The 144,179-nt window shown below is 28.8% G+C and overlaps 11 protein-coding genes across 19 annotated transcripts in view; 6 read left to right on the top strand and 5 right to left on the bottom strand.

The window, feature by feature from the left end:
- Window positions 1-1,551, bottom strand: part of LOC132945022 (uncharacterized) — a 3,266-nt gene extending 1,715 nt beyond the window's left edge. Inside the window, exons 1-2 of the mRNA XM_061014630.1 lie at window positions 1,143-1,551; window positions 1-545 (exon numbers count right to left, since the gene is read on the bottom strand). The exon at window positions 1-545 is cut by the window's left edge and continues 1,715 nt beyond it. Coding sequence (XP_060870613.1) covers window positions 1-482 — 482 coding nt within the window. The 5' untranslated portion in view covers window positions 483-545; window positions 1,143-1,551. The remainder of the gene's footprint in view (window positions 546-1,142) is intronic.
- Window positions 1,552-11,377: 9,826 nt separating this feature from the next.
- Window positions 11,378-28,176, top strand: LOC132945217 (putative sodium-coupled neutral amino acid transporter 11). Its single transcript, XM_061014893.1, has 9 exons — window positions 11,378-11,820; window positions 17,737-17,824; window positions 21,184-21,393; window positions 24,421-24,673; window positions 24,782-24,867; window positions 25,839-26,000; window positions 26,071-26,327; window positions 27,085-27,168; window positions 27,793-28,176. Exons 1-9 carry the CDS (start codon window positions 11,719-11,721, stop codon window positions 27,973-27,975), a joined length of 1,425 nt encoding a protein of 474 aa, XP_060870876.1. The 5' UTR covers window positions 11,378-11,718; the 3' UTR covers window positions 27,976-28,176.
- Window positions 28,177-39,237: 11,061 nt separating this feature from the next.
- LOC132945279 (mitochondrial import inner membrane translocase subunit TIM50-C-like) lies at window positions 39,238-44,369 on the top strand. Its single transcript, XM_061014977.1, has 8 exons — window positions 39,238-39,719; window positions 39,784-39,945; window positions 41,484-41,584; window positions 42,786-42,905; window positions 42,967-43,071; window positions 43,152-43,407; window positions 43,528-43,631; window positions 43,784-44,369. The coding sequence occupies exons 1-8, from the start codon at window positions 39,632-39,634 to the stop codon at window positions 43,877-43,879; spliced, it is 1,032 nt and encodes a 343-aa protein (XP_060870960.1). The 5' UTR covers window positions 39,238-39,631; the 3' UTR covers window positions 43,880-44,369.
- Window positions 44,370-48,750: 4,381 nt separating this feature from the next.
- LOC132945243 (nuclear transcription factor Y subunit alpha-like) lies at window positions 48,751-52,028 on the top strand. 3 transcript variants are annotated; one of them, XM_061014932.1, is made up of 6 exons: window positions 48,751-48,910; window positions 49,256-49,486; window positions 49,570-49,678; window positions 49,756-49,880; window positions 51,263-51,439; window positions 51,503-52,028. In XM_061014932.1, exons 2-6 carry the CDS (start codon window positions 49,271-49,273, stop codon window positions 51,737-51,739), a joined length of 864 nt encoding a protein of 287 aa, XP_060870915.1. In that variant the 5' UTR covers window positions 48,751-48,910; window positions 49,256-49,270; the 3' UTR covers window positions 51,740-52,028. The 3 variants fall into 3 exon arrangements, with proteins under 3 accessions (XP_060870915.1, XP_060870913.1, XP_060870914.1); XM_061014930.1 differs by having other exon boundaries at window positions 49,567-49,678; XM_061014931.1 differs by lacking the exon at window positions 48,751-48,910 and adding an exon at window positions 48,917-49,198 and having other exon boundaries at window positions 49,567-49,678.
- Window positions 52,029-55,387: 3,359 nt separating this feature from the next.
- Window positions 55,388-56,928, bottom strand: LOC132945247 (mitochondrial inner membrane protease subunit 1). Of its 2 annotated transcripts, none has more exons than XM_061014937.1 (3): window positions 56,335-56,928; window positions 56,093-56,263; window positions 55,388-55,642 (listed from the first exon to the last, which is right to left on the bottom strand). In XM_061014937.1, exons 1-3 carry the CDS (start codon window positions 56,425-56,427, stop codon window positions 55,496-55,498), a joined length of 411 nt encoding a protein of 136 aa, XP_060870920.1. In that variant the 5' UTR covers window positions 56,428-56,928; the 3' UTR covers window positions 55,388-55,495. The 2 variants fall into 2 exon arrangements, with proteins under 2 accessions (XP_060870920.1, XP_060870919.1); XM_061014936.1 differs by having other exon boundaries at window positions 56,066-56,263; window positions 56,335-56,917.
- Window positions 56,929-58,417: 1,489 nt separating this feature from the next.
- On the bottom strand, window positions 58,418-63,430 carry LOC132945245 (transmembrane protein 134). Of its 2 annotated transcripts, XM_061014935.1 has the most exons (4): window positions 62,972-63,430; window positions 62,752-62,893; window positions 62,027-62,210; window positions 58,420-59,052 (listed from the first exon to the last, which is right to left on the bottom strand). In XM_061014935.1, exons 1-3 carry the CDS (start codon window positions 63,149-63,151, stop codon window positions 62,032-62,034), a joined length of 501 nt encoding a protein of 166 aa, XP_060870918.1. In that variant the 5' UTR covers window positions 63,152-63,430; the 3' UTR covers window positions 58,420-59,052; window positions 62,027-62,031. The 2 variants fall into 2 exon arrangements, with proteins under 2 accessions (XP_060870917.1, XP_060870918.1); XM_061014934.1 differs by having other exon boundaries at window positions 58,418-62,210.
- A 136-nt stretch (window positions 63,431-63,566) lies between these two features.
- Window positions 63,567-68,126, top strand: LOC132945241 (merlin). Its single transcript, XM_061014924.1, has 12 exons — window positions 63,567-63,846; window positions 63,914-64,043; window positions 64,102-64,307; window positions 64,375-64,602; window positions 64,682-64,891; window positions 64,953-65,059; window positions 65,147-65,276; window positions 65,345-65,476; window positions 65,574-65,771; window positions 65,874-66,079; window positions 66,150-66,309; window positions 67,865-68,126. The coding sequence occupies exons 1-12, from the start codon at window positions 63,745-63,747 to the stop codon at window positions 67,913-67,915; spliced, it is 1,860 nt and encodes a 619-aa protein (XP_060870907.1). The 5' UTR covers window positions 63,567-63,744; the 3' UTR covers window positions 67,916-68,126.
- Window positions 67,859-72,322, top strand: LOC132945242 (probable tRNA(His) guanylyltransferase). 4 transcript variants are annotated; one of them, XM_061014929.1, is made up of 4 exons: window positions 67,859-67,969; window positions 70,414-70,566; window positions 71,513-71,930; window positions 72,007-72,322. In XM_061014929.1, coding segments are annotated over exons 1-4 (870 nt in total). In that variant the 5' UTR covers window positions 67,859-67,967; the 3' UTR covers window positions 72,304-72,322. The 4 variants fall into 4 exon arrangements, with proteins under 4 accessions (XP_060870912.1, XP_060870911.1, XP_060870910.1 ...); XM_061014928.1 differs by lacking the exon at window positions 67,859-67,969 and adding an exon at window positions 68,573-70,156; XM_061014927.1 differs by lacking the exon at window positions 67,859-67,969 and adding an exon at window positions 68,573-70,198.
- LOC132945244 (thioredoxin-like protein 1) lies at window positions 72,262-73,911 on the bottom strand. The gene is made up of 2 exons (XM_061014933.1): window positions 73,175-73,911; window positions 72,262-72,798 (listed from the first exon to the last, which is right to left on the bottom strand). The coding sequence occupies exons 1-2, from the start codon at window positions 73,709-73,711 to the stop codon at window positions 72,478-72,480; spliced, it is 858 nt and encodes a 285-aa protein (XP_060870916.1). The 5' UTR covers window positions 73,712-73,911; the 3' UTR covers window positions 72,262-72,477.
- An 11,057-nt stretch (window positions 73,912-84,968) lies between these two features.
- Window positions 84,969-91,493, top strand: LOC132944932 (alpha-tocopherol transfer protein-like). Its single transcript, XM_061014493.1, has 6 exons — window positions 84,969-85,334; window positions 86,907-87,066; window positions 88,903-89,152; window positions 89,555-89,665; window positions 89,761-89,863; window positions 90,819-91,493. The coding sequence occupies exons 1-6, from the start codon at window positions 85,193-85,195 to the stop codon at window positions 90,956-90,958; spliced, it is 906 nt and encodes a 301-aa protein (XP_060870476.1). The 5' UTR covers window positions 84,969-85,192; the 3' UTR covers window positions 90,959-91,493.
- Window positions 91,494-96,976: 5,483 nt separating this feature from the next.
- LOC132944511 (oviduct-specific glycoprotein) lies at window positions 96,977-136,732 on the bottom strand. 2 transcript variants are annotated; one of them, XM_061013886.1, is made up of 18 exons: window positions 136,487-136,732; window positions 107,382-107,439; window positions 105,718-105,921; window positions 105,399-105,658; window positions 105,203-105,327; window positions 104,992-105,121; window positions 104,714-104,899; window positions 103,259-103,387; window positions 103,036-103,163; window positions 102,783-102,952; window positions 102,316-102,702; window positions 102,125-102,239; window positions 101,939-102,055; window positions 101,532-101,864; window positions 99,787-101,410; window positions 99,198-99,381; window positions 98,333-98,611; window positions 96,977-98,143 (listed from the first exon to the last, which is right to left on the bottom strand). In XM_061013886.1, the coding sequence occupies exons 2-18, from the start codon at window positions 107,437-107,439 to the stop codon at window positions 97,416-97,418; spliced, it is 5,157 nt and encodes a 1,718-aa protein (XP_060869869.1). In that variant the 5' UTR covers window positions 136,487-136,732; the 3' UTR covers window positions 96,977-97,415. The 2 variants fall into 2 exon arrangements, with proteins under 2 accessions (XP_060869869.1, XP_060869871.1); XM_061013888.1 differs by having other exon boundaries at window positions 101,293-101,410.
- Between the last annotated feature and the right edge of the window lie 7,447 nt (window positions 136,733-144,179).

Raw genomic sequence — 144,179 nt, 5'->3', positions numbered from 1 at the left:
ACATCTTTCTCATTGTTTTCTAATTTATCGATCGTACTATCATATCTTCGTACATCGTCAGCATCGGCTACTCCAAACATCCATTTTAATGCCGTACCCCCAAACTCAATAGATCGCTTAACTTTTTTGTTATGTCTACCCATTTGTACAATTAAACCTATCTCGTTTTCCAATCTGTTCGCGTGTTTTTTTAACTGATACAAAGTTATAGAAATGTCTTTGAACGCAATTAGTTCAATTGAGTTTAACATTTGTCTAATATTTCTAAGACTGTTATTTAAAAATTTTAAATCCATATATGTGTTTACTGTCCAACTACTTCCGCAAGCTCTACCATTACCTATGAGTTCGTACTGCAAACCCGGGCTATCGCTGGTTGATGTTAATTCGAACAAGTCTTCTTCATGGTTACCAAACGTCGTAGAAATTTCTATGGTAAATAACAACAGCAGTATTTGATGAACGACCTTCTGAAAGTCCATTTTTTTTTTTACTTTTTTTCTTCTGTGTCCAATAATTATATTTGACGTACTATGATCGTATATCTACAACAATAAGATAAAGTAAATTTAGATCATGTGTAATAAGTATGAACAAATAATGATAATATCAATAACACTAAGGTCATGATTACATTTTTTTAAACATAAAATTTAATTTAATAATATGAAAATTTGTTGCATTTTTCTTTTTATATTTTTCAGTATATTTGGCTTTGTTTGTTTTACTTGTAAAAAATTAAATTTATTTATGAAAAACACCTCTAAAGAAAAACCTAGGAAATCTAGGTATATAAGTACATAAAGAGTCACCAATTTCTATAAATCAGGCCCCAATTGTGGGATCGACATGTATAACAATTAATATTGAAATCAGAGTTTGGCATCATCGTTCGAATACAATTTTATTTAGATGATTATTTTGATAATATTTTATTCGAATAAAAAATTATTTTGATAATTATAATTTTACAATTATTCGAATAATTTGAAAACAATATTATTCGAATAACAAATGATTCGACTAATTTTTCATTCGAATAATTATCTAGATAATATTTTGCTCAACTCTGATTGAAGTACCAAAATTAATTAAGAATTGAATTTTAAAAAAAAATTGGTAAATAAAATCAATTTTCTTACCTGTTTCAATGTTTGAATTTTGCTTGACGAATGCTGTCGAATACCAAAGTCCGTTGATCTTTTAACTTAAAGTAGTAGAATGGCGTTATATGTTTATAAGAAACTATTCAAATAAACACGGAAAATAAAGGATTGTCGAAACACTGTGTATTATAACGTACAAAAAAATTGTTTATTCTATCTTGAAGGCTTGCATTCGATGGTGTACTATGAAGTACTGATATGTATTCGATAACGCGCGGGATATTGAATATTGTTTGTTACAATGATATTATTATTATATTATAATTGATATTATATAGACTAATATTGTATTGTATTATAATTAGTATATTATTTTCATAATATACTTATTAAGCATTCTAAATTATTAACTTTTTAATGCGTTTGATAATAACCAAATGTCTAATGACAAACGCAATTCTGGCTGTCAGATACTTTTATCTAATAAAATATCAATTAATATAATTACTTATATTTGGACATATAATTAAAAAATGATTATAGCATGATATTTCATCTTCATCGTAAAGATATCGTAGATAATTATAATATATAATTATCGTCCAATTAAGGAATCAAAAACATTCACATAATATATTATGAGTAACGCATTTTATCAAACAAATTAAACTATAGTTAATTTTTTATTTGACTACTTATGTTCTGTATACGATATATCTAAATATATTGATTTTACTCATTTAGTTTAGAAGTAGTTAAAGTATTGCAAAGTTGAAGGGCAAAAAACTAAATTGAAAAAAGATCACGTATATTACTACCAAATAATGGGACAATTACACGCTACTAAAAGAGAAAAATGCTTTTTTGTGATATACACGGCCAAATGGATCAGTATAGAAGAAATATACTTTGATCAATCATTTTGGGATTCCAAAATGTCTGAACCGCTACAAAAGTGAGTCCTTTTTTTTAATAATTTGTACACTCTGAGTAATTAGATAATCTTTCACACGAATGCAGTCAATAAAATGATTTATCTATTTTACCTATTTTATTAATATATTATATTTTATACTTTATTATATTTTGTACTTTAAGGTTTTATATGAAGTCTTTATTACCCGAAATTATTGATCCACAATTCCCTAAAAGAATGCTGAAATCAGATATTCGAGAACCAGACCACATAAAAAAAAAAATGATTATAAAAAAAAATTAATAAACTATTTAAATATAATTTAAACTAGTTGAATGTTTTTTTTATTTTTTTATTTCTTAGATTGCAACTCAGTAAGTTGTAAATCCAATTCAAGTAGTTTATTTATGGCTGATTAAAATGTAAGAAGAGTTATACCGAGTGACGTATAAGACTTGATTTTCGATATTTCATTCTCAAAATCGATAAAATCGTTTTGCGTTTTCAGTTTTTTACTTGCGAATAATTGGTATAAAAAATTAAAATATCAAAAATCGAGTCTTATACGTCATCCGATATAACTCTCTTCTACAACTTTTAATTAAGGTATTTTGCTCTAAAACCATTCAGTTGGCCGTATTATTGGAACAAAATTGGCATGTTTTTGTACGGTATTTTCGCTGGTTTAGCGTCCTCAGTGTAATATAGAATAATATAAATAATAATATGTATTATAATCAATGGTTTTATGGTAATACATTCGAAAATATGGGTAAGTATAAAAATTAAATACATAATAGTTATGTCTATATTGATATTTTTACAAACAAAATGTAAATCGTAAGTTATTGTACGTGTAAAATATTGTCAACTCGAATACCTAAAATGTTAGTACTAATAGTACTACAATTAAAGGTACGGTAGAAACTAGATTTTCTTAGCAACATAATATTGTTATATACGAATAGGTATACAATTGGGCAGACAGTGGCTTTAATTAAAAGATGGTTAGTGCATAAGAGCGAATATTTAAAATATTATGGTGGCAATGAATTTAGGTGTATGCATTTTATTTCGATTCGACACATCACGGACGAACGTTCATAAGATAATAAACAACGCTCCCGAACGAGCAATTCGTCGGTCGTTACACGGCTGTGTGTAGTGGGCGCGGCTTAAACGTCGCGTGCTTGCGGATCACGAAAACACCTAACAGCGCATTCTCTTGGTCATTGCATGGTTTCGTTTGCCCGTGTGGCGTCCTCTTAAAGTAGTGTTGCGCACATGCGTATAAACGTAAAATCGCAAACTTTGGAAAAAATAATGGTTTCCGCAGAAATAACCGCAGAAAAAAAATTTTAAAATATTATATTTAATTCTAAGTATTTTTTTTAAAGATACGCATAACGAAAAAAATGTAGTTTTTGAAGATTTTTATCAATAATTTCAAAACGAAGTTTGTCCGGTCTTTTTTTTTACATTCTTATAACCCTAAAATACACATTTTGGAAAAAAAAAATTTGAAAAATCGATGGGTAGCTAAACCAGAATTATGCCGCAACTTGCAACAAAATAACTAGTAATTTTCCTTTTATTAGACATATTAATTGTGAAAATGTAAAATTGACAAAATAGTCAATATTACAAAAGACACCGACCGTATAATAGTAATACACTTTAGTACACTACACGGACACACAGTAGAAAACACGAGTACGAAAGAGTAAAGTCGAATCATGGTGATAACTAAATATTATGAGACATGAGTTATGAGTCATAACTTATGACAAATAATAATAAGCAATCGATGTTCCAAGTTTTCAACCAACTAATGACCTGGGGCTGGAGCTACGTAATATTGTAAAATATACCCACCGATCGCACTAGCTATCGCCAATGTTCTGGGAAAGTGTAGAGCTGGTTGTTATTGAGAATTTTCGATCATCGAGTGGGATAATTCCCATATTATATTTTGTGTAAACAACTAAATATTAATAATAATAATAATATCCTAGTTCCTAAATATGAGTCTAGATAATAATATAGTCATGTCATATAAATACGTATAAACATGATCTGACATTCTATCGAAATTTACAATAGTTGATAATTTTTTTTTAGAAAAAAATAGAACAAAATTTAATGAACTATAGAATATACTTAATTATAAACTGTTATAAGTAGGGCCCGGAAGTTCATTTTTTTTGAACCATTAGATTTATTGCTAAGTGAGCTAGAAATTCCAAGACACTACGAAAAACATATCAAAAGTTTTTAGTGCATATTTTTGCATATTTATAGTGGTTTTTAAATTTTAGTGTTTATTTCTTAATTTTACAATTTTTAGAGCATATTTTATAATTTACGAAGATACAATATGACAATTCGTGAATAAAAAAATAAATATATTTATATTGAGAGAATTTACTGTATATGTAGAAAATAAATTAACTACAGTAAAATGTTCCAAAGGCATTACAATTTATAAAAAATTTGAATAAGTTATTGAAAAGAATCTGGGCTTTAAAACACTATCCAACATTTCCAAAATTATGCTGGGAAAAGAAATGACAATGAATAATTTACCTGAAAATTTTATATATTGTGATGATTTAATATATTTTAAATACGCACCAATTTCTTCGGTTGACGTGGAGCAGAGCTTTTTGGTGTACAAAAATATGTTGGCAGATAACAAGCGGTTGTTTATATTTGAGAATTTATAAAAATCGTTGATTGTAAATTGTAATGTTTAAAAATGTATATTAATTAATGAAATAATGTTTTTAATCATTAGTCAAAAAAATTGAAATAAAAATGTTTTTTTCCTCATATTTATAAATTAAAAAAAAAAAATGTAAACATATTTAAGTGCATATATTAGGATTTTTAAGCGCATAAGTGCATACATATTTCGGTAGTTTTTAGTACATAAACTTCCGGGCCCTAATTATAAGTATTGGAAAAAAATTTATGGGAGGATCTATCCCCCTTATCTCCCCCCCCCCCCCCGTTTGACCGCCATTGCAACTACTATACAGCAGATCAGTACCAACTTGTCCACCTTTTGAAGTCAAACTTATTTCTTGTTTTTTTATTGTATTGATTTTTCTAACTCTCTCCCTAATTCACTTATAATTTCACACTCTCTCAATTTTTTTACTAATAGCTGGTATTCAATAATACGTATGAGTGTATGACATAGGTATGGGACATAGGACACAGAAATGATCACTGTATAATTAAGCAACATCGGGTGCAGTTAGTACTTGGATGGGTGACCGCTTGGGAACACTACTTGCCGTTGGTGTTTTTTTCTAAAAGATAATATATAAGTAAATTATAAAGTTTTTTAATATGTGTTTTAAATATTAATGTAATAATATAGTTTAATAAATTAATATAAGTGTTTCAATCTGTTTTTACAATATCTTCAAACTAGATTTTCGAACCCATGTTATGTTTTAAAAAGGTATAGGCAAGTGCATGGGTACTGCTTTGCTGTACAGTATAGGTGTTTAGAGGGGTCATTATGACGGATGTGTTAAATTTCAATGATATAACATGTACACAAAAAACGATTCTAAGCGAAAACGGTTTGTCAGTAGTCAATATTTTATATTACTTATATTTATATTGTTATTATTAACAAGGTCAGCCTAGATATATAACTATAATTATATTAAATCTGATGATATTACTGTTGAAGAGAATCTAAGCATTTTTACTGTCCTAAAAGGTGACGGCAAACTGGTCTGGGTCAATTGACCGACAACCATTCAACCGACAGGATAATCGACTGACAACCAAAATACCGACAAGACAATCGATTGACAATAATATTATTAGTAGAAATGTAATTTCACTTTTTTATATACTTCTTTTATATACTTCATTTATATACTTGTTTTAAAAATCTGTACATAATGTATATTATTGACTGTTAATAATACGTTTTTTTTAAATATTGTATAGTAATAATATTAAATAATGATAAAAATCGTCTTATAAAAAATAATTTAACCGGGAACTTATGTCATATGTACATATAACTAATAAAATATATTGCTGAATTCACTTTCCCATCAAACAAGATAGCATTTAAAGTTGCATTTGCAAGATTATTTTTAAGAATAAAATTTAAAATTTGGATGAAATTAAATAGTTAAATTAAAAATAACAATTGTAATTTAAATGTAATTTAAAAATATTATTGTTGGGTACTTGAAACTTTACCGATATAAATAGGATTACATTTTAATATTTTATACACATAATGACATTTTAAAAATAAATTCATACTACACTGTATACTCAGAACTTGTATTTAGTATTATTTTATTTTTAATTTTATTATGTTATTCTATAATAAGTCATAGTATAGTAAATAATCACCCAACATCCCTCTCCACTCACCCCTCCAGGCTCCCTCCAAATGTTCTATACTTCTATGTGTTGCTGAAGGTTAGGTTAGGTTAGGTTCAACATATGGACCATACGATAGCCGCCACTTGTTCTTAATAAGCTTTTTTAATAGAAGTTCAAAAATATTAAAGACATGTAATCACGATTTTTTTTTCTATTATAATTATTCAGAAATTTAAATTTTGATTAGTTTTGTCAAAATCAATAAAATTTAAAATAAATTTCTAGTTAAAAAATATATCTAGATATATTATAATATAATAAGGATTGAAAATGTATAACAAGGTTTCTTATATGTGTAGTTTATACTGTACACAGTTTTTTTTATAGCTATTAATTTCAAATTTGGACAACTAAGATACTTTAACGGAGAATAATGATTTTAGTTATTTTGTTGTGACTAAAAAATGTATTATTGGTAGGTACTTTAAAAATTTAACGTATATTGTAAAATGTATATTATTTTAATATTTCATACACTCAATAACTTTAAACGTGGTAATGGTAAATATAATTTAGTTAGTTGTTAGGTATTAGTTTAATAAGTTGATCTAACTATCGTTTTACATGAATAATAGTGGGCAAGAGACACCATTACCATACTATAAATAAACAAATTGTGTACATATTTTACAGGTTGTGGCTTAATGGATAAATAATTTTCCGGTGATGAATTTCAGAAAACCGTTGTCTATTCAGCCGTATTCTGTGTACACAATAATATAGAATATAGGTACCTACCCGTAAAATAGTATAATATTAAGTAACCCACTCAAAAATCTAATCCTTACCTAATCTATTTATCTAATCCTGTTAAGTCAATAACTAACACTAAACATAGTTTAAACTTTAGGTATAGTTTATACCTACTTACATTAAACATTTTACTTCATATTTAAAAAAAACTCCAGAAGGCATAGACGCATAATATAGTTAGAAAGTGCTTAAATATATTATGCTAGATAGACTCCTCACTCGTATAATACATTTATACCTAAAATTTTACTAGCACTGTTATGTGTTAAGTGGTAACCTTAATTTGTAATAATTATAATATTATATGCATATTGCATATTATAACAGTTCTAACTATTGGTTTTTATTTTAAATTATTTTAAAACCAAGAAAATAACACTGCAACACGATTATTATGATGATTAATGATTGTTAAATATACGGCCGTAGCCATTTTCCACCAAAAACGGGATACCGTTTTCCTCCATTGTCCCTTTCCTCCAATAAATAATAAATAAAATAATAAAATAGTTAATATAAATAATTTATGCATACCAAAAAAAAAATATTCTTTATTAGGCTTAATCGATAAGCGCAAAATGCCAAAATGTGATCCTAGCCTACTCTATCTTTATAATACGGAACGTAATACTACAACACTGGCTAAAATATTGGAGGCAAATGGAAACCAACCTTTTTCTGTGGAGGAAAATGGACAGTGAAGGAAAACGGTATCTCGTTTTTGGAGGAAAATGGAACTGCCCAAATATACTAAGGGAAGCGGTTTCCGTTTTAATCCAACGCACGTTAAACATTAAGACGCATTTTCGATTCGACGTACCGTGGTATACCAATTGATCTAGCAAATCAATAAGAATATTTTAAAAACAGATTTATAATAATTTATGACTTATTATGAGTAACAAAAGTCAACTTTTCCCGTTTTCCAATTCCATATATAAATATACTACACGATAATTGATATTAGATAGTAGATACTAATGGCCCAAATGGTTATCGAAACGTAATTCCTTATTTTTAATGTTTATTTTGTCATATTGAACCTTTTGGATTCTGAGCGGAGTAATGAATATATTGGTTTTACAATGATGTCTGTTTTTTAAATTTTTTTGTGTTTATGTACCTACACGATGAGTAGTCAACTTCAGTATCTTTTCTGGTGAGAAAGTGAATCTAGATGGTACTTTGAAGAGGTAAATAAGGAAAATTCCCAAACGTTTCGACGATTAAACTTTATCCTAATCAAAATTGTTAATTATATTGACTGTTGCCCAAAAATGTCATCTTAATTTATTATTCAGCCAGAGGAAAATACTATTATACATATTTAAAAGAAAATTGACTTATTAAATTTATACTCATATTTAGCAAAACGATGGTGAAAAATGATAATTTGAATATTTTCTTTTTTTTTTTCTTGTTTTTGAATTAAATAATTAAATAACATTAAGCGATTAATACGTTTGTGTATTATCAAATGGTATGTTTTACTAAATAATAATATATTATTTCTACATTAATTAAGTATTTTTTCGATATTTTAATTAAATATAAAAACATTTTGTAGATTACTTATGACGTACAGTAATGTGAGATAAACCGCTACGACAATAATACCAGATGTTAAATATAAGTAAGCACGGGTTCTTTTGTAAGCATTTAAAGTTCAAATTTCGATTAAAATTCATCAAAATAATTTGAAAGTGTTAATAATGTATACAGTTTTTAAAATTTATAGATAAGAATTGTATTGAAAATGTTTTTTTAAGATTTATCATAAGCAAATAATCTAAAAAAGTTAACATAGTTTTTTTTTTATAGACATTTTAAGTTTAATATTATTAATATTCATATGAGAAATTACTTTTAGAGGTTTAGTGGTTAAGTCATACATAAAGCTTTTTAATCAATATTACGATTTATTTTTGATAATCAACATAAGTAAAATAGGAAAAAAAAAGTATCGTTTTGAATATAAACTAATGAATACTAAGAAAACAACTTTTTTTTTTTAACCGAATAGATATATAACTATATAAGTACCCACAGTTTAGGAATACAATTTTCCCTTTTCTTGTTTGGAACATCAAGAATCTGTCAATTTAGTTGAAATATTTCTTTACTGACAACTTAAACCATAGGTAGATAAATATATATTTTATATAGAAACCCATTACCCACTATGGTTGACAGATGTTTGGTCCAACGAATTAAGTCCAACAGTAATAATTTTCGTCTACATGCTTTTAGATCCCAGGTGTTTTAAGGACTTATTGTATCTAGTACAGCTATTATATATATACCAATTATATGATGGGTATAAATGTATAATAATTAATAAAGTTCAATGGCATGTTCTACAGTGCACGTCCAAATATTTTTGTATTCAATGGTGTATATGAAAAATAAGATAAAATATAAGATACCTATAGAAAACTAAGAAATAATTGCAGAACAAATATAACAGACAATGAAACAATTAATTAGAAATACTATAACATAATAAATTAGAACAAAAACAAATTAACAAAGTTGAATTTTAAAAAAAAAATTAAAATAAGTTTTTACCAGTGCCGTAAAATATGACATACATAATCAAAAACACTTTGGTCTTCGACTTATCTGCAGGGCAACACATATCCATATACTTTAAACAGTTAACACCTTACATTAAACAAACGCGTTCTCACCAATATGATGTCTTCTTCTCACATCTTAACACGCTCATCTCAAAAATAAACATCTCATACATACATACATACATTGGCGTAACTAGGGGGATGCAAAAGGGTCTCTAGCAACCCCAAGTTCTAATTTAGCACCCCTTGTTTTTTTAGGTTTAACTATATCATTATTATAGTGAAATACCATTAATTTTATGTTTTTAAGATATGAAATATTAATAGTACCCAATATTTTAGAGGTCTAGTTTCGCCTATGCATATATAATACAGGTACTGCTCCTCGAACTAATATGGACTTATGGTATTCAGGTATAGAAAGCAGCCAAATCTACCACCAAAAATAAAATTCAAAAATTCCAATCCAAATCCAAACACATGTTTTTGTCAAATAACCAAAGCCCCGTACTACCTATAGGCTATAATGTCTCTAATGATACGCATATTCGTAAAATCTTTCTATGATTTTACATACAATTTAGCTAATTCATTTTATGTTAATTAATTTTATATAAACCTTGGACATAATACATTTTGTTTATTGTAAAAAGTAATTTGCAGATTATAAAATTCTTAGTTAGAAAAAAAATTGCACATAATAGGTATATGAAGCTCAAATATAGCTATAAGAAAATCTATAGCACTGGGCCATTAAAATTCTGCATATTGTGATTTTTCCAAGCACGTGGAATGCATATTATTATTATAAAATTAAGAGAATGTCAGCGCACTATTTGTTTTCTCTCTCAAGCCCACGCGCAACACAGACAAAACACATTTACGCAGGATTATTTTTTTTATGTTTTTAAGTAATCTTTGAGTAAAATCATCCATTACAAAAACGAATAACGATAGAGAATATTATTTTTGAGGGAATGACATACCTATTTATTTGTATAAATATTGTCTTAAAACAATTTAACCATCATTTCAATTTATAACATTTTTTTGTTTATTTTGAAAGTCAAATAACAATAAAATATAAAATCGATATGTCATACCCTCAAAAATATTATCCTCTATAATTTTTTTAATAGTTTATTTTACTCTAAGATTACTCAAAAATCATTAAAAAAATACGATTTTAGGTGAAAGCGTTTTATCTATGTTTCGCGTGGGTCTGAAAGATAAAAAAAATATTGCACTGACATCCTCTTAAAGACTTAAACCGTATCATACATTTACGGCGTTTGCAGTGAACTTTACATACATGCAAAACGTGCAGTGCGGTCGGTCGAGAAAAAAATATCGTAACAATACAAATCACATACGCGTGTACAACTGTTATTGTACGTTATAAATTGAGATCATTACCTATTTACGTAAATATATCCATATATATGATACACATGCAATAAGTGTTATCGTTTATAATATTATTGTTGCGCGTGTACTCGCGGATGGGAAATCTGGCGGAAGCGGTGTGTGTCGGTGCATAGTCGGTGTGGTGGGGAGGAGCTTCGCTACCTATCTCCGTGCACATAATAATATATTATAGTATTATCTGCAGCGCCAAACCGCGGAAAACACGCCTCACACAGTTTCCGCCGACCCGCAACGAGTAGCTCTCGTCGCTACTGCAACAACCATCGCCGTCTATAAAACACAATAATATACACAATATTATAGTATATGGGTACGTCATATTACGATACACACGCTTTGTACCTATATACACCACGCCATTCTCATCTCGACGCGAAACAACGAGCGCGAACTTACAGCACCGCCGCCGCCGCAATCCGCACACAATACAAATTCGCGCGTTCCCGTCGGCGGTCGTCGCGCGCCACATATATGAAGTTTTCCAAGACTGTGGGCAACAGCTGGCACAATGTGCTCGACCAACTCCAGCCAGGAGTACCTGGTGGCGCCATCAAAGGACGGCATGGACGAGACGAGCTACATACTCCAGCAGCGGCGGCGTCAACAACAGGTTATGATAAATTATATAATATTATGTATTATACACGTATAATAATAAATAATAAATTATAATAACATGTTAACGCTTAAGTTGTATAATATATCAAATCGTATATTATATTATTATTATTCTTTCACTTAATCAATCATCACTTTTAATACTGCACCGTATTATATTGAATTAAAAAATTTTAAAACTAATTCAAATTTGTTTTAAACTTTCGACATGCTGCGGGCATGCAACGTAATTCGTACCACCACGTGATTGACTCATTATAATTACCTGCGGCTGTCCACTGAATAATTGATAAATTATTTTCCAATACTAATTGTAACGCAAAGAACAATAGGTATAGAGAATAAAAAAAACTCTACAGAACTCGTTATTTTAAAAACCCATCTGGCCTATTAAAGTATTACAGAAATAACTAATTGCTTGATTAAGGCCTAAAACAAAATTGTTCTACAACTTAGTTAATTATCCGAACGAATAAGGGCCCACAGAAAATATAGTTGCTGGGAACAGCAGAAAAATATATCAAACTGATATACTCTATAACTGTTGCATGTGGCGTAAATATTGGCTTAGTATCATTTTTAAGTTTAAATAATCTTCAATTTATTTTCATTTATAAAAACTTTGTTTGTTTTTGACGTTTTACTGCTTCTTGCAGGTGTTGGCGAGTGACGACATACGGTATTATATGTATTTATGTCGTCTACTTATTTAATTTTTTCAATACTTTAAAATGGGTTATTATAAATTGCATCCATTTTTTATATTTTTGGTTATATTGGGGCCCGGGTATATTTTGTATACCTATGCGTTAATTCCACTCTAAGTATTTTTTATTTATAGGTACGTAAATTATTGCGTCTGGGGATATTTTTAAAAAAATCAACATTTTACTTCCATTTTTTAGATATGGTACTAGGTATTAATACATTAGTGATACTATTAGTTTTGCTGTTTGTTGTTTATGATTACATAATGTATTATTAAAAAGAAGTCTAAACGAATAATAAGTTTTTATTGCTCATGCTGTTTTTTATAACTACCATTTAGAGACTAGAATACTTGAGTGATAATACTATCAATATGATAATATTAATCATAGTGCCGTTTTAAAATCAGTAACATATTAATAGGTTAAATTTAATCAATTACAAATTTTAACGTATAGCTTTTAGTTTTTACAAATGTAGGTACCTATATGGCTATTGGCTAGGTATATATACCAAAAGACTAAATACCAACTGTATACGCATATAATTTTAAATACTGATTAATTTATGTACAATCATCTATTATTTCATTTTTGTGTTGCCTATAATGTATTATTTTTTTCAAACTATTAAAATTGAATTAAACAAAAAAAAAGTATTGTGAGTTCATCAATTAAATTGACTATAGTATTTTAGATTTTTCTTGGTATATATTCACTTGGTAATTTGAAAATTCTAGAATAAAGGTACTTAGATTTAAATTTATTTTATTAGGTCTATGTGTAGGTATCGTAAATATCTTAAAATCTAATAATAAAGTATTAGCTGGATTTTAAATATATAAATTACACAAATATAATGTAACTTCCAAAATTCCTCATAATGACATTTTAAAGTTATTTTTTATGTATTTGTACATAATATATAATATTATATTTTATACAAATATGTCATAGTATCAGACATAGTACACTATTATGTAAATTTAACTTTCATATTTTACAAACGTTCAAAAAATATAAGGAGAAATAAGTTTAAACTTAAATGTAATATCGGGTCGATTTAGGAAAAAAATATTGAAATATCAATTTATTCATGTTTACTTAATAGTCAATATAGTTAATACTTAATACTATAATTTATTTTATTACTGATATATATTGACGTAATGTATTTTGTTATTTTCATATAAAATCTATAGGTAATACCATAGTCTATATAAATTTAATGTTTACCACCGCAAAAAATTATTTCCTCACATATAGTCATATAAGAAATAACTTATAACTTATTAATATGTTTTCTAAAAGTTAGTAGAACATTGCTATATTTGTATAACCACAGTTTTAGAATAATAATATATAATATCGTACATAAATTTAAACTCATGTAGTAATGTCCTATATGCCTTTATAATATAATATTAAACAGCAATTACAGTAAAATTAAATATTTTTTATTATGAATTGTAGGTATATATATGAAAATAGCATTTTTACTATACATGTATACATTCGAAAATAAAATCTCCTTTTACTTTTTGCATCAAATGTTCAGTAAGGACGGTCATACAGGGTGGTTATCCAACTCCAAGAATATTCAAGTTCTAAATTTTTGGAATTTGTAAGTATGCTTAACTACTGCTTAAACACCATATTTTCAAATACTTGGATGTTAATACCTTAAAGAAGTCATATGCGCAATTGGGGGGTGCTTGGGGGTGCTTAACATCCCCAAAATTCATATTAACACCCCCAAATTGTTGATAGCATCATCGAATCTTTATTGACTATAAAAAAGATATTCTGCCTTAGGTATTTGGAAGCATTTATTTCTAAGACCTTATCATTTTCATAATAATAATACATGTGTTACCTATGCATAGGTACCTATCAGAATAATAATATGGATAAAAGTGTATTATGTTATAGATAATTGTTTATATTAAAATTAATGTGAAAGTGTAAAACAAAAGTTGTACGAAATGAGGGGTTGTCTGACCACTTAACTCGACATAAATCTATCACCCTCATAAATTTAACCAAAATTTTGCCTATGAAAGAAGTGTACTGTCGTCTGTCGTGATACAATTTTTTTTTTTAGATTCGTACCACTCTTTTATACAATAAATTATTAAGCAGGCTATTTTTTTTGAAAATGTTGACGTATATTACTAGTACCTATATAATTTGAAATTCATCAAAAAAGTATCTGATTTATGAAATAATGTGTATAATATATTAATATCCCATAATAATGGGTTGGTAATTTAAAACAAAATATTTTAGAGGTTTTTAGGAATTGAAAATTATATCTTATACTATACAAAATAATAATTTAGAAATTAGTCCTATAAATTTCGATTAAAACGCGTCAACAAATACAAAAAAAAAAATCTTCTAATTGAAAATGTGCAGCAAAATAGAGTGAATCTTATTTGAAGAAACTTAGTTTTTGTCCACATAGAATATTCTTTAAATGGAATAAAAACTATCGAGTATTTGAAAATATGGTCTGTACATGGCCTATATATAGGGATATTTAAAGATTCCAAAAATCAGAGCTTATATAGATGCATTATTAAATGTAAACGGAAGTGAACATGCTTGGTATTTACTGAATTCGGTATTCTATACATGACAAATAATTGTAGTTATAAAAAATTAAATGATTGTGAATTTTTTAATTTTAGTTAAAACAAATGCAATTGAATAAATTATTATTACCTAATTCTAAAAACCACCGATACTAAGAATATTATTTTTTAGATAATTTAGATCTATATACAGGTATTCAGACTAAGCACTTTTTAATAATAATAATTGTTATTTCATAAAATATTAAATAATACAGATCTTCATAAGATTCTTAGAGATATTAGGTAGATATTTTATTTATTGTAATACGAATTTCGTAAGCACATGCATAATTTCAATTATTGAATATAAAATAGTTAAACAATAATATACCTTTCAAAGTAATTTTACAAAATCTTACATGATTTAGATATTAGATATTGAATTAAATACTGGTAGTTTTGGAGTATTTGATTGCTTTTATTCGTTACTTATACATATATAATCTTCTATATAGATAACATTTATAATTATACACTATACAGTATTGACTATTGGGCATACAAAACAATTAATAATGCGATATTGTGCTATAAAGTATAATTACAATTCAAATAAATGCGTTGTTCGAAAATAAAAAAAAAAAGGTTTATTGAAATCGTTTTTAGAAATTGATCCATTTTAATTTTAAATCTTCTGAACCATGCTGGTTTATGTAAACATCATTAAATGTATACTTGCCTATTTGAAGTATTTACAAAACCATTGACTTCATTCTGTGGTATTGATTTATTTACTTCTATATAGTTCTATATAGTTTTATATTCATGAGTACGATATTCAAATGTACGCTCTATGTATGAGATGTTCGAACTTTGTTCCATATAATATTAATAATATACAAAATAATAATTTTTATTTTTACAAGAAATATTCAATCTATATATTTAAGCACAATAAGACGTATAATATGGGAGATGGGGATAACAAAACATTATGGGGTTACGTGAATAAGTAATCACCTATTAGTAGCACTTAGCTTGGATTTCCGGTTGATGATATTAAAAAGATAATAAGTGAAATGTTATACTAGGTATTTAAATAATTATAGACAATCGTTTATTTGATGAATATTTACATTAAGTTTTTTGTGACAATATTGGTAAAGACCTGCTACTCTATTAATCAATGTGTTTTATCTTTTTTTTCGGAACATATAATTTTGTCTTCGAACAAAATAATTGTTATCGTTTATTATATTCAATATTGTATGTGGCTATTTAAAAGTCTGAATCACAATAATTCGATAAATGTTATCTTATTCTAAAATTAATGTAGAACATGTTAAGGAGTTGGATAATTTTTCTTATTTAAGTATATTTATATTCAATTAAATGTTTTATTAAGTCGTTGTATTTAAAGTATTATTGTTAAACAAATTATAGAATAGCTTAATAATTGAAAACTATATTGACTATTCTACAAATAAATTAGATATACATTTTAAACATGTAATCATTTTTGAAGTGACACGTTGCAAAAATATAATTCAAATATAATGTAAATAGAAAATCCAATCTCTGAATTTTTTTTTAGGATTCATTAGAACTTAAATAATATATAAATTTAGTTTTCACATAGATTAAAAACGGATTTTTAAAAATAATGTGTTTGAACCTACATATTTTGTAAATAATATAATATTAAAGTTTAAATATTTTAATGACACAGACAGAAAAATTAATTACATAGGTACATTAATTAAATGCCTGTAACAGTCTGTGACACAAAGACAAAATATTCATTTGTACTCTACTGATTAGGTACCTAATTGTTATTAATACAATATGCGATATATATAAATTACAAAATTAATAAAATAAAATAATATTTTATATACAAAAAAAAATAAAATATTACAATTATGAAATAGTAATTATATTTAATATTAAATTATGATTTGAGAAAGTATGGACTTTGGAGTAATGATTATCAATAAAGTAAATGATAACTAGCTCAGATATTTGTATTTATAGCTTTATAGGACAACTACTATGCTACTGCAGTTGCTTATAATAATATGTTATTTTATTAAACATGAAATAGATTATAATTATTATTTATGAGTTGATGCAATTTAAAATGTAAGCAATTATTTTTAACTGAATTATAGGTATAACAATTTGGGTTGTCATTGAAAATTTAATTTACGGGAACTATTTTTTAATGCATATGTTTTGTATTCTTGTTCAACTTTAATAATACATAATTACAAAAAAATAAGAATGTAAAATAAATTTGAAATTGCATAGTGTATATCATAATACTCATTCTACAATACTCGCTCGTTGCAAGTCTAAAGTAATTTTTAAAAGTAAATTTTAACTCACAGCTTATACAAATCACATAAATATCCAAATATTAGTTTAACGTATTAAAATATAATGTATAAGTTTAAATTATTGAAGACATAGAAATTGCGTGGTAGGTAGTAATAACTATAAATAATAATATGAACTTACAATACCTACGTATTTTCTTAAACCTTTACCTCGACAGGTAGGTATGTACTGTATTTATTAACTAATATTTCACATACCAACCTTTTGTTGGATTTGTTATAGGTGATGGATGGAGGCGACAACCTCAAAAACTGTCCAAAGTTTGCGAGTTTCAATTACATCAACTCAATTATTGGTAGTGGTGTTATTGGTAAGTTACATATCTAGTTAAAATATTAAATACTTATTTATAACAGCTATTTAAATAGGCATGAACTAAATACAGTAAATACAATCTATGGATATTTCTGTTTAAAATTTTAGGTTATAAAAAAAATTCTATGATAATGGCAACTAATTAGTATTTACTATTCATTAAATTTAAGTAATAGATACAAAAATAGTACTTATCAGTTATTTTTACTATACAATTTTTGTTTTTCTAACTTTACAAGTCGAAAATTTAGTTTATTTTTAGCAATAAAATTATAAACAATGAACTTAAATATATCATTAAAAGTACTAGTACTTTTTAATTTAATATTCATGAAAGCAATTTTAGGATGCTGACATGCTGTATTGAATTAATTTCCGTTTTCATAGTTCATATATATAAATATACCTATACTTAGTGACTAGTGTATACATCCATTAGAGTTCTCAAAAATCTCAATTACATCACTATATAATTCACTAATTTAATAAGATTTGATTATTAAATATAATCTTGAAAAGTAAGTTGTTGAAAATTGTCCGTTTTACATCCTTGCGTGAAATCCTTATCTTACGCGCGTTACGTGTGGCTGTGGAACATTTATCAATTTTATTAATCATATGCCGATATAGACAAATTCATTACTATTTTACCTATAAACTGAACTAAAAAAATTTAAATGTTATCACATAAATAGGTACTCATAACTTTTTTAGCATTTAATGGATTTAAGTCTCTATAGTATACAGACATGATGTAATTAATCGAGCTTGTAATGCTTATAAAGATTTAAACAAATCAGTCAACATTTCAAATCTGTATGACATCTAAATACCAACAGTTTATGAAGATTTACGGCATGACTTCACTAACTTATACATTAAATACCATTAATAACTAAAATCAAAAAACGTAAAAATAAAAACATGCATTATTGTAAAACCAATCAAATTGTACATACTGCAAATAGGTATTTTGTTCTTGTATAAAATTAATATATTAATGTTAGAAAATTTTAAAAGCCAGGTACTATATTATAATATGACATTTTACAATTAAAAAGTTATGTTGTTTAAATTCGGTTAGGTATCAATATAATTCTAGAAATTCTATTGTACTCAATTATATTATATGTCGTGGTATACCACTATACCAGGTTATAATATATAATATAAATGCTAAGTGGTTTAACAACAATATTTTTCTAAAACATATATTTTTTCTATTTTGTGTCGTTATCATTTTTCATTTATTTTTAAATGTTTAATGGCAACATGCATTCTTCATCACAAAGCAAAATATATTTGGAGTACTTCGATGTATAAAGGTCGAATTTTGGATGAGTAGTTTGTGAGGTTTAAGTACTTAAAGTTTAGATGAATGGAGTGGCACAGTGGTACCCCGCAAAATGTTGGCCCACTATTCCTCTCATCTAAACTTTCAATATTCATAACTAATAAGTAATAAGTAATAAACTACTTGTCTAAAAATTAATTTTATAGATCAAAATACTCCGAATAATATTCTCTATCGAGATATGAAATTAAAAATGTAGGTATGTTGTCTTTCAAAGAAATAATAAATAGTAAAAAATGTTGTTTTGTGGCGGTTTAAAATTATGTGATAAAAATATATTTTCAAGTTCTTTTCTGAAATAATGAAATTCTTACGTTAAATAGATTACTTCGTTTAAAGAGTAGTTATTCAATTTCAAACCAATTAGACCATTTTTCTCATCTATTACATTCTTCAAAATTTGAATCTATATTATATTATAATTTGAATTAGGTATTTTTTCTATAACATTTACAAATTTAATTCTAAAAAGCGGGTAAGTGGATGTCACTTTGCTGTACAGTAGGTTACAAGTGGGTCGCTGTAATGGATAATATTAAATTTGAATTAAATTATAATATACGATAGGTATACGTATACCTAACTAATATCATTGTATACGAAAAACGATTCTGAGCGGAGATAGTTTATTAGCCAAGGATATTTTATATTATATTTATATTACCATTATGAACACTGTAGCCGATAAGTTGAATTATATTATTATTGTATATAATAATATACTTCAGAAGTTTAAACAAAACCAAAATCGCCCCAATGCACTAACTAGATTCAATTTCCCGCCAGAAATATACTGAAGTTGAAAATCGAAGTATTTTTTCGACTACTTATCATGTACACAGACACAAAAAAAACTTACATCATCGTAAAGTCAATTACATCGCTCCTCTCAGAATTTAAAAATTGTATGAAGTTTTAAACATATTTCAAAATGTTTGAAATATTGAACTTTTTTTTTTGCATTTCTTTTAGTCATTGGTTAGTATATTGGGTATTAACTATAAAATCTAAAATGTTTATACTATGTTATTAAAAATCTACTTCACATACTTATTTTATATTTTTGACATGCATCATATATTAAGTTATAATTTGATGTATTTAGTTAGTTATGTTATTAATTATTAGCTTATAAAGTTAAAACTATATAGGTGTATTATAGCTAATATAATAATATATATTATTTAAATTATTGATTATTTATTATAATACTACTTCCTTGATATCCAGAAATTATATTACACCGAGTGATGCTAAAAGTCATTATTAAACTGCTTTAACTGTCGAGTTTCAAATAAAATAAATAATAAACTTCTATTCTACTACAAAGAAAGCTAAATTCAACGAGTAGATATATATAAGAATTACTTCAGACCACAAAGATGTCCGTATTTATTTTTAAATGTCTACGGTTCTATGCACTTTGATAAATACAATAAATGTAAAAATTCAAATCGAGAAAATAATATTCAACAAGGGACTTTTAAACCACTTATATCGTAAGGTATATACTATCCTAAGACTAATAAAACTCACCATTATTGTAAAACCAATTTAAGTAATAACTTCCTTGCTTTTTCGTTCCACTAAGAACCTTAAATATATTCTGTTTGAAAAATAGTATGGTATGAAAGTGATAAAACTAGTTAGTTACAATTATATATACGTAATTACAATATTTTATAATAATAATAGAATATAATTAATTACAGTTTTAATTATTGTCAAATTAATATGTATTAAATTGTAAAGTTGAGGTAGTTACACACATAATAACATAATATAAGTGGATTTATTCGCGCGCTGACTTAGTTTTAATTATATAAACCCACAGTTACTGATTAAATGAAAAAAATATTGACAAAACCAATAAACATAGGTACTTATAAAGTTATAGAATATGACATGTAAATCACACCACGTGTCCTGGCGATAAGAAGAACGTAATTACTTTGAATTATAATTACGCATGATACAAAATTAAATTTGTTTTGTTTCAGGTATTCCATATGCGTTTAATTTGTCTGGTGTCGGAATGGGAGTTATATTATTGGCATTGGTAGCGATTGTCACTGATTACTCGTTGGTACTCATGTTAAGGAGTGCACACATAAGCGGTTCCTTTTCATATCAATCATTAATGAAATCTGCCTTTGGCAGATATGGTTTCGTAGTTTTATCCTTTCTACAATTTATTTATCCTTTCATAGGTAAGTATCAAGCAATAAAAATAAAATATATAAATAATATCCTCAACATTCTTAAAACTTTAAGTCTTAACAAAAGTTTAGCATGTTGGTAGTTTCAATACAGCTGTAACGACTTAAAGATTGAATCTTCAATAGGATTATTATTACTACTTAGGTAGGTAATTTAACTATAGAAAAAAATATAAAATATATTTTTCAGAGTACAACTATAAATTATACATCATAATATTCTTCTTTTTTATTACATATTGTAATATTTAAATTACAAAAGGCACGTTGGGCATAAAAATTATAAAATAAATAAATAGATTAATTAAATTTGCATTTCGTAAAACATCGATTTATTTTGGTACGTTATATGTATACTATTTTATAAGATTTTTTTGGATTTTTTCCGCTATTTATGATATATACAATGTTTGACTTTTTAGCTTTATTGGATTTATGATGATAACTATTTTTCTCAGACTCAAATGTTTGAAAATATATTACAAGGTTCCTCATAAGTACCTATTTGTGAAAATTTTTTGAAAATATTGAAATATAATGTTTTGTTACAAACATTTTTTAATTTGACTAAAATGGATATTTTCGATTTTGCTAATAACAAATAGTTATTATATTGTAATTCAACAAAAATAAACCGTAGGGACTTGAAATATTTCGCTATTTCGTATATTCAATAAAATCAATATTTATATTATCTAAAGATAACAAAATTTTCCAAATATTAAGACTAATTGTATGCTATTTATACCATAAATATTTTTACACTGGTCTACTGTACGTTGGTATTGATTTATAAGTTTATATCAATAGTAAATAGTAATAATATAGGAATGCTTTATTTTTGGAAAAAAGAATTCTAATTACTATATTCCCGATCTACTTATATAGTAATATAAATAAAATATTATAAGACATTATTAGAAGTATGGTCGACAGACAGCCTCCTCTCAGAATCGTTTTTGTTTTTGGTAACGATGGTTTATAATTTAATTCAAATTTAACTCATCCATTATTGTGACCTACTCAACGACGAAGTACACTCGAAACCTATACGTGTTCTGTGCCTACAGCAGAACGACTCCTTTTTTTTTCAATTACACTACCATGACTCACATGTCGTGTGCGTTTTCTTTCACCGTACCTCACACATACGTAATTTAAATTTTTTAATATTCAATGACGAATGTTATACTACCTATACATTTTGGGGAAAAAAATGAAAATTGTATTCATATAATATTCTAATATTATTTTTTTATATATTTATGTATTTCTGTTTAATTTCATTTTTTATATTCTTTTTATATTTTTTACGGTAGTACAATAGTGTATATAGTAGTGAAAATAAAGCTTATATTTTAACAAATTAGAATTATTTAAACTTTTCATTTTGAATTGCTAGTATATTTAATTTAACTATACATAATATATAGGCATATAATATATATTAGCATAAAAGATTGGATATTTGGATATTACTATACTAGCCATCAACGTAGTTTTAAATCGATAGAAACAATAATAGGTATAATAGGTAGCCAATAATTAATAATTTAAGACCCATAATATTATTATTTCACTGTATTGCTTGGATCTGTCAATGTTTAACAACTTTGATTAAACCTGTGTAAATATCGTATTTGAATGATTCTAAAAGCTTGTATGGGTGTTGTAACTTAATGTTTGTACAAATGCTATATGAAATTGTTCTATGCAAAAAACACATAAAACGTTTTAAAAATGAACAACAGTTTATCAGGTCTAATGAATTTTTGTCTTATAATTTAGTAATGTTTATAGTAATATATAAAGAAAAACGCATAAAAAATGTTCACTAAGACTTTATAGTTTATTATAATATTATGATGGAATAAGCTACTTTTGCCTTCTACACACATGCATTAAGTTCATCGCCAGTGGGCTTACTTTTGTTTTATAATTATTTCAACATCACATTTAGAAGTTTAGAACGTCTATTATACTTTATATTACACATTACAAGTTGATACTCCAGTAAACAAGCTTGATGTTGTGGGAGTATAGGGACACTAATTACACTAATTTAATCAATATCACTACCTAGTATAGTAGTATAGTACCTAGTGTAATACTAGTATAATTATAGACTAGTAGATAGGTACTTCAATGTATATTATACTGATTCTTAATACTTAGTTTATTACAACGATTATTAAAATTAGGTATATAGATAGGTTTGTAATATAGCCTTGCCAATAGTAATTGTTGCTGATTTGAAAAATCGATAGCAGCTCTTTAAATTAAAACGATTTTATTTATTAGTTAGACAATTTAAAGTTTTATTAATGATGATACATATTTTAATTATTACTAATTATATTATATCAACCAACTAGAAAGTATGAAATAATAAATACCAATATGTAGCCAAGTAGGTATACTAATTAATATTTATTCCGTGTATACTCCATAGTCCATTCAATATTTCTATCTAAATTATATATAAATTAAATAATAATTTTTTGTAATTCATACACTTACGTCCTACATAATATAATAATATTTAATACCAACTAAAAGTTTTAAAATATACCTATTGCACTTTATTATTAATAAATTTGTTACTACCCAAATTATATTTTATTTACATTTTGTTTAACTTTTGTTTTTTTTTTATCATAAATGTTATGTAATTGATAAAATTACAATGTATTATATAATGAATAATGAATAAATAATATGCATAACCAAATATATATCTGCAATAAGTACCTAGGTACCTAATAAAATTAGTATTAGGTAATATAATATTAAATGAATTTATTAAAATGTTTGTTACTAATTAATATAACATAAGATAATAACATTGACTATAATATCCAATGTACATCGGTAGTTATAATGTTATAACTTATAATAATATGCAATAATATATTAATATGTTTATATATGCGTTGTTATATTCTAAACGTTACATCTAAATTAATATGTAAGAACCTACGTACGATTAAAATTGCATTAAAATGTATCTTTTTACAGCGATGATAAGCTATAACATAATCGTTGGAGACACTGCAACAAAGGTCTTGATTCGGTTGTTTTCGCTGCCACACGACTCTATATTTGCTCAACGGTACTTTGTCATAGCAATGGCAACAATTTTTATCACGACCCCTTTGTGCATGCTAAGGAATGTAGCAAGACTAGCCAAAGCGTCTATTGTTTCGTTCATCATGGTTTTAGTTATCTTTGTGACCATAGTCATCAGATACGAATCTTTACACGACGTTATGTAAGCCTTAATTATATATCAGTATATAATATATATGCTTACCTAACATCGTATACGATTATTACATTTTAAAATAATTCCTCCGTCCCACTTTTTTAATTTCCACAGGTCCACAGTAACCGAAGTTGGTAACATAAACACATGGGATTTTGCTCGGCCTGGTGCGATTCAAGCTATTGGAATAATGTCATTCGGTAATATTTGCTCTCATTCATACATTATTGTAAATATTGACTTACATTACACTATCCGACAAGAGATTTTTAAAACAATACATATTAATAATACATAACCAATAATTATAATATATGTATAACTACCTATAAAAGGGATATCAGTATTTTATATCTCAATAATATTTGTACTGATTCCATTGTGACAGTAATAAACACGAAATGAGTGTATTTAAATAATAAAACTATGTAATATTATATGATTGAACAATATGCATAATATTATAGCATATAAACGTAAAAATAAATTGGGATTTGGGGCCTAGTGTGATGCGATGGTTGGCTGCAGTCACTAATGTGTGCTGTGGTCAAGCATCCTCCGATGTCACTAGCTCCCGGATGGGTGACCAGTGACCACCCGGGTTTTTAGTGACGAATCCTTGCCCTTACACACACGTGTTCCTCAATCAACCGTAACCCCCTACAAAATGCTAATGGTCATTGTTTTTATGATATAAACTAAATTTTTTTTTTGATTGGTGGTGGGGGGAGGGGGGATGGTAGAGTAAGAGTTTCGATCCTCCACACAAACATAACCAAATTACGCCACTTTATATAACTACACTAGGTATAGAAAATAAAAAAAGTATTTAGATTAAATAACAAAATTAATCAATCATACAAAATATATATATTCAAATGATAAAAATTAAGTTACAAAAATTGTTTCTATGTAATCCTTCATTTGTTATTTGAGATTTTATAGTGTATTAGTTCAGTGACTTCTTCAGGTCAATTCCGTAGGGGGAGGGGGGTGAAACATTTTTAGTCTTGAATATCGCTTTTAACAATTAACAACATTTATAAAATGTATATTAGCAAAAACAGAACATCTCACGACTTACGGGGGAGCGATCGCCTGCATTATTATATGTTTCTTATACTATACACCATACTCGTAGAATATTATGGTTTTTTCTTTTACTATTTAGGTTTTATGTGTCATCACAATGTGTTTTTATTGTACGATTCAATCGAAGGAGCTAGTCAAACTATTTGGAACTGTGTAACACACGTCGCGGTCACAATATCGTTCTTGCTAATGGTCGCATTTGGACTAGTTGGATTTGCTACATTTGGTGATCTCACTCAAGGTATCCTTGTTAAAAATGGATAATACTGTATACCTAACTGTAATTTGTGTTTACACTAATAAACGTATAGGTGATTTGTTGGAAAACTATTGTTGGAACGATGATTTAATCAATATATCAAGGCTGTTGTTTTCATTGACAACGTTGCTCACATTCCCATTGGAATGTATGGTTACTAAAGCTGTTGTCGATCAGACACTTAGGGGTGGTACCGATCCTGTTCCGATGTCAAAAAAAAGACACGCGATCATTACGGTTTCTATTCTTGCGGCAACCTACTTTGTTTCCATATCCACGAAATGTCTTGGAATAGCCTTAGAAATAAACGTAAGTGTTAAATACTATATTTAGCGTAGCTTATATAAATTTTACAGACAACTTCTTGAAAAGTGATTATTTTATTAAAAACTAGTGGGCTCTGCCTCCTTCTCACTTTGCATGCCAATCCACCTCCCACCAGACCACGCGACCCGGGCCTGAATGCTTCACCCCTTTTGCATCTTGAAATTTAATACCTACAATTTAAAATTATGTGGAATATGTAAATATTTTTTTATATATTAGAGAGATATACTCAACCATTTAAAAGTACATTTTAACATTAATGTATATTTTATACATGTAATGAATTGTTTATTCAAATATTATATAGTCAACATAAATAATAATTTACACCAATGTTCACCACTCTATGTTATACTTTGTTTATACTCTAAACATATTGTTGCATTTTTGGTGAATAGTATAAATAGTATAGCCATGTTTTAAAACTTAAAACTGACGGTATCAAAGTTACAAAGATATAAATGTATTAATATATCTTTAGCATGGAATTTTTTTTAAATTGAATATGTAATTTATACTTTATAGTAGGGTGGTCACCATGTCAGTATTTTAACGAGAGGGTTCCTTAAAGACTATCCTGAGTGAAGAATTAATTGTAGTTCATAGAAATCTCAAATACTTTTTGAAAGTACCTCCTCAGACACAAATTCCATGAACATATACTGATTGAGCAACAACACAGAAAACCATTTTCAAAGTGTATAATAATTCTAACTGTATAAATAATTATTTTTATTAGGGAGTTGTGGCCGCAATTCCACTGGCGTTTGTTTTACCGGCAGCAATTTATATCAAAATCTCCAACGATTCATGGAAAGAAAAGGTAATATCCTATCTAACACTATAATAGATGTAAATTATTATATTTGAACATTATTAAGCGAACATTATTAGATTCTTTATGGAACATTGCAATGTTAATTAAAGTATTGCAAGTATACGAGATCCCGTACATACAAAAGACAAAAATATGTTATAATACATTTCATGTGTTATATTTTCTTATACTTCGATTGAGTTATAAGTTATAACTTTTGTAAAAATAAACATTAATGGTATATTTAAATTTATGTAATTAAAAAAATATATTTGATTAGTTTAAATACAATTTCAACAATTAACTTTAACTACTTACATATAGTTTAAAAAAAAATTCTACTTTATTTTATACGAAATGTGATATATATCCATACATTACACATGATAAATATTCAGAAATAATCTTTGAAGTTTAAGGTAGGTACTCGGTCATATTTAAACAACATATAATTTTAATTATACCCAAAGTAGGTAGGTATATTTGAAGAGTCTAAAATGTTAGAATTATTATTTTTAGTACGCTGCTATCATATTTAAAATATAATTTAAATGTTGAATATTTTTTGTAATTTATAACCAAATTCAATAATAAAATTATAATGTATTACAATATTTTTATTTACTTTAGATTCCTGCGTATTGCTTGGCCCTGTTTGGCACAATAGTAGCTGCATCTGGAATATCATTAGTCGTGTACGAGATTTTAACTTTTACTGCGGATTCTTGTGAAAATGATAAGATAATGGATCACTGTAACATTAACGACACATACCTCCCAACTGGTGACATTATCCATTTACCATTGAACTAAATTGTTTTTAATACGAATATCGTTTAAATGATAACATTTATGGTTACGTTCTAGTCTCTAACAAATAAATATTTTTTAATGTTAATCTTAATTCAGAATGATTCTTATTTATTCAATCATATACATAGGTACCTATATAGTATGTAGGTATACCAAACTATAAGTATATAATATATAAATATATTAATATTATTACCTATATCTACCTATTTGTATTGATGTATCTCATTAAAGAAGATAACGATAAACCTAAGTTTTAATTTTGACGTAGGTTTGACCTATCAATAAAATACTTTTTTCTCGTTTCTCCATGGTTTTTCTTAATCCTAGCTTTTTTCGAATTTTGTAATCTTCTTAAGCCTTAATACCTATTAACTCTAGTGTTAAGAATAATTTATAAGTATAGAACAAAAAACTAATATTAATAACACGGTATAGTCTGGTTGGCAGATCCAACAAGGTTACTACGACAACTGGAGTTTATATTAAAGTTTAAAGTGGTTGATTCCGGTAGCTAATAACGATAGTTGTCAACCAATTACTTACACTTTTAAGGTTATGTATGAGTTCAATGATTAATATTGTTATTTGTTAACTGTAGATACAAATGTACAAGTGTTCAACTATGTTAATATAACTCATTTGAAACCTAATGTTCAAGATCTAATGCCGAATATTCTAACCCAAATGTAAAATGAATTAAAGCAACTCAATAAGTAGGAAACTTAAAATTCAAAAACACCAATATAACCGTAGGTATAAACTATTTGGGTGTAAAACCTTGGTAATGTACTCTAATGTCCTTCTGAAAACACTTCACAGATATCTTATAAATCGACAAAGTCAAATATAGATACCTACTTCATAATTATACAATTATTAAGTATCGTGATAAAATATATTACCAATTGAGAATTTATAGTCATAAAATACATAGCATAGTAGGTAGTAGGACCTATAGGTACTGCACTTGAATTCATGACACATATGCATTTATACTTTTTGATTAATTTAAAATCCAACTTTATGAAATATTTAAAAGACATTGTATTCAAAAAGTAACTTTTAAGTAGTTTTAACCCTCAGATCTGAATACATTGTTTATTAAATAAAATTTTTTAAACATTTTAATTCAATTTAATAGAGATATATAAACTGTATAACTAGGTATATATAGGAGTATTCGAGTAGGTATAGATACTTTATTCAAAAAATGTCGCAGATTATTTTATAAAAATTGGTAGTTCTTTCAACAATTATTAAACGTTTTCTGGTTATTTACGCTTGTATAGCTTTTAGAATATCTTAACTTCAATATTTCATAGATTAAAGTAAAATTATGCAAATTAGAGTTATGAAAACTATTTTCATTAATATTATATTAGGTAATATAATATCTAAAAGAATACTTAGGTAGCTGATATCGGTATTTATTATTTAAAGGATCCCTAAATTCTAAGCCAAATTAAATTTTTTAAATGCAGTTTTGAATATTTTGATTTTTTTTTTAAGAGGACATTTTATTTAATATTTAATAATTATTAAAAAGTTGTGTAATATTAAAACTATATTGCTATAAATATGAACTATATTCATATATTTTAATACGAATTCATTCGCTTGTCACATTGACATTTTAAAATATTAAATAACAAACAACAAGTGCGCCAAGCATTTGTGCAATGTATCCCTGAATTAATTGATACTCGTATAGTTAAAATAATTATAAACTAATCAATCATTTATAGAAACTAAATTTGGTTTCGAGTTTTCAATATAAACCTGACCATTATATAATATTTATTAATTTTGTTATTCTTTGGCTGTTCATTATGTTTTATATAAACTAATTGATTTTACTTATTGTGCTATGAGTTTAATGATCATGTATAGAAACTTATTTATTACGTCATTATTAGATTTAATTTACATAATAATAATTTTCTTACAGTACATTCAATATTATATTGTATTCGTAATTAAATATTGTCATGAAACTATAGTAAAATAATATTTGTTTAAGTAACTTATATAATATGATAAACTACGAAACATACTAAATCATTTTGGTTAATTTATTATAATATATAACGGACTATTGTAACAAAATTGTAAATGATAAATAAATAAATATATAGTAAACACAATAGTTAATAAGAAGTTATTAGAAACATTTTATGTATAATATCTAGTTTAATAATCAAACACTCAACACTGAGTAAGAGGATTAAAAGATCATTGTCCAAAGGCTGAGTCTTGTCATTTCCTTACCTAGTGCATAATATTATGGATGTAACCATTCGTGACAGGATACAGCAAGCACAGTAATTATGACTATTATATAGAAAAATGTTATTGATATTTTTTTATTATTAATCGTTATTAACATAGACTACAAAGGCTCATTACTACAATTACTTATAACCATATTATATACATATAAATTAAAACATCTTAATTTTAGTTACACATTTTTGTTATATAATTATACCTACCTTTTAAAGTTTTAGCTAGGTTATTCATTCTACTTTCAAATGTGATTTTTATTTTAAACGATCTTTTGATTGATGAGATATATATTTTGGGTTTGCAGGTTTGGTCCAAGTTGTACGGTTCTTTAAATCTGGTGTATCTTAAGTATTCTGATTTCTGTTATTATGTGTTTGGTTGTAATTATCGTTCCACAAATTGTACTTATAATTTGAACATATTTACTTGTATAGGTAGTATATACAAGTATATTCTATGTAAATTATTCACACGAATATTCAAGAAATATAAAATAGTGAAGAAAACTCGCTTGTATACGTAACCTATATATTATTTATTATTTATTTATTTTATTTATATAGCTTCTAGTACACAACTATTATAGCTCAACAATTATGTAGTATGTGGATTGTGGATATATATATATGCGGACAATATTACGAGATAATTATAAATATCTATCATGATAACAATAGTATAACATTACAAGCTGGACTGTTTGCACAATATAAAGGTGTATAAATATAAAATATACAGTATAAAAAGCTATTATATATTGTAATGGATTATGAGTGGTTTCTAAGAATTATCTATGGAGATAATTGTTTGTGTAAAGCCGCGTCCACACTAGTTGTGCGTCACGTAAGATTTGGTGTGCGGCACGCACGCTATCCGTTGGCCTACGGATCGCTTGCGCCGCAAATTTTTAAACAATGTAATTTTGCTCAATAGTGTGGACCCACCTTAAGACCTCGGTTAGAAGGGAGATTAGGGGACCAATTAACGAATTTAGATTCGAAATACCTGTATATTATAATATACCTAAGTAATTATAATATATTAATTAATTTAATTTTTAGAATCACGTATTATTTTAAAATAGTGTAGTAAGGTATTTATTGTAGGTATGCGTAGTACTTATATAGTAAAATAGGTATAACTAATATAAATACAAAAATCGACACCATTTCAATCAAAATCATGAATATGATATATGAATCCATCATAATACAACACATTAAATATTATATGTACCTACCAGCTACCTATATCTAATCTTTATATATGTACTGTACCTTTGTCCTATATTATTGAATGTACAAGAATGTGTATAAATCAATAAATAAGCTCAATGTTCGATAGGTTAAATTAAAAGTACGTAAGTATGATATTATGTGCATGTAAATATAGCTATTTAGGACTGTGTTCTTCAATAAACACTTTAATATGAAGACGTATATAATCAATTAGAAATTACATTGTCAAATACAATTTGCAATCAAATGTACTGTTTGAACTATTTAAGTTCGACAGTCGTATTTAAACAATTCTAATTTCGAACCCGATCTGAGTTATTTAGCAATGTTTGATTGCGATTAGACTTCAAAGGCCAAAGGTCTGTTTAAGACATAATGCATTGCAGCATTAGTGACAATCGATTACTGGTCAAGAATTTTTTATCTTAAGGTTCGGATGAAAATTCAATCTTACTACAAAAATAGCAAGTTTTATAAAATATGTAAACAATCTATATAATCTATACATATAAAATCAAAATACCACTTAGTCACTGATCGCTGTAACTCACAAACGTACGAACTTGAAATTTGGAATAGAGGTTCTCCTCTTCTCCTCATATTTTCACCGTGCAATAAGAAAGAATTTGCCAAAATTCGAATTTTAAAGAGGTGCTCAAACAAAAACATTGAAGTTTACATTGCAAATTTTATTTTTATTTATTAATAGTTTCCATTGGTTACATTCAACAGTAGAAATTATTTGTGTTTATTTATTATCGGTTGCCATTGGTTTTTTGGGCAGATCAAGTACAATAGCTTGCATCAAATCGAATTATTGAAAATTGCCTACCAAGGTGATTGATGAAAGAGTTGCCCTTTGTCCGCGATCCGACGTAGTCGGATTGCCTACCAGGGTGGCTGAGTGCACTTACTGTAGGCTGCAGCATGTTACACCCAAAATTAGTTGAACAATCATATTTTTTTTAAGATTTGCGTTTTTTTTATGGGTACCTAATGAAGTGCTATAAAAATTAATTTACCATTAATACCGCTAGAAACATTTCAATACGTTTTCATTAACCGTTTTTTATATTCACTTGCCGATCACATTAAACGATAAAATTTAAATAAAAAATTATACATATCATGGCCTGAAAACAAAATAAACAACCAATAACGGGCGAAGCTGTGACGGGTCGGCTAGTATAATATAATACTGTATACAACTATATATATTTTAAAGTTTTAAACAATAAAAAAGGTGGACAAGTGGGTACCACTCTGCTGTACAGAAGTGTTCGAGCATTTCGTAGTAATGATGGATGTGTTATATTTGAATAAAATTCAACGATAACGGATAAATCAATAATCATTATATACGAAAAACGGAGTCGTTATGTACTTATGTCAGCCTACCTAGCATACTTGCATAAACAATCAAATTTAATAGTTTTTTTTCTGTTTTTTTAACAAGATAATACACAATCCTTATACACAGTTGTATAATAAGCGTATACGATAAAAGCAAGAATAACAATGAGACGAAAAACATGAGGCCAGAAACTGGCCAGGTGGATGTCATGGCACGGGTTGTGTAATTGCATATTTTAGGTCCTTTCTTCTTTTATTGACTTTAATATTTATTATTATTAATATTATTATATATAATATATGAGTCCAAAGTGTTATCTATTGTTTGTTTAATGCCTTCATTTAATTGTTTACTACATTTGTAATATGTTATAAAAATTATAAGAATGAATCCATTTCATGTTTTTATGAATAAATGTGATTTGTATGCTTGGAATTTTAAATAATCATGTTTTATTGTTTTTTTTTAATTTTTAAAGTGTTTCAATCAAGTTATATTGTCTTTATTAGTTAATTAAAATTAACTGTATTATTGTTGTGTAAAAATTAAAACAAAATATTATGTGAATTAGTTAGTATTAATTTGTGTATCTAGGAAGTTTAAAAGTATTTAACTCTTTTATATAAATTTTAAATAATGCATACCTAGTCAATTATAAGCATTATTATTGTTGTTTAATCATTTTTTATACTACGTTAATATCTATTATTATAACACGTTTAATAATTATTATTTATACTGTAAAACCATTCTATTATTTTTTAATATTTAATCATCTCGGGAGCTATTCTTTGTATACATATCAGTAAAAAAAAGAAATTCAGAAAAAAAAGCTTTACCAGAAACCATAAAAAAATATAATAATTAGACCATTTGAAAAAATAAAGTTGATTTTGCTATTGGTACACCCGCGTGTTTAAAAATTTTGAAATTGTTATAAAAAAATTGCCTGTTAAAAATAAAGAAATACGTCTTTTTTCGTTTTAACGAAATTCTATGTCATTGATCCATAATTGTTAAAAACACCCGCGTACAATGACATAAGATACACTCTGTATAGGTACTTGTTTAAATAGTTCTACACATACTACACACAGGCGACAGGCGTTGCTATGTGCCGCAAAATTCCACAATTTTTATTGTTGGTATTAATATTTTACGTACCTACAGTTACATTTATATTATTTCAAACGCTACCCCTCCTCGACAAAAAGCAAAAAGTTCTAAGGGGTGGGGTGACATAGTCGAATTGAATAATAAAATATATATACATAACGATGACATCTGCTTGTGAATCAAAATTAAAACGACGACGTAATGAATTTATGAATTTAACATAAAATTAGAGTTAGAGTTTATATAAAATTAACAAGTTTTAATATGTCCATCAAAACCTGTCCACGGTAAAAAAATATATTATGATTGGCACAACTCCCATTTAAATTTACTTTATTAATTACGTTAAAAAAATGTAAGACCTAAAAGTAATAATATACATTTTACAAATATTTATATTTATTTTACAAATAAATAAGTTGCAACACCGAAAAACAAAAATCTACAACACAAATTTTTTGGTGTAGAATAATTTAAAATCTTAAAACCGCTCTCCTGTAAAATGTAGTGTCTGTGACATACAACTTTTGGCCTCTTAGCCATCAATATAATATTAATTTTATCAGCTATATAAAATATATAACGGTTCATCGTTAAATTAATTGCATATGTATTTCAAAAAAACATGAATAATTCCTATTATATGTCACACAGGTTGATCTTGCAACTGCTACGACAAATTTAATGTGAAATTTTTTTAAACATTATCCGCTTTGAATACGTCCAGAAAAGAATACGTTTTAAGACTGTGCGTCTTGATAACAACTAATTTATATTATTAAAGTGTATAATAAATAATAATACACTTTAATTATATTATATTATATTAATAATTAATGTATTATAATTGAAAATAATAATTATTGCAGTAATAAAATATATAATTGAAAAATATTTAATACCTATATCTAGGGTATAGTAACTAGGTACACTAAAATAGGTGTACCTACATACTAATAAAACATATGAGGTGTATAATAAAATATATATAAGATATAAATATTAATAATATTATATTGTTTTAAATACTTTGCGCAAACCTAAGGTGTTACCCGGCGTATGGTCAGTGTTCGGACTTATCTAGATAAATTTATCTAGATGAATATCTAGATAATTGTTTGTTCATCTTTTATCTTATCTAGATAAATAGTTACAAGGTATCTAAACGTTCATCAATTTTTTTACTCATCTAAATGAATTTATCTAGATAAATTTTTTATTGATAAAAATCGCGAAATTGTACAAGCGCATTTAAATATTTATACAGATTCTCAAACCAAGTTTATGGTTTATAAATAATGTAATTATTTTTATTTATATCATCATTATTATTATTATGTTCCTAGTGCTCAACTAAAATATACCTAAATTTAAAACCCATTTAAAAAAAAATTGTATCTCTTTTTTATCTAGATAAATATGAGTTAAGTTATCTTTTATCGCTATCTATAGATACATTAGAGTTGCATTATCTTTATCTTTATCTAGATAAAAAACTGCTCATCTAATCCGAACACTGCGTATGGTATATGCAAAAAAAGGCAAATATAAACTGGGCCCGCAGTTACCTTTTTTTGCTGTAAACTCGGCCCGGAAATTTTAGGTAATAAAATAGGTCGATTGTAAACTCGGCCTAGAAATTTAAAATAATAAAAAAGGTCGTTTGTAAACTCAGCTCGATAATTATTTTGTCACATAAAATATAATAAGCACGATATAATTTAATCTGCAAATAATAAATAACGTATCTATATTCTATATCTTATCGGAACAATTTGTTGTTAACGAATTTTTTAATAGGTACTGAAACATATTTTTTACATTTTTACTCAATTTTAGTGAACTATACATTTATATAACAAACTTCATACTATAAATAAAAATATGAAAATAACTTTTGGAGGATAATGATAATCGCCTCATCATGATGGTGTCCTCTGGGTAATGCTAAATGCCAAATGGTTCTCAAAAATATTATACATACATTTTTATTCGAGTCGAGTTTACACGTCAATCATTTTTACCTATAAAAACCCCCATCCGAGTTTACACCTAAATAATTTTTACCTGAAAAAAACACAGGCCGAGTTCACAATTATCCGCAAAAAAAGGTACTTATTACACTTATCGTGGTGAAATGAAGGGTGATACCAGATTGCGGCCAAAAGTAACCTTTTTACTTTTTTGATTATCCTGATTGCGGCCCGTACACAGTAGGTAGTAGGTACTATGTAGGAACTACCTAAACAGTGGTTATCAAACTAAATAAATATCACGTACGTTTCTCCAGCCCCCCCCCCCCCCACCCATATCGAATTTCAAACTTTTTTTTGGTTAAATATTTAGCGTGCAATTAGCGTGAATTGGCGTGACTGGTTTTGAAATTTACGTGGCACTAGGTCAGGTTTAAACATGTAAACAAAGTGAGGGGGGGCAACAGCACCTCCTCATCCGAATTTTGAAGTTTAAGGACTTTTTTATGTCTCAATATTTAGCGTGCATTTGGCGTGAATTTGCGTGACCTATTTCGAAACCCTGCATTCAAAGCACCAAGTACCAGGAGCGATACCATTTTTTAGATATTTATGTAATGTAATATATAGTATACTATATAGGTACATAACTGTTCATCGACAACGTTAGTATCAGACATCAGTCTGCCTGTACTGCTACACATACTGTATATATATATATATATATATATATGTTACTGTTGACAGGTAAGTTAACTACTATGAGTACCCTATCATATTGATCATTCAATATTGAATTAACCACACAAATTGTGTAACCAATAACCATTAAAATAATTAAATTAAATGATTGGTATAAACGGCTATTTTTTTTAGCATATTATAATCTACATTAATAAATATAGGTACTAACGTATATTGCCTAACATAAACACAATTCTGTAGTATGATTTCAATTAATTTATTCAAAAATACATACATAATAATAATAATAATAATAATAATAAATAAAAGACAATCTTATATTAAACTGACCATTATAATGCTAAATACTATGATATTATACTGGATTTTATAATGATTAATATACTCTACAGTCTACATTTAATAATTAACGTTTAATTGTATATAATATGCTATATTAATATATTTATTTACATTATATACAGCATATAGCTTAATTATATAGCTATATGCCTATATACATATTATGTAAAACTATATGAGTATAATAATATATATAAAAGAAATAAACTATACTAGTATATAATAATATATAATAACAATTTTATTTTATTTTTTAACAAAACTTCTAATGTATTTTCTTCATAGCGTAATATTGTCATCTCTGTGATCAATTTTGTTAATTATATGCAATATAATAACAGTCAGATCACTAATTTTTTTTTAATAAATAATATTTATAAAGTGTATGGATATATAATTGAGTACATTATGTAGGTATATAATATTATTGATACTAAAAATGGTAATTCACCGAATACGTACAAATAAGCGATTTAAGGTTTTATTACACACAATATTCATACGAATTAAAACGGTTAAATAATGTTTAATTCAGTCTTCGACGCTGAGTAGAAACGGTTTAAATGCTCGAATTTTGGCAGGAAAAATCATCTGATTAGCTAGGTTATCCCGTAGGCTTAGGCGATAGGCAATGTGACGTTAGGTAGGTACGATTGAAATTCAAATTTAAAATGATTTTGTTTTACTAACGGAATTATAATTACATAATAATAAAAACATGGGCTAAGTACAAATTATAAAGACAAATATAGTGATATAGGCAAGTTTTTAACATATATATTTGGATTACCATTTTTAGATCCTTAAATGGTAAGTTAATGTTTTGCAATTTTGCCATAGATTTAGCTTCTGTACAACCTGAAATGGCTAAAATCCAAACATTTGGTGATTATTTGGTAGACAATTATATTGATGATGATTCTGATTTCCCACCTGAAATACGGGCTACTTGTATTTCTAGTAAGTATATGTATTATTTGACAACGAATGCGTGTGGAAGTTTCCATTCAAAATTCAAGTCACTATTCTACACTTCACCTAGTACTATTATATAGTATATAGCGGTAATCGAAAAAAAAACCGCGGAAAATAAATCCCCCGACAAACAACCCCGGAAAAAAATCCCCGACCCTAGGAAAAAAAATCCCCAGACTACAATATTACTCACAACCACGAATTAAAATATACTAGTATTATATTATATTAACCAGTTGCAAGTGGGCTGGTATAAAGTACGGATAACTCGGTGGGCCGAATTTGTCCAATCCGGCCCTGAACCTAACAAGTAAACTGAACTTACTGAACCTTGTTAGTTAAAATAACACAAATGGCTCTGGTCTTTAAACTCGAGGGACCTCACTTCACCTGTCAACTCCAGTCACCAAACTCGAGTCCCTTGCGCGGCATTGTAGGAGTGTTGCATGCATGCGCGTATAAACGTAAAACCACAAACTTTGGATGGCTATAACTTCCAAAATAATGGTTTCCGCAAAAAAATCAAACAGTTTCAAAATCAGCGTTATAGAACACGTCTTTAAAAAAAAATTTTGAGATTCGTGAGGGGTGTGGTAAAGTGCATTTTAGCCCAAACATTTTTATTGTTATATTTTAAGAGCCATTCGTGGAATACTGGAATAGTGAATTCGTAATATCATTGATATTTGGACAATAATTTGGACAAGTCATGAGTGCTTCACGCCAGTGAATATAGCGATAGAAACGCGCAGTTGATATCACTGATATCACGCATTCACGCGCACGATTGGTACAATTGTTATCAAGCGCAATTTATATCACCGCTAACTTAGTGATAAATATGCGACGAGTACTGACACTCATGCGCAATAGAAATCAGTCACCTTGCGACTGGTCTTTATGTTGTCTTCAACACGTAGTAGGCGTTTATAATGCAGTAGCTCTATCCATAGTATATGATCTAAGGTCCTATCCATATCTTTATTATCTATGTGTGTATCTTAGCAGTCCGTGATAATTTAAATTTAACCAGACAGTAAACAAAACGCTGTGTCTAGGTACCCGGGTGCCCGTCTACGCAAGTAAATACAATTTACTGTCTGGTTCTTAGTTGTGGTTATTTGTTTTGGCGACAGACCCATTGATAATAATTATCTATGGATTTTACAGATCCACCCCCCGCCGGCCTAAAAATTGATAAGCTTTCGATTGCCCATGACGCCAATAACAAATAATATTAATATTATTAAAATTATTAATTACAAATACTTTAAATACTACATTTATGTTTAAAAGTATTACATTATTAAATTAATAGAAACAATTTTTTTTTTTATTATGAAATTCTTGCCTGAATTAATTACACTTATGAAATTAAAAATATGTTTTGTACATTGTACCCATAGATAATATAAGTTATAAGTTTATATCACGGACTAAGATATGTCCGTGGTTTATAAATATTATCTATGATTATCTATGATTGTACCATGAACTAAGATAGTAACTATCTTAGTTCATGGATTGTACCCAGTTCATTCAAAACGATTTTAAAATTTCGCTGTGATAACTGATAATACAAATCTATTACTGGTGAATTACTTTCATAATGTCATAATTTACAGTTATGTTGAATAAAAATTAGGTAACAATTTCTTAATAAAATGAATACTTGTGCTTGTAATAATAAACTAATTAATATACTTACTTTGAATTCAAAGTATCACCAAAACACATTTTTGTCTTCGCACCGTGAGTTATTATTAAGTTATAATATAATTCTAATAAATAATTAATGAATTAAACTGTGATTTAGATATTTGGTCCAAGTATCAACATGTAATTCTGCCACGATCAGTTTCTAATAGTTCTGTTAGAACTGAGAAAAGCCGTTTAAAACACCTCCTAATAAAATCTTTAAAAATTGCTTCAATGGCTTTCGGTGTATCATTAATAGCATTTGGAGGATATTCACTAGGTTGTATATTTTTTCTTATTATTTTTCCACATGTACAGTTGTACTTGTTTTTAACATTTAGAATTTAATATATTATATTAATAAAAACAATATAAAATAATATTAATGATAATTTTTAGTTAATATTTGCAAATAAATTAGTTATAATTGCATAAAATAATTCTAAAATTGTATAGTCTAATGTGTTTGGATTTATATTTTTCCCTGTTGTAATTAAGCAAACCATCATCTTAATATTCATGTTATACGTCCATTAATATCATAAAATATGTTCTAGTTCTACATTCTTGGGGGACTTGAGCTCCCGCCAACATCTACCTATGTGAGCGACATTGTTTTTTAACCCATTTAACCGATTTTGATCTTAATTTTACTTTCTTGATTTTTAATCAAGTAAGTATGGTAATTGAAATGAAAAAAGTCAGAATTTTGAAAACTTAAAGAATTTGTGTTAAATAGGAAAATAATAAAAATGTAACTCAGTAATGATAAGTAGGTGGGTAATTTAGCTAGCTTTAATATAAAATATTAATGAAAGAGATTTGATATCACACCCAAGCGGTATAACAACTTGAATCCATTAAAACGTCGGCGTGAACAGTCCCAAAATTTCTATTTTTCAACTTTTCTCCTAAACTATGATAGCTAGAAAGTTGGTTGTTAACTCATAAAAAAAGGATTATCGAGTAGATACTAAATATGGAATTAAAAAAAAAAATTTTTTTTTAAAATTATTTAATATTTCACAGATAAAAAAAGAGTTACTTTTCGCTAGATTTTCATTTAGCGAGGTAGATTTCCGAAACTGGAGAACGAATTTTGTTGTTTGGGGTCTTGTTAGATGCACATTGGCTAAGAGTAGTGCAGTGAAGATTTTCAGAACTTTATCTCCTATCATTAATTCACTACAAAGCTGTAAAACTGAAAACATCAAAAAACGCCCAATAAAATTTGTTTTAATTTTTTTTAATGTTCTGTACTCTGTAGTGAATTTACTATTAAAGATAAAGTTCTGAAAATCTTCACTGCATTTCACTTTTCCTAACCAATGTGAATCTAACAAGACCCTAAACAATGAAATCTGATCTCCGGTTTCGGAGATCTATCTCACTAAATGAAAATGAAAATGATTTTTTGTGGAGCTGTTCACTTTGACATTTTTCTGGATTCAAATTGTTATAGCGCTTGGGTGTGATCAGTTAATAAATTTCTAAAAATTAAAGATCAAGAAAGTTTACATGCCGATCCTTGCCAAGCGTTTTTTTTCCAAATTTCATGTGAAATAATTACTGTGACATAAGAATATAATTGGTAGAAATCATTAGTTAACACTCATGGTATTTAAAAACCGAATCCGACAGCACAATTTTAATTCTAGTATTCTATCATCAATTTTTAATGAATCTTATAGATGCACAATTTATTAGTTTTTATTAAAAACAAATCTAAATTATTCAGGGAAATTTTTAATACTTAATACTTATTTCATAAACATTATAACTTAAAAAATAAATTACTTATTTTTGCTAAAATCGTAGTGTTTGAAGATGATGAATTAGTTCAAAAAGAAAACAAAAATATTCCACTCATTATTAAAATCTATGAACGGATATGTTTTAGAATAGAATTTTATCATAAGGTATGTTATATTTTTGGATTTAATTTAATTTTAATTTTTATTATTACATTGAAATATATCTACAATCTATAAAAAATGTTATGTACAATAAGTAAGTTTGATAATTGACAGTAAAAATAGGTTGACATGTATCTTAAGATTAGGGAGGATACCCAGAATGAACATTTTTAAAATTTGAAAGGTGTTACCTGGTAACAACATCCAGCACTTATTCTGCTCGCCTACTAAAGAAGCAGATCTCTACACCGTCTTTTAAGTCTGCAGCACAGGTTATCGGGGAGTGTGGTCCTTGATAATTTAGAGATAAGTGGATTTGTGTGTTGTTGAAGTTTATTGTAAAATCTGGTCTAATATAATTTGGATATTTGGTTAAGATTTTGGACTTTAAGATCTTTGTGGAGATTGTTATTGGTTAAGTACCAGGGTGCAGATGTAACTAGGCGAAGGCATATTCACTGAATGGCTTGGATGGGTGTTAGAAGGTTTAGCAGCACCCCATAATTTAACGCCGTAGGTCCCTAGTGGCCTGAGTAAGGACTTGTAAATTAGTAGTTTGGTATTTATATTCATTTTAGATTTCAGTAGGGGTCTACGGATGTGGAAACGGGTATTAAGGTCTTTTCGTTTGGCTTTAGGGTGATGATTCCAGGTTAGTTTATTGTTGAGGATGAGACCAAGATATTTAACTTCTGATTAGGAGGGGATTGGGATGTTGTTCATCGTGACTAAGGGGCAAGATCCTTTTCTTAGGGTGAATGTAATGAAGGAGGACTTGGATTTGTTAATTATAATTTTCCATCTTTTTGTCCAGAGGTCAATTATGTTGAGGTGTCTTTGTAACATATTAGAAACAATGATTGGGTTTTTATTAGAAGCCACAATTGCTGTGTCATCCCCGTAGGAACCGAGTTCAGTAAAGGAAGTTTTAGGAATGTCGTGCGTAAAGATATTGTAGAGAAAGGGAGCAATTTCGCTGCCTTGGGGAACTCCGGCTAAGATGTTGAAGTAGTTTGAGTGGCTCGAGTTCTAGCGTACGGTGAAAGTACGGTCGCTCAAATACGATTTTACCAATAGGAAGTAAGGCTGGATTTTATTACAAATTATAGCATTGATTATATAATATTACTAGTTATGATTATAAATTTATTAAATTCCTTGATTATAATTTTGTTTTTATTTAAATGTATATTATATTACTTAGATGTTTACAATTCCTGCAACCAAAAAATTATTACCTGATTCATTACCAGATTATTATGATAAACCTCAATATACACTTGTGTTAGAGATTACTGATCTTCTTGTACATCCAGAATGGAGCGTAAGATAATAATACTCTAATAAGTTGAATGTTTTTTAATTATAAATTAAATTGTATTTAGTACAGTACAGGTTGGAGGTTTAAAAAGAGGCCAAATGTTGATTATTTTTTGGAAAGAGTTGGAAAGATTTTTGAAGTTGTTGTTTACACAGCTGAAAATGGTTATGTATGTTAGTTTTTGTATTAATATATATTATTTGGACTTATTAAAATGTATTTAATATGTATATTGTTTTGTTATTAAAGATTGCTTCTCCGATATTAGATGAAATTGATCCTAAAGGTTGGATTCAGTATCGCTTGTCACGTCAATGTACTGAATTTCAAAATGGTCAATTAGTAAAAAATATTGAAAGAATTAATCGTGATTTATCAAAAGTAATTGTAATAGATTGGAATCCAATTTGGACACAACTTCATCCTTATAACACTCTAATTATACCTAGATGGAATGGTGATGAAAATGACAACTCGCTTATTGACCTTGCAGACTTCTTAAAAGGTTTGATTATACCATAAGGTTTTTTTACAACTTCCAAATAAAACATTTTTTTTTTTTTTTATGATTGTGACTTATAAATGTTTTTATAATTACACAATAATTATTAATACATAATTATAGTGGTATTTGAAAAAGAAGAAAAAGATGCAAGGGACATTTTAAACAGATATAAAAAATATGATGATCCTATAAAGGCATTCCGAGAAGATCAAAGAATATTAAAGGTAAAATTATTTTATCAAATTTTATTTCTATTTTATTGCAATTGATATTTAAAATCAATATTTTTACTAGTATGAATAACTTTGTAATTGAAAAGTAAAACAAAGCCTATAGGTTATAAATCAATTATTTTTGAAATTTAATTTTTTTTTAGGAAGAAACCAAGGATGAAGAAGAAAAAGAACAGGAAATAAATAAAATAAAAGATAATAATAAATCATGGTTTTCATGGATACCGTGGATTTATTAAATAAAGATTTATAATATATATATTAAAAACACAGAATACAATTTTTTGAACACAATGTATGCTTTGTGTGTATGTTAATAAGTATGTTGCATACCTTAAAGCATGTGGATTTTAATAATTGAACAGAAATCAAAAACTAAATCGGTTTTAACCATAATATTGATCATATATTTTTATTTTCAACTAATATAATATATACATATTGATTTATATAATACAAGCTAGTATCACAGATAATTTAAATTGTATTCTATATTATATTTTACACTTACTTACATATTCTTACACATAGTCAAAATATATAATCAGATATTGGTGTTGCATCATTTTCTAATTTTTTATAATATTCATATATTTATTGTTATTAATAGTTGATTTGTTGTCATGGTTGAAATTCTTAAGATTCTGGATACTTTAGATGTATTATCACAGACTATGATATTTTACTTATTAAAGGTCTTACAATATTATAAGTATAAATATACACGCATTATTTATACCTTGTATATAAGTATATTTATCATTTTAATTTAGTTATTGTTGTACTTATAGGGTATAGCAACATTTCTCAACCTGTGGTACGTAAAAAGCTCATAGGTGGTACGCTAAGAAAATCTCCTTTTAATCAAGGTGATTCACCAAGCATGCTCACCCCCTTTTTATCTTCAATAATGCTAAGTGTTATTCAAATACCTACCGGTTTTTTGAATTTTTAAATATATTTTCAAATTCTTTGTACTGCTTAAGGGGTGTCCTGTGGAGACACAAATTACTGTTTTTCATATGAGATTACCCTCTATTGCCAATTGTATGTATTATTATAATTGCATACACCAAGCACCGTGTTACATTCATAATTATTGGGTGACAAATATCAAACATGCTAAATCTTAAGTACCTTGTACCTACCTATATATTCAAATTCATTTTTTTATAAAGCTCTCACTAGTTTAAACAACTTAAGAGGGTGTCGCACCCGCATATGTTATCTTCGTCTTACACTCGTACGGCATAACAAAAATATTTTGGAGCGGGAAAGAACAGAGAAGGCTACAGACATAACTAAGAAACAAAATTTTCACCACAATTAAAAAAGAACTTTGGCCGTGCAATATCATTATTATCTTATACGGAAAAAGTTCTTATTGTTTCAAAATCTATTATTATTTGTGTTTTATTTGTTTATTATGATATTGTGCTTACATATTATTATTTAGATTTTTTGATTACAGTATTACCCACTTATGAGAAATCCCGTTTTAAAATTCCAATCCTTAGCTATAAAAATTGAACATTTTTAAAGTGGTTGGAGCACCGTATTTTTTGTAGTTTTAGACTAATAAGCGGAAGACTATACTCCGTTCCACGAGAGAGCAATCACTTTTCGCGCATCGATGTCCGATTATTATTTTAAAAATACGTATGAACTCATCATCCTCTTTTCTAGGTTATGTAGGAAACAGATTTTTTATTTTTTTATTCAATAAGCCTTAAAAAATATGTTAACTTTCGAAAAAATTATGAAAGTATTTTTATATTTTATACACCTACATTCAGTTTTAAAACATCAATTATTTTTCTTACATAACATAGTCAAAAAGTTATCGTATAAAACAGACATATTTTCAAAATTTAAATTGGGTTATGGGTAGTGACTAAATAAATCTTTCTCTTATAGCTATTTTAAACCGATTTTAAAAACGGAAAAATGTAAAAATTCAATTTGGTGACCTGTGCATGCGTGTGCTTGCGTGAGACTGTTCTTAGAATCGTAGACGACATGTTAACATTGTCATTAGCCTAAGAAAGGACACACTAAAGTTCATTCACTACTCACACAATGACACCGTTCAAATATACATGTAATATAAACTGCCTAAATATTACTCCTTAAAATATGCTATGCTCCAACCCCCTTAACGAAAAAAAGATTTGCAAATGTTTGTGATATTGACTAATTTTGTGAACATTTGTACTTAAAATGCTTACAAAAAAAAATAATCGTCTATAATGTATCTTCGTATTATTTCAAAATTGCTATTATTATAACAACTTATGGGGAATCTTGTAATAATTGTTCAAGCTTTTACCCCGTCGAAAATTGTTTGATCAAGAATAAGAACATTTTTTTTTTTCAAAATTTCAAATGTCCATATATCTGCTAAAAAGAGTTAAAATATTTTGAATATTTTATCATGTAACCATGTAGGTACTTACAGATAATTATAATCATTTGGTGAACATTTGAAGCATCTTTTTATAGTTAATTTTTGAAATGCGACAATATATCAAAAATCTTTTGGGGAGAAATTATTAATTAACAGTTGAATATCCATCGTAAAAATTGAATTTCAAACGCTTATACGAAATGAATGTGACTTACTGGTAAACTTTTATTTTAAATTTTCTTGGGTAGACGGGCAACATTTTTTAAATGTTCGCAATTTTAAAGAATTGTTTTAAAGTTTTAACTTTAAATGCATATTAAAAAAAAAAAAAAATGTGTTATGGATCTTGAGAGCCATAGTTAATAAACTAGCGAACCAAAATTGATGATTTGAGTACCAAAATGTTCAGAAAAAAAAGATTTACCAGAATCCATTAAAAATATAGTAGTTGCCATTTGAAAAAATAAAGTTGATTTTGCTATTGGGACACTTGCGTGTTTAAAAATTTTGAAATTGTTATAAAAAAATTGGTTGTTAAAATAAAGAAACACGTCTTTTTTCGTTTTAACGAAATTCCATGTCATCGATCCAAAATCGTTAAAAAAAACCCGCGTACAATGACATAATATACACCCTGTATACCTATAATACCTACTATAGTATTATTACAAAAATAATTTTCCTCGCTACGCTCGAAAATAACTGCGTTTTTTTTATCAAACTAATGATTCAATATAATATCAAAATTGTATACCTAATAATTCCAAATTGATATCGAAATTATTTAATTTTATTTAATTATTTATTTTTATATAACAGTTTAATTTTGAGCATGTTGTATTGCTCCTTGGTGATTAGCCGCAGTCCACTTATTTATTCGGCGTTCCTATATATTGGTTACAGACGACCCATGTTCCAAAACCCCAACATAAGTAACATAAGTTCATAACTAACAATCTACACCTTATGGCCATAGATGATGGATGGATACCGATACTTAAGACTAGAGAGCCTAGATTATATATATAAATGATATCTACTTAAGACCAATTACATATAAAAAAAGAATAAATATTGCCCGGTGCGGAAAAATTAGTCAGGCCAAAATATACATCAATTGATAAATTTTAGGTATGCATAAGCATACTCTGCAATACCCCAAATGACGCCCCTGCATGATTTAAAAATTGAATGGTTCCACTAAAATTTATATGTAATCTATAATATTTGTTGGAAAAGAAACTTGGTTTCTACCCGGTGTTCCATGACACCACTCACTTTTATATTTCAAGTTATGTATGGGTCTTGTGAATGTGTTGAAAGTAAATAAACATTATAGTGTGTGTAGTACGTTGTATATGACACGAATTAAGATATACATATATAGGTATATCCAGTGGCATGACGAAGGACTTTATTGGAGGCACGTCAGCACGTGTCTCAGCTTTAAGGGTGGTGGGTATCCTGGAGACTATAGGAGCATTTAAAATATAGTAAATAATTTATTAAGTACACACTAAGACAGTGAGACTGAGCCAATCATTCTCAGTTACCATTTACGTAGATAAGTAATTATTTATATATAAGTATTTATAATTACTAATATAAATTATTATGCCTCATAAGTTAATAAAGTTCGCCACGCTACTGGGTATATCTTAATTCGTGGTATAGGGGCATCATATAGTGACTGAATATGTAGGTCTGTAATTTTACCTACGCGCATGCACATGTCACTACATATTACTTTATAAAATTACAAACATTTTTTTCAAAAAAAACTGTCAGTGACTTTAATCCCAGTGCTCAGTCAGTGGTGGATCCAGGAGGAGGGTAAAGGGGGCATTTGTCCCCCATGCCCCTCGCAAAATTTGAATTCTCCTCTAAATTTACTATGCTTTAACTGTCATCTGTCGTACATTTTTTATAATATTCTATATCAAGTTTCTTTGTTTGTGGAAAAATTAAGTAATGATGATTTCAAATTATAAACTGCACTCAAAAAATATCCATACACTTTATTATTTTATTTGACTTGACCAACTAAAACAAATAATAATGACGACATTAAGAAATAAGAAATTGAATTATCACCATCGTTCTATTTTACAGTAATAATAAATGGTGGAAAATATCTAGGTAGTAGGTACTAATAGAATGCAATCTTAGTAAGCGCAGATAAAAATGATGCGAAAAACACTAACATTTAAAAGGTCAAGACCTTTCCGAGGTCTAAAGAATAGAGATGAGATTAAATTAAATCGTAGAACATTAAATTATAATAATATGAATTCTAAATATTCTAATCTATCATAAAAAAATGTTCGGTTGATGAATGATGAATCCTCATTCCTCCGATTGAATTGACATTTGACAGCGGTTATTAGCAGAGGCCTATAAACTTAAAACTAATGAACAGTCCGACAGTACATTCCACCCCACCCTGACATCAATGCTAGTTGGTCATATAACAACCATATAACTGAGAGAGAAAGAACATAAAGTAGTGAAGCCAGTGAAGGAGCCTGCAAATGCCGCAAAGGAATTGTATACATTTTACTACTTTGTTTCTTTTCTCGCTCACTCTATATCGTACCCCTGACTTCTCTCTCTAAGCGCTGTCCATTATAGTTTATAGGTCTATGGTCTATCATGGTTATCAGGTTTGTGTCGTGGTGTATTTTCGTTTTGGGTAAACGGCAGCACTGCTTTCGCATACTGTGTTGTGGATTGGCTGGTCGACGGCGAAGGGCCAATTCGTGGTTGCTGTCTGACGTTTGCGCGCTGTCTCATACTCTCATTGGTGACGACTATTTCGGCCAATCATTGGAATAATCTCCGGACCAATATCCCGCTGTCCAATGTAAGTTCGCACAAAACTTTTTATGCTTGTCAAAATGCGCGCGCTAACCCGCCGCGGGACTCCCGGACTCTTCGTTTTGTGCTTTGACCTCGGCAGGGGAGCCCGGGACCCGAGCCCTACGACGACATTCTCCGCAGCGGCCATCGCTCGTACCGAAGAGTTAGTTACGGAAAACCCGGACCCATCGCCTTGTCTCGCTTCTGGTTGCCCCGTGATCTCATCACTCCTCCGCAACCCATCACCACCTTAACCCGCCAGAATTATTAATTTTTTTTTATCGAATAAATTGTATTCCCGTCGTTATGCTGATTAATATGAGCCCGATAACGACTGTACCGTTTTCAGTGGAACCCATCAGTCATGGACCAACAGATCGGCTCAGACGGACACATGACCGTCGTCCAAACGATCCCGACGTCCAACAATCAAGTGCAAGTCGTCCAGGCTGGCCAGGTGATACAGAGCGCTAATGGTCAGCAGATTGTCGTGCATGCTGTACCCCAGAATGCTGGTCAGTCGGTACACTTGGGTTCGCCGGGCAACCAACAGTTGCAGCTGCTCCAACTGCCTGTACAAGTATGCACATATTGTCTTTTTGCACCTCTTCTGCGCGTTTGCAGTGTTAAAGTTTATCTTTATAATGTTCCTTAATTTAGCAGCAAGCACAAGCACAGTTGATTCAGACACCTGATGGACAAACTTTCATTTACCAGCCCGTACAAGTCGACAACGGTCAATCGATTGCCCAACAACAAACCCAACCAACATGTTTGTTTCACTTTGTGTATATTATTTTTATACTTAAAAGTAACAATAATTGTAATTATTACTTACCATATTTTCAGTAATAAGCATAAATGGAAATATCATGCAGTTATCCAGTCCACCGTCTGGTGGTTCTCCAACCGTCACTCAAACGGCTACTACTGTAGCACAAGGAGTTCCTCAAAATCAACAGAACATTGTTATGGTAGTATATTGATACTCATAGATTTAATTTAATCAAACATTTTTATGTTCTACGGCCCATTAAGAACCTATGCTGCATTTACTATAACACTCTTCCATCTTTGCTGTTTTTTATTCTCTTTCCTTGAAACTACACTTATTCAGATTTTTTATATATCTAACATTGATTTGGCCCACCTCTTTACTTTTCTCCATTTGTTTCCCCTGTCATGTCTATTTTGAAGGTGTCACTGGATCTATATATGTGGCCAGTCCATTAGAGTATTTTTTTCATTAAGTATAAAATTATATTACGCTTATTGAACTCTGTATATATATATATATTTTTTTTATTGTTCTTTTCTTGTTTTTCAACTTTTTCAATTTTTCAACTTTGGTATTATTCTTTTCAATACCTACTTTCCTGTTCAAGATACTTAGTCAGCCACCTGTGGAAAAGTATGATATTCAACAACCAAGTCTGGTTCCATCATTATTTTGTCCTCAAAAATACACTACAGCAGACATTTAGCCGAACTCCAGAGCCAAAGTATTAACTATGTCAAATATATTGAATACTACACATTTATCAAAAAAAAACAATTTTAACAAATTTTTAATTTTACCTGTTACTTATTACATACAATACTATACAATACTTAATCAATTGCAGTTTATCGAAAGATAAAAAAAGGAAAGTAATATAATGTATATGTAACATATTATGTATTGTTTGGAGACAAAGCATTGCATATATATACATTTTCTATTTTATTTATATAATTTTTTTCTTTTTATAATTTTCCCATAATCAACACAAATATATCGACTTTCCGCTTTTTACTTAAACTCATATTTGATACCAAATACGACACGGCCCAACACTCAATAAGAAACAACACTAAACTGCAATAATTATAAAAATTGATTCAATATTATATACCTGCTATATTATTACAGTGGACTTGTGCCATTAAAAAAACCTGTTGGTTACAAGTTTTAAATTGTTATTATTATTATTACGGAAAAAGTCAATCGTTAACTCATATCTGACCATCGTGTAACTGCCCCGAGTTCAATGTAAATCAGAAAAGTATGATTAGCGAGTTTCTATTATTGGTTAATATTAGTATATATGTATGACTTATAAGTAATTATGAATAACACCAAAAGAAAAAAGTGATTAATTAATTCAATAAATTAAAAACAATGAAAACTGATTTTCAAAACATTAATTACCTTGGCCAAGTAGGCTGGAGACTCCTGTAAATTGTAATATACTATTTTATGCCTGTTTAAAATCAATGAGACACTTGCTAACTTCTCTCCCATATAAATGACATCTGTCTGTTTGGAAAGATATTATGGTCTGTTAATTTAATCAAATTATATATTTTATTGTAGATGATGCCAAATGGGAATGCCTCAAATAATACTCAATTTCAGAGAGTACCCACAACAGCAGAGTTCCTTGAAGAAGAGCCTTTGTATGTAAATGCTAAACAGTACAAAAGAATACTGAAAAGAAGGCAAGCACGAGCAAAATTAGAGGCAGAAGGGAAAATACCAAAAACTCGACAAGTAAGCTATATATTTTTAAAACTTCTAAAAATTATTAAATGTAATCAAACATTTTTCTTTTAGAAATATCTGTATGAATCACGCCACAAACATGCCATGAATCGTATACGAGGAGAAGGTGGCCGTTTCCATTCAGGATCACTGAAGAGAATGAGTATGGCAAGTAGTAAAAATATGCAAAATGATGACTGTAACATTCGAATGGACAATCATAGTTATCATGTAACTATTAAACGCCAAATTGATGATGAACAAAATTTGCAATCGCATAATGGATTAGTTTATAGCATAAGTGGCTAATAAAAAACCGATTTCCTCAATTGAACTAAAGTAATGTGTTAACTGTTAAATTTAAAGTGTTTTTTATTTAACTTAATTACTTGTAACTTTTTTAAGACTACATTTATTTTTTATTTTTTTCTTTTAGTATATTTTGTTAAACACTGTAGTCACCTCACTTAAGTACCTTTATGAGATAATCATTATTTTTTTTTTAAATTAAATAATTAAGTTTCCAACCTTTATATCTAAGTAGATTTTTTTAAAAATGTACATAGTATTTATAAATAATTAAATGACTAAAATCTTATATTTTTTTTGATGATGTCTTATAACATCTCCTTATTGAACAAATTAGTATATAGACAGTATAATAATAGATGATTAGTTAAAAAAAAAAGAGGGTAAGTGGGTATGATGCTATACAGTACGTTACTAGTGTTACTGTAATGGATGTTGTTAAATTTGAATTCAATGATATAAAATAATTGTATATGAAAAAACGATTCTGAGTGAAAACTGAGTATTCGGAATACTTTTTTTTGAAAGTATTCAATACGGTATTTTGAATACTTTTTACAAGTATTCTGAGTACAGTATTCGGAATACTTTTTTTTTATAAAGGTATACTCTTATATATTACTAATTTTTACTTTTTAACTATATTAATTTGAATATAATTTATGACTAATAGATAGCCAGATGGGTGTATATTGTCGAGATTATATTAATGTTCATTTATAAACAGAATTGAAAAAATAATATTTTTGCTATTGAAATCAGAATCTACTAAAAAAAGTATTCAAAAAATATTTGGAGTACTTTTTCCGAAGTATTCCAAATACTTAGGAATATTATAATAATAAAGTATTCGAATACATATTCAGATATTCTGAATACTTTTTTTTAAGTATTCGGAATATGCATTTGAAATACTTTTAAAAAGTATTTTACACAAGTTTGCCTTTAATATTACCAAGTATATTTGATGATATTATTGTGATTAAAGTAATTTATTTTACTATTAGGCATTAATACAAAAGTAGGTTAAATTTGAAAATGTCATTGTGTATAAAATATAATATTTTCTAAAAGGTTTGTATACCCAGTGTTGGTTAGGTTACTATAACGAAATAACTATTGAAGTAACACTAGTAATTTCATTATATATTATTTAAATTAACGGAACTGTAAAAAAAATACTTTTTAAAAGTAATTTCTATAAATAACGTGTTATTTTCCAAATTATTAAAATGAGTTATGAATGTAGAGCGTATGACAACAACTAGGGGCTAGGATATTTGAAAAAATTTAAAATCAATACAATTTATTTACGATTCCGAGAGTTTTAGATTACAATATTACCTATTAAAGATCTCGGGAATCAATACTCATACAATTCATATGATAGTTAATAGTATACCTACTACTCATTAGTCTCTAAGAACAGATTTTGTAATTAATTAAAAAAAAGGTGGGTAAGTGGATGTCACTCTGCTGTACAGTAGGTTACATGTGGATCACTGCAATGAATGGTGTTAGAATTCAATGATATAATATCATTGTAAAAGAAAAACGATTCTGAGCGAAAACGGTCAGTCAGCCTATGATATTACCAAGTATATTTGATGATATTAATGTGAATAAAGTAATTCATATATAACCTATTTACGTGGAGCCTTGTTTTAAATTTTCAATCCTTAGCTATAAAAGTTGAACATTTTATACATTTTTAACTACAAAATAATTATTTCATTTTAAATTTGATAAATGTTGTCAAAATTTGAACTTTAAATACTTATAAAAAAAAATTGTGCCTATGTATTTTTAATATTTTTCAACTGCTATTAGAACGATATATCAGGAGCCTTATATTACATTTTCACGCTTTTTTACCCAACAAATAAAATTTTATTGATATTTATAGGAAAAAAAACTAAAAAAATAAAAAACTGACAATGTCCGCAAACAGCTCAAAAAATTTTCAAAATTGTATGGTGTATAGGAAATGCTAATATAAACATTCAGTGATTTTCAAGTATCTACAGTCATTCGTTTTTTAATTACAACAAAATAAGAAAATCGTTACATGAGAGTTACAAGTGAATATCAAATGTTGTAAAAATATGAATTTCAAATGCTCATAAAAATTTAATTTGACTTTCTTGTAGACATTTTTTTTTTTTTATAAAGGTATACAAACTTATGAGGAACCTTTTATTACATTTTCAAATCTTAGATTTAAAAAGAAAATTTTACATGAATTTTTAACTCTAAGTAATTGGCAAATTTTCGTCATTTTTGTCAATATTTGAACTTTAGATGCTTATAAAAAAAAATTGTGACTGGATTTTTAATTTTTCCATCTGCATTTGAAACAATATACTAAGAGCCTTCTATTAAATTTTTAAGCTTTTTTAACCAACAAATAAAATTTGTCACAGCGCTTTTGAAAACTTACTGGGAAATTTTTATTTTAGACCCCCCCCCCCCCCCAAAATACTAATTAGATTCACTTTCCAATCAGAAAAGATACTGTTGAAGAAAATCTAAGCATTTTTACTGTCCTAAAAGGTGATGACAGAAAAAAAAAACACATCATATTAAAATCAATACATTTATCGCTCCCCTCAGAATATTAAAAAAAATATTATTATTTGTAATGCCCTACTTTTTTTGAATATAAAAATAATGTCTGGTAACGCAAATGTAATTTAAATAAGAATATTTAATGTAACAAGTAAAGTAACTTTATTACTTTTCAAAAGTAGTTTACCCAACACTGCATATACTCGAATAATATTTTTAAATTACAACAAATTAACTAAAATCATTAATTTTGCTTTTAGTATGTAATTTCATCCTAATTTGAATTTAAAATGTCTACAAATTGACTGATTATATATTTTTTGGTTACATTATAAACTATTTATTAAAACCTTTATTTTAAATTTTTAATTATTAGCTATACAAATTGAACATTTTATAATTTGTTAACCAAAATAATTGATAATTTTTAAAATTTTGATCAATTTTGTAAAAATTTGAACATTAAAAATTGATAAAAAAAAAATCATGACTGGATTTTTAAAATTTATCAACTGCTATTATAACAACTAATACGGAACCTTGTATTAAATTAAATTTATAGAATAAAAACTAAAAAAATTTGAAATGTTACTATGTATAGAAAAATATAAAATTAACATTTGATGAAAATTTAAAGTACCTACGGTTATTAGTTTTTGAATAACAACAAAATAAGTAAACCATTCTATACTCTATTCCAAATAGGATCAGGCTTCGGCGGCCTAGTTGTGCACATGGGCGTGTCTTTGTTCCGTGGCAGCGCATGACGCACCACCGTAGTGGGAACAATGTCTGGCTGTCGCAAAACGAAAACGCGTCGCCAAAAATGATACAAAAATACAAAAATGTATTAATTTGCAAGTGAATATTCAATGTCTAGCTTCAGAAGCTCGTACTAAATTAACCGACTTCGGTAAACATTTTTTTTTTTTATGTCGGAAAACTTAGGGGAATCTTACACTTTCTTACATTTTCAAAACTGAGAATTAGATAGAAAGATTTTATGAATTTCTGAATCGAAGTAATTTGCTGATTTTGGTGAATTTTGTCAACATTTTAAATTTAGACGCTCATAAAAAATTATTGAGGATTTAGTTTTTTTTTTTTTAATTTTTACTAACATCAACATGAACGTTTTATTACATTTATATTACATTGTGCTTCTTAATTACTACATAAGGTATGTCATCAAATTTTCATAGAGAAATGTGATATAGGCCAAATTCGACAAACAACTCGTCCATGTATTAATCCTTTAGGTACAGGACCGAAATCCCAAGAATCTGTTGAATTGGTATGATTGTCGCCTTCCAACCATACTGAGCCTCTTGGTACCTATATAACAATTAATAATTTAAAAAAAGTTCATACTAAAGTTGGTTTAAATTCAAAGATTAAACTGGCTAAAGTATGTGTACTGTTCAATCGTTCTATATCTGGACATAGGCCACCAAAAAAGTGGACGAATTCCAACTTTGATATAAATCAATGATGTCCAGTGTTTATCTCAAAGAAAAATCATAACCGGTATACAGAAAATGAATATGGAAATTAGGAAGTTTAAAATGGATAGTACATTGTTAGAAGCAAAACAATAAGTTGGGTAATAGCTAGAGTTGGGACAAAATTAAAAATATCTATATTATCAATATTGATTAAATTTAAAGTTTATATGAATCAATATATAAAGTATAAATCAAAGACAACTATAATTAAAATGATTTAACACAATTCCAGTACAATTTTATATAATCCTACCACTTGATAATTTATTCCTCTTCTAACCATTTGGCCATCAACAGCTTTCACTCTCTTCATAATGAATTTGTTATATTCTTCAGGAGACTTAGCAATAATTACATCTCCTTTATCTACATTTTTGATTATCTTTGAGAAACGTTGAATAATTACCAAATCACCAGAGTAGATAGTTGGCTCCATGGAATCACCTGAACACTAAGATTTCCCAATAAAAATGTATCGATTTAGGTTAGGGGTTTATATTAACAGCGAATGAAAATACTTACTAAGAATATATCTGCTACATATTCTGTTATACAATGAGCAACACAAAAATATTTAAAAGATGTAAAACCAAAACTCCCTACTTTTTTAAACATTGGTTATTTAATGAAAGTATGAAACAATGAAAATATACTTAAACGTACTAAGTACTGGTTTTATATTATTATAGATTAAATACATTTGTTAATTATATAATGATACTATAATAGAATCATGTTAAATGTCAATAACCATAACGGCATAACATTAAAAGTAGTAAATTGGTTACATACACTCAAAACAAATATTTTAAAATAACTGAAAAATGAATGTCTTGTAAATTGAACATTTAAACTAACAGATTAATTAAAATATTTTAGCATTAATACTCTCCACTTTCATAATAACAAATACTGCAGCCAATGTGGCAATGTAGGCAAATAGTAAAATAGTAAAATATACTAAATAATATTTTAATAAAATTAATAAATATTGTGTACGGATGAATGACGGATAATATATTTTATAATCTTTGATAATAATAATAATATGAGGTATTCGTATTTTTGTTAATAATACCATAGTAAATATCTTCGTGCCAGTACCACAGATTAAAGAATAATACCAGTACCAGAAATTTCCACCAGTTGTACCTGAAAATTTGTTGATAACACGGACTAATAAATTGGGGAAACAGATTAACAAAACGCGCTCTGGTGGAAACAATTTGTACCTTCCGATTCGGGATGTATATATATAATTTTATATTGGTTATTTTACTTTTTATAATAAATGAATTTTGGTATCGAAACTTTATACGCTTTTATAGCTAACTGTATACGTTGGTAAGTAAAATTTCTACTAATATTATCAAATACACTTCACTTAAAGCAAAATATATGCGAAATGTCGGGAAAATACATACAATCTCCCGACTCCACGTAGAGGGGAACCCGCCTAACCATCAGTACGATAGGCGTCGACAGCGGTCCCAGTGTTAATCTGTCTTCCCAATAGTGTTTTTATAAAATTACTAGCTCTAAGTGAAACTCGGGGCCCGTTGGAATCGCTGAGAGTGGGTACCGATTTTGGAGACAATGTCGTTGGAACTATAAAAGTCGCAAAGGTTGTAAGACGAAAGTTTAGGATTTATGATAAGGATAAGTGATGAGGCTTGGCGCTTTGGCGGGAATGTTTAAAAGTTTGAGCGTCTAGCAATCCGTCACGAACTGAAAATGATAACACCCATAATCTTGCTCAGTGCCATAGACCTATAAAGTATAAACCACGGCCACGGACTAAGCCGAATAGAGCCGTGGTATAAACTAATGGACAGCGCATTCCACTCCGCCCTGCCATCAATGCACAGAAACCATATAAGAGAAAGAAAGAACCAAGGTCTTAGAAGATCTTCTAAGACCGTGGAAAGAACATAAAGGGGGTAATCATAGACGTATGAAACTAATACTGTATTTCCCCCACATCCTCTTGTCTCTTTTACTCTATATCGTAGCCCTGACCTCTCTCTCTAAGCGCTGTCAATTAGTTGTTTATAGGTCTATGAAGAGTGCAGTCAATTTAAGGAGCATCTGAAACAGCTAAACGGGCATCAGGTACTTCTGAAATGTCATGACTACACTACCTATTGCACCAGTGCAATTATTTTATGTTTCATATTATTATGGAATATCAGTGAACAACTAGTGCGGTTTTTTATGTTCCTCATGCGTGCACTCTGCCAGTTTCTAGCACTCAGTGACAAGCACAATTTAAGATATACCTTAAATCGTGGTGACAAGTATCCCATGAATTCCAGACATGAAGAGCTCGTGTGATTATCACTACACTGAGTGCAAGAACTGGCAGAGTTTATTATGATTTTACTACTATAATTCAAAAGCATCATAAGAATATCAAGTATAGACCTGAGCTACCCCCCCCCCCCAAATTTCAAACACTATTTACGCCTATGTAGGTAGGTACTTATTATATTATATAGGTATTGCCTAATTATTGATTTCAAATTTTTAAAATATACCTTTAAAATAATACTTTTAATACTTAATATATAGTTGTTATTCAATTAGCCTGCTGGGAGGAGCTTAACTTTAATAAGAGGATGCTTAACATCCCCAGGTGGCAAACACCTCCCTAGTAGCACCAATGAAAAAAGCTATGCTTGTATAAATTTAATGATTTTATGTGTATTAAGACATTTTGTTACAGTCATACGTTTATTATTATCATAATATAATAAATAAGGTACAAATTATTTTTGAGCAAAACAGAAAGAAAATATCAAATTATATAAAATAATATTTATTACTCAATAAAAATAAATAAAAAATAAAAATATAATAAAAGTAGGGATGACATAGACTAGTTTAATTTTCTAATAGTTAATAGGTAACACAATTAAACATAGGTACTCCGTTGTTCAACTTAAATAGAGCACTATTAATACGCAACCTTTATATTATATACAAATTGTTCACATTAAACAGCATTAGAGTTAGGGAAATTTTACTACATTGCTAATAAATAATAATACCTATCTAATTAGAGCTTTTTTATTTTTATTCATTTTAGAAACATATATTTTAATTTATTTTTACTTTTAAATCTATGTAATTTGATGAGTTTATGTAAGAGATAAATATTGATTTTTAAAATAACTAATGATAACATAAACTTACGTTGATCATAGTTTTATTAATACAGTGAATTGTCCACCTTTTTTACTGAAAATAAAATCCACAGTTAATTATAATATTGTAATCAATGAAATATAAATATTATAATATTATGGAATTACGAATAAAAATTAATTTGATAAGCTATGTCTATTTTATCAATATTGGTTGTAGCTTTATATTAAATATTATATTGATTTATATTTAGTACATCTAACATTATCAAATTCAAACTAAAATACAAAATATATAGAAAAGGATAATTTAATTTAACATATGATTATAAATAATTTTGTTATTACACATTTTTCGTTTTTACTTATAAAAAAAAAATAATAATGTCAGAAAAATCTCATATTCAGTACAAATTAAATCAACGACACCTGAGCCCTAATCATAAACAATAACAAATAATAGTTTTAAAAAAAACACTAAACAATTATATCAATTGTAAACAAAATAATAATAATATTGTATTAGTCTTCTTTAAATATTTTAAAATTATAAGATCTTGAAATCTAGTGATACTAGTATAATAAAAATACCAACATAAAATTATGTCTTATTCTATAGGCTATAAGTAATAGGAAGTGATATAATACTAGTAAATATGATACTTATGTATATAGGTAACTAAGAAAGACAAAGGATCAATAAAACAAAATAAAATTTTAAAAAATGTTATTGTTAATTACATGACAAATAAAAAATCACTACACATAGTAAAATAAATAATTTGACATTGTTTTCATTACTGTCCCAAACAGTACAATTGTCAATTAATATGTTTTAAAAAGTATATTATTATTTACATGGTGATTAGTCAATACATGATTTGATTTATATTTTATAGTAAAGATATCAATGGTTATTGGCCGAAAATAAAAAAAGTTTATTTTGTTTATAATAATATATTAGTTTATGATAATTTATATTCTCATACCTAACTGAAAAAATGTTTTAGTATTTTTTTGTGATGGCAAAAATTTAAATCAATGCTTGTATTTTAATATAATATTTCAAATTAGAAAATTGTCTATGGTTTATCACAACCTCAGTTTGATTCACTTTTATTCAAATAAATTAATAGTAATGATTATTATAAATAAAAATGTTTTCTATTATAACTTGTAAAATATTATTTCCTATTGTAAAATTTTGATTTTTATTTTCATATTGGGAAATTAAAATTACATAATTAAGTAGCTAAGATTCATATTATTGTTGGTGTTTTGAGATAATATCATATTGCTTACTTTTATGTTTTTTTTTTTTTTTATATACCTAAACTTAATTTACTAGTTTAGTTAAGTAATACTTAACATATTTTAATTATGAATTGTGTTATATTTTATCACGCTCTAAATCTACTTAAAAATAAAAAATAAAAAATATCCGGGAATTTGAATAAAACAGAAATATTTAAATATAAATTCTAAAGATAGAATTCTTCTTTGGTCCTAATGTTATAATAAGTAATAACATTAAAAGTAGCACCTAGGTTTATTCTACAAAAGATTAACAAACATTATTTAAATTTGTGCAGTAAATAATGTTATGGAAATATTGAGATAAGACTTTTATTGTTATATAGGAAAAAAATGTTTTATGAATTTAGTATCGTTATTTTTCACCGGAAAACAGATTTACTACTTTAGTTCCATGCGATTCCGTTTTAGACACATTTAATTTAAATAACAAATAAATTATGGATCACATTTTACTGAATTCTATACTGAGCTACTAATATTGTGGTTCTCAAACAGTATTCCACAGCACAATATTGTACCGTGATTGTAGTAAATGTTGTGTCTAGATCTTTATATACATACAATGTAGAAAAAAATTCTCTACATCATTATTTAAAAAAAACATTTTCTAGTCAGTACATAAATGATGTTGTTAGTAATGAATGGTTATTACATACATTGAAACTTAAGCTAAACAGCCAAGGTGATAAATATATCATTAATTAGTTGAAATGTTTTCTCATAAAAAATTGTTATGACAAACATAGTGTATAGTAATAAAATAAATAAATGCGTTGTTGAAAAAGTTCAATTGAAGAAAATAATGTCGATGATATACAAATAATTCAACCACAAACCCTTAAATGATTCCATTGTGTGTTGTGTGGGGGGAAAAACTTGAATGTTTCAATGGTCCCAACTCCCAAGTAAATTAAAACAGCATCTAAGTACAAACTATGGTCTTCTTAGTTCTTGATCAGAATTATTTTAACTAACAAGTCTGTAATCAAAGTAAATATTTTGAGAAAAAAGTTACAGGATCCTATTAAGCACAAATTGCTTCTTCTAATGTTGCAGAATTAATTACTCAAAACCATACATATGAAATCCATTTCTGCTAAAAGTAGTCTTAAATTTAAATGTCCAGAAATATAACTTGAAGAATTTTGGATATCAATCAAAGAAGAGTGTAAAAAATTATCAGAAAAAGCATTAATAGTTATGTGGCTATTTTTAATTTAATATGTTTGTGGATAGGGTTTTCCTTACTTTCAAACATTAACACCAAAGAAAGAGACAAGTTTCACACACTAGAATGAGAAATGAGAGTAGCGCTGTCATCTATTCATACTTGTAACATTAAAAAAAATAAAGCTAAATATCACATTGAATTTTAACTTTTAAAAATACGTTTTAGTTTTTAAACAGTTAAGTTTTTTTGTTATGTTCCATCAAAATATAATAGGAAATAAAACATGTGGTGAACCTAAAAAGGTTAAGAACCAAAGTAATAACTAATAATATATAGTGTGAATAACACATCAAGAAAAGTATACTTCATTAGTCACTACTATTACATAAAAACTAGTGTCCCAACATTAGATTAAATTCAAAGGCCCTTAAAATAAATTTTCCCTGTTTCATATAATTCAGCATAAATTTCAGGGACTCTGAATGCATTCATAATAAATTATGCTACTGATTGTAACATTGTCTACACAATATTTTACATATAAATAAATATAATTTACAACTTGTTACTTTATTCTCACCAAGATCAGTTGAATAAAGATAAGCTATAAAAACTGTAACCAGGATGTCCTCTTGCGGCTAAATATATATACACAACATGGTATGCTCCGGGTATGAAACATATGAAGCCAGCGATGAAAAACACTATTGGATGATAATCTGTGTTCGGACTCAACTGCACAATTATAGCCACTGATAATAATACTGTGAACATCATAATAGATTAGTTGTAATAGACAGTTTACTTCATACTTGAAAACAAGGCATGAAATCAAAATATCTGAATTATTGGGATTTGATAGAGTAGTCAGGGGGTTATTCAATTCAAGAGTATGCATATGTTTTTATATTCATATAGTTAAAACTTTATATTACTGTTTATTTATTTATACATAATATCACTTTGATATTTCTTATTTGCAGTTGAATTTATAATGTAACATTATACATTTTGTAACACATTAATATTGTTATGATTATTTGTACAAAAATATAAATTAATTATAGATATCATATTAAAAGATATAAAAAGTTGTTTTCATCTTTTGTTAACTAATTGTATTGTTATAATATTGTTGATAAATAAAGTCTATTTGTAACTTACCAATTATATGATGATATTTTTACAGTTAAGTACTTTAGTGGGACAAGAAATACAAACACTAATAAATATGGATTATTTTGCTTCCTACTATCAAGATATTCCTATCCATACTTTATAAAAACATAATATTCAATTAATTACCAATTCCAATGATGAATAAAATTACAGCAGCTAGTACCACACGCCAGTTTTCTCGCACTTGAGGATGGTGCCAACACCAATTCTTTTGGTTAGAATGTGCTGTTGAATTGTATATCAACGAATCGCTGTCTCGAGATAATGTCTAGATGGAAATATACAGATTTTTTTATGTAAATTATTATAAAAAATAAATATGGAGGGAATAATATGCAATACTTACATCTTCAAATTTTTTTGTTCTTGAAATAGATTCATTTTCAATACCACCATAATTAGTCAATTTGGTTTGTCCAGGTGATTGTAAAGGTGAATTTCCTAAACTAGACACATACACTTTTATATCATCAATTGGTTCATCTTCAAAAGCATCGTCGATTGAGAATCTTTTACTGTAAGACATAGTTTACGGTTTACTTTTATATTATATTACTTAATATTAAGTTTGATTTAATTTCGCATTTTCGATATGGTATTGTCGTAGTCACTAGTGGACACTGAAGACTCAACACTGGTCACTGAGTAACAATTTGAAGGTTTTTGTTAAGAAACTTTAAAGTTGTATTAATAATTTATAATAAATTAATAAATATAAAAATAAATATAAATTATTATACCCACGAATTAAAATATTAATTTAATTTTAAAATTTTAATTCGTGATAATAACATTATTATTTATTACTCAAGTTTAATAAAATTTAACTTGTGATTGTTTGATTACCGCTATATACACAAAATTATTTGATAAGACTTTAAAAATGATAACTCAAACAAAAACACAATTCTTTAATCTTTTTTACTAATAACTATAAGTAATAATAATAAAATAACTTCCTATTATTTGTTAACTATTACCTAAGTGTGTTACTGTGTTTACATTTATTTATTTTTTCGAAAATGTCATAGTTTTTAATATTTGTGTTTTTTATTTTTTTGTTTGTAAGTAATGTGCACCAATCAATTTGATCGTGTGTGTGGTTAAAGTTTGTTTAGGATGAAAGAAAAAATGCCGCCTTTCAAACGTAAGAAAACGACGGGAAAATCTTTTCCTGTCAAAGTCTGTACATTAGATGCTGAATTAGAATTTAATCTAGAGGTAAACTTAATATTTGTAACACCTGAGTGCGTTTCATAGTTTGAACTATCTATAAATATTTGTTTAGCTGAAAGCTACTGGCCGAGATCTTTTCGACCTGGTGTGCCGTACTATTGGATTACGTGAAACCTGGTATTTTGGGTTGCAGTATGAAGATTCTAAAGGATTTATTGCTTGGTTAAAATTAGATAAAAAAGGTATTCCTCTACAGGTTTGATTTTAAATAAAATATTATTAAAAATTATAATATTATAGTACAAGATCAAGGAATTCCTCAACAAACAACAATGCCATTTATGTTCCTTGCAAAATTTTATCCTGAAGAAGTAGCTGAAGAACTTGTTCAAGAAGTTACTCAACACTTATTTTTTTTACAAGTCAATCGTGCCATTTTAGCAATGGATATTTATTGCCCTCCAGAAGCCTCAGTTTTATTAGCGTCATATGCTGTGCAAGCAAAAGTAGAAGACGTTTTAAAATTATATTTTAAGGGTTATATATTTAATTTTTTTACTTGAATCTGTATAGTATGGTGACTACGATGAAGGAACTTATAAGCCAGGAATGCTGGCCAGTGAAGAATTGTTACCTCAAAGAGTAATTGATCAATATCAAATGACAGCAGAAATGTGGGAAGAGCGAATTAAAGTTTGGTATGCTGACCATCGAGGAATGTCGAGGGATGAGGCTGAAATTGAATATTTGAAAATCGCTCAAGATTTAGATATGTATGGTGTAAATTATTTTCCCATTAGTGTGAGTTAAAATTATCTGTAAAACTATACTAATTTTAGCTTTTACTAATTATAACCTTTTGGTTTTTTAAACAATATAGAACAAGAAAGATACAGATTTGTGGTTAGGAGTTACATCTTTAGGACTTAATATTTATGAAAAAGAGAACAAATTAACTCCGAAAACAACATTCCAATGGTCTGAAATCAGACATGTTAGTTTTGATGATAAAAAATTTACTATTAAACCTGTTGATAAGACATCACCAAATTTTGTATTCTTTTCACACAAAGTTCGAATGAATAAATTGGTGAATATAAGATTAAACAACTTCAATGAAAAATATTTTTTATCGCGTATATTATTTTTAGATTTTAGACCTTTGTATAGGAAATCATGATCTTTTTATGAGAAGACGGAAACCAGATTCAATGGAAGTACAACAAATGAAAACCCAGGCAAAAGAAGAAAAGTCTAGGTAACTATTTGATAGTACAACCATATTATTTTGAAATATTGAGTCACAAAAATGTATTTCAATTTTTATCATATTATTATAAATTAGACGGCAAATTGAACGTAATAAGTTGGCGCGTGAAAAACAACTTAGAGAAATTGCAGAAAAAGAAAAATCAATTATGGAACAACGATTGTTGCAATACCAAGAAGAAATTCGTTTAGCGAATGAAGCATTAGTTAGTATTTTTAGATTTTACCTCAAAAACATAGTAAAAAACACCAATGTTACTAATGCATTTTTCAGAGACGATCTGAAGAAACCGCTGATCTCTTGGCTGAAAAGTCCCGAGTTGCAGAAGAAGAAGCTATGTTGTTAGGTCAAAAAGCAACTGAAGCTGAACATAAAATTACTCAATTTCGTTTGACTGCACTTAAAGTATGATTAGAAAAAATGGAATAGATATAATTTATTTTTACAATAAATTAGTGTATCAGACATTTATTATATACTTTTTTCTATATTTTATTTATAGACTGAAGAAGAGAAAGTAAGTCTTGAACGAAAAACACGAGAAGCTGAACAATTGACTGCTCGACTTGTAGATGAATCTGAAAGACGAGCAGCTGAAGCAAACACACTCAAAGAGGAGCTGCTTAGAGCTCGCGTTGCTGAAAAACAAGCAAAAGAAAAATTACTGGAGTTTCTTTCTAGAAATGCATATGTTAATACTGTACGTAAAAATTGTCTATATTTTAATTTTTTGGTTCCTTTTATTACTTATTATTATTTTGTAAATTATATACTTGGATTTTTGGTCTAATTTTTGATTTAGAGTGTTTCAAGTTTGTATTCAGTGTCAAGTAGTTCAGCACTAGACCTTCCTGCTGATCTTCATGCGTTGAGATTAAATGCTAATTCACCACAACTTTCTCTTACTCATTCTAATCCACCAGCACTTGTAGATCATAATTTACCAGCATATGACTTTATTGCTGGTAATGATATGGAAGAGCTAACATTAGAAATTGAAAAAGAAAGGTTATATTAACTGTAGACTGTAGCACTAATCAGACAATAATTGTTTTTAAATATTATTATATGTATACAGAATTCAGTATTTAGAAAAGAGCAAACACCTTCAAGATCAATTAAGAGACTTAAAAACGGAAATTGAAGTGCTCAAAGTAGATGAAAAGCAATGTGAATTGGACATGTTGCATGATGAACAAGTGCGACTTGGAGAAAACAAATACTCTACACTAAAAAAAGTAAATATTTTAAATTTTAACATTTCTTTTAAAAGTGAGTTTAATTATTTTGGTTTTAAACTTCTCGATTTTTCTGGTATTATAAAAATGTATGTACAAATTAATATTTTGAATTGAACCTAGGAAATCAAACTAAAAATTAAATTATATTAATTGTACAGCTAGTTTCAGTTAATAAGGCTTTTGTTTCCTATATTAAGATTAATTTATCCCCTGAATTTAGATGCAATTAAGTATTTTCTTGTATAAACGTGTATTATGAACAGTTTTTGCTTTCCTTCTTTGAATTTGGCCTTTTTAGAAAATCAATGAATAAAATATATAAATAGGTACATCAGAGCTGACAAATATTACTAGATGAAAAAAAACAAATGTTTAAAATAGACAAATCATTTGTAAATTTAATGATAACTAATAACCTTAAGAACCTTCAAAGATAAAGATATTGTTTTTCTTTGTATTTGGAATTATATTTTAATTTTTGGAGTATTTGGATTTCTAATATATGTAGCTTCTGTCAGTTAAATAATATTTTAAATATCACAAATATATTTAGATAAATATTTCAATGTTTCAATACAGAAAACTCTTTATAGGTTGGTTTCATATGTGTGCCATAATCTATACTAAATAGTTTTGTGAAGTTCATAAATTCACTGAGCCTGCCGGCTATTGCCAACACTCAAATTTTTCAGCGGTGAGTCTGTCAGCTATAGCTGACTTTGGGCCAATTTCATTGAATAAATAAAAATTCAAAAAATATAATATACAATTGTACGTCCTATATGAGTCATTAAAAATAGAGTTTTACAATTGAAATATTAAATAATGCTAATTCTCAAATAATAAATTAAACTATAATGTTACGACTATATAAAAATATTTTTTTATGATTTTAAGTTAATATTCTGAGATTTTTTCATTCTACCTGGATCAGTATTTAAAAATCAGTTAATTAAATTTAGTTAAATATTTTATTATTTATTATTTTATACTGAGTAAATAATTGAGGTATTCACTAACTAAATTTTAATGTTAAAATTTGACTATTTGACTCTTAAAGTTTCATATCAACTAAATTACGTGTAATTAATAACAAAATTATTACTGACAATTAAGTCACTTTTATTTTTAATTACATTGATTGAATAGAAAAAAATAATCATGGATATTCTTGTTTATTTGTATATAATAATTAACTTTATACGAATATAATTATTTATTTATTTTTTCATGATCTAAATTTAACTTACTTGTTTTGTAAATTTACCAAAAAAAATGGTCTCATTAAATAAGATAAATAATAATAAAATAAGACTTGTTTCGGTATTCTCATTGTAATAAATTACATAAGACTCAAGGTTTTGCATTATCATTATAATGACTTACATTTTTAATTACATATGACTTAAGGTTTAGTATTGTCATTATGATGACTATCATTTTTAATTACAAAGACCGAGTAAAAACAATTAGCGCAAATGTTCACCTTTGTTTTTTACATAAAGATTGACTTTATTATATATTATGTGTTAATATTTTAAATAATAAATAGGTGAAGTGTGGATCAACCAAGGCTCGAGTAGCATACTTTGAGGAGTTATGACAAATCAAAATCAAAATTATAGTATCTCCAACACAACTATCACACAATACAAATGTATGTTCAAATAATTGTGCGTATATTCTGTTTTTATTTATAAACGAACAAAATCAACCTTAAATAGTGGAAAAACTAATAATTTATACTTTTAAAATAATTTTTTTGTTCATCACCTAACGAACAATGTTAATCAAATAAAAATATATTAGTTTTATTTTACTTATTTTTTTGCACTTAGTTCTCTTTGAGAAAACAAAATTAGTACTTACAATTGATGTAATATAGATTGAATGACTGAGTTTTTTCCTTTTATTATTAGAACTTATATCTTATATTACTATTTAAATTTATTAAGATTTTAAACATTTTTATAAATCGTTAGTTTTGGAACACCTAATAAGTAATAATATATAAATATTTTCCATAGTTAATAATGTTGTTAAAAATATAAAGAATTGTAAAAGTATTCAAGAATAAAAATAGCATTTTATGTTCTCTGATAAACTATTAGTAATTGGTAGTCATTTTTTAAACTTCTTTTTTAATTTTCCCTTGCATTAGAAACTAATTGTCCATGTAAATTTTGTAAATACTATATATTATAATGCATGTTATATAATATACAAAAAGACCAAGTCCAAGTGACATATTATGTATATATAATAATGCTAAGAAATTATCAGTCTCCAGGTACCTATTCCTAAAAATAAATTTGCTGATTATTCAGACATATTTTAATTTAAAAACAATAATTTTGACAAATTATACAAGCAAAGTATTTAAGTATTAAATGTAGGGATGTGAGACAAAAAAGAATTTATCAAAATTTTCACTACATCATAATATCAAAACTGAAAGCATACCAGTTTAATATATTTACATAAATAAGTCATAAATTTATTTTAGTTACCTATTTTAGATTTTTTTTAAACAAAATGTATAATATTATACGTCTTGTGTATCATTATGATTTATTAAACATTTATTGTCATGATAAAAGTTCAAAAATCAATATTTCATAAGCATTTATATTTGATAGGAATATTGTTATGTATTTTACATCACTGTTTCGTTATTTAAAATTTTTATGACAAAATCTGGTTGGTCTTATTTTGCTAAACCAGGCCATAGCAGTAAACAATAGTTCAATAAATTAGGAAGTAACTTTCAACAAAAAATATTACAAACAATTTATCCAAAATGCTATTTTGAATCCATGCTATGAAATATTAACCTTATAGTGAATAAATGAAATGCAAAAATTTAGTTTAAAACAATATTATAATTTATAGTTACATTCATATGATTCATAATATAATAATAAATTATTATAGCATGGTTACATCTTACATGGTTACTAACTACTATGTTTATAAAATATAGGTCTATGGGCTACACCTTACAATATTCATTAATTATTACAAAAGTGACATAACCAGTGTACACAGTACAACTCACCCAATTAGATATAGTACCAGTTAAAAAAAACATAATATAGTATTATTTAAAAAAATAAATAACATTCTGAAAAAAAAATAATTTCATTAAATAAGTTTTGTTGAATTATAGAGTTCATGAAAAATATGGTTCTTAGAAAATATAGCTTATATTAATTTTCCTGAAAGCTAATTTCCCATTTTATTACAGCCCTCGCCCCTCCGTTATATCATAGAATAGATGAAAGATAATCTAGAAATTTGCTCGCTGAAACTGTTCTGAAATATAACGCACTGGGATGTTTGAACCACATTTACATGGTTCATTATCCCGGTCAGGGGCGGCTTCAGGGGATGGGGCTCTAGGGGCCGCTCCCAAACTGTATTTCTAAACTATTTTATACTGTTTAAAACAAAATTACAAAAACAAATCATCGAAATTGTCTGAAAATTATGAGTTGGCCTCCCCCTAACTATGTCTCTGGTGCGGGATAATTTTAAACCGGTCTAGTTTAGCGAATTTAATTTAATTTAAGTTTCATCTATTCTGTGGTTTACCTACTAAACAGTAATCTTTTGTTATCATCTTATCATTGTACATTATCACCTTTTACGTAGTTAGTAACTGCTAGTTACTAGTTATTTTTTACCACGCTTTTTTGGTTTTTGTTTTGAGTTTTACACGTTTAGAAATCCATTTGTTTGCATGTCATTATTTACGAAAAAATTGATAAGTCTACGAGACTGGTAAGTATTTATTTACATTATTTGATCGTATTCACTAACGTAGGTCGCCTTGGCGTGACATGTAAGTATGAAGGTGTTCTTACGGAATTAAAAAAAAAATAATGTAAGTTGTAAATGAAGCCATTTTAAAAGAACTACATAATAAATAATCATGCACTTGACTGCAGTCGTATTCAAATTTCATCAATAATGCTTAAAAGATTCATTCTAGATGATTTAAAAAAATTGAATTTTCATTTTGTAATTTCATGTTTGTGTATTGAAGAAAGTTATTTGAAACTTGTTTCACATGTAATTATATAAATCAATCATTTATAGGCACAGAGTTTTGCATATATACGCTAAGGAATTCAATACCTCAAAAGTAATGGCTAAAAGCAAGTATGAATATGTGCGAACATTTGAGTATGAAGACAGATGTTTACAGAATTGTTGGATCGTTGTGAGGTTGGATGGTCGTTCGTTTCATAGGTCTGTTTTAAACTTTTAATTGATTTAATCATTATTGATACATGCCATCAATTAATGTAGTATAATGTGTACCAATAATTTTCATTATTTTTTTAAAATTGTATCTACCTTTATAAGTTATGATAAAATAATGGTGAAATAGTAGGCTGTTTGATATAAATTACTTATTTCAATTGGTATTTATATTGATAATACACTAATACATGACTGTTATGTTAAATATATGGCCTCTGGTAAGATTGCTAGTCAACTACTTATATCAAAAATATTACTTTAATCTTATTGATTTCAAGTTATGCTGGGTGTTTCATTGTTTCAGCTTCTTTGTATCAGATTCTTCTTCAGACAGTATCAGATCTAGGATATTTAACGCCTTAAATAGTTAAAATTTAGCGCCTTCGGCTTATCTACCAGTGTAGTACTTACTCCCCGAGAGAAAACATTTTTTTTATAACCAATCAATAAGTATATTTTATATATAAATATTGAACTTAAAGCTTAATATGAATATGATAAATTATAAAGTTTATAATATCCTCCTAAAAATTCTTTAAAAAAATACAAACATAATTTAAATCAACTGGTTTTATGAACATTTGGACAAGAGTAGGTAGTAAAAAACAAATACGTATTAACTATACGACAAATCTGAAATCAACACCATAATCAAAAATTGTTTAAATAAACATTTTTAATAAATAAAATACTCGTCTTTTTTTCAAAAATGCAAAAATACCCTTATACTAACAGCGCTCATAGGAAGAATTCCCCTTCCCCCAATTACCCTAGATACAGCACTGCTCTAAGATGGTAATTTACATATTATGTAATTAAAATGTTTCATTTTGTTTGGTTCTTAAACCAACCACCTACTAAGTATTAATTCAATCTTGTATACATAATTTGAGAATTTTAATTTATTACATTAAAATATTATTGTTAATAGGTTTACATCCTCACACAAATTTAAAAAACCAAACGATAAAAGAGCTTTAGAATTAATGAACAGGTCTGCTGCAGCAGTTATGGAAGAATTCAGAGATGTGTCATTAGCTTATGGACAGAGTGATGAATATAGTTTTATTCTAAGGAAAAATACAGATCTATATAATAGACGGCAGTCAAAAATTATGTCAGCGATTAACAGCATATTTTCTGCATCATATGTATACTATTGGAATACATTTTTTGAAGATAAAAAACTTTTATATCCACCATCATTTGATGCTCGAATTGTTTTATATCCAACTGATCAAAATTTACGCGATTACCTAAGTTGGCGTCAAGCAGATACCCACATAAATAATTTGTACAACACAGCATTTTGGGGGCTTATTACAATGAAAGGATTATCAAATAATGAGGTACTAATTTTAAGTAAAACAGGAACTTAATACATTTTTTGGTGGAATAATTACTAATCTTGGATTTTTGTTTTAGGCTGAAAAAGTATTGAGTGGGACGGTGTCGTCAGAAAAAAATGAAATACTATTTAAAGAGTGTGGAACTAATTATAATAATGAGTTACCAATTTATAGAAAAGGTACAGTGTTAGTAAGAAAACTTGTTAATTTACCTCCATCTAAATCCAAGAAACATGTTATATGTCCATTACATGTAGATATTATAGGTGATAGTTTCTGGGAAGAGTATAATGAAATATTAAATTTAAAGGATCTAATATTAAATAAAGACTTTAAGCCAGATGATATTTTTTACTTGGTAAAACGTTCTTGAATAAATTTTCTTTTACAAATATGAGTTTTATTTTAAACATAAAAAATGTTGTTTTTATAATTATTATATACTATAATTTTTGAAAATTAAAAAAGTGGTATATGATAATTAGTTATTTTTAGATTGTTAATTTAGTACACACATATGGTTTTTAAATAATATGCATCATCCCTTTCAATGAGCTTCTCCCACTTTACCAGCAACACGCTTGAAATCACCCATGTTAGTTGTAGATATAGGCATTCCAATAATATCCAAGCTATCTATTCTTGTTACTTCCTCATCAGTTTGATTATTTACAACAAATATCTGTAGGTTATGGACGTTCTGGAATTTTACATATTTCAAGTTCACAATTTTTCCATCTAATTCATCAGGTTTTAATTCAAGTTCTTGTATGGCTAAATTACATGTTGCAGCATCAAAATCTATGGTGTTTGGCTGGTTAATAAACAACTTCAACAATTTTGGTCCGTTATCTTTAGGAGCTTTAACCTAAATAATAATAAAAAAATTATTAACTACATATTATTAGTATAATTTAAAGGATCATAGATTTATCAATAGACATTAGACTTAATTTTATATAATATAATTTAGTACTTTTCATTGGATTATTTAAGTAATTTCTGTTTGTGGTTCAATTAACTTTATTTTAAATCAAACATTAAGAAGTATGCACTATAAATTAAAGTACAAAGAAACTTATAGATTTAATAAAAATGTTAAAGCCATGCATTCTTCAAATAAATATTGTAAAATATAGAACCAGTTTACTGAGTGCACATATAAGTAGTAGTCATTAGTCAGTCTGGCAATACGACCACATATTAGTTTATTTGTTACTGCCTATTATTAATGGTTAACTCACTTTGATAGAATGCACTTTGACAGATTGTGTGAACGTTAATGATAAAATAAGTTGCTGGTCGCAATCTGATTCAATATAGCCACTGTTCTCGATAAGAGCCGACAGTGGATGGTCATCTGAATCATTAAGGGCCTCGCACTGAGTTTTCAAAATGAATGAGTTAAGGTCCATCTGACCAGGTACTCCACAGTCTTCGCCAGAAGCGGCACATGCTGCTTCATACAGTTGTACGATTTTTGATTCAACGGCTGCAATATCAGCACCCTGAATCTTTGCCACTTTAACCTTATTGCGATACAGTATGAAAGTCGGCATAGCCGACACGCCTTGACTGGCGGCAGTTTCCTGGCATTTGTCAACATCCACTTTAAGGAACACTGCACGGTCATACTTGTTTGACAGATCGTCGTAAAGAGGCGCGACACGTTTGCAAGGACCACACCATGTAGCGGAGAAGTCTACAACGACCAGCTTCATGCCGTTTGCGTTTAATTCTTCTTGAAACTGGGAATCATTCATGATTTCTTTGACCACCATTTTGACTATTTAACACTGACTACTGTCAAGATCAAGAAATAATATATCGTTTAACTGTAAATACTAAATCAGGAATGATTTTCGAAACGTAGAACAATATTAAATAGAACAGGCATGACACACATAAGTTCTAAATTGTAATCACTAATCGGAAGTCGGGACGATGTAGATAAATTCTGTGGATATCCATAAATTGATGTCTATGGGTATATCCCATATTGTGCAAGTCAATGAACGTTATCATAAACCGACGAACAGTGTGATCGGATCGTCGATCATAAATTACCTTTATATTATATTCTGATAGTATTGACTAAAATGTATGGGCAGGGCATCGGGGGCAGTGTTAGTAGGGGGCATCGGGCAGTTGGGTCCCCGCCTGATAACAGCCAATTTTATCAGCATTATTAAAATTGAGTGATAAGCACTTGTCCAAATATGGTATGAGTGGTTATGCGGCGGTTACTCTGTGGTTACCATGTGACCAACTTGATGTGGTGTTGCACAGCAAGTCGGGGGATATTTTCGATTAGCGGAGCGGAGCGACGGCGCCGAGGAGCGTAGCGACGAGTGCCGCTAGCATGGCATCACTGACGTGACTTATTTCGTATTGGTGTTGGGTCCTCCGAAATTACAGCTTATCATAATATCCAGAATAAACGCTTAAATCGGGAACCAACAAAAATGCAGATGTACCAACTTAGAAACTTAAAAATTCCCATTACATTTCAATTTTCATGCCAAAATTATGTATTTTAAAATTCAAATATTGTACATACAATAGTTATTGTAGAGTTCGAAAAATTAAATATATCGCAGATTTTATGAGTTGTTTTCCGGAAAATCGTTTGACTCGCTTATCACGGTTTTACTGTGGTTTTACTCCATGGTTCGACTTCTTTCTGATTTATTTCCGATTAGGTTGGTACATTTTTATTTGTAAGTGAAAAACCTCGAATCTTTAAAGTTCAACCTAAGTTCTTACAGAAATTAAATATATTAAAAATAATTTGCAGAAAATTATAAAATACAGTACACCATACTACCATAGAGGTACCTATATGTTTTTGTTGTCCAATAGTCACATATATGCCGTGAACGACTAGTCGCGTATAATATATCTACAGAGCGGTAAAATTACCATGGATAGAACATTTAGAAAACAGACATACTTAAAAGTAATATCATATTGAGAAATACATAAAATAAGAAAACTTAACTACAAAAAAATAGGTCAAGGGGGGATTTATCCCCCATATCCCCCCGTAAATACGCCACTGCTTAAGCATAAAATATTAAAATGATAATACAAGTTTAGTAATATTAGAGTATATAATAATCTGTCCAACGAGAGAACGCGACGTCCAGTAACACAAAAAATGCATTTAATATTTATAATTATAATCGGCATACAATGTAATTTGTCTAAAACTAGTATACAGGTTGTATTTTTATTTGGTATTGTAATCCTGTATATTATATTATATTTGAGGGCAATTGATACATTTGGTTGAGGAAAACTGGTGTATTTTCCTAAAGTAATTTGAGGGGTGATTGGTATAAAAAAAGTGTATTTGAGCGCAACTGGTACACGCTTCCAGAAATTAATCAAGGTGAGGGAGTAATATTAAAATATAACTAATACCAAAAAAACATTAAGCTATTTAAATATATGTAAATATATGAGATAAAATAATTGCAAGGGGGATATTTACCCCATTCCTCTTTTTGAATTTATTGAGGCATAGTGGCCGCAGGTGGAGGCTACGTCTTTACTCGACCTAGATATTTCTATTCACTGCACGTAATAAAATAAACTATTCAAAAATTTGAACCATTTTTAGTAAACCAAATGTGAAATGGACAATATTTTAACACTGAATTTGAGTGCCTATAATAATATATTTACAGGGACCGGATAGTGTGGCCACTTGGTAGCTTTTTCTTTATACCGAACATAATGTTATACTTACATATAAAACAAAAAAATAAAGTAACATAGTATTAAATTTAAGATGTATATTCTTTTATAACTTTTTTGATAAAAAAAAGTGTATAAAAAAGTTCAATGAACCTTAGGGTGCTTCACGTATACACGATACTATAGTATTTTAACCTGCAAAATATGACGAAGGTTACCAGTTGATTTATCACCAGGTATACATAGATTACCTGGTGGCTACTTTGTTGCCGAATCATACATTCCTACCTATACGTACACTAATGTAGCGGACAGAATAATATACGCTGCTAAAACAGAAAATAAATTACAGTAACAATTTAATACCTATAGGTACATGCTGTAAATAATATTATATGCAGTATTGTTTTACGCGTTCACGTTAATATACGAACGACAATCGTGCAGTTATTCCGGTTATATAGACGTACTTAGGTTGTGATCGTAATAATCGTATAATACGTATTTTAATTTACGTATTAAACATTTATACGATCATCGTATCCACTTGATAGATGATCTTGATGTGTATACTTAAGAGCCTTGAATCTTGATAAAAATAAAGAATTTTGTAGAGGTCCTCGTATATACCCAATGGACAATATACCTAAATCCTATCGGTTTATAGTTATACCCACATGATATTTAAATTACAGTTCGTGTGCATTTGACTTAAATATTGTCTATAAATTAAAATATGATAATTTATAATACATATTAATAGTAGGTAGTAAAGCCGTAAAGGTAGGTAAAGATATAGGTATTAATAGGTGACCTCAATAAACCGGAAGATAACAGACCAGATGACAGCTAGATTAACGAAAACGCCAGATGAGTGGAAGCTTATTGAAAAAAAAACAATTTTTACAAGCAAAATATGTTGTACAAAATGTCACGAGGTAATAATAATAATAATATTATAGGTAAAAACTTCATTATTATTTATTACACTGTAATTCTGCAAGTACTTCAGTACTTGCATTATTCCTTCGATGTTAAAATTTCAATTTTCTTTTGCTATTTTGAATATTTATTTTTTCAGCTGTGATATCCAAGAATAAAAATATTATATTTTTGTATTTATATTATTCATCATGACACTAACAATAATTGGAATATTAAAAATCGCCTCTGGCATAACCTAGTAAACTTGTTAATCAATTATAATACGTTTTCAAAAATAAATCCATCAAACCAAATTCCTCCAGTTTTGTCTAGCTTATTGGTCTAAAAGTCACTTTTTTTAAATCGAAAAAGTTGATCATAATTTAAAATATCCGTCAATGCCTGCGCGTACGTAAGTTAATTGCCGACGAATATAAATAACAACCAATATAACCGATATGGCCTACTGATATAATTCAGGACATTTCTATGAAATATTGACTGAAAACGATTACAGATTAAACTCACACATACTAATGTTAATTTACTTTGCACACACTTACAAGTCATTTTAATGCCATCATGTTAAATTGCCTATATTAATTTCCTTAAAACACGACCGACTGGAGCCCCCTTAACATAAGCATAAATAGTGTTTGAAATTTGGGGGGGCTGTAGCTCAGGTCTATACTTGATACTCTATGATGTTTTTAAATTATAGTAGTGAAATAATTAGTTTTTGAGGGGGCTATAAAAATTCTAGGGGGTTAAGCCCCCCTCCTATTTGCGCCTATGCCCCTTAACCATGATGAACACGCACACAGTACACACGCAAATGCAATATTTTATTGGTTGACTGTATATATAGTATATTGTGTGGCAAGGGTGGGAAGTGAGCTATTTCAGTCGCGGGCAACGTGTGCGGCACGAGCCGTTGGCGAGGGCCGCATTTCGCCCAAGACTGAAATTGCCTTCCCGCACGAGCCACACATACTATTTTTGTCACGCCTCTGCGTTCATTGATCGCGCCATCACGGCAAAGGTAATTCAGGCTAGGATCTATGCAACAACCAGACTATTCTACAAAAACAATATTTCATGAAAGAAACGATTTGGTTTTATTTATTTTAAGCATCATGCATGGAGGTTATAATATGAATAAAAGATGTAACCAAAAGTGTATGTTTTGTAAGGACCGTGGTATAGATTTCAGTATAAATAATAATTATTATATAATGAAATAAAATAAGAATAAACAAATGTAGTCAAGGCAAAGGTAATGCATTATGCGGGGATCTATGCAATAACCAAATTATTATACAAAAACAATTTCATGAAAGAAAAATGTTTACGCGTCATGCAAGGAGGTTATAACATGAATATAAGATGTAACCAAAAGTTTATGTTTTATGAGGACCGTAGTATAGATTTTAGTGTCTGTTTGTTCAGAGAATACGCGTGATATCTGAGCTCAGTACTCTTGGGGAATTCCACTTTACCACCCTGTATTTTTGGGTATTTCCACTTTACCGCCCGGTACTTTTGGGGATTCCCACTTTACCGCCCGCTGCACGAAAAAAACGTCGCTTTCCAACGCTTCAACCGTCATCAAAAACTAAACTTTCGGTGCAGGCATGACAAAAAATTAATTAAGATTTAAGGGGCCTACCAACACTTCTTTTTTTTGTCATATAAACTACTGTTTCTAATTCCAACGATACGTGTCGACAATTATCACGATTTTCATTCTGAAAAAATATTCGGATTGTCCGTAATATATACAAGGGAACTATCGAGCCACATTTAAAATTTTTTAATTTAAATTACAATAAATATTGTAAACAATTCAATAAAATTCAGAATTTCCAAGTTAAATATTTAATTAACTCAATACAATTTTAAAAAATATGTCTCGATCGATCCCTCGTACATGTGGAAAAAATAATATTTTGTCAGAATGCAAATCGAGGTAATCATTGCGACGAATTGTTGGAATTAGAATCGTATGTTGGAGTAAAAAATAAACATTTTTTCATGATCACAATATTACATACTGACATCTACATGCGAGTGCGTGCGACGGCCCTCCGTACCGCTACAATTGACTTGCATGGACACCACACGCACTAAAAATCATTTACGTCTAACACATAGATCTCGGATGGCGACGACGAAATTAGAAATTGCCTAAATGATTCTCCTTAAATCAATGCTATAGCGAGGCCTCTTAATATTATATAGGACATAGGTAATCCAGTATCGGTTCATTAGGACTATCAATTTTAATAACTAATATTACGAGTATTACTCGTTTATTTAATTATTAAAAAACTTATAGAGAAAATATATAAAATATTTTGAGTGATGGACTTATTTAATTGGTATAATATAATATAATTTACGTATTTGTTATTAAATATTAATAATGTGGTAAATGGTAATTATAGACGTTTCAAAAATATTTGGTTGTGAGTAATATTGTAGACTGGGGATTTTTTTTCCGGGATTCAATTATTATACAGAGTGATTCACCAAGCATTCCCGCCTAGATTTTTTCTTTAATAATGCAGTTATTCAAAATCTGATTTTTGACATTTTTTAATATTACTTACTGACTATATTTTCCAATTCTTGTGATTTTTTGTTCTATTTAAAGGGATTGGAAGCCGCGTATTTATTTCACATTTTATACCTAAAAGCCTGAAAAGATTACGCATACTTAAAATCATCAGATTTCAATTCTGTAAAAAGATTTGAGTTGATCGATCTTTTTTCTAGGTTATTGTGGAAATCAATTTTTGATATTTCTTTAAAAATTGTTCTTAAATCTAGTTGTTTTAAAATTTTTTTTTAAATTTTTGATTTACTTTTTTGTCTTTTTAAACAAAGTTGAACAGTTATTCTAAAATCGACTTCCACAATAACCTAGAAAAAAGGTCGATCAACTCAAATGTTTTTATAGAATTTAAATCCGATAATTATGTAGCCGCCGCCCATGGCATTTGTGTCATGATGATGAGTGTGAGCAAGAGTGTCCGCAGGAATTTTTCAAGGGAGGGCAAAATATTTTCCTTTTTACATTTTTCATCTCACTATCCTATTAGTTATAAAGTATTTTTGTGACATGTTTTCTTTCATATAGACAAGGAATGTAAAAAATGTATGTATTAGGTACCTATACGTAGATAGTTAGTTAAGACTTAGTTAATTTTAATTAATTGTTATGTAATTTTATATTATCAAATACATTTTTTTTTTTTATAATTTTAGATAATTTATAAAATTAAATATTTATAATTTAATTAGTCATTGAATACCACAAACTTTAAAAGTTGAACCTATTGTAGGTAAGCCATCTATTTAATTTTTTTTATCAAAAAAGTAAAACTTGGTTAACACTCCCACCATTACATCTCATAATCTATAAAAGCAACGTTCATAATCGAGTGTGATAAAAATCACTGTAAAAAAAAAATATTTTTATTTTTAATTTAAAAAAGGTGGGTAAGTGGATGTCACTCTCCTGTACAGTAGGTTACAAGTGGATCACTGTAATTAATGGTGTTAGAATTGAATTCAATGATATAATATCACTGTATAAGAAAAACGATTTTGAGCGAAAACGGTCAGTCAGCCTATGATATTACCAAGTATATTTGATGATATTATTGTGAATAAAGTTATTTATGTATAACCTATTTACGTGGAGCCTTGTTTTAAATTTTCAATCCTTAGCTGTAAAAGTTGAACATTTTATACATTTTTAACTACAAAATAATTATTAAATTATAAATATGATAAATTTTGTCAAAATGTGAACTTAAAATGCTTATAAAAAAAATTGTGCCTATGTATTTTTAATATTTTTCAACTGCTATTGTAACAATATATCAGGATATTTTATTGATACTTATAGAAAAAAAACTAAAAAAAAATGGAAACTGAAAATGTCCGTAAACAGCTTAAAATATTTGGAAAATGTTATGGTGTAAAGAAAATGCTAATATAAACGTTTAGTCAAAATTTCATGTACCTACAGTCATTTGTTTTAGAGTTACACCAAAAACTAAAATCGATTTTATCAAAAACAGATTTTGCGTAAAAAATTTCCCGTGTTTCCTTAATTTTTCTTTTGTTTTTCACGTCGCTTTTGAAAACTGCTGTGAAATGTTTACTTTTGAACCCCAACAGTACCAACTAAATTCAATTTCCTATTAGAAAAGTTACTGTTGAAGAAAATCCAAGCATTTTTACTGGCCTTAAAAGGTGATGACAGACACAAAAATAAAAAATAAATAAAAAACACACATCTTTGTAAAATCAATACATTCATCGCTCCGCTCAGAATCTAAAAAGTTTATTTTGCGATATTTTATATTACATTCGTAATGATATCATTATATATCATTATCAATATTGAGCTTGGGAAAACTATATTTATTTTGCATTATTTTCCAAATCTAGCTACGTGATAACTGTTTTATAACAAATACCTACATTGAATTTTTTTATGATTTTAAAATTTAAAGTCTTTTTTACATTTAAAGATTTTTGGAGCATTTTTAAGTTTTTTCTAAATTTAAATTTTAAAATTTGTACATGTTTGTACATCATTTTTTTAATAAATATATGATCTAAAGTCTAAACCTTTAGGGATAGAAAAAAAAATGATTAATTTTAGATTAAATAAGAAGTCCAAATGAAAAGTTCAGTTTGTAAGACTTTTATACGATCATTTAAAAGTTTAAAATGTATATTATATCGAATTTATTTTAGAATTTATATCTTTAATAATTTAGTGCACTATTTAGAATTGTTGGGGCATTTTTAAGTTTTTTTAGAATATTAAAATCATCAATAATATTTATGATAATATGAACCCAAAAAGCCAAGATGGGGGGGCAACTGCCCCTACTTGCCCCCCCTGTGGACGCCCTTGAGTGTGAGTGTTATCGTTTGCGGGTATCGGGCCATCCACGCACGCACTGCACGTGCACACATTTCAACGGCACCGCCGACCAAAAATAAAATGCATGATTTTTTGCTCAGAACACGCTTTAAGGAAAAACTCTCACGAATCGTAGCCACTCTAGTACTCACTCTAGAGATTTTTCTACAGGGCGCATTGAATTTCGATTTTTATAAAAAATAAAAAATTCTTGTGAAAATTGGTCATATTTAAAGTCATATTATATGGTTTAGAAATAGAATCTTGAAAATCCAAGTCCAGTGCGCCCTGTAAGAAGCGTTTTCTTTCAATTAGAAAAAAAAATTATCGATATCGGATCACTTTACAAGGCGTGAGAGTTTTTCCTGTAAGGCATGTTTTTGAGCAAAAAAATAGGTCACGTGCAGGCCCCTTAATAAAGATCATATAAGTAATAAGTCCAAATAAGGGTGAGCATGCTTGGTAAATTACTCTGTATATTATTATTATTATAGAAATAAAATTACAAACTTTCAACGTATATTAGACGCAGCCAGTGCGCCACGTCATACGGAAAAAGTAATTTGTATATTACAGGATTACCTATGTAACATTTATTATATAATTGGTATATTCTTACTTGTTCATATATATGGATGAAAAAATATATTTATTCAAGATTTCCTGTTGTACCTACCTAATATCAACTCTACTTGATATCCTTACTAGGTGTCAAAAAGTAACCGAAGTACCATCGGTGTTGGTTGTTATTAGTTATAGGTATACCTATCATAAACGCAATTACAAAAAAACAACTTGTAACAGCCCCCCCTCCCAAAAAAAACTATTCAATTGTTTCCTAAAATATTAATAAACTTAAAAATTCAACTGTATTTCTTATTTTTGGAAAAAAATTTAATTATTTAATTTTAGTTTAAACTTTATTATTATTTTATATTTCTTATGATAAATATAGTAAAATATCATTAGCTGTATGCCTGAATTTGTTTTAAGAAAACGATTTATGTCAGACGTCAGTACTCAGTAGTATATTGGTAAGATTACTATACATAATTTTACAGTATATGCACTGAACTATAATATACAGACAGTATATTATTATTCTGAAAAATGAAACTTGAGTAAATAAATATTAAATTTGTTTGTATATTTAAGTAAATATATAGGGGGGAGGGGCATCGCCACCACATATTACTTTTCATGTAATATCAGGTAGGGGCTACAGCCTCCCAAAAATGTATCTCTAGTTGTGCCACTGATAGGTATGGATTTTTAACTTAAAGGAGCACACAACACAAAAAAAATACATTTTAAATTTTTTTTAAATGTTAAATTATATATTAAATGATTTGGTGAAAAAAAAAAATGATTACTTCAAGAGATATTACGAAATATAGAATAGCCGCGTGACGTCATTGGGCCCAGCTCATCGTAATTGCTTATCTCTTATAGGGGAAAAAGTTCTTCGGTTCACATAACGATCCAATCTAAACATTTTATTTTTGAAATTAATTTCTTCAATACATATGGTTGAACAAAAATGTTGTAAAAACTGAAATTTGTATAATATTATAATTTATAATATTTTCAAAAGTTCGAACTTTAAAAAAAAAAACGCTCCGACCGTTCTCTAGAGGAAATGTTAAGAAATGTTATAATTTTTACAGCATTAAAATCGAACCATCTAAAGTCTCGCAATCTTGTCAGAGCGGAGGGTCTAAAAACGACTTTTTTTTTGACTGACTGGAACCACCTTAAGTAATTAATAAATAATAATAAGTAACTAGGTAATGTCAGGAAAACCAAAAACAGTTAAGTTTTCAAAAGTTATAATTTTCATATCAATATATTTTAAATTTAAAGTTTGGTATTAATCGATTGATACCTATTACATAATACCTACTATTGAAATGTTTGATTGATCAATTTGTACTGCATAGTTTTAAGAAAATCGGTTACATCAGTGATCAATTCCGTGCGTTTTTACATCGGCTATAATAATTTTCGTATAGAAAAAATTGGATGAATATTTTTATATATTTATAATAATTATTACCTATAAATAAAATAATAAATATATTTATTTTAATTTATATTAATACTAGCTCAATGTGCTCCGTCTACGTGCAGTTTTTTTTGTGGAAAATCCAATATAGTATATATGCTAATATCGTAACGCTATATAGGTGTATCTCTGTTTGAGTGTATCTTAGTTTAGTGTACCTCAGTTCATGGATGAATTGGCGTCAGACGTCAGTGTGCCTAGCTTTGTGGAACAATATTGAATATAATATTAATATGCTGTCTTACCTCTTTCGTCGCCACTGTAATGCACTAATACAGTAATACGTTCTACGTTCTACCTTCTATATAAATTCCAGTCGGTATATAATATATATTCTAGGTATCTGGTATATTATACACAGTATTCGTAATGTCTTATTCTGTATAGTATATTTTTATTTATTTTTTTATTGAAATTTGTATAATATAAACACAATAAAATATATAATAAATAAATACAATTATCTACTTCTTTAAGTCGAAGCTTGTGATGAAGTATAGAGAGTTAACTTTACATATTAAGTTTACTTTTTATATTAGGTGAACATGTAGGACTGTGTCGTGTTGTTTATATTCTTGTATTATATATTTATATAAAACACAATGTAGAGGCCGATTGACGATTGTATATTGTCAAATTGAGATAAATATTGAGAAATGAGAAGTGTCTATATGCATTGTTAAATTGGAATGTGTATATCTACCTATTATGTTATACTTATACAATATACATGATAATATAAAATATTATATAAGTGGAGTAAATCATTTTAGTAAATGTACCTACAATATATCTAACATAGAACAGTAGAATATGTAATTAATATTTATTTAATATGTAATATTATTTTATGCCAGCGAAATAATTTACATATTATAATATAAACTCTGAAGACTGTGAGTGTGTAATACCGTTTTATTAAATTTTGCAAAAATATACATAAGTATAAGTAGGTACATGTAAATCTATGGCCAGCGTCTCCAGCTATACCAATTTTTTATCCTAATGACTTGCATGACCTATACCATATTTTATTTTTTATTTTTTTGCTATTCCTTTTATCATATTTTTCAGGTGTTTGAGTATCTACATGTAAATAAATTGGAAACGAAAATGTCCCTAACATGTAGGGCTTAAACAGATAAATAATCGTGAATTTACGTTCTAAAAAAACCTGAAAAATCGAGATAGAAAACTCAATAAAAAACTAGTTTATTTAAATTATAGATAGCGTTATCTACATTTTATTAGGGGATCAGTGAATCACTAAGCACGACCTTGAATAGTTTTCAGGAAACAACTGTGTTATTGGACTTGTTACAAGTAATATCACGAGTAGATCCAAAGAAATTTGCCAAGGCTAAGACAAACTAGTTCTATATCATATCAATAGTCCGTTTTATACGAAGAAGCGTGTATGTTTACGATTAGTATATTGCACCGACTAAATAACTAATGATGTACGGCAACTACTACAAATTTTGAGTCAGTAGTATAGTTTTGCACGTTATATCATTGTCATATTTACAGGATACAGCAAAGGAAAACTTTGGTTTACAACCCTCAAATAATTGTTTATTAAAAGTTTGAATACTATTTTCACACAACTCTATATCAGCCAAAATGGTTCTATCGCCGCCAAATGAACAACACGAACAAGCTATCAAGAATCTGTATTTCTACAAAGACCCTAAAGAAACTGAAGAAGATATTGACGCTTTGATTGAATGGTTGTCTAAACAACCACATTTGCCTAATATAACAGGTTTGTTGAACTACGTTTCTCAGAATAAAACTAATCCTCTGATCTTCTAAACTTTTAAACTAAATACCTGGATAAATAAAATTGCACAATAAAAATTAATCCTAGTATATTATGAACCATATCGCGAATCTTGTTTATCAGAAACTTTATTCGATTTAAAATTATGATGTATACTTTTTTCCATGAGATTAAATAAAAGTTTCTTGGATATTTCTCGTACCTACGATTTACGAAGATTAAATGTTAATAGTTTAAATAAAAGAAGTGTTATTAAATTTATTATTAAAGTCTATAATTTTATATTCCAAATTATGAAAAGTTAATCGTCTTGTGACAAGTGAAAACTCGTATAATAAAGAATAAAGTTGAATTATTACTTTATAATTATATATTTTAAATTTATTAGTCACTGTATTGTTCTAACTAAATCACATTATTATTTATTTTATATAAAATATTTTAAAATCTGATCGATTTTAAATAATCCATAATTAGACGTATTGCTTCTGTCTCCCATTAGGTAGTATATAATTATTTATGGGAGATAATTAATTTCATTTTTACCACGCTAATCAAAACTTATTGGGTAGGCAGTTTAATAATTATTGCTATTTTCGTTATTTAAAATATTTAACAAGTTGTTAATTTTTTTTTCTATAAAATTGTCAAGTTTGCATACTTATTACTTATAATAGTTGTGTACTGAGAGCTAATAAAAAAATAATAAAATATTTAACTGTTATACGGTTACATAATAATTTTTATCTTATAATTACTCAATTATGGTGGTTACAACGTACTAGCTAACATAAATCGAGTAAACATTAAATAACATAAATAACAAAACCACTAACAGAATAATAATATATTGTACAGGTACGTCCTATAGTTGACCAGGTTTTGATCTAGTCACCTATAAAAAGTTGTAGTCAAAATGTTTTAAATATTTATAGATTCCGCATACTTAAAACTCTAGTTTCCAAAAACAAACACACTCCATTAAATACTAAACTCTTAATTTATAAGTCCTTGTTTTGTGGACCTATGGTCTTCAGCTCTGGGGCAATGTCAAAAAATCCAACACTAATAAAATTCAAACCTTCCAAAATAACATCCTTCGTAAAATAACAAATTCTCCTAACTTAAAAAAAAAAAAAAACCAAGTAAGGGTAGTGTTACCACTGGGTGACTCCTCTCATCAAACAATCTAATTTTTTTCTATTACCACATATTCTTATTGTTCCTTAAGGAACAGATTGAATACCTATATCGTATGAATAATAAAAAAAAATAAAAATATTTAGGTATCGCAAATTAATCTGATTTTTTTTTAAATGGTATCTTTTTCATAGAAAAATATACAATCTTTACTAAACTTATGCACAAATATCTTATCAATAAGCATGTTATGGGGGAAAAAATGTTAAAAATAAGCAACGCTTTTCGTGTGTGGAGATTACCGTCCATTAACGGAACTCCAGGAATAGTATCTAATAATCTGAGGTTAAATAAAGTTGTAAGTATAAACTTGAATTTAAAGTAAGCCCATTGTTTGTTGATTTTTAAATTTAGACCGAGTTTGGCTGAGACATTTCCTCATTGGCCGTAAAAATAATTTACAAAGGACAAAGAAAGTTATTGAATCCTACTTTATGATTCGCGTAGAAATGCCGGAACTTTTCAACGACATGTCTAGTGATGCTGAATGGATTCAAAAGGCAGTTAAAGTTGGGTAAGTTCGTATTATTAATATTTACCACTATATAGCCATATGGGCCAGTAGCGTCCACAGGGGGGAGGGGGGGCTAACGGGCTCAACTATGGTAAGCAATTACCTACCTCTTACCAGAATGAATTCATATTTGAACAAGCATTGTATTTGCATACCAATTTTCATAAAATTATCTGAAATTTTTCGGTAAAAGTAGGAACTACTTGTATGAAAAACCTTGTATTAAATTTTCTAGTCTTACTTTATACACAAATTTAATATTTTATAAATTTTGAACTACAAATTAACTGTGGTATTGACAACATTTGAACTTTAAATGCTTATAAAAAATAACCATGATGCCTAGCTGGTTACCAAACATTTTTAATTTTAATTTTAATTATTTTTCTACAATTATTTTAAAAAGCACTGAGCATTTTCAATTTCGACCTCCTAAAAGTACCAACTAGATCCAATTTGCTTCCAAAAACATACATCGGTCATCGTAGTTTATGATCAGAGCATTTTTTCTACCAGAAAAGTTCAGAAGTTACAAACATTTTAAAATACCTTCAATAAACGTCTGAAATTATTATACTGGACAAAATAAAAATAAAATTGTAACTAATTTTCAAGCCCCCCCCCCCCATTGAAAAATTCTGCGTACGCCACTGATATAGGCAACTTAAACCTTCCAACGTTTATTTTTTTCGTTCTTGAAAATGTCAGGAATGAATTTTATTATTATTATTTTATATTATTCTTAATATTTTAAATAAATATTTTGGTCGATATTTATACTATTCTCATATTTTCAAAGATAATGATTAATAGATATAAGTATCAGATTATGCAAAGGTATATAACGTATATAATTTGATTTTAAAAACTATGTGTTAAATGTAAATACGATAATTTATATATCTTACATTTCGGGTTCCAAATATCAGAAGTAGACGAACATTTAAATTTAATAACCGATTAAAATAAATTCTAAACATAACACAACTATTTTTGAGAGTTGTACAATTAATAATATTATTAAAAATAATGATTTCCGGTAAACTAGATTTTTTCTCTATTTAACTAAAGAAGTATAAACTACTATAAAAATAAACTTGTTTTCCCTTTTAAAGATTAGTGACCTTAGATGAATAATAGGTATAATAAATTTCAAATACTATTTCTGTGTCATATACTGAGTGTTTTGAAGGACGGTTGCCGGTGACACACTTGCAGGATGTCAAGAAAAATTACGTTAGTTTCCTTAAAATTCAATTACGGTTTCGAATTTGTTTTCTAACATTTTTAAATATTTTCAATAGGGCCGTGATTCCAGAACTGCTGCTTTTCGGTACGATTCCCAATTCCTTGTATACACCACTTTTGGGGAATAGAAATGTTCTAATAAATATTAAGATGGACCTATTTTCCTTATTATTTTCAAATTTCTCTTTTTCTGACAAGTGATAAGATAATAGGTATCTATAACCATTAGCACAACTGGGGGCAAGGGTGGCTTAGCCCCCTGACTAAGATTTAGCCCCCCACAAATATCCCTTATTGATTTAGATATAAGCCCCATATGGGTTATTTTAAATAAATAGTTTTGTTAGTCCCCCAGAATTTTAACCCTAGTTATTGCACCTATGTGACTATAATGCATGTATATTGTATACTATATAATAATTATTTGTAAATGAGACTTTGTCGGTATAGTCATTATAGTCATTATAGTCAATGATACAAATTATTTTGAACTCCTCGAAAGTATAATATGAATATACTTTATCTATAGGTACTATGTGTATAGAATAAGAGTACGTAATTTAAAAAAAAATTATATTTGGTTTGTAGAAAAATGTCGGTATTACCGAAAATGACACCGGAAGCAAATCGTGTACACATTATTCGGTCAATTGAAAACAACGACGGGGACTTTGATGCGATGGCCATGTGTAAAGGATCATTAAAAACCATTGATTATTTAATGCGTCGTGAACCCGTTTACGGATTGGTGTTCTTGCTCGATCTCAAACATTGTCAACTATCTTATTTATTAAGCTTTACACCTACATTAACAAAAAATCTAATGCGATGCATAGACGTAAGTATAAATATTATTCAGCCGTAAGCCCGAAAGTCATATAAAATGTACATCATGTATACTAATCTACTTATACGTAAAAACAATCATTCCGTTTGCGAAAATCTATAATCATTTGTAACAGCTAATAGTGAATATATTATCTACTTGTATCATTATATTGCGGGCTATACTATTATAGTTATTTCAAAAAAAAATTATTATGCAAAATAAATACAAAATACAAATATATCTATAAAGTTAATGCATATTGGTTTACCTATACATTTATATTTTGAATGTATTTAATCGCGTATTAATACAAATATGTATGTAATACCGTGAATACAATTAAATACTTACTCTAATTTTAATACATAATTATAATATCATAACAGTAAAAGGTAATGTTTTCGGTTTCAGGAAGCTACGCCATTGCGAGTAAGAGGTGTCCACTACGTGAATCCACCAAAGTATGTGTCGCGTTTGGTGAATTTCTTCAAACTGTTCATGCCGTCTAAAATTCAAAACCGAGTAAATATAATAGTAGTGTACCTAATGAACGAAATTCTCGTTTAGCTTGTGTATATACCTCAATTGTATTGATTTTTTTGAACGTTGTGTTTTAGATTGTCATTCATGAAACCTACGATACACTTTACGAATACATTCCCAGGGACGTATTACCGGACGAGTACGGCGGTACCGCGGGCAGTATCGAGAAATTTGAAGGTAAATCATTTTATCAACGTTTGACACAGTTATTGATCGAATGATCGAAACAATTTTAGTACCTATACGGCTATATACCTAGTTGGTATCTAACCATCAGGGTCGGCCTGGATACCTGCAGAGGGCCCAGGCAGGAATTATTTCTTGGACTTAAAATACAACCGTAGCGCGCTACTTGATATTTTTCGTCTATGCAATAAAAATCTATGAATCATAAATGTGTTTTTGTTAATAAGTAACCATGCAAACAAAAACCATACATAAATCGGTAAGAAACATTTTATCGTGTACTCAGCCAAAAAACATAATTAGCCATTAGGTATATCAGAACAAATAAAGCTAAAAAGAGAGCATAGTATAATGTGTTTATTTAAAAATCTAGTATTGTTGTATATATAATATACGTAATATTATGTATATAAAGGTAGGAAGATATATATTCGAAATTTTTATTTTATTTTTAATATAATATTAAGTGATGTCAACAACTAATATTTATACATATTACTGAAGTAGTCGTTTTAGATCGGTAGATACCTATGCATTTAAAATGTCATTGATTTTATTTGTTTACACGCTCGGCTATATCTTTTTCTATTTAAATGAACGTGAATGGCGGGAGAATATTTTGAGAGCGATTAGATCTGAGTCTATTTTTAATTTAAAACAAACTCTTTCACAGGTCACTTGGGTTGATTACACATTTAAAAACAATATATATAGACTATTGAATAGTCCAGATCGTTTCAATCATTATCTTTGTCTACATTTGAACATAGTGGTGTATAGTTATATACTTATATCGTATATTCGTATCATTAGTGAATACCTGCCCGAAAACAATAACACAGATAGAGCCAAAGCAGGAATCCCTGCCCCCTGCTATGGCCAGGCCGACCATGCCTATCCTAATAACTTATAAAGTCATATTTTAACAATGATTGATTGATTTTAGACGACATCATGAGAGCGACGAAAGAAGACGACGAGTGGTACAATAATATGCCAAAAGCCGATTTATCGAAACGACCAGTACAATCGAAAAATATTGATATGGACATGAGTGGTACGTTTAAGAAATTAGACATCGATTGAACAACATTATACACTGAAGAAAATATAATGTCGTTCACGGTAGACTATAAATTATACTAGAGATTTTATGTATTTGGTGAATAATATACATGAATTCAAACAATACGAACACAAAATGCTATAAGTGTTAAGTATACCTACCTAGAACATTTAACAATATACACGGATAAACGCGGTATATATTTTTAATGACAACAATACTTATTTAATATATTTATTTTTTTAGATATAGAAAACAATATTATACTTTCAATTTTGTTATGAAATTATATTTAAATGTACCTTTTGGCCTGAAAAAAGTTACTGCAGACAGTAGACAGTAGATTAATCGATAGACATTATTTAATTTAGTATTATATAATTTAATATATTTGGTTTTAGGTATTTAGGCAAATAAATTAGAAAGAATTGTATTTTAATGTTTTTCAACTATGTATAGATTAGGTATAATGTAGTAATATATTGTTTTGTAGTAACTTGTAAAATATTAATAAAAACAAAATGTGATTTAATAAAGCAAAAATCAATAAAAACGTCTTGGATTTTTCATTTTGCCTCTTTTTTTTTTTTAGAAATATGAAACCGGGCCCTTACAGTTATTCATGTGAACAACAAAATTTTACTATATAGTGGCAGCGGCGCTACTATTTAAGGGTGGTCCTATTAATGTATAGGTGATGAAATTTTTTTTTCAATTTTTGATCAAGTCACTGGAATTTGCTCAGTACAACAATATAATGAATTGTGTAAAGTTTCATAAAAATAAGGCGTGCCTCAAGAGAGTTAAAGTTCAAAGAAGGGTGGCTTTTCGATTTTTGTACTTTTGGCTTAAAATATTTAAGATAGGTAAAAAAGTGCTTTAACATAATATTTTTTAAATTAAATATGCTATAAAAAATGTTACTTAAACTTTTTTTATTTAACTTATCATTCCAATACAAAATGAAAAAACTCGTATTTAGTATATTTTACATGATTATACTTTGGACATGATATTTTGTATCAATTTTGTATTATTTTGTAACTTTGTATTGATAAAATTAACCACATAACCATATAAAAACTTTTCTAATAGCTTTTAAATTGGGAACTATTAACATGGTTAAAACGCACGCTAATCAGTGCAATATTAATTAATAATTATACTTACTTGTTCTATAACCTGTCTATACTTGTTATTATTAGAGCAACATCTCAAAAAAGATATGTTATACCTCATGTGCCGTCATCATATCTATGAGCTAGTATTGAGGTGTGTCTTTAAAGAAAAATTTGGCATTACGTCAGGGCCCAATATTCCACTTTTTCAAGAATACTGGAGCAAATTAAGTATTAATCATTTTAATCCGGGTATTGAAGATAGTAATGTTTGTACATCTTTATCACACACAAAAAATGATGTAAGTACTTCAGTTTCCTGAAAAATCGATTGAAAGAAAAACAATTTTGTGAAGACTACAGGGAACTACTAGAAATCACGATTATTTTTCTCGTTAGAAGCTCCACATCGTGGAATATAATTTCGTATTCCAGGTGCTTCCTATCATGCTAGGTGAATGGCCACGGCAATATATTGCCTAAAAATGTTAATTTTTCGTAACCAAATCAAAATGTCAGCACGTCAACAAAAGGCATGCCAAGAATCATGCATTTTTATCATTTCTATTTAGCTGGTACATAAAAAGTTGGTTTCAAGCGCATATAGCAAAAATAGCGCCATACCTTGAACCTATTGAAATTTAAATGTATTAGTGATTTTATCAACAGCTCATCATTAAAATTATTTCATCGGTTTAACACCAAAACTGATTTATTAAATGAAGATCCTGAACTACGGAATAACAACCAGCATTTTTTACATAATAAGTACAAAATAATATATATTATACAAATTATGTATGGAAAAATGTAAAATATAGGCACCGCTTCATATTTATTTATTATTAGTTATGTACTCATAAAAATATACTAAAAATGAGTTTTTGTTATTTTGTATTGAAATGAGTAGTTAAATGAAACAAGTACATGTAACATTTTTTATAGGATATTCAATTTAAAAAATATTATGTAATAGTACTTTTTTGCCTATCTTTTAGGCCAAAATTATAAAAATCGAAACCTTCCCTTCTTTGAACTTCAGCCTTCTTGAGGCACGACTTAGGGTTGACCAATTATTACAAAATTGTACACAATACTTTTTTTATGGTTCTGAATAAATTCTATGGGTGGCCCGATCAAATTAAAAAAAAAAATAAGGACCACCCTGGAGGGGATTTGGGACTTGAGCCGTCCTCCAAAAATTAAATTTTATATTTTATAGATTATAAACTATTATAGAATATTGTTTTGTCACAAATATATTACAATGATAAATTATGATGTTTTTAAATCTAGTAGTTAATATGATAGCTATAGCCTAACCTAGCCCAACCTATACTATGCGTTTTAATTGATTGACAAAATATTCATTTGATTTATTAGTACAACTTTTAACTGATAACAAATCAACAATGCTATTATTAATATTATTTGTTTGAAAATTATAAACTATACTTTGATTAGGTATAGGTTATGTGCTTATAAAGTTTAAATTTACCATATCAAATAGTATGCCTATTATATGAGTATCTTTGTATATATAAAGAATAGTCCAGTGACGTGAACGTATGAGCGTGGGATACATCTATCTCATTCAGTTGCGTCATTTGGTGGGGGGAGGGGGCAAGGCGGGCATTTGCCCCCCTTGTCATTAGCGAGCCGCTGTCGGGCCGGGTATGGGATAGTTTTGGGCCTTCATATAGTAGCTATAATAGGTAATATATTTAAGTATCCCTCTACAAAGTACAAATGTATTAATTATTTAGTTATTGTTATCCCTCAAAAAAGTACCAATGCGGTGGTTATACGCTTTTATAGTTTTTTAAATTTTGTTTTCAAAATGTGTGGTTTTTAACACTGATTTCGAAGCTATTTTGAATTTTTTTGTGGAAACCAAAACCTTTGGAAGTTATAGTCATCCAAAGTTTGCGATTTTACGTTTATACACATGTGCGCAACACTACTTTAATGCTGCGTGGAGGAACTCGTGATTTTTCGATTTTTTTGTCGGAGCGCAACGCAGCGAGCTAGTGGCAACGTTAGCCGATTATGTTCTTTTTAACAACCATGTTTAATTCTGAGGCGTAACCAAGGTGGTTTTACACAGAAAATCGGGGGATATTTTCGATTTTTTTGTCCGAGCAATATTCAATTCTAAGTATTTTTTCTTTTAAAAATTGCGCTTTTACGAAAAAAATTTAGTTTTTGAAGTTTTTCATCAGTAAATTCAAAACGAATTAGCCCGGGCTTTTTTTTTACATTCTTAAAAAGCACCCTTAAATACACATTTGAAAAAAATAAATTTTAAAAATCGAAAAGTTGCTAAACCACAATCGCTCCCAAAGCTGTACTAAGAGTACCTATAATACTTATTATACAGAGTGTATCTTATGACTTATGTCATTGTACGCAGGGTTTTTTTTAACAATTATGGATCGATGACATAGGGATTTCGTTAAAACGAAAAAAGACGTGTTTTTTTATTTTTAACAGACAATTTTTTTATAACAATTTCAAAATGTTTAAACACGCAGGTGTACCAATAGCAAAATCAACTTTATTTTTTCAAATGGCAACTACTATATTTTTTAATGGTTTCTAGTAAATCTTTTTTTTCTGAACATTTTGGTAGTCAAATCATCAATTTTGGTTCGCTAGTTTATTAACTATGGCCCTCTAAAGTTTAGTCAAATCTGCATTAATATTTTTAATTAAAATAATTGGTATTTGGTATAGGTTTAATTTACAAGAGCTAAATATAATTTTCTTATAACTAACTTTTATAATTTGAAATTTGAACCATAGGTTCCCTATATTGGTAGGTATCGCATGCAAAGTATGAATTTGGCAGTTGAAATTCTTCAAGAATTATTTAATAATCGTGATTTAAAATAAACTATTTGCAAGATATTTAGATGAATAGTCAATCGCAATATAGGTTTGTAACCTAACTAGTTCGTAACCTAACTTAGGCATACCTTTAATCTAAGTTAATTACAGATTTTTAATATCATTATAACAAGAATCAAATACCATTAGGTACCCATTACCTTAGTCCTTAGCCGCCTAATAAAGAATCCAAATTAATGCTATTGTAAGAAAAGTATGATAGGAAAAGTACAAAATAAAATTTAAATGTCCAAAACTAAAAAATAAGAAAGGTTATGAATTTAAACTCCTAAATTCATACTTTGCATGCGATACCTACCAATATAGACAGAGCCTGATTTACAAATTTTAGGGCCAGGGACCTAAATAAAATGAGGCCTTATATAAAGTTATTAATTATGTTATTTAAAAATGTATATTTTATTTTATTTACGTATAAATCACATGTTACTCTTAATTACAAAAACACACAGAATGTAATAGAATCATTGAACTTAAGTTTAATTTAATTAGTTATATGATATAATATGTTATCAACGTTATCGTATAGATCAATAAATACTAATATATACTATGTACTATACAGTAAAACAGTTGATCGATTTGTTTATATTTTTAGTATTTATTGGCTTATTGCCATGGTTTTTACCAAGAAACAGTAGAGGATAACAATGATTGTTGTTATTGATAACAATATTATGACAATTTGTATCATTCTTTTTTAAATTTTATGATTTTATAAAGAAAAATATATAATGTTGCTTTGAAATAATTAGAACATTTTGGTATTCAAAAAATTACAAACTAGCGTAAAATATGAGGGCCGCTCCAAATTGTGGCCGGGTGACTAGTCACCCAGGTACCCCCCTAAATCAGGCACTGAATATAGGCCTACCAATAAGTATAACCTATATATGGTTCAAATTTCAAGTTTATCCCACTACGAGAAGAGTACCACTAAACATTGCACTTTTTTCATTACACAATTTTTTTTAACCCCCATACATACCTAAGACATTAATGTCAACAATCGAATACCATTTACCAATTTACCATTAGGTATTACTTTAGCCACCTAATAAAGAATCCAAATTTATGATATTGTAAGAAAAGTAACTGTGAAGTAATTAATTACGATTACCTAAAATAACAAATTAAAATAATAATATTGATTTTGATAATTGTATGTAAAAAAAAAAATAATGAACTATGTTTGCCAACAATTTTGTTTGTTTTTTTTTTTTTTTGAGTGTCATTAGATTACCGATTAAACTATTTAAGTGTATAAATTTGTAGTTAAAAGAAAAAATTATTTAGCTCTTGTAAATTAAACCTATACCAATTATTTCAATTAAAAGTATTAATGCAGATTTTACTAAACTTTAGAGGACCATAGTTAATAAACTAGCGAACCAAAATTAATGATTGGACTCTACTAAAATTTTCAAAAAAAAAAGCTTTACCATAATTCATTAAAAATATAGTAGTTGCCATTTGAAAAAATAAAGTTGATTTTGCTATTGGCACACCTGCGTGCTTAAAAAATTTGAAATTGCTGTAAAATATTGCCTGTTAAAAATAAAGAAACACGTCTTTTTTTGTTTTAACAAAATCCTATGTCATCGATCCATAATCGTTAAAAAAACCCCGCGTACAATGGACATAAGATACAACCTGTATAGTTTTTTATTATATCAAAATAAAATTTCGCTCGGGTCTTATTTTTTGGGGGCCCTTATTCAAATTACTTCCCGGTAAAAAAATATAAGCCTATTCGCTACTGTTTGATACTAACTAGTAAGTATAAAATTATGCAAGAAGGCTATTTGTATTGAGATAAAAATCAATAATGCAATTGTAATGTAATGTAATGTATTATTGTAATGTAATTGTTAGCAAGTGGTTTTTTTTTCAGTTTTATTTTGGACAAGTCAAAATTGTTACCCCTTCTCTCAAAACCTGAAATGACGCTACTAATCCAATGGGATGTAACATGTAAGACATCGAATTATGAAATGTAAACACAAAATATCTTATAATTATTACAATTTATTCTTAAATACGTAAAAATACAAAATATATAAATTTAATTATTACAACATATACGTAGTTATAAAATATGTATACAAAACAAATCGAATGAAATTACAATACTTAGGTATATATACTATTTTGATATCGACAGTCCGATTAAATTAATGTAATTTCATCCGAGTTGGATTCTCTATCAAAAACTGGCCCTGAAAAGAACATTTGGCGTTTAAACGTAACGAAAAGTCATACGTCGAGAAATAGAGAGAGAGAGAAAGGAAGATAAATGGGGATGGAATGATAGGGAGGGAGAGAGGGAGAAATAGATATAGAGAGAGCAACAGATACAGAGAGAGACTAGGAATTTTGTTTTGTCTGTTTTTGTTTGTGCTTTTCGTTTTTCTTCGTGCTTTTGCGACGGTATACAACAGGTCACACATCAGTTGTTGCACATGGGCCCGGACGACCAGTTGCAAATGCCACCCACTTGGTCGAACGACAGCCCCTTGGGGCACGTGTACTCCCATCCGAACAGCGCTCCGTATTCCGTCTTGGCGCAGGATATGAATTTCTGGCACGAGAACGGGTGCGGGAAACTGCCCATGTCCAGACACTCGATGTACCCGTCACCGTGTATCCGGACCTTGCCCTTGAGGGCCACCCGCTGTTCACTGGAGTCGGACGCCTGTTCCGGTTCCGAATAGTCGGCGTACTGTTCCTGCGTGTTGTCGTTCAAGTACTGCGGCGGCGCGGACGTCGCGGCTGTTCCCAGCGGCGTGGTCCTCGACGGGCCCCTTCGCAATATGAACGTTTGCCGAGACGTGGCCGGCGGCAGGGCGGTCGTGGGCGATTGTCTCGCGACCGGCGCGAACGCGTTGTTTGCCTGGAACGGTAGTCCTGGATACGGGACCGGCTGGAAGGGGCCCGCCTGGAACGGAGAAGGCTGGAAAGGTGCCGGCTGGAATGAGACCGCGGGCAGCTTGATGGACGGTGGTGGCGGCGGCGACAGTTGAGGTTGTGCCGATTGTCTCAGCGACTGTGCCGGTAGTCTAGCTGGCTGGACGATATCGAACGAGTCTATCGAATGTGGTGCTTGTGGCTCAAAATATTCGCGGTTCTGAGTGGTTTCGTGAAAAACGCTCTGCTGCGGACTGTGCGTAGAAGGCCCTGCAAATCGTCAAAATCAAGCAATATATTTTTTTGATATAACTCATGGTCTGGTCTAACGTTTTTTTGTTTGTTAATATAAATAAAATCAATTATTATTCTCGTCATGTATCACATTTTTACTGATTGCATTGTTATCATAGCACATAAATCTATTATAGGTGTATAAGAGTGTAAAAGTTTTCTTACTAAATTCGTAATTTGAAGGCGGTGCTGTAGCGAGTGTATGTATGGCAACTACAGCTGTATTAGCTAGGTCTTCTGTTGATCCGCCAATTTTACGATCATCTCGGGTCTTCGCAAAAAGACTCGAATCGTCGAAATATGGCTGTGATGACGTACTGAAGAATTCCCGATCACTGTTCTCCAAAGTTTCTGGCGTTGTACTTGTAGTTACTGTATTTTTCAATAATGGTGTCCGGCTCCTAAATCTTCGTTCAGGATTTCGAGTTTTTGGTGTAGTTATTTCTTTAAAATAAAATTTAACAGTTTTAGTAATGATAATATAAGTTTATATTTTAAATATATATTATTTATTATGTTGAAATTAATAAAAATAAATGTAAGCTACCATCACAGTGACAAATATGGATCAAAATAGATATTTTTTTTAGTACCTTAAATGCACGTTTCAATAGGTACCTTAATTGTTATCACTTATCAAGTTATCAAAATTAATTTCAAATAAGTGCGTTTTATATGCCTTGTGTCTTGTAATATTACATTTTATATTATAAAACGAAATCCCTTAAAAGTAAAGAATTTCATTTTGTACAATAATAATAATTATATATTTGTATGATCACCTCAACTATAACTTACAGTAACTTGTGGTAGTAATAAAAATATAATTAATGTAACTTATGGTAGTTATTAGGTATATTATAATTTATAATTTATTATATTTGACTTTAAGACAATCTTATTTATTATTGAACTGATTAGGAATCAGATTTTTTGTAATTACGTAAAAATATAGTTAGATAATTTAACTATATTTTTACGTAATTTATAATTCAATTTTAATAAAACTGTATAAACATTAATGACATACCTTCTTCGTAAGTTGAAGTTGAAGTAGTTGTATATTCGGGCCTAAATTTTCTCCTTCGATTTACTTTTGACGAATATGATTCTGTTGCAGATGAACTTGGTGGTGATTCCTCAGTAGTAGTCGTTGTTGTCGTTGAACGTTGAACCGGTCTTGTAATTCGTTGACGAATTCTGTCTTTTTGAATCTTAAAAATATATTTATGAAACTTTATAACACTATGATGATAATTTATTGTTAAGTACAGTAGAAATAAAATGAGTATGTTAGCATTTATGTTTATTAGTTGATGGGAAGCTTAGGATGCAATGCAGTGGCGTAGCGGATGCTCGAACCATTCGTACCTGTCTTTATTTTATCATGCAACTTATTTCCACCGATTTTTAATCGTCAGTATGGTTCTTGTTAAACCAAAATAATTTTTCCAGTTTAGATTTAATCATGCAGCAGTCATCAGTTCACCAGCGACCACAACATTTACACATTCGTAATTCATATTAATGAGGTAGTATATTTTATTAGTAGCTTTCGTGCGCCTGACCGATGCATTCGTTTTAGTTGTTTTAACTTGTTATGCAAATTTCATTCATACCTCTTCTGTCGATTCAGTGGTGGTAGAAGTGGTTGGTCTGAATTTTGTTTCACTTCCTCTGAACAGCTCATTTGGTCGGTCATCGTTTGTCAACTCATCGGTCAGAGTATTAAGTTCTAGAGAATCATAGGCTCTGACTCTACCCCGATTTCTAGTTATATTTTTGACAGGATTTGATGTAAACTCATTTTGAGATCGTCCATCTGGCGAAGGCATAACTCTAATAAATAATATTTTTTGTTCCTCTTTTAAAAATCTTGAATTTTGTCTGCCCAATGACGGAGATCGTGGTTTATCAATTTTACTATCCTGAAATCCGTCGTTTGCTCGCACGGATCCTCTGAAAGACTTGGTTATTTTATTAGTGATTGGCTGTATTATTGTTGTCATTTCAGTTGTACTGTATTTTATTGGCTCAAAACTATCGATTGTTGTTATTTTAATTTCCTCATCGTTTGTCGAAATTTCTTCGACGTTTGTAGTTGGGACATGCATTGTAGTAGGAGTGTAAGGTGTCGTTTCATAACGGACATTATCTGCATTTTCTTCAACATTTAATAGTTCTGTTATTGTTTCTTCTGTTGTAGTTGTGGTAGAAGAAATTGGTCTGCGGCTTCTAAAAAATCGTGACCTTTGTACTTCTTGTACTTCAGTATTGTTTATCACTGGTAACTCTGTTGTTCTTTGCCTGTATCTAGCTATAAACTTTCTAGTTAATGGTAGTTGATTGTCTGTAGCACTGCTAGTTGTTTGTCTAAATCTATTAATTTGCCTCGTACTTGATTCTGACGTGCTTTCAGTAGTTGATGTTACAAATATTTTACTTGTGGTACTTATATTTTCTGTACTAAAATTACTAGCTGGTCTGATAAATCTGTTAGTATATTTGTTTAAACGATTTTTTTTCTCGGTAGTAGGTTCAACTATTTTTTCGGTCGTTGTTTCAATGACTTTCTCTGTTGTCGTGCCATTGTTTTCTGGAATGCCTATTAATTTTCTTAGGGTTGGTCTGAAATGTACAGGACCTCCAAATCTACCTTTGAGTATTGATTTCTGAGTTGGTTCTTCAATTGGAGCTATATTTTCTATTGTTTTAGATAAAGTAGTAGTTAGTGGAGCTGTAGTGTGTGTGACTGATTGAGTAACTGGTTCAGTTTTCTTATGCTCCAATAAAAAGTTTTGAATATTTTTTACACGAACTCTCTGCCTTTCTGTAGCAGCTTCATATATAGATGTAACAACATTAGTGACAGTCGATGTTGGAGCTTTTGTAGTACTTATACTATTATTTATGTTTTTATCAATTGACACTGGGGCTTTGGTTGTACTTGACGTATTACTCATTTTTTCAGTAATTAATGTTAGAATTTTTGAAGTTTCACTATTTCTTGCAGTAGTAAATGTAGGAACGTTTACGGTTGTTGCGATTGTCTCGGTAAATGGTTCAGTATTGAATAAGATGGTGCTAATTATGCTAGACTCTGTTGTTAAAGTCATATGACTCACCTTAGTATTTTTATTTTCTCTTGGTTCTTCGACATTATCTTTCGTGGTTGTTTCGATCAATCTATCATCGGGTGTTGTTGTAGTGGTTGTACTTCTTTGCCTTAATAATGAAACATACCTAAAATATATCATGATTAATTGGCTATATAATATATGTATATACCTATACAGCTATACAAATATTTATAAGACACAATAAATAATATAATGTTTTAATATTTTACAATTGTGTGATATACCTTGGTGCCTGTGAAGTAGATGATACTGCAACTGGAGTGATTTCTTCATCACTTATTTCATCTTCTTTGTAAGTTGGTCTCTGTCTACGCAAAGTAACATATTTTGGACTCGTTGTTTCTTCGGGATTACTTTCTGATGATTTAGTCCGACTAATTGTGGTATACTTAGGCAATGAATCACTTTCAGAATTTTCATCAGCTACTTCTCCTAAATCACGGAATCGGGTTCTATCAACTGTTTTATATGTTGGCTTAAATCTTTCAGTAGTTGCATCAGTAGGAATATCCTCTTCTTCTGATTCTTTGATGTTGTCAACTACATCTTTAGAAGGCCTAAAATAGGTAATGTTATTGTTCAAAAACAATTAATATTATGTTCTATTTAATTGACTTATCACAATACAAACCTTTGACGTCTTATTGTGACATATTGAGGTTTATCTTTCTTATAATCTATACTATCATCTTTTTTGTCCAACCCTTCACTTTGTGGACCAGGTCCATTTATGTATGAGGACTGAAACCTGCATAGTTAATTATTTTTTTTTTAAATCAACTCTTCATTCATTATATTATTATAAGATATAATTTACCTATTGGAAGGTAATTTTAAAACTTTGTTGTAAAGGGATTTGCTTATTGCTGGAGTTGTTACTTCAGTTGACCCATCCTTAATATTAAGTTGTTTTTCTAACTCTGCTACACCACCTATATAAATATAATTATTAACAGAAGTCCTAACTTGTAATAAACCATGAACATTTTTAACTAATTATATAAATACCTAATTTCTTAATCAAAGTAATCAATTGTTTTATTTCTTTAGGATCTTCTTCTTCCTCAAACTCGTCTTCACTGTCATCTTCTACTTCTGGAGTCTGAGTCGTTGATGTGGTAGTTGTAGTAGTAGTGGTTTTTATTCCAGATTTAATTGGTTTGGGTGTTGTTGTTGTTGTAGTTGTGGTTGTTGTATCAGAAGTTTTCTTATCTTTACAGACAACGTTTCTAGTGTAATCACAAGAATCCGATATTTTGTTGAACACTAATCCCGAAGGGCACGTAAATTGATGAGCTACAATTCCTAAATTTGATGGACCGCTGTCCAAACACCAAAAATATTTTTTGCATTCACGTGGATGTGGAAAGAATCCTTCATCCTTACAGGTAAAATCTTTAAAACAAAGATGTTGGTTTATGATTAATATACATATAATTATAAAAATTTATAATTTTAAATAACTTTAAACTTACCAGTTCCAGTATCAGGTGTAGTAGGTGGTTCTGGAGTAGTTGTAGACACACCTGACTTTTCTTGTGGTGCTGATGTAGTAGTCGTTCTTGCCACTGGTCTTGGTTTTGGTCGGGATTTCGATAAGGTAGTTTTAGTTTCTTTTCCTTGACTTGGTGCTACTTTCGAATCACTAAAATGTAAAAATAGAATTAAAATATATATTATTTTTATCATATAAAATAATTATATACATCATATTTGTATGATACATACCCAAAAAGAGCTTCTTTTCCTGCTTCAATTAGTGGATATGGTCTACTATGACAACTTCCTCTAAAGTCATCATTGTCAATTGACCAAAACATTATACCTCCCAAATCGTTTTCATTTACATATTTAGCCTAATAAAAACGCATTATAATTAAATCAAATTTGCTAACAATAAAGTTGATATATAATAATAGACAATAGTAATGTTTTCTATATTCAATCATACCTTTAATTTAACAAATTCTTCGTCATCATATCCAACCCATTGGTTATCTTTGTATGCATAAGGTCCCATTGCTTTTGGTTTGGGTTGTTCAATAGTCCAGGAATCATCTTTTTTCAAATTTCCACAAATCTAGTAAAAATAAAACATTATACCCATATGTATTATTCTGTTATTTTATATACGTAACAAGATATTAGAACAATATTTCATATTGCCATGTATATGATATATTACCATTGGGCATAGGACACTGATATAATTTTAAAAATATATATTTGCCACAGACATATCTAATTGCTAATAATAATCAGTTAAAATGTATAGACCTTTAATACATTTATATTTGAATTATAAAATGTATAGACCTTTAATACATTTATATTTGAATTATATGTTAATTACATATTCTATAGGTACAACAAAAATTATGAAAATTGTGTGAATAGTAAATAATTAAATAAATATACTTGTCAGAAAATTCCCAAAAAGAATATTTCGAAAAAAGTTATTACGTTTCAAATAAATTTACTCCAAAAAAATATTGATATTTAAAAATAAACTACCTACTTAATAAATAAAAGTTTTTACTGTCAAAATTTTCCAAAAATAAGATTTAAAAATTGGCTATTTTGAATTTTTATTTTCTGTATATATAAAAAAATATGTTATACTGTAGATATTTCAATATTTGTAATGCGAGCGTCTATAAATTATATATTTATATTATATATATAAAAAAAAAAATGTTTAAATTTTGATTAGGAAAAAGTTATTTCATTTGTCAAGTCCTTATTTTACACCTTGCCTAATATATTACTATGATATAAATAGTTAAATTGTAATATTTATGTTATTGGTAATTTGAAAACATATTGTTTTAATTAAAGAAAATGGCCGACTAGTGTTAGATAAAATAATTAATGATAAAATAATAACTAATACGATACAATATAATAATAATAATTCAATATTATAAATAGTGTTACATTTTCAGTTCTATTGAAAACATCTAAATTTGCAATTTTTGTCATAGTGTTTAAAGAATTAAATATACACTTGTTTAAATTATTTTACCATATACAATAAAATATATATTTTAGTCCTAGCTAACAGACTAATATCATGTGATATGAATGTGTTAATATACTGCTTGTATTTATTTAGTATAAATTATAATGATTAGAACTTTGAATATTTGATCAATATATATTTTTACTATTTTTTTGTATAATATTTATACCTTTCGTGAAAATGCTATGAATACATATCGTTTGCACTTTACACTGTGAATTATACGAATACAATTTATACAATGTTTGCAACTGTGTTTTCATGTTACCAATTCTGTATAGATACGTTACGATACAATGATACATGCATATTAACCAAAGGCTTAAAGATATATCTTGAGTAACTGAAAATCATATTTAAAAAATGTTATATTTTCATTCATACCTCATAGTAGGCCAAGTATCCTTTTTCTCTAGTGGCTTCTCCTTTTTCCCCAGGACCATCTGATGGAGCTCCTATGTCTTTACTCTCTCTATTAAAAAGTGTATACGATCTACCGTAAGTTGGAATACCAAGGACCAGTTTTTCTTTATCAGCTCCAGAAGCAAGATAATGTTTGATTGTATGATCCTATATTTTTATAAACGATATAATAATTATAATAAAAGTTACTGTTCATAATAGTTCAGCATTTATATAATAAAAAACAAAGTTCAAATTACTATATTAAGTTTTGCGTCAAAGTTATATTCTGAATCTTCTTCCAAGGGATAGAGTGGAGAATGGTGATTCACTGCTGGTTCGAACGATGAATGATAATCGTATGTCAGTAAATTCATAAAGTCCAAATGCCTATTAAAAATAATAATATAAATTCAACACAAAATTTACAACAATTAAAGTACAAAGTAAGAATGTAAATCATGTTCTTACTTATTTAGTTCAGGAATGTCATATCCCTTATCTATGTACTCGATACCAGCTGGAACTGCCATGGTCAGAAGTAACCTAGATCGGCCAGTTTTTGATGATTCTCTATTAAATTCTTCTCGCAATTCCTTTGTGTTAAGACAAAAATAAATTAAATATTTCATACACGGATTAAACCAAGTTTAATACAATAATTTACCTTTACTAAGGACGCATAGTTTTCTTTGTCACTGGGCTTACTACCATCCCTATAGGCTGGATACTCCCAATCCAAGTCAAGGCCATCAAAATTATTTTGTCTGAGAAATTTAATAACATTTTTCACGAATTCTTTTCTTTTATCTTCGTCGTCTACCAATTTAGAGAATCTAGCGGAACCTTCATTCCACCCTCCAATTGCCAGAAGCGTTTTGAGATTTTTGTTATAAGTCTTCAGTCCGTTAAATTTGGCGTAACCACCTGTTTAAAACCAATCGGGTCAATAAAAACAAAAATGACCCACAGTTGACAACATTTACCTTGTTCAATATCTTGATACTTATCATAAGGACGCAGTCCATTTTCTTTGTCCAGACCACCGAACGCGTATATCAAATGCGTACACAAGTACGGGTTAATGTTTTGTGGCGAAAACTTGGCCGTCCCTGGTCTGTATACACTCCAGTTCGTGTAGTAACACACCACCTTCTTTTGATTAGATGATTCTCGTTTTTGTATATCATCTGTAAATTGTAATGCATTACAAAACCCCGTTATAAAAAAAAAACTATTTCGTCCTTGCGATCAAAGCCAAAACGGATATTCACGCAAGTGTCATACAATGCGTAAAGACTACAAACAAACCAAACAATCAAAATAGTAACATGACTGGGATCTCACGCAGCAACGGCAACTGTTGCTGCTAACAGTAGCCACGATAAGACCTGACTAACACAGCGACGTTTAATTTGAATATTATTAATAACTCATTAAATTGTTTCCGAAACTTTGTGGAAGCGTTCAAAGGTATTGTTTTCGTTCGATATTACAATGGTAGACGGGCCAAGGTTATTGTAGTCTACGAAAACGTGATGCAAATAATATAGAATGCAGATCATGTCGACTGGGCTTCTCAAGGTCTTGCAGACCGTTGAACTTAAATAGTTAAATACGATTTTCCGATGGTAAAAAACATACACACACACACACACACACATACACATACACCCTGAATCTAAATTATACTTCGCAATAAATATGTGATAATATATTTTTCGACATAAAATAACACCAACTGATATTCACCCAGCCGTGGACTGGGTAAGGAATACGAATGTATGATTCAACAATTTAAAGTTGTAAGACGGAACAATTATTGTAACACAACTCACGAGCATATTATTATAAACATAGATATATATAACTATATAAATACAATTTAATGTATATTAACACATGAAATATCAATAACAATTTTAAATAAGATACGACAGTTACTGTACAATACACGATATGTCAATATTTCCTTAAATTACTTTTTGCATAGCGTTTTATTATTTGTCAATTGTTAGGAGTATATATATATTATTATAATATAGTTATAAAGAGGAAAACTAGACCAGATGAAAAAGTTTTATTTCAAGTCTACTCGCTATTTAGAAAATATTTTTTTTCGTTATTTGCAATGGCAATAAATTTAAATTGTATACCTACTTAATTAAAAATTGTAATACTTATTAGCTAGACTAACATTCAACAAACAATCGTTATCTTGTTTATTAAACGATGGGTAGTTAGTTATCCTGTAGTTTGATCGGCATCATGTTATACGAACTTAAGTTTTTAAGGATTTTTAAGGAAAAAATGACAACGGCAGTATATAAGATCTTAAAGATTCTACAAATAGAACTGTAATTAAAAATAAATTGTTGAAGGTGTGTTCAAGAATAGAAGTGAGCAGGGGAAATTGAGAAGAGATAAACATGTTGAAAGCATTCGAAAATTTGAAGATGATAAAATCAGTCGACGATCATCTTGGTTGTTAAGCATAATATTATGTAGGTATATGAATAGAAATTAAAAGCTAGTGATAATATCTCAATTAATTATGATATAATTTATACAATATATTATTAAGTATATTGTACAATAGAGCTTTATCAAGCAAAATCCACACGGTTGAATGACGCATTTATACACTTACGTTCGGCGTCAGATATAATAATTGACCCAAATATTAACAGCCATGGCAAAAATTGCATCTGAAACAGAAATATACACATTATGCCGTTAGTATGAATATAATAATGTTATATGTAACGTATAATGTTATTTGGTTATAATGTATAACTATAGTATTTTTGTATAAACCATAACTACAATATAGGCAAACCGTAAAAAGTCATCACCAAAAATATGTTTTCAACAGTTATTCAATGAACAATATTTACGTAACATCAAACCAACGCAATATATATAGATCATGTGTCGGTAAATCACATAATGCGAGACCATGACAAGACCGTGTCTAATCTCTACGTATATGATTTTAATGTTTTGTAGGATAAAAATTGGAATTTGCATACTCGCGAGCGTGTGTGTGCTCGCGGGCACAAATAAAACACCCATTGTGCGCGTTATATATATTATGTATCGACGTCGATCAAAACGATCCAAATTCGCTGAATAATAACGACTACGTTGCATTATGATAGTAACCAATCTGCGTAGGTACCGATATGTATGTTAAGGTATCCAGTATCGATATATACCTATTTCCTTATAACATATTTTGTATGGTCTGGTGTGGAAAAAAAATATGCATAATGTTTGTTGCTAAATACGGTGGGAAGGGGTGGGCAATAATAACGAGGGGAGCGGAAAATGAATCCAACGTACAATGTATGTGTGTATAATATATTATGTTATGATGATATTATTATAAAATTATATCGTTATGACGAGTCGAAACTGTGTCTTCTTCGTATTCATATAATAATATAATATATAATCGTATATGATAATAATATAATATTTCGTGTTTTGATGTCTCGTCGTAAGGGGGGTGGTTGCATTCGTTATACATACGTCATATAAGGCAGTACCTATATGGTATGATATTATGCATTTCACTCTTATTGATATGTCATATTGTCATATATTCAAATATTTTTTCTATTTTACCGAACCGATCCGTCTGTAGCAGCCACGATTAAAAAACCGCTGTAGGTATCTATACACTATACCTATACCTATAATATAATATACCATTGTACCTATAGCATAGTTTGAGTCGCATAGTCGTATAATCTTCACCACAATAAAACCATACCGACGCGTGACAATGGAGAAGGCGTAGTGGCGGTAAATACATATTATCACGATGTTAAAAAAAATGTAGATTATAATTATACCGAAACACAAATCTATGGCGGTTTTTTATAATTTAATAATTATATTATATATTTTTTTTCACGTTAAACGATCGAATTAAGTGTCTTGTTGTCACAGTGTGTTTTTAGTCGAGATATTATTATTTCGTTTTTCTCACCGCTGTATAGGTACCTAGTCCAATGAATAAATAGTGAAAGCCGAAGGCGTTGTGCCGGTTTTTTTTTCTCTCGTTAAGAAACTACCGAGATATCAACGACCTTCTTCCCACCCTCGCTCGGACAATCCTTTATCCTTAAACCGTTCATATAGGTATATTGGTACACGAAATGGGGGTTATTAATATTTAAATGTTACCTACGACGTGCGCAGAACGCGTAAACGCATCTCTGATAATCGCTCTCATACCCATATAGGTATAGTGTAGTGTAGATGACCGCAAATACGTTACGAACTTATTATTGTGTATATTGTATACATTATGTATATAATACTCGTGCCGAGGCCTAACCGGCGACTTAGTATGGTCTCCGTACACGCTGTAAAGTGCACCGAAGTGGGTAGGTATATGCCCTTTTAACCGGTTGAATACAAATTAGCCTGTATACGCGTGTGATGTGACAGCGTAGTATACGTCTAATATATGTATTATATTATATTATTAAAATATTTATATCACTCTCTTACGTGTGCCTCCTGCAGAACTATTGTTCTCGCTGTAATATTATTATATTATAAGATGTTATATGCGTAGCATGGTTTCACTAGATTAATCTGATTCTCACGCGCGAGATCTGATGATACACGTTTTGTTACAATTATGTACTTTTTATATTTATTTCATATAGTTTCGCGCGGTGATTGTTGCGAAGACAAACGAAATAATAATTAGTTTTGACAATATCATAATAATATAATATATAGTACGTGTATTATTTTTTTTGATGTAACCGCTGCAGGACGCAGGTTCAGATATAACTTTGGACAAATTGTAATGTGTCTTTGTGTGTTACTCAATTTAAAATACTAAATGAAGTTTTTTGTCCAAGTTATACTCCACATAATATATTGCAGTAAAATAATAATATGTACAATATTTTGAGTGGATAATATAATGTCTAATATTATATTATTATGCCTATGGGATTTGCGTTACCAGTTTCGTTCTCACGTTTAAATCTATAACTAGAATGCACAGGCACGTGTAGAAAACCATCGAGGTAGGTATGTAGAAAAATGGCGCGAGGAAGTGAAACGAAAGTCTGTGTTCATATTTTCCGAAACGCTACGACCAACAAAGAATACCTACTTAGGTAAAGAAACCTAATATACTGTACTCGGGTGAAATAATTTTAGTAGAAACTATAGCAACACGCATGTGAGAATTCATTAGTAGGTACCTACCACAAAACAAAACAAATTTGAAATTTTTACGAAATATGTGGCAACGCGCATGCGGGTTATTGTGAAAATGAACTGCATTTGAAAGTTCGAAATATTGTCTTGTATTTTGTGTGTTCATTTTAACCGGCATTGTGTGAGGACCAAACGTATCATTATTATTTGTTGCAGAATAAATGTTATTGAATATATTCGCTCGCTGAAAATTGAAATTAAAAATCCTTATTTTATAAGAGAGTTTTGATCTCCACATGTTATTACGTTTTTATCAACTTTTCAGTGTAATTTTTACGGAATGAAAGAGAAATCTTTATACTTACGTGTCTATAATTCATATTTTGAATTTTGCCAAGATTGTAAACCTGCAGGAGTCAAACAAGTCTACGCTGCTTATTATATTACGATTCTCGTAGAAAATCCAATTTAGCTATAAACGCATAATCAAGTTATATAATTATTGTTCTTATCGACAAATGTTCTATGTATAATAATATGATATCGAAAAGTCTCTGCGCAGAGATTGCCGCGCTATCAGTGACGGATCATTATTTGCGAAATTATTATTGCTCATTAGTTAGCGTAAGTCCTAAGTTTTTATGTATTATGCATAATATTATTGTTTCGTGAACTTTCGTCATATAATATATTATTATATTTCAACGCGTCTGCCACTGTCGGCGATGAAAAGCGAAGAACTACATTTATTCGATTCGCCGATTTATAACAACGGACGCGTACGTTATAATAACTATAATAAGAACCTACCTAGTATTATATTATTGTTGTTTCGCTCTTTAAAAACTGCACTCGCGGGTGGTGGTGAATCGTTCATCCCGACGTCCTTGGTGAGATTTACGGAAACTGATCCAACGTGAATTGCAAGTTGTTTACTACGACTGTTACATGTAAACGCGCGAGTGATGTATAATATTATTATGGGCACGTCATACGTGTGTGTGTGTGTGTGTGTGTGTGTGTGTGTGTGTGTTATATATATAGACATATAGTTGAGTAAGATTGTCTTTTGAAAACTATTATGAAATGAAAAAAAATATCACCTCGCACATTTTATTATTAATTTCCCTATGTATACAGTAGGAACCTATATTAATTGGCGAGTTGTTGTCGGTTTTTTTTTGTACAGACTGTGCGGTAATTGTATATTTTTATTATATATATATATATACGCGCAGTGTCGACGACATGACAGAAGGAAGACGCATTGGACACGCATAACACTCGTTAAGTGCGTTGATTCACTTGGAAATCACCGCTAGAGACAGGATGGATTACAAATTAACATTATATAATGGTAATTGTGTCAGGAAGTTAATTTTCATTTGCAGCGCGTTGGTAATGCTGTGCAGGAATTCGCGATGCCTTTATATGTATACGTAAATAATATATATATAAATATTTTTAAACACTGAATTTCAACAGAAACTATACGCTGTATATATACATTTAACGATCACTGCATATTAAGTCATAAACATAAATTATGATTATTGTTGTAATCGTAACTTGCCGCTCGCAATTTATTGCGGGCTTGTAGTTAGTTTTTGGTTTTTAATAGTACCTATATTATAGTTGTTGCCAGATGTTATTTACCATATTATTATTAGTTTATTTAGGTACCGGTTAAATATACATTTATGACAAAATAATATGGTTACATTTTTTTCGTGCAAATTGGAAACAAATTGCACAACAAGTATTACGCATTTTCGTTAAGAAAAGACGCATATTACAGAACTTAAATTTGAATAGAACAATTGGTATTTTAGATATTATGATATTGTAAAATCAATAACCTGCGGTGTCGATCAAAGTAATTTTAAGAACGTGTAAATATAAACGTTCACTGTCATTCTAAAATGTGTTTTTATTTATTTTTAATGACAATCAATTACAATAACATTAACCTATATTCATTTTTACCGCAAAACAGCTTTAAACGCTTTACCATTCTTGTTCAAATTTCTATATTTATAAACAATAATATACCATCTATATAAATTATAAAATACAATACCTATTACCTATGTATTACACATTTACTCATTATTTTACCCAATTTGTTTTCCCTATATACATATGTGTAATATTATACGCATAAACCCATTAGTAAAATCCTATTATTGTCCTTGACTTATTGTTAATATATTTTAATCTTACTCTCAATATATTTTTTAATTATTTCTGAAAATTGCTTAAGGAATGTGTACCCATTTAAAATGAATTATAAAATACAACTAAATTTGAGCGTTTGATTAAGAACATATTAATTTATTTTTAAAATATAAATCTATCTCGTTGTAAATGATCCATCACGAACTCTGCATGACTCATGGCTAAAGCAAAATTAAAAACTGTAAGAAGTGTAAGGTTAAATTTAGCAAAAGAATCGATTTATGAGTATTTACATAATATAGTTTATTTTTTTTCGTCAAACTGGCCTGGAGTGTGCTGCCAATAATTGTAAAATATTAAATAGCTACTTATACTGTATTGTATAACTGTACAACAATATTGTATTTGGCATGAAGAAAGTTATGAATTATGGAAAATAGCTACTTTTGACATTGAACATTTTGTTTTACCACTTCGACATACCTGTATGTATAAATTCCAAATACGTGTACGTCATAATACATATTATTATTATTATATCGTTGTTTTATGTAGATATATGCGTGAATAAATAATCATGGAGTGCGCGAGTGACAATAAACCGATCAAATATAGGTATAGCTCCAGCTAGGGATCCAAATACTTTAAAATGATTATACCGAAAGGTGACTCATTTTGTGGTGATAAATTATTTGATATTTCCTTCTTATACCAGTGCTACCAGAAATTGTAATTTTAATGTATGGTACACAATTTTATGATTTTTGCTATCAGGGAAATTATTATGAAAATATGAATCTTTAGAAGTAATAACTTTAAATTTTTATATACCTATAAGTTAAAAAATTTATATTTTCGTCAAATAAGTCAAAAATCAACTGAGCCAGTTTTCAGTTTTCAATATTGAGCTATACCAGTAGGGAACTTTTGAAAAACACTGGTTTTGGGGGACTGATTTTTGACACTAGTAAAGGTGGCCTTCCGGTATTATCGGTTTAAACTTTAAAATATTTGCTTTAGCCCTATGGAAGCACATCGGTGTGTGAATTCAAAATTACCGACTTTTCACGTTATATGAACTTAAACACGAATCTCAATAGAAAATCATTTATCTCCCTCCCCCTTTCGGGCCCTGCACATTTTACTCATCCCCAATGATAGTCACTATTTCTATTAACGAGCTGATTGATGGGACGATGGATGTAGGTGTCCGTTAATATATTTAGATATTTATATAAAAATATAAATATGGTATAGTGCTATCAAGTATATATAATAAATAACACTATAGGTACCACATTATCACCTGTACCCAATATAATACTCGACACTAAAGCGGTAGCTGGTTTAGATGTATATTATACCGCTGATTCCATTCCGCATCAGTCACATTCAATTATAGAAAACACAATGTATAACATAATGTTATTTAGACTGCTGCATTGCACTTCTGTACCTATTATATTGTAACGAATTATGATTATATTCTTCAGTTCTTGTGTGTTGTGTCCGTCCAACGTTGTTATCAATCCTTTACATTATATTTCGTCTATACATAGGAGGTATTGTGCAACCAGTCTTTCGATTATAATCTTTGTAGGTGTATCTCTATACCTATAGTACCTACCACTGAGCACGTATGCACATTAACGTTAATTTGTATTTTGCCAATTATTGTCATGTTACAACGTTTTAGTATTATGTTATCAGCTTAAATACGAAATACTGCAGTATAGATTGTAAATACATTTTTAAGTAATAATAAAGATAGGTGCGTGCATGTCTATACATTTATATAATATATAGGTGTGCCTGTATAAAGGCTCCCATTATTATTGTATTATAATATTATAGGGCCGAGGTTTTTTCTTTTCCGATAGGCATACACGATATATTATTTCCTACACGTGTAGGTACACGCATGTCCTCCGGTATTATAACGCATATTATTTGACGAACTTTATGGGTCATCTAACTATATATAGCGGCCACCGGAGGACTCCCCCCGAGCGAGGAGAGTAGTTTTCGATAATTACGTAAAACAATATTTTCTGTCGAAGGACAACGCCGCCAAACCACCGCTCATGTCATTTTTACACCATTTACAACCATCATGACGTGTTCATGTCTATGTACGTATGTCGCGAGCGTATATTTTATATTTACAGTGTGCATCTATCTTATCTAGTTATCTATATGATGTGTCTTGTCCGTTTTACAACCAGCAGGCACATAATATCTGTGCTAAACGCATACACTGAATGTCTGTATACGATAAAAAAAAATCGAAAAAATTTCAAGGAACTCCGAATGTCAACATCGAGGTTTACATTCATATAATTCCATACTATGGTTTTGTATATACGTCGACGACCAGACGCAACCGCGGTCAATACAGAATTTTTTTTAACGATTATTAAGATTAATATAATAAAATGTAGGTTCTTTTATGTATTATGTGCACGCATTAAAATAATAGCACACGTCATCTGCTTGAAATTTATTAAAATGTGTTACCGTAATCAAGTAGAAATCGTTGAAACAAATAGTTTCCCAGCACGTAAAGAGGTAAATATAAATATAATATTAAAATATATTACGTTATTTTTTAATATCGTCAAAGTCCCGGTATCTGTCATATTATTAGGAGGTGCGTTAATCAATTGATTAATTTTCATTTCAAAGATTCTAACACAGAAATATCTTTTAGCATGTTGTTTAATAAACAAACATTCAACAGAACGCGCAATTATATATACTAATCGTCAATAAAAACGTTTGTCTGTCATTTAAAAGTCATTACAATTTTCGTTCTGTATTCAGATTTTTTCTCATTTACATTCGTCGGCCGTCACTAGAGGAAAGTGTCATCGTTATTAATTATTACATGATAACATATAACAAAGTCTGTAGCGCATTCCTTTGTGTCGTTGGACGAAAAACCGCACTAGAACTTCAACCAGAACTTCGCTGTTCTACTATTATCAACATCTGTTTTTCGTCATAGATAATACGGAAAATATGAAACACAATATTATAATAAGTCAGCTAACGTCCGAAATCGTTCTGACCTTTAACAGGTTAATTTATCATCATATTATGCATGCAGAAGCGTGGTGCATAATATATAATTTATATCTTATGGTGGACATATAGGTACCTCGAATTCGGAACCATATACATAATAATATTATAATATTACGACGTTTCGTATTATAAAATATAGCGTCAGAAAAGCGCGACATCGGAAAGTGACGATTATTTTATTATCGTTCAATAATATCATAATGTTGTGAAATCGACTAATGGGAGAGAGGACCTCTGCAGCCGCACACGTACGTCTCCGGCGTTGTACGATAAACGAACACTATAGCTACTACGCGTTACGGCCACGAAACTTTTCGCAGCCACTTGAAACCGGTTCCCGCCGAGGCTTTTGGCGGCGATCGTACGTCATATTTATAGGTAGGTACTATTATATACATCGTAACGCGCGATAAGATATTTTGTTTTCAAATGTGCGGCGGCTACGATGATCGCGATCGATTATCATAGGTACGAGTGAAAGTCGTGGCGCGAAGCGTTTGTACGTTTAGAGCTCTGCAGCAGCGAAGAGCGCCGCACAATATTCCGTGGTCGGAAAAGGTCAATGTTGCCAAAGTCGGTCCGCTTGAACCCTATATACACGGACCCCGGCGGACGATGGGTTTGGAGACGGAGGAATGAAAAATAATATTTAAAACGCTCGGGCCGTCGTCGTCGGGGGCGGTCGGTGGTTCACGAATAATGTGTGCGGCGATATGATATTGTATAATAATAATATATATAAATATATAATATCTGCACGAATGAAACGTGATAAGATATTTAAAAGAAAAAAACCTGCTGGCTGGTTATTATACACGTGCACGATAATTACTGTTAATAATGTACAAATTATGACCCACGATGATAATAATGCTGCTGCCCACGACGGCCTGCCGTGCAATATTACGTTATATTATATTACAGTCGACGGCTCACACGGATTTTGAAACGATGTCTGTGCGGTATACATGTGCTATATATATATATTATATATTTTGAGATACAATGCGTTTGCAGATTTATGACTTTGCAACCATTGTTCGCGGATTGACGGGCGGATTCGTGAAGGTGAAAATCTAATAATCACTATAAATACTTGGAATAAAACGCAACGAAATCGATTAAAAAATACATCTCTGCGGCATAAACAAGCGAATATTTGAATCGTTGTGTTAATTGTTGTACATTCATACTGCAGGTAGTGCCCTAACCTATTATAGTAATATTACTATAAAATTTGTAATTTTTTTTTTCTTTACAGCTTGGTAACGATGTTTTATGGATATTGTTAAAAATATAATTTTACGATAGTACGTGTTAAATTATATATTTTATAACTGGTACGATATTTAGCCTATACTATTCCTCGACATGTACTGATTACTATTTAGGTACTACCTATTACTGAATACTGGACATATTTTTCAATGACATGTGTTCTTATAATCACTTATCAGGTATATTATATTGACATCGGTGCGTAATTTATAACATACCTACAATTTACGAACAGTACGTCCTCATAGTTTATAACTATTTAGCGCTAACTTTGCGCATCGTATATAAAGTTATCGAGAAAAATTAAAACTTAGGTTGTCATTAGGTGGGAATGATAAATTGAAACGTATAGAACTTTTTAGGATAGCGCTTGCATTTACACCACCCGCAAATGTTCAACATCCTTTTATTTTGCAAAAGATGGATCCATAGTGGAGTGTATGCTAGGCAAAACAAACTTGTTTGTAAAAAAAAAGGTCGAAAAAGGGAATTACATCATCATTGGTTCAATAATAATAGGGATGAAATGTTATATTTATATAATAAAGGTATAGGTCACTTGAATTCGTCATGGAGATTAATATGTTCAATAATTATAGTATAGGTACTCTAACCGTTAAGTATAAGCCTTATGTCTATTTAGGACTTAGGAAATGGGAGTCAGGAGAAAAGGTCAATTATACGTTATAAATTATAATAATACTTCATGTACCGATGTGGAAATGATTATGGTTAAGTCGGGTATATGTAAGTATATAATGGAATTTTAATTTTTTAATTTTAATCGTGGTTTTATTGTGTTATTATAAATTATAATTATTTATTATTTACGTATATCATTATAGTTATTTTATAATCTATCGTAAGTCGTAACCTAACCACATAGCGCTCATACTTAGACGTACTAAATCATTATTTACAATTTCACGTTAAATTATTAACTTTGTATTAAAAGAGCAAATCGTGTAGTTAAAGAAACTATAAATTATTTCTCAAGTATGATTAGCTTTGAAATGTTCACGGGTTTTAGAATTTTACTTAAATTACCATTATATAAACATATGTAATTAACGTTTTGAAAGTACAAAATCGTCCAGCACGAATCCCACGGCAGAGTAATTATTATTATTGCCAAAAATTTGCTTGAATGATATTATATGATGTTATTATATTAAATTATTAAAATAATGTTATTGTTTACACTAAAACATTTCCACGATAATTATAACTGTTTAATTAGGTACCTATTTAATAAAAAACATTTTCATTTTAGATAATTGTTTATCGATGGGTGCATCTTCTCTTTTGTAATATTTCCTATTATTAACACAATTTTAACACTTTTTACACTATTATCGACTCTATAAATAATATTGTACATCTGTACCTATGCGTGCACTCATAATGTACACTTATTTTTTAGTATATATTTTATGCATTATATATTCATTAATATATAAAGCTGTTACGGTCTGAGATTTTAGTACATATACGATTCATTTGGCGTTCCTATATAAAAATACAATCCAACTATAAATACCACAAATTACGTAGATTTATTGCACGCTTAAGCTATAACATTTCAAATTTACAGACATAATATAAGATCGACGGCATGTTAGTCATGTAATTGCACTATATATATTATTATACGTTATGTACTTATGTATATGGTGACGATAATATGTTATAAAAGAGTATCGTCGAAAATAAACTGCATATGCGCCTAAAGCTTCGAGCCGATATAGTGTATATAGTATAATAATATGAAGATATAGTTACTTTAATTAGCGAAATTAAAAATGACCACAGACACGATCAATTTGTTATCGTTTAAAATAAGATGGAATGCCGTTTGGTTGGTCTACGGAAAAATACACCTAACACGTAATCCATATCCCCTATTATAAATTATATTATGGGCACAACGATTATGCTTATGCATATGATATATTACTATTATATTATACGTATGTGATACACTTTCACTCTTTTCGAATAATCGATACGAATGTTCCTACATACGTGTGTTCCTTTGATGAATTAGATTACGTACCTATATAGATATTATATTAGTATTATAACGTGTATACGATTCAAGGTCAATTTGTACGAAGTCTCGTATTATATTTAGGTATATATGTATATTATACTGGCAAGATATAATATTATGTTTTTACGTTATCTGTATGACTGTAATATGAACAATAAGTTTTTTTTTGTTTAAAGTTAAACATTACAATAACGCATAACTATTTAGAAAGTGTAGATTTTTTAAATAGTGGTGTGTGAAATAAACACGTCATGCATAATATTATATGTTTCATAGATTTATTTGTGTTTATAGTGTAGTATAAATTCCTCGTGGTAAGAATAATATGATATCATAAATAGACGATGCGCGACGATAAGTCTTAATAAGCTAAAGTGTCGACAATGATAAAAAAAAATGTAATACAATTTTGCAAAATGTTACAGTCTAATCGCTGCAGTGTTTAAAATCTGAATTATTTTTGTATTATTCCTCTTCACATAATCAGTTTACAATGAAAAATGTACAATCCTAGAAAACATATTTTATACATATTATTATGTTTATACCTATGTAATTTGTAAAATATATATTATGTACCTACAAGTTATTATAGTGTCGGAGGAATGAGAGGGAAATGACATTTGTTAAGCGAAAGTTGTTATTGAAAAATTATTTATATGTATCATTTATGTTTGACCACAAATAATAAAACTGCAGACCGCGTTCTTCATTTTATACATCTCTATGTACTATGATATACGTTATCTTCTTTAAAAATGATGTGGTTTGATTGTCTCACCACCAAACATGTATTAAAAAAAAGGTTTTAGTGAAATTATACATGTTTCCTCGTAACAGGTACCTAGGTCTAGATATTTTTATGGGCTCATCACTCACACTTGCAGGCGTCTTCGTGGAAGAAATCTTTAAAATATATATTATTTAAATATTTTTAGTAACATATTTCTCGTTTCACTAAGAATTAAAAACATCCACTATTTTTTTACTTTTAAGTAGGTAATCATAATATTATTATTATAATTAATTTGTCATTGTACTCATATGCTGTGAAAAAGTTTTAACCACGACTAGGCATAGTAATATAAAATATTATATTGGCACACTTTTATTCTAAATATTTGTTAATAAAGTAAATATTTTATTGGATAGTGTTTACTATTACTTATTATATTGTTTAAATATCCAGTATTCTTATTATTTGATTTAAATGTTTAATAGTTCTCCTTTTATTCATACAAACACTAATGCATGAAGTATTTTTTAATCAAAAACGTGTTTTAATACATTTTAGGTATGCATTTACAACGCATTGATTAAAAAGATTTTATAGTAACTCACGACTCTTAACATTTTGAAGAATTTAAAAATTGTTTCCATTAAAATAAGTTATTAAAATACGATTAAATTATAAATTCCAATGTAAAAGTTATTTTAAATATTTAAATGGATAAATAAATTAGTTTACTAAATGTATGGATAGTGGAAGTATACTCACAGGTTTACACAAGTCAAAATATTATATAGAATACAGCGAGCACTCGACAGTCGCGGGTACTCGCCGATTCAAGTATTTTTTTGTTATAATATGTATATTATAATTTTTGGTTTAAAATGTATTCACTTAAGGAGATTCGATACCTTGATTTTCTGTTTTTGTTTAACACACGCGCGACATAATATTTTAGACGTGTTTTTTGCCAAACATACCAATTGATCTAATGCAGCGATAAGAATTCTAAAAACAGATTTGAATTAGTCATCAAGTCTACTTGAAATCAATTTCCCCACATTTTTGATTTTTTGATTTTAATTTCTCCGAAAATTTAATTACAACAATTTTTAAATACTCTTTTTTAATATAACATTTTTAGGAATTTGGGACAAAAAAAACAAAAATGTGGGAAAGTCAATTTCAAGTAGACTTGGTGACAAATTCAAATCTGTTTTCAGAATTCTTATCTCTTCATTAGATCAATTGGCATGTTTGGCAAAAAAACACGTTTAAAATACTATGTCACGCGTGTGTTAGACAAAAACAGAAAATCACGGTATCGAATCCCCACTAAGGCTAAAAGCCTATTCAAATTTTTTTCGATATAAAATATAAAATCCAATCACTTACATAATAATCAAATTTAAAAAAGAATTGGCGACGTTTAATTCCTGTACTCCAATAGACGCAATCTATTTTACACATTCAAACATTTAATAATGCGCTATATATCATAATTAAAATATCTACTTACATATTATAACACACCGTCATAATATGTTCGATAATAATAATTTCGCGGTTGATTTTTAATGCAATATAAGTACTAGATACATCCACGATCGGTCGTCCGTTATCGTTTTAATCCCGAGGCGCTTCGAATAGTTTTAACGATTCTCTGTGAATATAATATATTATGCGCAGTACACAATGCTAATAATAGTAAGAATCGGATACACCAACCCCACCCATATCTATCTAATCAAGCACAAAGAAAACCCAACTGCTACCAATATGTTGAATCTCTCACGATCAAACGCAATATTCTAAATATCCCAAAATGCTCCTCATATATTTTATAAAAGGCACATCTTATGCAACTCATCTACATGGACAAAGCACTCCGGGAACAAAACATCCTCCTCGTAAAAGAATTTTTTTATAAACCATTAGCATTGATATAAAAATATAATATTATTATGATTTTGCTATTACGTAAATGTTCATATATAATAATATATATGGACATTTCTTCATGTAGTTTAATCATTTATAATCTTATTTAGTTCATAGTTTAATTGAGTTTAAATAAGGTATTTTATTTTTTGAATGAAGACTTAAGAAATATGACCTATAGAAGTTGAAGCCTTTATACCTAATAATAATCAGTCAATCGATTCCATTAAAATGATCATTGAGACCGCACGCATAATCTTTTCATCTTCTTTCATGTATTCTTCACCCTCCTTCGTCGTATAAATATATGTGGTTTCGCACGTTTATGTACATATTAATATATTACATACCCGCATATATATAATAATAACAGTGAAAGTTCACGTTGCTTTCACATTCCCCAGTTGGCTGCACTGCCATATGACATTTACGCGTTAGTCGTCGAGGTGTTGCGTAAGTAAATTAAAAATAAATAATAAAAACACACGTGGGACTACAAGTTACAACTACCTTTAGTACCGATATGTATTATACTAATACCAGCTATTTCTGCAGCGGCGTCGCGGACGAGAGACTTGAACGCCCAGCCCGGCGACTCGTCATCTCGACGGGACCGCTGCGCCGGTCTGAGATTTCCGGAAATATTCGGGCGTTGCGCGCCGCATGTCGTTTAGATACGCGTCACATTCTGAGTTTATACAATACTACTATTATATACATATACCGCTTAGTTATAATTTATCATATTATATCATATATATAAGTATATAATATAATGTATATACCATATATTGAAGTACGATTGTACGAGTTTATGACACACACACGATATTATTATAAATTATGTGTAGGGACTGATTTACTACCGATAAACCTACGTTTTTATTGAGTCCGTTGTCCGTTTGTTCTTCGTTTAATTAATTATTGCCGTATCACGTTACACACAATATGTAGCATGTATCACAACCGTCAATATGATTTGTACATCTTAAGAGCGCGTACATAATTGAATATATTGTATAATATTATGGTATATATATACCTGCAGACTGCCTAGATATAATAAGACTGCATAAGATGCAAAGTCTTCTAACGTAAAAAGTATTCTTGTACTTACGCAGAAAGGTACTATATCATTACGATTTCTATTCAAATAATAGCCAAGTTGAATATACCGAGTTGATGGATAATATATGCGGTGTACTGTTAAAACGAGATATCTTGTATCACATATACATAACAATATAGCAATTCAGTAGTTTAGTCGAAAAACTTGTTCGCGTGTGGTATAATTTTACGTGCAAATTTCGTTGCACACCTAATTTTCATATCCATATTCTACTATACATATTATAAAGTGAAAACTATCCGACATCCGTCAACTTAAAGAATATTATATGTTTCAGACGTTGAAGTTCGGAAATTAAAATGTCACAATGAATTGCATGTTGTAAAATTGGTGCTGTTGATCTAGACATCACTTTTTTCTCTTAACATATAATTACTGTACTAATAAATTAATTATAACATTGAATTGTTGATTGTGCTTATTATTATAATGAATACCAAAGTACAGAATAGTATTATAGTGATCTATACGCATCAGCGTAGGTATATAATATAATCACGGTACAAAATTAAATAAGATATTTTATTTATCGGTACTATTTTTGTGGTATATATAATATAATATATTATTGCACGTTTCTTTATTTTTACCATTTTATGAACACGCAAGACGCACGTCGAATCAGTATCTAGGGATGTATTTATTATATTATATATGACTCAATATTGTATAGAACTTAATAACTTTAAACAATCCTAATACGTGAATAACCTATATAGTTACTATATTGATTATTGGCAAAATATAATAATTTATTGGAGCCAAGTGTACTGATAGTAAAGTATTAACTATATTAAAACAATATTTATAATTTTGTGAACTAACATTTTTTTGCTTTAAAAAAAATATTGTTTAAATATTTTTGTAATAATCTGAGCGTCAAAATTGAATCTTTTTTTTTTAAACTGTCTATCACAGGTACTGGAAGTTTATTAAATTACTTTACGTAATAAATTCGCAATTTAACGAAATTTGCATGGGACTGTAAATATAAATTACATATTATATTTATATGAGGTACGCTATGTTAAAGGTATTACTTAATAGTTAATAGCTAATATAATATATGATTATAAGAAAAAATTAGATCAACGCAGTTTTAATTTCACAAGCACATCATAATAAATGTATCCAAGGCGAGTTTGTGATCAAGACACACACGTAGGTATAACGGTCGAAAATAGTTTAATTGGTCAATGATAATTATTATTACGCAATATTGGTAAATTGATAATCGTAAATCGTCCGTGCAGTATAATACAGAACGTCTATGAAACCAATAATTTTATTTTGTTCACACGCGCGTACCCACTTGTATCCATAGGTATACTTTGGCGGTTTGACTATATACCATATCCGTCATGTAACCGATGTACCGACTTATTTTAATGGAAAACAACATTACGTCAATACATGTGTTTATGTTGCTGCAATCTTATTTGCCTAATTGTGCGAACCCTCAATTTTGTTTTTTTTTAGGTCGAATCTTTGAAGTATCTTTTTTCCTCAAAATATTTCCCATGAGAAATTATAGTGCCAGCTATGATATATTATGTACAGTATATGTTTCATCACTAAATAACTTTACACATATCATGTGTTGAATCGCACAGTGCGTATTGTATAATGTGATACATTTATAATATTAGACCACGTTACACATCTGATGACACGCGATATACCTATATCAATTATAAACCCGTGACTCCTGTAACCATGTTGATGAAGTCTCCGTGTCAACGCTGCAATTGAAACAATATATTATTATAATATATGCGCATTGTGTACGACTGCAAAATATACGATCCGTATTTAGGAGCTTATAATAATAATAACGCCGCCGTCATATCTCCTTTCACTATATACGAGACGCTGCGATGCAAATCGCATCTATCATTCACGCCTCTTATAAGGTCGAAACGAAATAATGTTCACAAACAATAATAATAATAATATATGTACGTGTTGTATATGTCCCTGTGTTTGTTTATGTGTGATTAAGTAACTCTATATATATTTACGTTTAACAGCTTCAAATATATAAATAATATATTATGTATCTCCAATCCCGCCCCTCCGACCACGGCCGCGAAGACGTAGTACGCATCTGATCTATATCCATCTGAGTTGTGTGAATTTATATTTTTAAGTTCAAAATATGTCGCCGATTACCTAAGTATTTTACTGTCGAGTTTATAATATAGTGCGATGGCATACCTATATTATACAGTTTGCAATCGACAATATCATCTATGGTCTATATAATACATATATATTATATATTATAATGGTATACCTATTGGTAAATACGATATAACTAACTTATACCAGGGCAAACGAGATAATATTATATTTACATAATTCCTACTAATATAATCGCACGGATTGTAACCTTTGCAGCCAATAGGCATTGACGACTGACGTATGGCTATAGCTTAATCGTTCCGATGATCCGCGCAAATATTCTTATATATTATAAGCACCATAATATAAGTTAGTGAGTAGTAACCCATTATAGACTATAGTTTAGGTTAATTTCAACGCAATACAACCGTGGGCAACCAGTGCGATACGATCGAGATACGTAGCTGTTGGTTTTCGTTGGGAAATATATTATTTTTGACTGATAATAATAATATTATATCGATGGATACGCGCTTATTGAAAACAGTACACCGTGAAAATATTAAATGATTTCGTCCCAATTAAATTAAACAGAAGCACGTTCGGTAATAACTTCTTTATTCCGTAGTATCCATATAATTGATTTAACCTTACGTCTAGTGATTTTTCCTCGTATAATCACAGGGAGTTCTTCTTTTAAACTCGTCTAATAAGTAATAGTGAATGTTCGTGTAACGTACGTTTAAATTATCCGAAAGCCGACCAGTCGTATAGGAAACATCAAATACGCGCGAAAAAAACTAAAAAAATCGTTTAAAATAATTTTGAAGGCAGTCAAGTAAATGATGTATACAGTAAGTATACAATATATACCAAAGTATATGCATACATATCTATACGTCTTACAATAATTACATTTTAAACATGACCGAAGTGTGTTTTTTTGACTTATAATTACGGGGATAAAAATGATTTGTAAAATTCTGTGGACAGCTCATGTTACAAACATATATACATATTATACATGCGCACATGAACTATATTATACCGGACATCTACAATATAATAATATATTTTAAACAAAATTCTTTGTGATAAATCGATAGTTGTATATTAACGTTTATAATATTGTCCAATATATAATATATAATTAATTGTAAAATATGATCTGGAAAAGATATTATAACAACAGTTTAAACATTAATAGGTATACCTATAATCTATACGTACATCCAAATAATATAATCATTACTCGTATAATTTCAAAGAAAAAAATATCTTAAACCGCATTCTTTGACCAGAGATCCAATAACTAAATATTATGATTTATGTATACGATATAATTTTCTAAAACAGTTTTGTATATCCATGAAATTGTGTTAAGAGAATCCAAATGTAATGGTTATTTTTTCATAAGCTTACCTAAAATGTGTGGGTTTTCAATTTAAATGCATCAAGTTTTTAACTCTGAAAGTTGGTCCAATCATCAATAAAAATAAAAACGTATATAGATGATATTTGGAAATGGCAAAGACGATTAAGTATATAACCCTAGTAAGTTGTAAATCTGTATAGTACAAATATTGAACATACTTAAAAATGAATACATATTTATCGTACTTATATTTTATGTCCTTTTGATTATCGAAGATAATTCACACATAATATACAAAAACAATCTGAATTTATATAAGACTCCGTATAGTTTATATTATAATATAAAATGATTATAATGAAATAATACATAATGACGTGTTGTACATCTGCACACATTCAAATATGAGAAATGATTGTTTAATATGTTTGTGGTGTTAAAAAGAACCACTACGAAGACCACAGAACAAATAATAATGTTTACCATCGCGCGCGGTCGTGTTTGTAATGGGTTTTTTAAAAGACAAACGTCTCTTTCTTGTTGTTCACTTATGATAGAAGTGCAGAGTAAACACAAGACAGACAAGACGTGCGCCCCGGTGCGTTTCAAGATCGTGACCACGAGAAAAACCATCTCCTCGACATAAAACTAATTATCTACGCATTAATTTCCCATAAACCTATACCGAGTAAGCTGTATCGACATGGTTAATTGTAGAGATTTATCGGTTGCAAAACGGATCATTTTCTCTTCGACCAAAATTTTCGCCAAACTAGGTCGGAATCACACGGATTGTGAATTTCGCCTGCAAAGAAACAAGAGGGATTTTTTTTCTGGACTAAACAATTTAATATAATCATTTGAACACATCATGCGTTACGTTTTAAGGTTTCAATGCCGTATTAGACTATAATATGTCACACTGGCATACTCGTGAAAAATAATTGATTTTAAGGCTTTTAAGCAATTATCCTTTGAATAGAAAACAACGCAAATCAGCGGATTATTTATGGAGCAGCGTAAGCCTGCAGTAAGTACTTATTTTATTGGCTCATATAGTCATATACTTATTCAAATCGAATCGCGTTGTTCATAAACATTACAAAATCAAATGAGTTATACTCAATAATGTCAAATTTATATTTATCATCGTCACCTTCTGCTAGCATACCTATTAGCATACGAGTAAATATAACTGCTATAGATATGTACATATTAAAAAATGTATGTATACTGCCTACAAAACATTAGAAATTACGCAGCATGCAGCGTGTGTATATTTATTATAAACTTAAGAATAATCAGGACCAGTATTAAAACGGTATTAAAACATTTTATTCGTGGAGACGAATTGCTCTTCAAAAAGGAACGATTATACCGACGAGATATTTTTTTCGGACAAGAAAAAATTTCGAATTGGCATAAAAATAATACGTTTTATGACGGAAGGGATAAGATTACGTTTGAGCGCATATAACAGATATAATATATACATCGGTGATTATACACCATATACAATATAGGCATTTATATGACCATCGGAGAAAGTTGCTGTGTTAATTTCATGAACATAATGTGACAGTATTTCTAATAGGTAATACAATATCACGGACCGATCGATTTATTAATATATGTATTTATTGTGGACGTATCCTATCCGTCATGGACGGTAATATATTACAACGAAATGCGTCCTCGAAGACGGTGACGTTAGATCAGTGTAATCTTAAATATATAACAAAGGTTATAATTATATGCAGATATAAAAAAAAAAATTCGAAAATAATCGTGTAAAGTATATGTATTATAATGAAAAAAATTCGTCGCCTGTTCTATTTTGTTACGCAATACTTGCACTTATATCAATTATATAAATATATAAGTATATAATATGATATTGGCGTTGGGGCAGATTATGATTTATTAGAAAAAATGAAATTGCCGTAATTATGAAATTATATCCTATGGATATAGGACCGTCTGTGGGATTTTAATTCTACGCGATGACTGCATGGACGTATGACTAATATATAGATAAGCGTGACTTTCGCGTTCCATACCTATACAACACACGTGTTATTATTACTTATTATTATTATTATTATTATTGATGGACGCCTCTTTCCCCTGACTTATTATTGTTATTATTATTGAATTTTAAGGACACGAATATTACATTTGTCGAAGAATGAAAAACGAATTCGGATCAAGGTTCAACGAACACGCGTACCTACCTATATACAAACGTCTGTGTATGTGCGCATGCACAGCAAATAGTTAAACAAATATTATACCTATACAACACGCTCGCGTCTGATCACATAATAATATAAACGAATATTATTTAATTATAATCACGACGTATGTTCGTGATTTCACTATGGGATTATCGAAACTTCGCGCAGTGCCACAGTCGTATATAATATTATAGTTGCGGCGTAATGGCGTGCATAATGAATTTCTCGATTTTTTCCCCGTTGTAGATACCTACCTGTACTAACTACTATGCATATTGATGTATTTTATGTTATTGGCTGTCCATTTGTCCGTGGCCGACTACGGTATTTACCTATATGACTACCAATGATAATTAGACGTGTACTTTGCTTATCTCAATATAAAAGCGAAAAAATTTCATTTGTTTTACCCAAAACCTCGAATTTAATTTATGTGCGTTTTTAAATCCATTCCGCGCACAAATTTAAACTGTATATTAAACCCATTTTGTGATTTACCACAAAGATACATCGATATCTACGACAAATAATATTTAATAGTATTAATAATATTATAATACTATGTATATCTCTACACATCGATGTTTTGTGATACGTCCCTGTTCAATACATGTTGTAATATACAATATACTACATACATTACCTAATATACTTATATATTATATTTAATATATACGTAAGTACTTTCTATCAATTCGTATTTTACAGCGATTACAATGCAGTAGGTAATGCATTTTTATTGGAAATTCCTACCTACTATTATAGTCATACTGGCTACTCTTTATACGAATAATAATTATGTGGAAATAGATAAAATTGTTTACCGCTCAAGATTCATAACACCTATGAAAATCTAACTATTTATACTATGTACAAAACACCGATACTGTCACATTGAATAGAACTATAGAAGTATAAAATATCATTTCTAGACTTATAATATGTACATCATATACCTACGCGAGTTATATGCATCATATTTTGATGTGGTCATGTGGACATGTACTACGTAGACACTTCAATTTACTGTGAATATTGTATAGTATTTTTTTACCTGAATACAGTTCGAAAATTTTTATTTTATCTATTATAGCCCTAACTGCATCTATTACCGTATTAATATTATGTAATTTGTATATTATCATAGTTGTTATCTATGTTTAAATACAAATATATTATTAGGTACGAGTTAAAAATATTGTCACCACAGCATTGATTTTTTACTTTTTAGTTAATATATATTAACTTTCTCTCTTAGGTATTATACATGAAATATGAAGTATATGATCCATACTTGGTTGTCTTTAAAACCCATCGTGTATTTATGTATTTCTATTGGTTATTAATCATAATAATTAAACGTACCTACATGGCTAAGTAGGTATAATAAGTTATATTATTATTTTGTTTTTTTACTAATGCTCGTCTTGTTTAGGGTAAATTATAATATCGTTTGTTCATGTTACAAAACAGTATTAATTGTATTAATAGACAATTAGACATAGGTACACGAATCAGTTTAATATTGTCGCATAATTAATATCAGAAAAAATTACTAAACTGAAACAAATTACACATATTTTACACAATTACCGTATACCCACATGGCATGTATGAACGCAAATACACAATAATGGATGACTCACGAATAGTATTCAAAATTATATTCACTGTATCTGTATGCAGTATTTCAGGTAGGTATATATAAAAAAAAATTTTGAAGAAAAAAATCAAATAAGTTTTATAGATTTCTTGCCAAGACTGTTACAATTTACAAGTGAAGTTAAAACTTAAATGCGCAGTGCAATAAATACGTAACTTATAATGGTTGAAATACTTAAAAGAATTCCACGATGGACATTATTTCATAGTACATTAATTGGACGCTAACACCAAACTGTCTCGTTTATAATATAGTCAATTCTAATCTATTCGAAGACAATACTTTGGACCACAAGTAGTATCAGACGACGATTTCTCAAATAATATCTATAATTTAGGGCATTTAGGCGTAGGTTAGTACACTAATAATTAGAAATTATATATTTATATACCAGTCACTGTATGTCTGTAGGTATACAATATAGACCACTAACAACAGTACATAATATACTGTCGTCTCACCGCGTGTTTGGTTTTGGGTGAAAGAAGAAAAAATTAAAATAATAAACATTTGCGTTCACACGTACGCAGAAAGCCGCACACGATGTTATTATTATAATATATACACAATAATAATATTATTTACAATCAAAAGTAGTCTACAGTGTCTATCTGAGGACAAAAAAGTATACGAGGACGGTGTAAGTCCGACGACGGTACAGCATACCACTAATTATTATTATCATCGACCACTGTTTTGGACCTTACGGCGCGATGGAAAAATAACTCAATAATGTAAAACAAAACGAAACGCAATAAACCACCACATTATAATATAGTAATGAGTATATTATATTAATATTATTATACTGTAAAATAGCTTCGTGTAGAAATCGAAGTCGTTCGTGAATTTTGATACGCGTGCACGGTGTGCCCTGTGTATTATAGTATTATTGTAAACGACGTGCAATTATAACACGAAAACGCGATATGCCTATCTATACGTATAGCCGTATTATAGGTATAATGTACTACCATAGTAACAAGAATCTAGCAATGGAATAAGTGCGTATATTATATTAATATATTATTATATAGATATTTTTTCATTATTTTTCGCTCTAGCAGTCTCGATTTTGCCTTATTATATCATATAATATTATTATAATTTTACATCGAAACTGAATCGGTCACGAGAGCCTCCGAATTCCACCCACCTACTAGCAATATTATTATATAATATGTGAACTATGGGCGCCTGCAGAAATGTTTCTGGGGACAAGCTTCAATATCTTACCCAATACAATATTATAATATGATATGAAAAATATTGCTGTCACATGTCTGATTTTAAAAAAGCCAGTGAAGCAAACGTCCAATCATACTCCCACACCACGGATAACCTATATATATATTATGATGTGATCATAAAAAGTCATACCTTTACGCAGCCTATCGCGTGACATTGTCATAATATGAGGGATGTACTTCGGAATTCAAATCGCAATCGATGCACGTACAGTGTTAGTCAATATTACTTGCAACGTTTTACTTATACATTTTACATATAACATATCAACCTATATCACACTCACACATAGCTGACCTAATAAGATTTTTTTTATTATTTTCTTAATAGGTCTATGATATCACATAATATGTGTATGTTGACATAATGTGCTGAGTGAGACAACGCTGTTCTCAAGAGACATTTTTCATCTAACGAAATGATTGAAAATTTTACGATATTGTTGTATACGCTGCGGTCGCAGTATTAGAATTTCTAACTGTTACGTGCATGTACAGTTTAAGCTTAAAATTAACGTTTTAAACACGAAATTTAAACTGGCTCTACGATATAGGTACATTACATTTGATATAACTTTGTACAAATTGAGTACGCGTATTAAACGCGTATAATTCGTTTGTTGAATATTCTCAAGTCTCGTGATCGGGATAACACCACGGGTTCTTTAACCGTGAGCTGTCATGTTTTGCGTACGTCGCGACTAAACCGTCGAAGCGTTAAGAAACCACTTTTTGTTTCGGTATGTTTGTATATTTGTATTATTTTAAATTTAAATTCAAATCGTCTTCTCTCGCGTATACACATGTGAATATTATTCTCGTTTAAAAAGTGTACCTAAGTGAATGTGCTGTTAAATATCATAATTATAATATCATTGGTTATTTTTTGTTCGTACACATACTGCAGGTATGCTTAATTTTGTTACTAATTTACCATACATAGTTTTCCAGGCCGTATGGTTATTGATAATAGGTATATGCTTACTTATTATATATTATACCTTCTACGTGTTTGCGGTTACACGCGGTTAATAACACAATACATTTCCGTTGCAGGCAGCAGTTAATGAAGACAATGAAGAAGACGAACCACACGTCTCGTCGTCCAACGGCTAATGGTCATATTGTGATGTATTAATTGGAAAGAGTCAAGGCCAATATTTATTGTTGCGTCACTATATATTGGGTCTTCTCCTCGTTATTACGTGTTAATTTTCGATTAATTTCCCTCTATTGTTCACGGGCACCACCACAGCTTGGTCGACGACACTATAATATAATATTAAGCGTATGGGCTTGTTTCTTTTTATTTTAGGAGGTATATAGTAACTGGTAGATATTATGCGCACGTGCTGTATATTATGTAAATCATTGATATTATTATTTCCACTGAACGTGTTCTTTGTGTGCGTCTTCTTGATATGACGGACGGAGACAGACGCAGTCGGACTGCTGCCGACTATTACAGTCTCGTGTTGTGTAACTATAAGACTACCATTAACGTGTGACTAACGTGCCGTAATTGGCTAGATAGAAAAAAAAAATTCTATGGAAAGCAGTTTTGTGACTTTGATTTTTCCAACCGTTATGAAAAAAAATTATAAGTGCATTAAAATATATATTATTATAATATGGTTTTTCACAAAAAATATCGAAAAATAACTTTTACGATTCTCGGAGCACTTTTTCAATAATGAGTTTTTTTTTTATAGTACCTAAATATAAAGTAAGAATGTTATATTATATTAAGTAACATTATACCTATATATACGTCATTATACTCCAATACTGCATTATTATAGTAAATATATTTTACGGATATACGAATATAACTATATACGTTTTATCCCCGCACAAAAATTTTAAGAATAATGTAATTATGTAATTTACGTATATTTTTTTCTAATTTCAAATATTAAATTACACATATATAGGCATATAATATGCGGTAGGTAATCAATCTCAAGTGTATTCCATATACTGAACTGAAGGTTCATAAAAATATTTCATTATTATCCGTATAATAATATGTAACATTGTTTTTTTTTTAATTGTACCTATATATATTATATTAACAATATCGTTATTACCGAAATACCTTATATATATTTGGGTATTGGAATAATATAAATTCTATAATTTATACTCTATAGGTATAATGAAATATAAATTATAAAATATGACCTCATGTAGTAATTCTACCTCGTGTGATCGATTAATCGAATTTCTCGATGTGTATATTATATATTATTATACCGTATACGATAATTTTATCCGTAACAAAATATTTATTATGTAGCTATATAAGCTAAGAGGATAAAGTTTGAATGTCATCATAACGTATTAAAATTCGAGTATAGATATTTTTTTCACTTGCAATAATTTGCATATATATTAATATATTATTACATTATATTTATATATATACATTATAATATGCATATAGGTATTTCGTTCGTTTTCCTAGTAGACGCTTTTCGTTATATTCAAGGATTTTCTGTCGATTCGACCCCGTTTGGCGTAACATCAAAACCTTACATAATTTCCACAAACCAATGTTTCCTAGAGGCTATAGAACCAATTTTTCCGTCTAATGACCGGATACGCGAGCGCGCGCTTTATATTATATAGGCAAGCGGGTACTATAGGCATCATTGACGGTTTATCGACATTAACCATTGTCGCATGACGATAAACCGCATTTTCGTCATCTAACACTGCCGTATATACACGAAGTATACATAACAGGTATATTTACTCAAATAATATTGTTGAATTCGAACAAGCAAAACTCTCATCCTCGCGATATCGTCTATATCCGATTAACATCGATGAACATTGAACGTTAGTGTTGACGTGCCGCTGTTGTATGGACCACTGCTACACTTGCATGCAGATATTTTTGTGGACATTTTCCCTGATCGTCGACGAGTTTCCTTAGATATTATGTAGTCACATATGTACCAATATTAATTATTATATAGTATATAGAGACACAAACGTCCGGCTGCAGGCACGAATAGACCTCACCGCATCGCGATGGTCATCGTAGTCGTCGTGATTAACAAAGACTTCTCACTCTCTCACACACACACACACACACACGTATATGAGGACTTATTAATTATTTTACTCCGATGCTTGCTCCGCCGTCGGGCAGTACCCCAGTATCTCCTATATTATACATGTGGTGTAATATAGAAAAGCGCGCGTGGATCAATGGCGGCGATTCAAATCAATTACATGTCTAGGTCTACCTATGGCTATACACTGCATCCGTCAATTTTCGTACGATTATTGTTTGGCTACATACTGCAAGAGAGAATGTTAATTACACTCGTCAGTAGTTATCGCGGCGACCCCTTGGGAGGTATTCCAGTCGGGTTTTCAATTGCGAACATTTTCAATTCGCACACTGCGAACAATATCTACCTCTATATACAAGTATAATATAATAAAACGATGCTTTAAAAGTGCAATCAAAAGAAAATCACATGGATATTAGGCACATAATATATATCATTAATATTCCGCGTACATGCGGCGGTTCTGGTGGCTGTGTTGAAAAACCAAATTATATGATTATGACGTGATCATAATATAATATAATAATAATGTATATTATCGTAATTATTATCATGCGACGTAAAATAGTTACAAAAAAAAAAATACCCACGTTTGGTCTAGACGTCGCTAGAAAATAAGTATAATAATTATTTATTTTCTTCTATTTCAGCCGGTTTAGAGAACCTTTCACCATTTTCCATTTATTTACATATCCATCAAATTGTGAAGATTCGAATAGTTTTTTGATTTAAGTTTATTTTAATGGTCTTGCAGTAATTTTATAATAAGACAGTCATATAGGTAAATGGTTAATCGTGATTAAGCTTTTGTGGTTATTACTTAATACTTTATTGCATATATGCATATGATGTCTATGGACCATGACATATTTAAATTAGATGCCAAAAATATTATTAGATACCTACATTGTTTTTATATATTGAATAGTACATTAATTCATCTACGAGTACAAGACCCGGATACATTTTAGATTTTAAAACCCCGAAATTACTCTTTATTATAATTTTGTATGACGTTAATCAAATATATATATATATTTTAAAATTATCTGAATAAAAATATACCGCATTGAAACTTTAAATTATATTTAGTTGCTTGTATATTATTTTTTATTAATTTGACGTATTGCCCAATAATCAGCCTCTAGCTATTAATGAAGAATAATAATAAAAAATAAAAAACATTCTTTATAAATATATTCAACTATATTATGTTAGAATCATTTTTTATTATATTTCATAAAAATATGATAAGTTTAATCATTTAGATTTCTAAACTATAATAGTTATATCTTAATAAAACAGTAAATAATGTTATATCCTATTGTATCTGAAATTATACATTTTACTTCAATAATAAACAAACTAAAACATTAACACATTATATTAACGTATGTAGTAAACTAAATAAGTTACAAACAAATTATGTAATAGCACTGACAATATTAGGGATAAAATGTAGTTAAATACAGTCATATAACTATTGTAATTGTTACAAATAGTAGTAGAAAGACGATCCTCCACTATGCGACGCGTGCAATGTACTTTTAACGGTCAACCACGTCATCACAGAATGTCAAAAATACAACATGTATCGAAATCAATACCACATATCAGAACAAATTTGTCAAGCACTAGGACCAAACCCACAAGACGTTAAAAACTTAATTTTATTCTTAAAAAAAACAGAATTGTACAATTTAATTTAATGTAACCATGTAAATGCTAAAATACTAACAATGTAATCTAAAATTCATGTACTAATGGCCTAGTTGTCGATGTATATTTCAGATCAATAAAAAAAAAAAAAAAAAAAGTAGTAGAAATACTTGACATTACAGTACATGCACCTTGGTGGGTTTATTTAAATTGAATTAATCTTGATGGTTTAGATAACATATTATAAACTTTCACGCAAGAGCTGTAATGTACCTACTATATTATTAAGAATTTAGCATGTAATTACTTTTATTAATTGCCATCGCAGTATGCTTTCGACTGCAGTTTTAAAGCCCACGAAAAAAGGTATGATTTCGAACATTTGTCATTCATTATTTTATTCATCTTAAAATGAATAAAATAATGCACAGCTATAGTGTGTATTATATTAAATAGTTAAGCATAGGCTTACCCACGGATTTTTTTTTTCGATTTTTTCAAAAATATAATTCAAATGACAACGATGTTTAAGTCTTTATAATTCACATTAAACTTTTGAATACTTGTCGTTTCCGACACCCAGGCCGATCACGTTGTTACATTATGTGGAGTGAGGACTCGTAAATGTTGATAACCATCGTTTAAGTCTTTCCGACCTAGGGTGTGACCGGGGTTACCACAATATTGATTGTTAATTAATACCGAGACGTGTGCGTAATCGATGTAAAAAATTATTATTGCTAAATAATATCATATAAGAATATATTGAACTTACGTTGAAATATTGGGCTATCCGTGTTCACGTTAGAATATAATATATATATACGACGAAACCGATCACGCACTAGTGTCTGACAGACTTTTGTTCACGGTGATCATATTATCATAATCATTATTATATTGTTTTTGTCGCAGATATTATTGTTAAATAATATGTAAAATAAAATAATAAAATTTAAAAATAATAACAACACGTAAGAAGGATACACGCGCGTCTAAACCGGAAAATACGTATGAGAGGACTAACGCTCAGACAGTGTGCGCACATCGCGCTGGACGGCCACGAGGACCGCTGCACCACCAAAGCCCCACCATATAATGTATCCTAACATAATATATTACTGTACGCAGGTACCTATATATATATATGCGCTTTGCGCTTGAAACAAAACCCTATGTGTTACCGTGCTCGTCGTGGTTGGCTGGTTAATAAATATACGTTTTACACAACATATAATAATAACAATAATGATAATGTTATAGGTTGGGTTAACGATAGATATATATATTATATATATATATATATACTATTTAGGTATATATTATAGTAGTCGTATTGTTCTATAGGTCTGTATAATAATATATATTATATCAGAATATTATTATTATTTTGTACATAATATAGATGTATCTTATATCTATATAGCATAGTATGGTTAAAGCGCTTCCATATGCCGAGAAAGATTTTATAGGATTGTGTCGATTCCCACGCGCTATACCGAGATTCATATCAAAAGTTGTTAATACAAATATTATTTTATATTTATGTTATTAGGTATCATGTTTTCCGTTTTCGTAACACCGAAATTAAACTGTTGTATATTAATCTGCAGATATTCAGTATTTCAGTTCCAAAGCGTAGAAGGCTTATTTATTTTAATACTACCTACTATGGCTGGTAGACAGTAGTATTATACTATGTACCTAAATATTTAAGAATAAGAGATAAGTTTTAAAAATCATAATTTATTACTTAGGCGCAGACTGTTTAACTTATAGGTAAGTACCTATACATAATATTCTTTTGTCGATAACTATACAATTAACATCTTATGCTATGTTAATTATGGTTTTTAAATTGAATTTTTTATTGTTATAAGAATTCTTTTAAACGCATTCATCAAATATTGCATAATATGTACGCATAAAAGCACTCGGGTCAAGTACTTTCATGCCAATCTCTAGTTCATAACTTTCTTTCATACATTTCTGGTGATTAAGTGTTTAAAAACATAAACAACTACACAAGATGTATAACTACATATTATAAAGATTTAAGCGAATTTTGAATTGATTTAATATTTGGAAATATCAAAAATACCTAATACTTACAATCATAATAATATTTTAATAATATCTATACCACACACTTCTTAAAAATAAAATATTCGTAAATCGTAATCATTATTTTAAGGAAGATAATTTACTCATATTTAGAAATTTAATTACTTTATAAATTATAATAATTATCATACATAAATATAATTTTGTAACAAAGTGCTCACAAAATATAAACAACGGTAAGTACCAATATAATAATTGTAATAAGATTTAAGATTATTCTTATTCTTAGATTGTTGGTTGATTATATTTTTTTAAGAATAAAGTAAATAAAAATACTTAAAATGACTGTGTAAAAGTAGATCACAGAATATACGCCAACTGTACGGTCTGCGGAATAAATAAACACAACCTAACCTTATAATATAATGTAATAAAACTATTTTTTACGCAAATCATTGTTCCAACAAAGTAAATATTATGACTTCGAACTATGACTTCATTGTCCAATTGTTCATCGAACAATTTAATCTAAAACGCATTACCTACCAAGGTATACAAATAATAATATGTTCACAGCTTAACACTCGATTACAAAATAGTTCCCAACGCGGTCGTTTTATGTGCACCAACTATTTGAATTGGTCTTGTATTTTAAAAATTAAATTATTATCATTGAATGTAAATTATTTGTACATCAAAACTGAAATCAAATAATATTTAATAATAAGAATCAATTTTAGTCGGTGTTATGGTTTTTACTTCTAATATGCTATCGTTTCAATGTTGATAACATTCAAAAAATCATTAGACGATACAAACTATTTAGATATGGGTAAGTACCTATTATACCATTATGTGTAAAAGTCTTAAATTTTTCACTGCTGTTCTGCTATCGAATGAAACTATAATATTATATAGTACCTACCTACGTAAATTCATAACTATTGATTGCGATCATTCAATACGTCGATCGCCAAAATACAATTTATTTTAATAGGCACCTACCAGCAGTAATTGCTCTAAAGTATAAATTATTATAAGTTATAAAATCATTAACCATAATATACATAATATATTATAAGCTATTTTAACTTTTCATTACGTGTGTTATTACATGTTAATATATAGTAATAACTAATAAGTATCAAAATACTATTTATACGATCTATTTTGTAAATTACGAAATTATAGTATTATAATACGTGCTTATTAATTATATTAGAGACGCCGGGATTTGCAGTACCTAATATATAATATTGTACATTTGTAACACTACCTTATGAAATAAAAAAAAATGATCTACTTATTTATTGACATTATGATTGTACCGCAATATTCGATTCACAATAATTTTGGTTTAATGCAACTTTATCTTTGAGGACGTGGCACCCGCATGTGTTGTCTCCGTCTTCCAAGTGCGTAACATGGAAAATTTTACGCTCAGCAGATCACGATTAGCTCCGTTAGTTTAAAAATTAGAGTGAATTGACGTCTTATAAAATGTAAAGGTAAGATTATAACGAGTTATGAATATTTTAAGTTGTAAAAACAATTTACAATTTTAAATATTCATAACTCGCTTTAAAATTAAAGTATAATAAAAAGCCTATAACATTGTTTAGATAATAATCTAACCTTTTAATTTTATTCACAAGAAGTGAATTCACTCATTTGTATACTAACGGAGCTAAACTTGTAAGACGGAGACAACACATACGGGTGTCACGTCCTCTATATTGTGGGAAATACCATAGATCAAAATATATACTAGAATATATTTTAATCTATGGATTAATACCTATTGCTTATCTTATTATTTAGTTGTCAATATAATTATCAGTCACAATTCTATATTTATATGCACACCATAGAGTACGATTTCTTACTCACGTAATGTCATACCTACCTACACAGTTAAAAGCTAATACGTCAGTGTTTTCGGTGCCATGTACGAATTTCTGTGCTTTAACACTTGTGTTATTTTGCGTATGATAGTATTTTTTGTGAACGTTTCAATTTACGTTTTTAAATTACTAACACCATTGGGCAATGGGCATTGGCCATTTATATAGAAAAATAATTTTTGACGGAGCTATGTGTGTGATATTATGTCTTCAAGATAAAAAAATAATAATTAATGCTTGACAATTGAAAACGGACACATGCACGTGTAACACCGAACAATACAATTTATGAACGAAAAGTAAAAATAAATTCCTATGAATCATTTAAAAATATAGGAACTTGGCTGTAGGTAATAAATAAACATTTTTTCACTTTTACAGATCAAAATGGTAAGTGTAATATGTAACAGCAGATTTTATCAAGAAATGTTGAAATTGTTGGGACCTTCAAATATTCAAATGTCGGTTACTCAAAATGTTCTGTTCACAATAAAGGGTAAATTCAGTGGAGATTAATCTTCGAGACTAAAAGAAAATGTTGATTTATAAAAATAAAATACAATTTATAACGAGTTCCAAAATGGAATAAATAAGGTTAGTAGATCATATTATATTTTTTTAGATCAAATGATTTTTTATAAATCACATTATTAATAACAATAATAATACTATTTACTGGCCAAGATATTACAGTTTTCAATAAATAAATTTAAGGTAATTTTAAGTAAAATTTAATAGCATTACTATACCAAATTATCTATGTATAATGTATAAAGTAAACTGTAAAGTATATACTACATGTCTACATAATATTATATACCGTACTCTTTTTGGTTTTGCCGTTTTATTTTCAATTTATACTCGGTCGATTTTTATATTAATATTTTAATTAATTTAGCTCACGTATAATATGTAAATTACTCTGTTATATAGATATCTTTCTAGTTATAGAATATTTCACGCTCGTTATGTTTAAGAAAACAACAGCTAGCCTCTAGTTACTATTATGAGTGGACTACCTTCATTTTTATCAGTACATCCGTTTCGGTCTTTGAATACATCCAATTCAAATAGAAACTTATTTACGAATCTGGGGCTGGGGGCGCTATATCAAACGATATATTATTATAAACGACGAATGATTTCCTTTAAAGGCGTCGATTTTTGTTAAAATTGCGTCAGAAGTATAATAATGAATCAAACATGAACTTTACAATATGAAAATAATTTAATATACCAGAGAATTTACCACTATAAATATTGGTTAAACATTAGTTAATTTATATTATATATTTTTTAAAGAAAATGTGTAAATATTATAATATTGTAATATTTTAATTTAGAGTAGGTATACATAATGAGTACTTATGTAATTTTAAATATACAATGTAATCAACGAACAAAAACTAAGAAATCTCTGCAGATATGCATATAACTTTTAAAAAATTACAAAATTACCTATATGATACACCTTTTATGTACCTGTGTGTTTTATGTTTAAATATATATTTAAAGAAAATATGTAATTTATACAAGTCCTATCTGGATATTGCCATATTGGAGTAGGTATACGTACAATATTTATCCAAAGAAATCTTGAACCTATAGAATATAAGAAGTAATAAACCTATTGATTGTAAGTTATTCGTATCGGTGCCTTGGTGGTGTACAAAGATGGACGAAAATAATTAAATGTATACGTACATGTACCTATATCTTTGTATATATCTTTTGGTTTGTGATCATTGACTGTGACTAAACTAAGTTCTCAAGGTACAATAAATATTATCTGATTCACAAATGTAATATATATTGACTAATGATAATACTCAAAGATAATACTTATGGACATAGGTGATGGATTTATGTAGGTACCATACATGGTTAAATTGTTACTGTACACGTTCTATATTTAAAAAATACAAAAATATTTTTAACTAAAAAACCAAACTCATATAAATGAAAATTAGTATTTCAAGATAAAAAATATATATATTATAATATATATATAGGTATATTGAAAATATATGTATACCTATATCTCAAATCTGCTATAGTTATTTAAATCCTATTTTGCAGTCTTATAGTTGTTGAAACTTGGAATTCCTATTTTATTGAATTTATATAAATCCAAGGACATTAAAAAAATAGTTAAAATCAGATTTTTTCATTTTAAAATTGCAAAGGATGAGGAACGCCCATTTTGCTCTTCTATACTTCTGTCAGAGATCTAGGAAATCGAACACATATTCAACTCCATAAGCGGGTATCAATTTAATTTTTTGTAATTAGTTCATAATATCAAGATTATATTTTTATGAAAAAATTTTCAGAAAACTAAATAACATGAAATAATGATAAACACTCTAGACGTCTACAAAATATATCGTTTTAGTTTTATGTAAACTTAATCACTTACGTTTTAACCTAACCTATTATCTATACCCATTCATATTAATTAATGTTTAAACCTATAAACATGATGAAATATCTACTTTTTAGATGTTAAAAATCAATTAGTGTTCACAATAATTTTGTTTATACTTTATAGTATAGGAGGAATTTAACCTTCGATAATAATATATAATACACCTATCATTGTGTCATATTCGTTTTATAAATTAAATTTCAATCAATACCAACGCACTTGTAGAAGTTAAGAATTATAATAACATAATTATTATAATAAAATACAAAAAATATATTTCAAAATTATGTACAAACTATACGTATAATAACGAACGAATTATGATATTAATATGTGGATAATAGTCACAGTTGTTAATATTGGGCAACTTTAAAGAAATGTTGACAGGTTTCGTATCAAATTTAATAAATTCTATATACACAGGCATACAGCATTACACAGCTATAGCTTGTAGGTGCATAATATACAGTCTATCGTTAATATTATAAGCACTCTAAAAGTCATCCGTTCTCACTATAAAAATATTGAATAATATTTATAATTAATATCTTTATAACTTATCGTTCTCGCTGCATTAAATATTTAAATTTACATTCTGTATTTCTGTGTACCTATATTGAATACCAGAAATCAGAGTACCGATATACCTAACATATAACAATCAACAATAATATTACATATTATTACGTAGGTATAATAACAATATATATTAACATGATTAACCAATAAGATGACGGCTGCTGCGCTCACGGTGGATATCATTTTACTAGGTCTATAACAAGTCGATTATTATACTATATTATATAGTAGATACGCATTGTTTTTACCTGTATCTATAATATAGATACAGGTAAATTATACTATATAGATTCTATATAGTATAATATGTCGGGACACGGGAAATCGGTATTCTTTGATCGGTACACATGCAGTTCGCCGCCTGCGTAAACGCACAATACAAAAATAACATCGTATAATATGCGTTATGCCATCATGTATATTATACCGTCCATACAATACAGACACACACACACACACATATATATACAACATATAATGATGGAAGCATAATATTTTGTAATTGCGTGAATTGTGCGTATTATAATGGTTGACCTACCGCTCGGGATTTCGTCATTGGCATTTTCTCGTTTGCTCTACAGTTTGAGACTATATAGAACATTGACAAAAAAAAAATGGAAAAAATATCACGAGAACTAGGTTAATAACCGCTCCAGTACCCGATCGTGGACATCGCAGATCGCCGCTGCGATGTGTACACTGTTTACAGCGTGTTTGCACTACTCTCTCACACACACACACACACACACACACACACACACACACACACACACACTATCGTTATAATATTCACATATAGATAATGTAGAGTAGTATAATACTTAGGACGGCGCGAGTGTTACCTCATCGCTCGACAAACCGCCTGGATGGGTTCACACCGCGCGACGTGCGGATATGGAATTCGCCAAAAAACCGGTAGTGTAGCATTATTATAGAGGTATATAATAGTAGGTATCTAACGGAGAGAACCGTCGTCTCACAAGCACAGCAAGACGACTATGGATAATAATACATAATATTATACTGTAGTAAAGCGCCGTACGAGTATAATATGACAGAGTCGTATATATATATATATATATGAGCCGAGCGTATAATATATTATACTGTATAATATACTGGAGTGCGGTGTGATTAATAAAAAATAAATAAACAGGTGTGGTTCATAAGCAAGCAAGCCGCGGTCCGGTCATCGGAACTTTCTCTGCGAGATAATTCAAACTTGAGTGCGTGTGTGTACCTACGTATACTTACGAGGAGCTACCCGGAGAACACCTTATACCCGCCGGCGTTACGCAACGCGACGATGCAACCAAATACCTGCAAATCGTAACCATATTATGCGATGTGTGTGTGTGTGTGTGTGTGTGTGGGTCCCATTCGATCCGTCGGAGACATCTCAACATCAATCACTACATATTATATTATTATATGTATATTATTGTTGTGTAGTATGTGTCGCAGATGACGACAGATGAGACGTAAGTGCAAGT

The sequence above is a fragment of the Metopolophium dirhodum genome, chromosome 5 (assembly GCF_019925205.1).
Source record: "Metopolophium dirhodum isolate CAU chromosome 5, ASM1992520v1, whole genome shotgun sequence".
NCBI classification, from domain to species: Eukaryota; Metazoa; Arthropoda; class Insecta; order Hemiptera; family Aphididae; genus Metopolophium; species Metopolophium dirhodum.
The sequence above is the reverse complement of the archived record's forward strand: the minus strand, read 5'-3'. Positions and strand labels throughout refer to the sequence as shown.

Excerpts from the sequence above, each read along its gene's own strand:
- LOC132945242 (XM_061014925.1), top strand. The coding sequence starts at position 70,055 with ATGTCATTATTTACGAAAAAATTGATAAGTCTACGAGACTG. Across the intron at positions 70,096-70,413 it reads TTGATAAGTCTACGAGACTG|GCACAGAGTTTTGCATATAT; the intron begins GTAAGTATTTAT and ends AATCATTTATAG. Across the intron at positions 70,567-71,512 it reads GATGGTCGTTCGTTTCATAG|GTTTACATCCTCACACAAAT; the intron begins GTCTGTTTTAAA and ends TATTGTTAATAG.
- LOC132945241 (XM_061014924.1), top strand. The coding sequence starts at position 63,745 with ATGAAAGAAAAAATGCCGCCTTTCAAACGTAAGAAAACGACGGGAAAA. Across the intron at positions 64,308-64,374 it reads CATATGCTGTGCAAGCAAAA|TATGGTGACTACGATGAAGG; the intron begins GTAGAAGACGTT and ends GAATCTGTATAG. Across the intron at positions 66,310-67,864 it reads AATACTCTACACTAAAAAAA|GTGAAGTGTGGATCAACCAA; the intron begins GTAAATATTTTA and ends AATAATAAATAG.
- LOC132944511 (XM_061013886.1), bottom strand. The coding sequence starts at position 107,439 with ATGCAATTTTTGCCATGGCTGTTAATATTTGGGTCAATTATTATATCT. Across the intron at positions 105,659-105,717 it reads GTATCAAGATATTGAACAAG|GTGGTTACGCCAAATTTAAC; the intron begins GTAAATGTTGTC and ends GGTTTTAAACAG. Across the intron at positions 98,612-99,197 it reads AACTTCAACTTACGAAGAAG|AAATAACTACACCAAAAACT; the intron begins GTATGTCATTAA and ends TTTATTTTAAAG.
- LOC132945243 (XM_061014930.1), top strand. The coding sequence starts at position 49,271 with ATGGACCAACAGATCGGCTCAGACGGACACATGACCGTCGTCCAAACG. Across the intron at positions 49,679-49,755 it reads ACAACAAACCCAACCAACAT|TAATAAGCATAAATGGAAAT; the intron begins GTTTGTTTCACT and ends CCATATTTTCAG. Across the intron at positions 51,440-51,502 it reads AAATACCAAAAACTCGACAA|AAATATCTGTATGAATCACG; the intron begins GTAAGCTATATA and ends TTTTTCTTTTAG.
- LOC132944932 (XM_061014493.1), top strand. The coding sequence starts at position 85,193 with ATGGTTCTATCGCCGCCAAATGAACAACACGAACAAGCTATCAAGAAT. Across the intron at positions 89,666-89,760 it reads CGTCTAAAATTCAAAACCGA|ATTGTCATTCATGAAACCTA; the intron begins GTAAATATAATA and ends GTTGTGTTTTAG. Across the intron at positions 89,864-90,818 it reads CAGTATCGAGAAATTTGAAG|ACGACATCATGAGAGCGACG; the intron begins GTAAATCATTTT and ends GATTGATTTTAG.
- LOC132945217 (XM_061014893.1), top strand. The coding sequence starts at position 11,719 with ATGTGCTCGACCAACTCCAGCCAGGAGTACCTGGTGGCGCCATCAAAG. Across the intron at positions 21,394-24,420 it reads ATTTATTTATCCTTTCATAG|CGATGATAAGCTATAACATA; the intron begins GTAAGTATCAAG and ends ATCTTTTTACAG. Across the intron at positions 24,868-25,838 it reads TATTGGAATAATGTCATTCG|GTTTTATGTGTCATCACAAT; the intron begins GTAATATTTGCT and ends TTTACTATTTAG.
- LOC132945244 (XM_061014933.1), bottom strand. The coding sequence starts at position 73,711 with ATGGTGGTCAAAGAAATCATGAATGATTCCCAGTTTCAAGAAGAATTA. Across the intron at positions 72,799-73,174 it reads TCAAAGTGCATTCTATCAAA|GTTAAAGCTCCTAAAGATAA; the intron begins GTGAGTTAACCA and ends ATTATTATTTAG.
- LOC132945245 (XM_061014934.1), bottom strand. The coding sequence starts at position 63,151 with ATGTCTTACAGTAAAAGATTCTCAATCGACGATGCTTTTGAAGATGAA. Across the intron at positions 62,894-62,971 it reads GAACAAAAAAATTTGAAGAT|ACATTATCTCGAGACAGCGA; the intron begins GTAAGTATTGCA and ends ATTTCCATCTAG. Across the intron at positions 62,211-62,751 it reads TTTATTCATCATTGGAATTG|TATTATTATCAGTGGCTATA; the intron begins GTAATTAATTGA and ends TGATGTTCACAG.
- LOC132945279 (XM_061014977.1), top strand. The coding sequence starts at position 39,632 with ATGAATACTTGTGCTTGTAATAATAAACTAATTAATATACTTACTTTG. Across the intron at positions 39,720-39,783 it reads CACATTTTTGTCTTCGCACC|ATATTTGGTCCAAGTATCAA; the intron begins GTGAGTTATTAT and ends ACTGTGATTTAG. Across the intron at positions 42,906-42,966 it reads TTGTACATCCAGAATGGAGC|TACAGTACAGGTTGGAGGTT; the intron begins GTAAGATAATAA and ends AATTGTATTTAG.
- LOC132945247 (XM_061014936.1), bottom strand. The coding sequence starts at position 56,427 with ATGTTTAAAAAAGTAGGGAGTTTTGGTTTTACATCTTTTAAATATTTT. Across the intron at positions 56,264-56,334 it reads ATGTAGCAGATATATTCTTA|TGTTCAGGTGATTCCATGGA; the intron begins GTAAGTATTTTC and ends GGGAAATCTTAG. Across the intron at positions 55,643-56,065 it reads GAGGAATAAATTATCAAGTG|GTACCAAGAGGCTCAGTATG; the intron begins GTAGGATTATAT and ends ATTGTTATATAG.